We start from the raw sequence: 144,179 nt of genomic DNA, 5'->3' as shown, positions 1-144,179 counted from the left end.
GTGCTTTTCTGCTGGTACTTCATCAGCCTGCAACATATCAGCCATTTCAAGTTTCCGTATATCATAGTATATTCTATTTATGGATGCATGTTTCACTTTTAGATGAATGTCAGTGATATGGGATTAAAAATAGACATCTACATATAACTCTGCATATTAATCTGTTTCATTAATAGACCTGACAACTAACACATGCAAGCTACAGACACACCAAACACACACTGAATGTTTGTTTTCACATACCCCATGTAAAGCATACATTGTGACTTCAGTCAATATACTAATGAAGTTTATTAAAACTCAAGCACTTTTAAAGCAAAAGAGGCATGAAACAACTTGTTTAGTAACTCAAGAATGTTGAGTTCTTCAGACACTAACAATTTATTAACTTTTGGGTTGTAGTACACATTACATTCTATTCCTTGATATCGTGAAATGGACTCCTCTCGAAACAGAGTCAGCACCACAATCATGGCTATTCTGAACTGTATCAGACATGTCTGCATTCCTAAAACTCTCCTAATGGTTAATAAATGAAATATGGCAGATTTCATTGCCTCATCCTTCCCTTTACACATGGAACAACAACACAGAATCCAGTCTATCCATCATATATCACTGGACCACAACGGCATTCCTACTCTTGGCTTCATTGTTACAATGGCTTTAGGAACAGCAACTAACTTGGGCCTTCACTTTCATTTGATATTAAAATAATATTTGGATAATCACAATACATACAGCTTTCATGTTCAGAGTCAAACAGATCTAACTGCTACTGTGTGCATCACATTTTGTCAGAGATGTTCATACAGAGGAATGACGTATCAAGACAATATACGTGCATGAGAGATGATTATTTCATGCTGATACTTTTTCCAGGAACTTTATTGCCGTTTAGGATTAGCATTGTCTACTAAAACAATGGCTGACATTTCAATACCATGTTGTGTGTCAGGGATGGGGTGGCTGTGCCACTGCAGTTCTCAGCAGGCTTTCAGGATCTGAGAGTGCACAGTAAAGGGTATACCCCAGCTCATCCACTTCCTGTTCTGTCAGCTCACAAAATAAGTTAACTTTAGGGTTAAGGGCACATGGCAGCCTCCCAGCTTCTAAGTGTCCAACTAGTGCTCGTAGCAGCTGAAGGAACCGGTCAGCCAGTGCTTCCTGCGTCCAGTCACCTTCTTTTTCACTCAGCAACAAGATAGCATTGGTAAGCTGACTGGCATTGAGCTGGTTAAGGGCAGGGTTGAGCTTGCTCACAGCCTTTGCCACCTTTAGGCAGGTACATCGGCAGCCTCCATCCTCCTGATCCAATGCCCTGAGTCGTGCCGTATCAGCCACACGGAAGCTCTGCCGCCACAGGTTTTCATGGCGCTCTGCAACAAGTCGATGTGGTTTGGCAATCAGTGAAGTCCCATCCTCCATCACAAGCAAAGGCAAGAAGTCCACATACAGTTTCCGGTCCATCTCATACTGGATCTCTAAGGTCAGTGTTTCTGAAGGAACCACAGGACGAATGATGTAGTCAAGGACACTCCCTATAGCTGGCCAGTTGATAGAGCCAGCCACAAGCTTATCGAAGACCTCAAGGACTGATTTAGGGGACAGGTAACCTCCGACCATGCAGCGGTCCCAGTAGCTGCTATTCCGTGGGAAATATTCCAAGTTCTCCCTGCGGACAAGCCAGAAACCTGGAACATTCATAATGGTGTCCTCCCCAGGGATGGAAGACCAAAGATTCTTCTCCAAGATAAGAGGAACCATCAGCTGGGCATGATCTGCTGTCACCACCTAAGAAATGGAAATGGGAAAATCTATTTTTAATCGAAATAATACATCAATAAAAAATAATAGAATCTCACCAAATGTGTAAAATCTCTTACTTGAAGGTCATCATACAGACTGCCACTAAGGTACATCTCTCGGAGTGGCATGTCAGGTAGTTTGGCATGAAGAAACACCCTGAGCTCAGCACAGATGTCCAGTGCTGCCTTCCTTGCCATGGCCTGCTCCTGAGTAGGGATGTTGACATTATTTTGGTAGAACTCCCACAGATGATCCTGTAGTGATAGACGCATTCGGACCTGCAGCATGTCTGATTGAGTTGAACCCCTTCCTCCCACAGCAACTCGACCCACTGTCCTCCGCAGACAGTCTAAGAAGATCGAAAGCAATTAAAAAGAAGCATTTGTTAAATAGCAGCAGAATTTTGTGACCTCTTCAACAAATTTCAGGTAAGGAATCTGAAGAGGAGGTAGTTGGTGAACTTTAAATAAGTGGGAGTGGCATGAGTGTTATACTACTATATGAAAAAAAAAACCCTACAGGTATCTACTGTACTTGGGGAATAATAAAAAATGACCAAGTCCATAGGGCTGCATAGTGGATTGGTGGTTAGCACTATTGCCTTGCAGCTAGAAGATCCCTGGTTCCTGTCCTGGCTTGGGCCTGGGATCTTTCTGAATGGAGTTTGCATGCTCTCCCCGTGCATACCTGGGTTTTCTCCGGGCACTCCGGCTTCCTTCCACAGTCCAAAAACATACAGAGGTTAACTGGTGATTCTAAATTGTGCCTGTGCCTTTGCCCCAAGTCAGCTGGGATAGACGCCAGCTCCTGTGACCGAATGAGGATTAAGCGTTGTAGGTGTATAAATAACAGATGGACGGGTTCAACTACATTATATTAATAAAAAAAAACTAATACAAAATAGCTGGGAATCTAACTGCAATGCCACAAAGCGCAAACACCCACTGTAAAGGAAGAGCAAGAATCCTCCAAATAGGCTGTCTGTCAACAGATATAAACACACATGCACACACACAAATTACAACAAAACAACACAAACACACAAAAACAAATGACAGGCTGCTGAAATTCCAAACCACTGAAGTGACTTGACAATATTGCAGAACACAATATGATCAAATATCAAAATATTTCAAACAATTAAGTCAGTTTAAAGCACAATTTGGTTCCCTCACCTGGTTCAAAAGCACGTGAGGCAGAGGGCAGAGACTGCAGTGACCTGCTAACTGTGGACTTCATGCCATGGTTAAGTACCCGTGGTGATGAACCCATCCAGGCTGGCTCTTCCCAGCTTCTCTTTCCTGTTTGTTCCATCTTGGTGGGACTGGTTGGAGCACTTATTGCGCGGTCATACATCTGCACAAAGAATGTGGTGGACATTACAGGTACAGTGGGTCCAATAAGTATTTGTACACCCTGCAATTTTGCAAGTTCTCCCACTGCAAACCTGCTGAACGATTACAGGAAATGTTTGACCTCTGTGATTGCAAACAAAGGCTACTGTACCAAATATTAACATTGATTTTCTCAGGTGTTCAAATACTTATTTGCAGCAGTATCATACAAATAAATTGTTTAAAAAAAATCATACACAGTGATTTCTGGATTTTTTTTTTTTAGATTATGTCTCTCACAGTGGACATGCACCTACAATGAAAATTTCAGACCCCTCCATGATTTCTAAGTGGGAGAACTTGCAAAATCGCAGGGTGTACAAATACTTATTGGACCCACTGTATTAGTATAAAATTCAAAATAAGAAGAGTTCCCGCCGCCCTCTTTACACTTACTTTTTTAACAGCTAATGTTGCAATGCCAAGCATGGCTGCTCCTCCTACCCCTAGCACAAGCTTGGCATTGGAAAGCACGAAGTCAATGGCTGTTCCAATTCCATTTTCATCTTTCTTTCCTTTATGGTCTCCATTCACCCCTGCCATCCTGCCACTGAAAAAGGTGCTTATCAAAGACAGAGAATGACACTCAATGGAAAAGCACAAACAGAAAAAAAATCTAATTCTCTGTTCTTATTTTTTAAAGTCTCTTTTTTTTTCAATTTGAAAATTCTATACAAATATATAAAAGAAGTTGTGTACATGTTTGCCCCTTTATCAGCTTTGTCCATCTGACCACTGCAGTTTTACAAGAAATCTTCAAAACCAAAACCCTACACAGACATAGCAGGTGTACCAAAGGTGGTCATCAACTTAGTTTGTGAACTCTGGCTTTCTGCATCAAACTCTGGGCAGGTTATGAGACACTTCTGTACAAAATGAAAGAATTGTGTGCAGTCACTTCAGTCAACAGGTTGGTATAATTGACAACTGAATTGGGAATATGAAAAATTATGAATTTATAAAGTGTTGCTGAAAATGAGGCAAGACAGGAGTGCTGGTCTAAAACTGGTAATTATGTGTTAATGTATGTATTAGAAGTAAGCTGCTGCGTAGTTCTAATACATACATTCACCAGCTGTAACAACATTAAAGGTGAATGTTAGCTTCATAATATTGTATAGAAGTGCATTTAGGTCTGACACTGTCACATAATATACCCCATCACTTTTATTTTTGGCCAAGTAAGTGAGATCAATGTTGTTTGAATATTCTCCGCAATAAATGACATTAGAATAATCCATTTTCTAATCTGTGTTGTAGCAGCTGCCAGGTCCAGCAGTGTTAACGGACTTCACAGCAAATCGGGGCCAAACACAAAAAAGCGTATTTATGTGATTTTTGGATAACCAGTTGCATACACGTCAGGTTCCTACAGCAGCACGATGCATATATAGTGTGCGACACTGTAACTGCACAGCTTCATTCAGTGGTTTTAGTAACATACAACCTAACAGGCTTGCAGATGTAACGTATATCCTCAGCTGAGAGTCTGTATCACTACAGATAATTGTCAGGAAACAATTTGGTTAAAGGGAGATGCTTCTTAAATCTGAATCTCTGAACATATCCTGCTCTTGACCAGGGTAATGGTCAATGTTTCAGATCATCAAACACATTTTTAATACAAGACAAAGATAACTCAAGAAAACACGAAATGCAGTTTTTACATGACGATTTCATTTATTGAAGGAAAAATGTTGTCAGCCCCACCTTGCCCTATGTGAAAAAGTAACTGCTACCTGAGCAACCAGTCTACCAAATGACCAAATTCATTTGACAGCTGGGTTCAATTCCACCAGTCACACCATGTACGATTGCCAGGCTTACTGAATCTAAACATCACGTAAATAAAGCTTGTCTGATATTCTGAAGTAGCTAAAGGGTCTCAAAAAGTAGCACATGATGCAACATTCAAAACAGATTCAAGAACATATGCAAAACACTGTCATTGGCATTCATCTGTCTGGAAAAGAATGAAAAGCCATTGCCATGCTCGACTCTGGGATATCAGCTAACCACAGTGAGAGACATTATGCACAAATAGAGAAAACATGAAAGAGTGGTGAACGTTCCCAGGTGCAGGCCAACCAAAATTTCTCCAAGAGCCCATTGACATCTCATCTAGGAGGTCACAAAGATCCCAGGCAAACATCAGAAGAACTGCAGCCCACACAGGCCTCAGTTAAGATCAGTGTAAATGTTTCCACAATAAGGAAGACACTGGGCAAAAATGGCACCCATGGGAGAGTTGCAAGGCGTGTGACCCAACCGACCAAAAAGAACATAAAGGCTCATCTGGCATTTGCAAAAAAGTATATGTGGATGAGCTCCAAGACTTTTGGAATAACATCCTGTGGACTGATGAGACAAAGGTAGAACTTTTTGGAAGACAGGGGTCTGTTACATCTGGTGTAAAGTAAATGCTGCATTCCACAGAAGAACATCATACCAACAGTGAAACATGGGGGTGATAGTGTGATGATCTGAGGCTGCTTTGCTTCCACGTGACCTGGACAACTTGAACTTGTTATAATTGATGGAGCCATGAATTCTATTCTCGAATCCTCCTGGGGAATATCTGCCCATCAGTTCACGACTTAAAGATCAAGCGCAAATTGGTTCTGTAGCAATGACCCAAAGCACACAAGCAAGTCCACCTCTGAATGGATTAAAAAGAACAAGATTATGTTTTGGAGTGGCCAAGTCCACATACAGACTTGAATCCAATTGGGATGCTGTGACAAGACCATAAAAGGGCAGTGGAGGGTGGGGGGTTGGGCGCAATTTCTTTTTAACAGGGGTGATATAAGTTTTCAATAAATCTTCGATAAGTTGTCATCATCATTAAATAAACATGAATATTAGTTTGATGATCTGGAACATTTAAGTGTTAGAAATGTGTAAAAAAAGAATATATCAGGAAATGCTTTTACACAGCACTGTATTTATTGCACTCTGATGATCATCATTTCACTGTTTGTATGAAATAATGACATCTATGATTCACTGTTAAAAACAATCACAAGTGAAAACTTCCAAGTGTGGTATAAAATATAGGCACTGTATGTTTGGTAAGCAGATTTTAAGTAGGCCAACTATGCACACAATTCAACCTCTCAGTCAGAGATGACTGTATATCACAGCAAAAGACGGAAAATCAATCACCACCACCATCCAATATAGCTTATTTAGAGCCTGTCATACAAAACTGAATTTTCCACCTCACCCTACAAAGAATGTCAGGTTCAAAACTTTATACTGCTGACAGTATTTTGTATTTGTAGACCCACCTGGGAGATGCACCTCAAGAGGACCTGTAAACCACCTCCAAATGGCCTGCGATCCCTTCCTTCTACATGAGCCCACCCAGTCTACTGCTGAGGAAGTACTGACCCCTTTTCAGTGCGTCCTCCTTATCTTTAGGCACCGTCAAGGCACGGCTGTGGCGAAACTCACAAGCTACAGCCTGACGATAGTAATCCCGATCAGTGTACTGAAGGTGACGTCCTGCACGGAGCAGTGCCCTATAGAGCTCCAGCACAGCGCTGCGAGACCAGCAGCCCATTAGGGATCAAACATGGAGAGTGGAGGACACCCTGGAATCTGGAAAAAGGAAAAGTTTTGTGATGAAGGGACAGACATGGGAGGCAGCACAATTGCCTTCATTTTAGTGAAAAACGGCAGTAAGTCATAGGCGGAGTAAGAACGAATGAAGGTAAAATCATAGAGTATGAATAAGTACAACGTTTAATATTAATGGCAGAAAAGAAGTTGTTATTATCCAGTCAATTCATGACCAACTAGAAAAGCACTAAGAGAGTGCAGACCTCTGCCAAGGATAGAGAGGAAAACAGGAAACCCATGCAGTAAGGGATCATGAGCTGGAACCGAACCTGCATCTCTGACACAGTTCTGTTTACAAATCACCTTCTTAACCAGTTGAGCTATCTGGACACCTTGCTCCAGTTTGTTGGACGACATACTAACCTATGATGTTTTTGTCATATTTTCGACCACATACTAAAACATACTAAAAAATTCAAAATGATCCAGAATCCAGGATCCTTTCCGGATTGACACCAAAATTAAATCAGCTCTTCCTCTTACCATAGTCTACATCCCCTCAAAAATTTCATCGGAATCTGCCCAGGCGTTTTTGAGTTATTTTGCTAACAGACAGACAGACAGACAAACCCCCGGTGTCACATAACCTCCTTCGCGGAGGTAATGAAACAAAAATAACCAGCTCCTTTGCCTGGTTACATTTACTCGACAATACAAACGGCTAACACTAACACGCAACAAAAATATATCTGCGTCTCACGTCCAGTGTGAGCTCGAAGACACAGTAATCGTACTTAACTCTAGCATCCATACCAACTTGACCAGGTAAATAACGTGGCTTACTGTCTACCTGTTTTCCAATGCATGTTGCAGAACCCCCTCCCCTTTTTTTTATTTGCTGAACATAGAATATCTGCAATGCATATCTACGGAGTCATTTGTCTGTAGAAAATGGCAGACTCCACGTAAAGTCACATCTCTTGGCTACCTTGTTAGCTTAATGCGCTAACTAGCCGATAGGCTAAGAAAGCGTTGACCTTACTTTAACTAGCCTGACGAACAAGACACACTCAATATAAAGCACATGCGACATAATGGAGGCGAAAACAGAAAGTCATAGCAAAGAAACACGAGTTACCTACGTTTCAGAACTTAGAGCAGATCTTTTTTTTTTTACAGAGAGACAGCTCTGTGCTCACGCCGGGGATAAGGTTCGACAGTGACGACCGGAAACTTCTTCTTCTTATAAATTTCCGGCAGGCTGGATGCGTTGCGGCACATTGCTGCCTCTCACAGGTCAGGGTGAGAATGCAGAATTCAGACCATTCCTACTTTCAAAGATGTAATCCTGTGGAGTTGATAAAGTGAAGGACTGCATTCACTGTCCTTGCCTGGTTCTCTCTGGGATTACGGAGACTCTTCATTGTAATTGATTCCATTCCCTCATGTGACAACTTGGCATATAGCTGTGTTCTTCGTTCCTCAAACAGGCTGCACTCCATAAGCAGATGTTTCACAGTTTACTGTTTCCTGCAGGCTCCACATAATCCGTCCTTATGTTTGCTGATTTTAGCTAAATCCCATGCCAGTCCACAGTACCCAAGTCTTAGTCTTGTCATTAACAGAGAGTGTTTTCGCTCATGTCCAAGGTAGCACTGGTCTGCCTTTACACTATTTTCTATTGAGAAGTAATGCCGTCCTTTTTCCTCATTCTCCCACTGCTTCTGCCACTGAGCTGTAATGACATCCCTGATGATGGAGCGACATTCAGAGATCCCGATGCCCACAGTCAATTCAACATCCCTTCTTAATGCCCCTTTAACTGCCATATCTGCCATCTCATTACCCTCTACCCCAATATGGGCAGGCACCCACAGAAACCCTATCATGCCTCTGGCCTGCTCAGTTCTATACAACAGAGTGAGGAGCTCCACCACCAAGTCTGGTTGGGCCCCTGGATTGTTATCTCTCAAAGTCATTAGAACTGAAGCTGAGTCTGAGCATATGACTACCCTCCTTAGCTTGATGTCCTCCACCCACTGTAGAGCCCATATTATGGCAATTGACTCTGTTGCATACACCGACACCCCCTAAGCCAGTCGCTTGAGCTTAACAATTCTAAAATCCAGGATGAAAAAGGCAAACCCGTATTTTCTTGTTTTGGGATCTTGGGCCCCATCTGTATAAATCTGTAGATAATGCTCCCAGTTGCTTTTTAGTCTTTCCATTACTAAGTCTGAGCCTACAGCCCTTCCCTGTTTTTTTACGGTTTCCAGTATGCTAAAATCTATTTCTGGTGTTGGTAGGAGCCATGGAGGCACAGCTGGCCAGAGAATTTGAGGGGCCACCCCTACCTTTTCCAACTGCAGCTTCATCCACACGTTTACACATATTAAAAATGAGACTTTTTTTAGACTTTCCTCCCACTTCCAACTCCCAGGCATCATCAAGTACACATTTTGCTGGGTGCTCTCCTTGATGTGCCTGCAGCTTAACAATATACTGCATTGCCGGCTTAGCCCGCCAAATTGCCAGATGAGTTTCAGCCATTTCAACAAGAAAAGCTGGGTTTGGTTTAGTTCGGAGGGCCCCACAACATATTCTGAGTGCCTTCGCCTGAATTACATCCAACTGTTTCAGATTTGTCCGGCTTCCTCCCACAGTCCAAAAATATGCTGAGGGTAATTGATTATTCTAAATTGCCCGTAGGTGTGAATGTGAGTGTGATTGTTTCTCTGTATATGTAGCCCTGTGACAGACTGGCGACCTGTCCGGGGTGTCCCCTGCATTAGGCCGAGTCAGCTGGGATGGGCTCCAGCGTCCCCCGCGACCCAAGTGAGGATGGAGCGGTGTATAGAGAATGGATGGATGGATGTTTCAGATTTGACTCTTCCACTGTTCCAAAGCACATACAATCGTAGTCTAGTCTTGACCTGATCATTGCCCTGTAAACCATCAATTGAGTGCCTTTTCCAGCACCCCAAGAGCTTCCTGACAGAGAACACATTACATTCAGCACTTTGTCACATTTGTTCACAACATTATCAATATGTTTTTCCATGTCAACTTTTCATCAAAATAAACACCCAAAAATTTGAATTCTCTTATCCTCTCAATTGCTTGTCCATACATATGTAAAGCGTGCGAGCCATGGAGTGTGGAGTGAAATGACCAGGTAAATGTTATTGTAAATTTTTGTTGGAGGTTCGTCACCTATCGGGTGAAGCACCTTATCAGCGACAATTATGACAGAGGGCAGGAAAACAGGATGCCGGTGCAAACAATCATTTAATTACAGGAGTAGTTCTTTAACATGCCAATAAACTGGTACAACTTCTAAATAGCGTCACCCAAACAGCCGGCGAGGGGAATGTCCAATAAAACATATAGTCTCTGTTTTAAAATCGGTCGTTAAAATCCAGAGGGACCGGACTGCACGAGGTGCAGAAGCTTCAGCGTCCAGCAGTCTTCCTCTGGGCCCGGACTCTTCCTCTTGAAGGCCACCTGTGAAACACAAACCCACTGCCAGTACGGACGTCTCATACCATCAACCCTCTCCCGGGGATGTACAAGCACCAGAACGTTACTGTAAAGCCCAAAGGGATACTCACACACTAGGCAGGGCTACTGGCCCTGCCGCTGCAAGTGTGACGCGTCGTAATGTTCTGGCTCTTTGTCTGCTCAGCCTCGGCGTTCCCTTCTACCCCTGGTTCCCAGCCGCATGCTGTCTCCTCTTGTCCCCCCTTTTCCAACTGTCCTCTCTCTGGTCGCTCCCCCCCTGTCTCTGTCGGCCTCTGTTGGAAATCAGCCTATCCTACAATTAAACAAACCAACAGAATATGTGTAAGGCTATTTCCGCCCAGTTCTTTTGATAGAGTAGTCAGGAGACTTCTTCTTAAAATCAAAAGTATTTATTACAGCAAAACTGAATGTGCGATACAGAGCTCTGGGCCTGAATCCTCTGTCCCTAACCAACAACAAGTGTTCAGTCAGTTCGGATGGAATCAGACTGCTAACTGTTCCTGACCCAGTCTTCTTATACTCTAACAGTGTGTATAGCTATCTATCAAGGCTGGCCGCCCCTTCCGATGCTGCGTTGTTCCGCTGTCCTCTGTCACAGCTGATGTTTTGTCATTATCGCTCACGTAGGAATGACTTCTCCGCTGCAAAACAAGATTAGAGACTGCACATACAACTCGCTCATGTTCTTTACTGATTATGGCTTACGTCAAAAACTATCTGCACCTTTATTATCAAAAACTGTCTGTACTTTGATTATCAATCACTTTATGTCTTGATCATCCTTGGTTTCAATCACATGAGTAATAAGTAAAATAAAGCTGGACTTATCTTCTTTGTTTCATTACAGTCACACCGTGGTAATGATGCTCTTGACCTTCCTATTCCTCAGAACCAATACAACTCTTTAATATGCACACTTAGCAAATTATAAAACACACCATTTCCCACACCTCCACAGACTTTTATAGCCCTCTCCTTCCAGTCTGTCGCCTCTTTCTCCTCCGTCAATTGACTCCTGTGCGGGAGAACGGAGAACCTCACAGTTGCAGCGTATTTCCTCAGAGGCGTTCACTGACAGTGACAGTGACATCTACAAAACATGCACCACAATTCAAAACACCAGTAATTCAACCCACACAAAACATGCAAAAATGGATCTCTAAAAGAAACAATAAAACCAGTCCCAACTGCCATGTGACACACATTCCGGAACCTGCGCCTGTGAAAGTGGCTGCAAAGTTTGGTGTCTCTTAACCGTTTTCAGTTTTTGCTGTATTTTTGCTATATTTTTAAAATATTTTGTTGTGTTTTATCGACTGCTGATGGAGGTTTCTGCTGGGAGAAGAATCTATTCAAGAGAGGAGCTTTTTTCCTTGAGACAGAATAAATCTGGACTGCAACATCCAATCCCAGTGGACATCTTGAGGTGTTTTCGTGGCTGCCGTGCTGGTGCAAAGGTGAAGGCTAGAAAATGGAGATACAAGCCCTTTCTTCCATCAATCATCATGGGAAACGTGAACTCTGCACCAAACAAAAGTGACGAGCTGGAGACATTGGTGAAGACGGACAAAACATACCGTGAATGCAGTCTCCTGCGTTTTACTGAGACCTGGTTGAATCAAAACAACTCAGACTCAACTGTGGATCTACCTGGCTTCACCCTCATAAGGTCAGACAGAGATGCTAAAGCTAGTGGCAAGAAGAAAGGAGGAGGTCTGGCTTTATTTGTTAACCAGAGATGGTGTAACTCCTTACACATAACAGTTAAGGAGAAGTTCTGTTGTCCAAATATTGAACTGTTGGCAGTTGGACTTCGGCCATATTATGTCCCAAGGGAGTTCAGTCACATCATAACAATACTTGTATACATTCCACCCAAAGCAACTGACTTTGTGATGTGTTGCATGATACTGTTGCTAGGATACAGACTCAACATCCTGAGGCACTTGTAATAATATCAGGAGATTTCAATCATGTCAGCCTCTCCTCTCACCTGACTGGATTTACACAGTTTGTTAACTACCCTACCAGAGAGAATAAAACCCTAGACCTGCTGTATGCATATGTCAAAGAAGCTTACAGAGATACTGCCTTACCACCACTGGGCAGATCAGATCATAACCTGGTTTATCTACAGACCTGTTACAAACCTTGTGTGCTGAGACAGCCTGCAACTAAAGTCCATATCAGAAAATGGACTCCTCAAGCTAGTGAAGCTCTAAGGGACTGCTTTGAATCAACAGACTGGAATGTGCTCCTGGAAACAGATGAGGACAGTTACAGATTGACAGACAGGTTGATTGTTTTACTGAATACATCAACTTCTGTAGAGACACAGTCATACCTGCAAAGACTGTTCGCTGTGTCCCCAATAACAAACCATGGATCACAAGCGACATAAAGGCAATCCTCAACCAGAAAAAACAAGCTTTTAGAGATGGTGACAAAGAACGGCTCAAAGAAGTGCAACATGAGTTGAAGACGAGACTGAAAGTGGCAAAGATGGAATACAAAAAGATGATAGAGAGGAATTTTCAACACAGTAACATCCGTGATGTGTGCAGAGGAATCAATACCATCTCTGGACACAACAATAAAAAGAGGAGGGAGCCAATAGTGGGTGATGTAGAAAGAGCTGACGAACTCAACTTGTTCTTTAACAGATTTGACACTGTGGACACACCTACTTCCACTGCTACTCCTCCTTCTTCTCCTCAACATATGGAAATCCCCACTATAGCTCTTCCTCCTTCTCCTCCGTCTCCTACATGTCTCCACAGCTGCAGCCACTTCCGTTCCAGCACCTGTATCCGTCTCTGCCATAGAGACAGGGGTGATGCTGGAGCTTCAGAGACTTTGCTCTGGGAAGGCAGCTGGCCCAGATGGTGTATGTCCAAGACTGCTTAAAGACTGTGCTGCACAACTGTGTCAACCTCTCCACAGGATCTTCAACCTGAGTCTACAGCTGGGGCAGGTGCCTGCTCTATGGAAAACATCCTGTATTGTACCGGTACCAAAAATCAAATGTCCGACTGAACTAAATGACTACAGACCTATTGCTCTGACCTCACACATCATGAAAACTCTGGAGCGGCTGGTTTTACGTCTCCTGAGGCTTGAGGTCAAAGACAAACTCGATTCCTTGCAGTTTGCATACAAAGAACAAATTGGAGTGGATGATGCCATCCTCTTCATGCTTCACCGTGCTCTGTCTCATCTGGAGGAACCTGGAGTTTATGTGAGAATCATGTTCTTTGATTTTTCAAATGCATTCAACTCCATCCAACCCACCATCCTCAAAGACAAGCTCACAGAGATGGGAGTGGATCCTTCCTGTGTTTCATGGATTACAGATTACCTGACAGGAAGGCCACAGTTTGTCAGGCTGGGGAACTGTGTTTCTGGGACATTAATGAGTAGTACTGGGGCTCCACAAGGAACAGTCCTGGCTCCATTCCTGTTCACACTGTATACATCTGACTTCAAATACAGCACTGAGTCCTGTCACATTCAGAAATACTCTGATGCCACTGCTATCGTGGCATGTATCAGAAATGGACATGAAGCTGAATACAGAGATCTGATAAGTGCCTTCAGTGACTGGAGTCACAAAAACTGCCTGCTACTCAACACCTCAAAGACAAAGGAAATGATCATAGATTTCCGCAGATCCAAACCCCCTCTTCAGCCAGTGAACACTTGTGGCGTGGACATCGAGATGGTGACATCATATAAATATTTAGGTGTCCACCTTGATAATAAGTGGGACTGGTCTACAAACATAGACTTCATCTACATAAAGGGCCAGAGCCGACTTTATTGCCTCAGAAGACTTCGATCACTAGACATCTGCAGTAAGATGCTGCAGATGTTTTATCAGTCTGTGGTAGCAAGTGTCCTGTTTTATGCTGCAGTCTGCTGGGGAGGCAGCATAAAACAAAAGGATGCAAGGCGTCTGAACAAACTGATTAAAAAAGCTGGCTCTGTGGTTGGAATCGGATTGAACACATTGGAGGATGAGGTGGAGAGACGGGCACTGAGCAAGATGGAGGCCATTCTGACAAACATGGATCATCCACTTCACATCTGCCTCAGTGAACAACTAAACATCAGTGGACGGCTCCTATCCCTGCGCTGCAAGACCGAAAGATTTAGGAAATCTTTCTTGCCATCAGCAGTCAGGCTATTCAATTCAAAATTAAACAGATAAGAACCCCGACAACTGAATTTCCCTTCGGGGATGAATAAAGTGATTCTGATTCTGATTCTGATTGTGATATAACCCTTGAGGTTTAGTTTTTATGTTTCCAAAAATCACGTACTTATTTTTTCGACTGAGACTTTAAATCCCCATTTTCCACCCCACGTACAATCTCATTTAGGGCATCCTGCACTCGCTCAGTTATGTGTTTAATATTTCTCCATCTTTTCCAAACCACCCCGTCATCTGCGAACAGGGATAGTCCAAAACCAGACCCAAGGTCTTGAAAGATGTTGTTAATCATCACATTAAATAATACTGGGCTGATAAAACTCCCTTGGGGTGTTCCATTATCAATTGCTGTGCCATTTGAATAAGCATTTCCAACCCTAACTTGAATCATCCTGTTCTGCAAGAACTGCTGAATCCAATTAAGCATACCCCCCTGTATTCCAGCCTCATATAACTTTATAATAAGCCCTTACTTCCATGGCATGTCATAAGCCTTCTCAATATCAAGAAATACAGCAACAAGTCCTTCTTTATTAGCCATGGCTTTCTTAATGTCTGATTCTAGGGAAATCACTGAGTCCATGGCGCTCCTCCTTCTGCGAAACCCACTTTGCCTTGGGGTGAACCAACCCTTCTTGTCCAACCTATATACTAATCTACCAGTGACCATCCTTTCCATAACTTTACATAATACTGCTGTCAGAGCAATGGGTCTATATGACCCTGTCCTTGAAGCATCTTTCTCTGGCTTCAAAACTGGGACCACCACTGCTTGCTTCCAGGAAGAGTTCCCTCCTTCCAAACATTATTTACAAGCGGCAATATTTCTTCTAACATTATATCACTTGCTCTCTTAATCTCATAACTTATGCCGTCCTTACCAGGGGCTTTTCTCCTCCCTTTTCTTTATTGCTCTACTCAATTCTTCCAATGAAAAATAGAATTACAACTGTCGCTGTTATCATAATTGACCTCAATTTTATACATGTTTTGTTTAAGTGTCTCATTTCTTTTCCTTACCCCTTCTTCACCAAGGTTAACCCCACTATGCATAGACTTAAATTTAGCTTCACACAGTTTTGCTTTTTCCATGTCATTTGTGCATACCTTACCCTCTTTCTCTAACACTTGCATGTTGTTTTTCCTTAAAATTCTGGGCATATGGTGCACTGCCTGCCACATGTCACCCACTGTTGTTTCTGTTCCTAATTTACCACAATATCTTCTCCAGCACTCCCTTTTTGCACTTTTAACCACCCTCCTAGCCTTCGCTCTCAGTCTCTTGTACTCCATTGCTCTGCACTCTGTTGGATTTTTCCTCAAAGCCCTATAGGCTTGATTCCTCTCTCGTATCTCTTTATCACATGCTTTGTTCCACCATGGCACATTTATCTTCGTCTTAGGGTATTTCTTCACAGGAATACATTTACAAGCATTGCTCATAAGAGCTTCACATAAGCTGTTATTCCACTCATCTATTGTCCCTTCCCCCTTGACTCCCTCAATAGCTTTATTACAGCTAACTAAAAATTGTTCCCAATATGCCTTACCATAGTCAAAGTATTTTGTCCCCAGAAACATATCAAAGCGAGTCTACTGCTGACATACTATATCCGGGTCATTATATGCGTTTGTACACGTTAAAACTGCTGTATGCAAAAACAAACAAAATCCTCTGATGCTGTTTATAGTAATTTAGTATTTTTCCAGTTCTGATTTTAAACAGTGTATTCAGGATTCACATCTCAGTTTATATTTCTATGACTTTTTAAAATGCGAGTGTTGAGTCAACACTTTTGACTGATCATTGTTCCTATGAGGTGGGCCTGGGATCTTTCTGCATGGAGTTTGCATGTTCTCCCTGTGCATGCGTGGGTTTTCTCCGGGTATTCCGGCTTCCTCCCACTGTCCAAAAATATGCTGAGGTTAATTGATTACTCCAAATTGCCCGTAGGTGGAATGTGAGTATGATTGTTTGTCTGTATATGTAGCCCTGTGACAGACTGGCGACTTGTCCAGGGTGTCCCCTGCCTTCGCCCGAGTCAGCTGGGATAGGCTCCAGCACCTCCCTAATGATGATAAAGCCGTGTATAGAAAATGGATGGATTGTTCCTATCCATCAAGACAAAGTGGTAGCCTGTAAGCTGGAGTGACAAAGTGCTACTGGAAAAAAACTGCATCCATATAAAAATCTCTAAGTGATTTTTATCAGTTCCCTTGACTTCTCAATGCTATTTTATTGTATTTATTTTATATATTTATTTAATGCTTTGATGATAAGGACGCTGTTGTAAACCACGGTCCTCCTTACAAGTTCATGCGATTTCACAATTTGTTCAGCACAATATTGCTCTGGTCAGCAATACAAAATTATTTATGATCAAAGTGTGGCCAGGGTAGGTGCTATAATGCCAATTCAAGTACAATAAGTAATCCTATTTACTCATCATTGTTCAATATATACTCATTTGTTTTTGTGAGTTTTAAGTTCATTTTGAGCTGTATGAGAATATGTGACAATGTTGATAATTTATTATGAATTTCACTGGAATATATGCTTTAAAGATTCTGGGTGAAGCAAGATATAAGCCATCAGTTCTGGGGCAACCTGATGGCCATGCCCCCTTGGCATATAGCTTACCACATGAGTGCATGTACTTTTAAGCAGGGATTCCTCTGGTTTGATTCCCTACCAGCTTGGACCCTCACTGCATATCATTCTCCTTTCACTCCTCTTTCCCCACATTTTCTGTTTCTTTCCACTGCCTATATCAAATAAATTGACCAAAAAAAAGACAAAAAAAGAAAAAGAATGTTTGGAGATTTTGTGCTACTGGGTTCTCCCTGTGGTTGATATGTTAATATGGAGAGAAATTTGTGGTGCTGGAAACTGAATTTGAATTAGCGATGGGAAGTACGGCTCTTTTCAGAGAGCCCATTCTTTTGACTCAGCTCCCAAAGAAGAGCCGGCTCTTTCAGCTCCTAAATGGTTCCAAATTTAGTATTATTTGTAGCCTCACATTTTAGCCTAACCTGACAAATATGAATGATTTGTGTTTTGATAAACCCTTTTGCATTCAGCGCTTTTATGAGAAGCCTCATAATTGCCTCATTTTGTGCATTTGTAATGTTACAAAGGCATTTTAAAAAATATTTTAATCAAACTTTTGATTATGAGACTGATCAATGCAAGTAGATTTGATGAACTAAGGATTATTGAGCCTGAAATATTCTTGACAAAGGTCTCTTAGGTGACCTACATTAAATACCTAAGTGCTGCTCCTGATAAACAAGTGTAATTTTAATCACAAAGTGTAGTTTCTACAATTCTGTGGCACAGCCGAATTAGGCTACACATTTTTTCTACATTTTGTAATTCTACATATGAGGCAGCCACTATTAATTACAGTTATACATTATACATTATACATTATGTATGTGTGTATAGAGTTCCGTGAGATAGCCTAATTGAATGTGAGTGTGTAAGAGCCTGTGGGACAAACTGTTCATTGACCTAATTGTTCTGGATTTCACACTTCTGAAGCACTTGCCTGAATGTGGAAGGATGAAGAGGCTGTGTTGAGGGGTGTGATCTGTCCTTGATGATCTTGCGCACCCTTCTAAGAACCCTGGTCTGGAAGATGTTCTGCAGTGTGAGCTAGGCTGTTTTAATCACTTGCTGGAGAATCTGAGTTGTGCAATTGCTTTACCACACAGTGATGGAGGTGCTCAGCACACTCTCGATTCTACTCATGTAGAAGTTACACAGAATTTTGTCTGGCATGCCAAACTTCCTCAGTCTTCTTAGAAAATACTGCTGCTACTGGGCCTTTTTTATAGTGTCGTATATGTGTTTTGAGATCAGGTGAGATCCTCGCTGATGTGGACACTGAGGAACTTGAAGGTTTTCACCCTCTCCATCTCAGTCTCACCTATGTACAGTGCCGTGAAAAGGTATTTGCCCCCTTCCTGATTTCTGTGTTTTCTGCATATTTATCACTCGCAAAGGTTTCAGATCATCAAACCAATTTTAATATCACACAGAGACAACCCAAGGAAATACAAAGTGCAGTTTTTAAATGATGACTCAATTTATTAAGACACAAAATAATCCAAACCTATCTGGCCCTATGTGAAAAAGCAAGTGCCCCTCCTTGTTAAATCACAAAGTAACTGTGACTAACCACAGTTTTGGGAAAGCTGAGTTCAATTCCACAGGCCAAACCCAAACCTGATTGCCACCACCTTTGTTGAATCAAGAAATCACTTAATTAGAATCTGTTAGACAAAGTGAAGTAGGCTACAAAATCTCAAGAACAAACACATCACGCCACGATCCAAAGAAATTCGAGAAGAAATGAGAAAAAAAGTGATTGAAATATATCAGTCTGGAAAAGGTTACAAAGCCATTTCCAAGGCTGTGGGTCTCCAGTGAACCACTGTCAGAGCCATTATCCACAAATGGAGAAAACTGGGAACAGTGGCAAACCTCCCCAGGAGTGGTCGATCAACTAAGATTACTCCAAGAGTGCGACGACGGCTCATCCAGGAGGTCACAAAAGAACCTACAAAAACATCCAAAGAACTGCAGACCTTGTTGACCTCAGTTAAGGTCAGTGTTCATGACTCCACTACAAGAAAGACACTGGCCAAAAATGGCATCCATGGGAGAGTTCCCAGGCGAAAACCACTGTTGTCACAAAAGAACACAAAGGCTCATCTCACATTTGCCAAAAAGCATCTTGATGATCCTCAAGACTTTTGGAGAAACATTCTGTGGACTGATGTCTGTGTAGGTTCTCATTCATCCAGATCATGGTTATCCAAAGTAGTTTAAATCAATCCACTGGACTTTAAGAAAGTTAACATTCTTAAAGTCATAATATCGGCTCACTGATATTATCGGCCCAATATTGGCATAAAAATACATTATCGGTCAATATCGTTATCAGTTTTTCGCCTATCATGAAAACGGATAAAATAATGCCTGGATTTTGCCGGCATTTACCAGCACGCAAATGATCACATCATCAAAATGCGTCATGAAGCGTGTAAACAACCATGCCGGATTTCCGGCATGCGGCACCTGCGTTTGGCTCGAAAACAAAAAAGATAGTACTACATTGCCAGTCGAGCTCGTCTACCAGTGGAATGAGGGGAACGCAGCTTTTGCTCTCAACCAAACTAATATCACCAACCAATGGGAAGTAGAGTTGGGTGGGTCTTAGAAAGACGGTGAGATCCAGCTGCAGGTGAGTCCATTGTTCTCATGCTTATAGTGATGCACTGATACAGAAATCTTTAACAAATCTGTGGATCCAGACTATAGGCCGCATCACTGCCATAATCTAATCACTTGATCCTTGTGTCATTTCTGACCTTCCCTGAAAATTTCATACAAATATGTTGTTTCGTTTTTTGAGCATTGTTGTGTTGTCTGCTTCAGCAGAGGACTTGTGTATGAACATACAACATTAAGTGAGCAAACTCCTACATGACAAATATACTTCTTTATATTGTGTATTACACATGAGAACACATCTAACTTTATGTGCCATTATCAATTTGTAAATAAACAGTAGCTGTAAATAGAAACTCTGATGTATATTACCGTTCAAAAGTTTGGGGTCACTTAGAAAGGGCCTTATTTTTGACAGAAAAGCAGTTTCAATGAAGACAAGATTAAATTAATCAAAAATACAGTCTAGACATTGATAATGTGGTAAACGACTATTGTAGCTGGAAGTGATTTTTAATGGAATATTTCCATAGGGGTACAGAGGCCCATTTCCAACAAACGTCACTCCTGTGTTATAATGGTACATTGTTTTAGCTAATTGTGTTGAAAGGCTAATTGACGATTAGAAAATCCTTGTGCAGTCATGTTAGCACATGAATAAAAGTGTCAGTTTTGATGGAAAAAATGAAACTGTCTGGGTGACTCCAACTTTTGAATTGTATGTAAGTACGTACGTATGTACGTATGTATGTATGTATGTATGTGTGTATGTATGTGTGGATGGATGGATGGATGGATGGATGAATGGATGGATGATGGATGCATGTATGGGATGTGCATGTGCAGTATGTATATATATTTCTATGTGGTTGTGCATCAGCATGTGTGTGTCTATTTCTCTATGTAGCCATCATGCTTGTATGTGCACAGAAATTATAAACTTCAGCACATGAATTAACGTTCTGCTGTCAGAATTCTCAGCTGCAGTTAAATCAAAGTGTTTGTAAATAAATTATGTAAGGTCTTTGTGAGAACAGCAATTTTTCTGGAGTGTCAAAAAGCACTTCAACATTTGCTATAGAGAATGCAGAATGGTTGTGTGTGTGTGTGTGTGTGTGTGTGTGTGTGTGTGTGTGTGTGTGTGTGTGTGTGTGTGTGTGTGTGTGTGTGTGTGTGGTCAGGTGCGGGCTATACTTGTGGGGACCAAATGTCCCCACAACTGTAGGAAAACCGAAAACAATGTCACTTGTGGGGACCTCATTTCGGTCCCCACAAGTTTAAACAGTGTTTTCTTGGCCATGTTGTTGTTACTGAAAAAAGTAAAAGTGCAAAAACGTTTCTTTAGGGTTAGGCATTGTTTTGGTCTGGGTGCCAGACCAAAAGGGTTAGGGTTAGGGTTAGAGTTAGGTGTTAGATATGAATGGGAGTCAATGGTATGTCCCCACAATGATAGAAAAACATAGTGTGTGTGTGTGTGTGTGTGTGTGTGTGTGTGTGTGTGTGTGTGTGTGTGTGTGTGTGTGTGTGTGTGTGTGCGTGTGTGTGTGTGTGTGTGTGTTGAAATTAACCTGAAATCTAGTCACCACTAATCTAACAGTGCTATCATATAAATTCATTACAGTAATTAATCCAGAACTGTGACTGATATTTATGTAGCGATATTGCCTTATTAAACGTTAATTTAATAAGTCTGCACTCGTTGATAGTTTATTAATCGGGGCACCACCCAGTCTATTTACTGGGAAATTATTAATCCATCTTAATAAAAAATATTATTAATGGATTGAAAATTTTGATTAGTTAATCAGTCTAATATCTGAATGTCGAGAATCCTCGAAAAACATTGACCCCAGTCAACACATATAAACGCAAAAGAGACTGTAATTGTGGTTTAAATGAAAGATATTTATTGACTAAAACTAATAACAAAACAGTGATTAATACAGTAATAAGTATAATGGGTGTGTGTGTGTGTGTGTGTGTGTGGGTGTAGGTGATGATAGATGGGTGTGTGTGTGTGTGTGTGTGTGTGTGTGTGTGTGTGTGTGTGTGTGTGTGTGTGTGTGTGTGTGTGTGTGTGTGTGTGTGCGTGCGTTAATTATTCAGATTTGCATTTCTTACTAGGATTATGGACTGAGTAATCAGACCGCTGAAGGTATGATGAGATGATTAATAATTTGGAAAAATGAACGACTGATAGGTGACTAAACGGAGTTATTAAAAGGAAGATTTTGGAAGCTATTTAAGTAAGATTTCAAGCTATTTTTGAGACGTCAACCCAATAATTCAGATCACACCAATGCGTTTGCTGGCTTACTTTGTTGAAGAACGGGTCGCTCAGAATTCGTTCCGGCTGGGACCACGTTGCGTCTTGAACGGAACTTCAATCCTCGGCGGATCCCCGAGTCATGAAGTCTGTCGCTATGGCCACGTCTTAGCGTCCTGCCGTCTTGGGAGTTGTGGAGCGCCTCTGGTTCGGTTCGGGCCAGCTGGGTGGATCTCAGCAGATGGTGGGGAGAACGCAGGAACGTTCGTCCTTCTCTGGGGTTGACTTGACCGAAAAATAGCTTGATAACAAAATAAAACCGCAGGCTCTTGTTTTGTCTTGGTCAGCAGTTTTGGCTGGAGAACAGATGAATAAAGAGCCGCTAAAAAAAAAACTGTCGGAGCCGTGAAAACGGGATCAAATTAGTTCTTAATTAAAAATAATTGTCGTCAAATAAAAATGGACTTCATTTGTTAAAATAGTGAGCGAAGATATCTATTCTTTGATTTAAAAGAAAAATGATTAAGAGTCGTGGTTAGCAAAGGCCAGCCCTGCTACCAGGATAAACTTAGAATAAAGAGGACAAAAGATAGTGAAAGGCGCCAAAGAAAGAACAAAAGAACTGCTCGAACTTAGTTTCTGTAAGCAAGTTAGTAAGAAGAGAGCGTAAGAGTAAGAGAGTGAGCAACGTAAAATGGCTGGTTTTAAAGACTTTCTCTGAGAAGGGGCGTGGAAGTGTCGGCTGAGCGCGGCGTCCTTTGAATCTGGAGGGAACCTCCCACCTTTGGGATCACAGGGGAGAGATGAAACTGATCAAATGATTAAAAATATTAAAACGCGCAAAAAGAACGATCTGTTTACTCCTCCATGATCCTTACAATATATTTTAACCGATCAAAGATAAAATAAGCTGATTATACAAGCTAGTCTAAGAATATGTGAGTTCTAGTTTCTATTTTATATGTTCGTGTGCATTCTAGTGGTTATTATATGTATCACAGGAAAGACATGGTGACATACGTTCATACAAGGCAGAATAAAATAGTTTCCAACGGCTTTGAAACCTGAATAACACAAAGTTTTTACAGTTAATACAGGGAAAACCTTGATACTCTCGTGGCATTCCGACGTCAATAGGGGGCAATGTTGAGCTGTGGAAGAAATGGGTCCGGCAGACAATAAACTTTCAGAATTAATATCTCAGGACAGAAACATGCTAGAGACGTCGGAGTTGGACTAACATCTATAACAACTTATCATTTCAACTTTAATATCTTCAAAATCACAAAATAAATTTCAGAAGCATGATTTTAGAAAGAGAGTCCTTCTGAGCAACAAACAGGCTGAGTGTCTTTCTGCAGAAGTGAGAAGCAGGTCATTAGAATATTTATGACCCTGCTTATCTGATGGCAGACCGGGAGAGCAGCAGAGGTTCAGCTGCGAGGACACTTAGTTCATCAAAGCAGTTCTGTCGGTGTGGACCACAAACATTTGAATGGTAATCAAATTTAAAGGTGTTAACAGTACTCTGAGAAAAAGGGTCTGTATGTGAAGTTAGAAATACATGAAAGCATACATGTCCCAATTCAATACAGGAATAGTGGCAGCTTGCAAAAAGGAGTCTCTTAAGCAATGTCATAGGTCACCATAAGCATGAATTTAGGGTGTCCTGGGGGATAGTAGAGATGTCTCTGAAATGATGCAGGTCTCTCTCTGGTCATAAAAAAGCACTTTGGCTGTTTACTTAGGTCTTTGGGAGAGAGAGTTTTGTTGTTATCTAAGGAGGGAATCTGCTGTGGAATGTTGAATCACTTAAAAACTGGATGTCTTACTACATTTATTTAGTATCTGATATTCGTTTTAAAAATGTATTTGTTTTCACTTAGTCAAAACTAATGGTACATGACCCACATGACTCTCTTTTACAATGAAACAATGATGACAATGATAATTTGGTATGAAAAACCACAATATTGAAGAGAAATCTTAAGAATTTGCTTACATTACTAAATACAACATTTGTGGAATGGCTATGACTTAAAGTAATGCTTTTCTTTAAGCTTTTAGGCAAGATATCATTTCAGTGCAATTTACTTACTACAATTTATGCCCTGTAAATAATTATTTTGTTTACACTAGTAGTCAATCTTAAAACATAGTTTGGATCTGCATCACAACTGTCATGTATTTTTTATTTTTGAGTTGCATTGATACAATGGCTTTCACACTAAGAGCTGAACAGATTCTTTGAGTAACATGCACACATTTCAAGAATTACTTTTTATTTACATTTGACATTCTCAATCTTTAAATGATATTATCTTTTGTGTCGCAATTCTAAAAATATTTGAGGCTTTCAAAAGGCAGGTGGATATAAAAGCTGCAACAAACTTATTTAAGCCCCTGGCACAGGATGAAATATTAAATGAAGCTCAAATCTAAATCCAAGTTCCACTTAAGGGATGAATAAGGCATTGTAGGATTTAGGGTCTCATTGTTGACAACATATCACCTCTTGTGGCCTAAAACTCTTTGGAGGACCTATGATCAAGGCATGTACTTCATTCCTTTCATCCTTGGTATGATATGCATATCTCTGATGTCATCATGCTGAAGTAACCAACACAAGTAACGTTCCGTTCCCATACCCCATCCACTAGTGAGGAGTGGTTTCACTTGTCGCATTTTAATGTACCATTTGTAAGACTGCTCTGGCACTGCATGATGCCTCAGGGCATCTTGTACCATTTCAGGGGTTGAATGGCGTTCACCAAGACCCACAGTCTCACCCAGCCCCAGCAAAAGGTCAGCAGCTTTGGCTTTGCACCGTCCAGTGCCCTTCACATATGCCTGGTAGAAGGGAACTCCTAGATGGTCCATCTCAGTCAGCCAAACAGCACCACCAAATTTCTCTATCAAAATCCGCTCTCCTTTGCGAGTTAATTTTCTGCCCAAATGGGGGTGGCCATCTTGTACCCACTCTAAGCAGTCAACAGAGGGCATCATTGGAATGGCCTGGTCGAGAGGGATTCTGGGTAGTGCTGTTTTTCCATCCAGCTTACTCAGCATAGCTGTGGCATGTGTAAGGGTCCCAGCAGTATTCAGAATAATATCTGAGTGTTTCTTCAGCATGGACTTGGTGAGATGAACCAGGTATCCCTCTGCTATGGAAATGGCATTGTCCATGTCACCCAACAATTCACACTCCACGTGGTAGAACTGGTTCAAGTGTGTGGCATCAGGATCTTCTCCTCTAAAGCTGGGAGATATGTAGTAGGTCCCTGGTAGGTTATCCTGGAAGCGAAGAAAGTATTCAAGCACAAATTGCATTGAGTCGGCCAGGTAGACATTCTGGCCCAACAGGTTAACAGAAACTGGCTCTGAGTCAGATCCCAGTCCCATTGGCGAGGAGATGGTGTCTGTGGTGAGAGGGGTCAAAGCGTAGGAGTATTGACAGGAATTGTGGAAATATTCGGCTGTGCAATGGAAGAGTGTGTTTTGAATTTGGAACAGGTTGCGATACCACTGGCTCTTGATGGCAAGACTGGAGTGAGACTGAGGATCTTCCCACGAATGAGGGGGCCTGCACTGTGTAATTTTTGAGTGGATACTTTTGAGGAATTCAGTATCAGCAACTGGACCATCCAGTGATGACACATATCCAGGATAGCTTTGGAAGCATTCTGATTGTAGCTCATCAGGTTTAGTGTCATCTAGTGAAGGTAACAAAGGGATCAGCTTAGCATGAGCATAGTCACTCTCAAAGCCTTCAAAGATTAGTGCAACACTTGGAGTTTTCATCCCCTCTTCCAGTAACTGGGCAACTTTGTAAGTGGCTAAGATCAGTGCCTTGTAGTCAGGTTCATCCAGTTTAAAAATGTCACTACACAGTGGCTTTCGTGGCACCACAATGGTTAGTCCAGGACTATTTGGGTATGGTGTTAGGAAAGCAACATGCTCACTGTCTTCCCACACTCTCCACTGTTGCTGCTCTCCACGCACAATACGGCTAAACAAGTCATCATCAGAAGGTTTCCCAAAAAAGTCAAAACAAAAAGGTGCATTTGGTGTTGGCAGTGCATTTCTAATCTGGGCTTGAATTTGAGCCAGTGCTTCATCATTCCAGCGTGGGCCACTTTTTGAAGTGCAGTAACCAGGATTGGAAGCATGAAATTCCTCTTCACCAGCAAGATGGGGCTGCCACTTTGGCTTTAAGCCATGAAGTGGGAGCAGTATGATCTGTGATGGCTGATCAGGGGTTGGATTAAAAACCAAGGCACAACGCTGGACTCCTAGTTGCTCACATAGCAGATCTGACACAGCTCTTGCTCCTTGAAACGTAGCAATGAAATCGAACATGTCAAAATGGAAGATGCTGCCTTTCCCATTATGAGTTTTTCTTGTCAAAATGGTGGAGCCAGGGATCCAGGGACTGGGATTCAGGTAGGCAACCAGTTCATCTGTTTCCCAGATCACGTTAGAGAAGCGCTTAAGGGGCCTGAGGACCTCTACACGTGAAGTGCCATTAATATTTGATGCCACAAAAAACACACCAGCATTTGCTTCAATGATGGTATCACCTTTAGTGTTGACAGAGATTATTCCTGCACAGATCCCATTCAAATGTTCAGTCATTACCTCTCTACATGCCTGCCTAAGTCCATAGCTTTTGTTATGGTATAGACTGGCAATTTTTTGTGCAACTGTGTTCCTGAGAAAAACATCTCCATCTCCAGAGCAAGTAAGAGCTATCTTGTCATCAGCATAAATTCCTGCCCCTACTATTGCTGTATCCCCAACTCTTCCTTTCAGTTTTCCTACCAGCCCACCTGTGGAGGATGCAGCAGCTAACCCATTCCAACGATCCAATGCCACAGCTCCAACCGTCTGAGGGTGATTATTTATTGACTTGTCTCTTCCACTGAGGTTTGCAATTAACTCTCTGTGACGCATATCGGTGTAGAAATACTCAGGGACAACAGGCTTCTCCTTCTTTTCTAACCCTTGCAGAAACTCTTCAGCCCCGTCTCCCACAATAAGTGAATGGGAGCTCTCCTCCATGACACACCTGGCTGCTTTTATTGGGTTTTTTACACTTTGCACACAAGCAACAGATCCTGACCTCTTTGAACTGCCATCTATAATAGTGGCTTCCATTTCATTTTTGCCATCTTTGTTAAATACTGAACCTTTACCTGCATTGAAAAGGAAGCAGTCCTCCAGAGCTTCCACTGATCTCTGAACTGCATCTAGACTTTTACCACCTTGCTGAAGTACTTGGGACCCGAGTATTAAGGCTGTTTGTAGAGCAAACTCAATAATCCCTGTCACTTGAGTGTTCAGCATTATCTCCTCTCCAGCACCACCATGAATTACCAATGTGTAGTATGGACTCATGCCAGAGGAGGTGCCAACATTACTTTTGCCATTATCTGGGATGTCGGGGCAGTTTGACTTTTCTCCATTTATTTTGTTATTTTGACCCTGTTGTAGCAGACATTCCAGGGCTCCCATTTCATTTGCAATGGCATATCTAACAGCTAGCTGCATAACTGATTTCAAGGTGATCTTGAAGTTTTCTTGAAGCTTCTCCAGCGCTAGAGCAAAGCTCCCTTTCCCATTAAGCACAATGCGAACCTTGTCTTTCTTCCCAAGGTATGTTACAGCTAACTGATCTTGGGCATAAACATTCCCTACTCCACACTCCACACCCTCCATCAGATCTGTACCAGTGAGGTACACAGAAGGACATCCAAATGGGTTCAGGAACTTCCTCAATGGATTGTCAGATGGCAAAGATTGGCGCAAGGCAGCAAGGTGTGGCCCAACAGCTTGACCATTTTTGGTGTTTCTAATGAGCCTCTTATGCTCCAAAAGTGCAACATGGAACAATCGTAGCAGATCAGTAGTGTATTCAGTTGTATTATCTGGACGAATGTGGGATGCCAAGGCACCTACTAAGTTACGAGAGTGCGTGGTGACTGAGTATGTAGGATCACAACGACCATGTTTATAGTGTCGCATATGGGTAGGTGTGACCATCAAGTGACTGGCTGCAGATTCCCCAAGAGTCTGCCTCAAAGAGAGCTGCAAAGAGAAGTTAATCCAAGCATCAAACAGGCCCCTCTGCCCTCTGAGAGTAGAAAAGACATCAGGATAGGAGAACACATCAAAAGTGAGAACTGGATGTTTTGCCCTTAAGTCAGGGCTCTGTTGCAGGGTACTTACTCCTTTCAAGGGAAATGTTAGAGAACTAAGGCAAACAGAATCACCACTGTTTTCTGTGACAGATCCATGTTTAGTGTCGGTTTGGGCTAGTTTTAAATCAACAGTCTCAGACAGATGGTACACACGTTCAGTCACAAGCCCAGCCACCATCCCATCCACAGCACTGTGCTCAAACACCATCCCAGCTGTGCTGTCCTTGAACACCACCAGGTTCATCACCTGTCAAAACAGAAATACAAAGATTGCTCTGGGTTTTTTACCCAACTGAAAATAAGCAAAACATTTTAAACTTTAGCCATCTCAAACTGCGCTGACTACTTACCGATAAGTTCAAATGTTTGTGTGAATTTATACATTTCTTCATTCAAAATTTTTGAACATACCAACATATTTTATTATCATAGCCTGTTATCCACCAAGGTAAAATGTGAAGAAAAATTCATGAGGAAGTCGGTATATACATCGGCAGTGGTTAGAAAACCTGCCTACACTTACACAGGTACATCATTTTAAAAAAAGGTGGATGTTGTTGAGGTGGGTTTGCTGTAGTGAAATACCTGTCCAAAGAGGGACTACTAAAAGTAAATCTTATATTTTTTGCCTTGTACATTTCATGCATGGCTTATAAACGTAACAACCCCGTAAAAACAATACTGCATTACCAAGGCTAGATTTTATATAGAGAAGTAATAAAGGGCACTAGTCATTAAAGTAAAATGAAATGGTTGTTACATTGAGAATGGTTGTTCACACTCACTCCCCTGTCCACTCATATTTATAAACATGAATTACAATTACTATCCTTCTGTGAATAATTTGAATTAGTGGAAGATAACATACATATTAAGCCTACAAATCTCCACTGTACATATCATCTAAAGCATCATCTTAAGCTTCAGCCATTTTTATTTATAAAGAATTGGAGCACTAATGCTTTTTTCTTTGGCATTTAGAAGATTCTTTTTGTTCTTACTATGACTGCTACTTAGATACATCTGGGTCACACTTAAGAACCTTCCTAAGCAAAAAGCCAATTGCACCTGCAATTTCACCTGCAACCCCGGTATTCTGATGCCTTTTTGTGTCATGGTTATTATTACAAATTCAAATAAAAGTTCAGCAGCATGAGAAAGAGTAAGACAGAGTTGATCTGAGCTTGTTTTAAAATACTCATATGGATTTTGTCCAATACCTTGTCATAGTATCTCAGATATGGATTGACTCCTCCTGCTCCCAGCCTCACTGCATTGAGGGTATCAGCCAGTTCAGAGGGTGCATTGCAGTCTTCCAGACATAGCGTAAGCACAGCACTCTCCATTATCCCCAGTGATGTTGCTGCTGCTCCCCCTTGCTCAAGGATTTCTTCCCTGATAACAGCCCAGGCTTTGCGCTCCAGAGCTGAGAGACTACAAATGGCAGAAATATTATTCTGTTTTCCTGCATTGGGCTGAGTCATTACCTGAGCCAGCTGATTATAGATGTCAATAAATGATCGTGCAGAAACTGGCCCTCCATTGTTGGGATGGCAGAGTATGTCAACAGGGAACACTCCTCTAACACAGGTTATGGTGGCATGAAGGCTGTCAGGGTAGACCTGGAACAAAGAAAGGTACAGATATAAAAATGCTCAAAGTACTTGAATGAATATGATTGGATAGCAGATGAAAGATTAATCTTCATATGGTATATTTAAATTTTCCCTTAGAAAATTTAGACCCCTTAACTTTTCTTACAAGTTGTGTCCTGTCAGTAAACATACCTTAATTTCATCTTGACTCCTGCCAGGAATACGGCTGGCAGCAAACACTTCAGACTGCTGTGTGTGCTCTATTAGATGATCGCCCTCTAGTAAAAAGGGCTCACTGTACAGCTTTGCTGCAGCCCAGAGCAGAGCCGCTGCCCTTCCTAGCTGGGTACATGTTTTTGCTTTAGATGGAAGAAGAACAACAGGTAGGGCAGTTGATGTGGGCAGGGGGTCTGCACAAGACAACAGACCTCTCTTGAACTGCTTTGTCACCCAATTCTCTTGGTCAGCAACACTGGCTACTAATTTCTGCTGGGCTTCTTCAAGATGCTCCCACTGCTGTGCCAGCATACTTTTAAACTTTGGATAAAGATCGGGACTCAAAGTGAGCTGCAGAACACGGCCCACCTCTTGCAAGGTAACATCCAACTCTGGAACAGGGTAGTTGAGAAGGGTCATCCTGGTAAAATGGAGGAAGCTTGACAGAATAGAAGTAGGAAAAATAGAGAGAATCAGCTGTGGTGCCAGGTACTCTTTACAAGCACGTGTACACACACACACACACACACACACACACACACACACACATGTTTGTACTTCTATCTTAGTGAGGACATCCATAGGCGTAATGCATTTCCGAGAGCCTTACCCTAACCTTAACCATCATAACTGATTGCCTAAACTTAATCCTTACCCTAACCCTAACCAAACCTCAATTCATACCTGTTCTCTAAAAACAAGTCTTCACCCTCAAACATGGCTGTTTCAAAGTGAGGACCAGCCAAAATGTCCTCACTTTGTAAAAATGTCCTCACTTTGATAGTTAAATGCAGAAAATGGTACTCACCATGTAGCAAGTACAAGAACACACACACACACACACACACACACACACACACACACACACACACACACACACACACACACGTATCCAAAAGATATCCCAACTTTTCATTAAGATGTCATCATATCAAGAACTGCATTTTTCCAGTAGTTTGGTTTGTGATCAAATATTTGCAAAAGTATTGACATGCCCAGTCTCTACTGTGCTTTGTGTTTAATACTAATTAGAAAATGTTACCTTATGCATGCAAAACACTAAACATCACTGTGAGATTGTCAAAACGGCAAACATTATGTCGAAACTGTCATCATGAGCATGTTTGCATGCCAGATTAAAGCAGCACTATTGCTTCATCCTGTCACCAGCAAAGCAGTAAACAGAAATTGTTGTTCCACATAAAGTCTTCATTTTTATTTACAAACTACTTCTTAGACTTTTGGCAGGCAAAAACACTGACATACATACAGCACACAACTACAAACAGGCACAATGTACTACATTATGTTTGACACAACATGTTCCTTTTCTCATCTCTCTTTACATTTACTTCACATGATGTCCAACCTGTCTCTCATTAGTGGAACCCGTAATTCATTTATCGAATTTATGGTGAAGACACTGGTGAGTGCACACAGGTCTCTTTGTGCGTTAACGTGGTGCGCATGAATGGAATGCATCCAGATATTACTTCAGCGTGGGACAATACCTCTGGACTGAGCAGATACATGGGCTCTTGTTATGGCTAATAACTAAGCCCATCTGATCACACGTGAAAGCAGTTACTCCCTGTTAAAAACTAAGTCTTGGCTTTTTTTTTGCGGTTGTTAAGGAAACATGTCCCTAACTGTCTGACTTTTGGAAAATTAGATTTCTCCTGATTGGTCCCATCAGTTCAAATCACCCACACAATGCTGTCTGTATTGCATCTGAATCTTGCATTCTATCTGATGGGTTTTGGATCTGAAAGGATTCTCGTCTTATGATTTTAATTGTGTGACAATTTTACTATAATACTACAAGCAATTTGCATAAGACAAATTCTGTATGATTAATTCATTTGATTTTATGGACAACAAACTAATAACTTTGTCAGACAAGGCAAAAATTATTTAATAAGATAGATTTTAAGATTGAGACTTTTTAAAGTTCATTCGATCCAAGGTACCTTCCTATGCAAGTAGGTAATTTTTGTTCAGGATTTTACATCAAAAGAGCATGGAATAATTTATAAAGAAATGTTTTAAAAACATCAACAGTGATATTTATTTCCAGAAACAATATCCAATTTATTGTGGATAACATATACAAATATTCACATTGAGAAAGCATTTCTGCCAAACAAACTGTCGATGAAAACTGTTCTCAGTAGATATTATCTCTATGAAGGCACTGTGCTGTAAGTATGCATTATTAGTAGGTGTTAGGTTCTGTTCTGGTCTCTAATATTTTTAATAGCAAGATATCTAAAAAAAAATTTAAAAATAAAATCTTAAGGTGATTTATCAGAAAAAAATATTTCCTAAAAGTTCTTAACCTTTTATAACCAGACTTCAGCGTGGAGCATGACCTCCTCTTGCACTTGTTGCATATAAGAATGCATCATTAAAAATCTAACTGTTATCTCTTTCCTGCATTGTTATTAACACATTTGGTTTACTTAGGTATAAAAGCAACTTACCTCACTGTAGAAATTTCTCTGAGATCTGGCCAGTTGGTATGGTGGAAGAACACTTTGTGGGAGAAAAATCCGGTTGGACTACGAAAACAAGGCTATGTCATAATGTAAATGCAGTGACTCCAATTAGGCAATTAAGTTTCTCGTCTCTCCTATCTCTCCACATCTCACAGTCCCTTTCTCCCCCTTTTTTCCCTTTCAGCCTTTGTTTGTTCTCTATCTTTGTCTGGTCCTATTCCCTTTTCTTTTTTAATGCTGATTTGTTTTGAATCTCTGTTCTAAGGTCTAACTGCACCAAAGCACCATCAACAAAGTGCTAGGTGCCTTGAATGACACAATCACTCTCTCTTACACCCTCACCACCCCTCCACCCCACCATTCCCTTTGAGCAAAACTGTGAACAATTTCTGACAATTCTTAATTCTCTAAAAGTTGAAAGAATACTATATAATTATATAACATGCAGCAAACAAACTTTAATTGTTCCCTGTCACCACCCTTTGTCTTGAAAACAGCACTAGTTGTACACATAAAGACCCTTCTTTATGTGTACTATCAACTAAACAGTAATGAACCAAAACTTATTTAAGTCAGTAATTAAAATAAGCACGAAATGTGGAGATCAGTACAAGTAGTGTTAAAAAAAATCATTAAATCAAATCAAACTTTATATAGCACTTTTCATACAGTTAAAAATGCAACACAAAGTGCTGTACAACATGTAAAAATATTAAAAATAAGCAAACCCATCCCTCCCTCCATATATACATATATGCACACAATTACACAAGCACACATACATGCACACCCACACACACGCACATACACTCTCACCACTGACTGTAGAGAGACATGGCATGGCATTGATGATTGTGGAAAATGCCTCCACTGGGGTCATCCGCACCGGGAGGAGTCACAGGCCATGACCACCGGAGGCGCCGGCCCCTGGAACCGCCGACCTCGAGACAGGGGGACCCTGAGGTGGGGAGTCCCCCGACCAGCTGGGTCGAAGGGACCCAGGGACAGCACCCCCAGCAGCAGACCAGATACAGCCCTCAGTGTGGAGGACCCCCCTGAGGAAACACTGGAGTTAAAAACTAAAAAATTTTAAACTATAAGATAGAATAAAAGACCTGTAAGATAAGTAAACGGTGGAAAGTAAAAGATAAAACAATAAATAGACAATGATAAGAAAATAAGAAGTACTTAAAAAGTCCAATTAAAAAGGTGTGTCTTTACCCTTCTTTTAAAAACCTCGACAGTCTCTGCAGTCCTGAGGTTCTCTGGCAGGCTGTTCCACAGGCGGGGGCCATAGTGGCTAAATGCCGCCTCGCTATGGGTTTTTGTTCTAGCTTGTGGTATGGATAAAAGACCACTGCCGGAAGACTTCAGGATCTGCAAGGGTTGATATGTCAAAAGCAGATCAGATAAATAAGAAGGTTCAAGGCCGTTAAGACATTTAACACCTAATTAAAGATCCTTAAAATCGATCCTGAAGCGGACAGGGAGTCAATGCAGCGATGTGATGATAAACTTAACTCCTAAACTTTTTCAGAAAAACAGTGCTGTGATAAAGTATTTTCCTGATGTCTTCTCTTTATGCATATTTCTCACACATAAAAGTTTCAGATTATCAAACTAATATTTATATTTATTTGATATTAGACAGCAATAATCTAGAAACACTGTCTGGTATCAGTTTCTAAATTATGATTTATTGAAGAATGACTGAAAACCTATATCACCCCTGGGAAAAAGTAATTGCCTCCCTAAATCTGATAACTGATTGGGTCACCCTTGGCAGCAAAAACTGCAGTTGAACATTTGAAATAACTTTTAATTGGTCTTTTACATCACCATTGAAGAATTCTGGCCCACTCTTCTCACATCATTTCTTTGTTCTACAGAATAGTGTTAATTTGACCATATTAGATGGTTTTTGAACATGAACTGCCCTTTTAAGGTCTTGTCACAGTGTCTCAATTGGATCCATGTCCAGACTTTTACTCGGCCACTCCAAAACTTAATTTTGTTCTGTATGATCCATTCATGGGTGGGTTAGGGTCAGAGTTGCCTGTGTGCTTTGGGTCATTGTCATGCTACATAAACCATGCTAGAGCTTTAAGTCATGAACTGATGGTCAGATTTTCTCGTGGAGGATGTTCTGATAGAGAGCAGAAGTCATGGCTCCATCAATAATGACAAGATATCAAAGTCCCGTTAAAGCAATGCTGCCCCAAACCATCACACTATCACAACCACGTTTCACTGCTGGTTTGATTTTTTTTTTTGGTGAAATGCAGTATTAGCTTTACACCACATGAAACGAGACCTATGTCTCTTAGAAAGTTTAACCTTTGACCCATCTGTCCACAGGATTTTATCCAAAAGTCTTGGGCTCATCCAGATATTATTTTTGCAAATGCCAGATGAACCCTTGCATTCTTTTTGGTCAGTAGTGGTTTGCGCCTTGCAACTCTCCCATGGATGTCATTTTTTCCCATTGTCTTCCTTATTGTGTCATCATGTGGACAGGCCTTAGCTGAGGGATGTGAGGCCTGCCGTTCTTTTGATGTTCACCTTGGATCTTTTGTGACCTACTGGATGAGATGTCAGTGGTGTCTCAGGCACATTTTGGTATGTCACCCACTCCTGAGAAGGTTGACCACTGTTCCATGTTTCTCCATTTGTGGATAATGGCTCTCAATGTGATTTGCTGGATTTCCAGAATCTTAAACTGTTTAATCTTTTCCTTTTCACCCTTTCCAGACAGATAAATGTAAATGAGTTTGTTTAGCATCTGTTCTTCTTCTCTTTTGAACGTGGCATTATGTGCTGCTTTTTGAGACCTGTAGCACCCCCGGTTGAAACAATGGTCTCTCAAATTGATGATTCACAACCTTTATTTAAGCCTTGATGTAAACACACCGTAAGAACTACAATGAAAACAAACCAAATCATACAATTAATAACCAACAGTATGTTTCCTTTATCCTTTTACCTTATTTATAAACCCATTGCTGACTAAGCACAGTTGTTTACCAAAATGCGCTAGCACCCTTGAGTGGCTAAAATGTAGCTGAGATACCATATAGCAAATCGTAAAGTCAGAGAAATATAACTAAACACATTTACAAAACAAAACCTTTAATACTAACCTTGTTCCCTGCTCAACCAGGTGCTAAGAACCGTTAGTAGCTTATATTAACACACATAACCTTTTCTTTGCTGTTACCGCGACGCACACCTTTCCTTTTTCTGTTGGCGCTTCCATAGATATGAAGAGTAGATACGCCATGATAAAAGCATCATTTCATAACTACAGTAAAATATGAACCAAATCAGTAATACACAAAAATAAATAACAAGGTCATTTGCAAGACCCTTTGGCTCTCACGGTCTTCATCAGATGAGAAGTGAGGATCACAGGTCTGAAGTGAGGGCGACATCTGGGAAATTACTTTTTGCTAGTTAAATGGATCAGAGAAGAATGGGTCAGAAACTGAGATGTCAAATAAGAGCAGGTTTTCTGGTGATTTCCTGTTGTCTCAAACTTTGAAGGATAAACTACATCATCTGGATAATACATTAGTCACATTTAGCTGAAGCAAACAATAGTATGTGTTAGTGTGATAGAGCTGATTTGTATTTTTGTATGTTTTAAATGGTAGTTATCTTTTTAAGAATTAGCGCCATATCAAATGTCCTACGTGCTACATGAATGCCAACACTGTCTTACTGCAACAACACAGTAGTGTAATTGTTAGCTCTACTACCAATTATTTTAATGCTATACAAAAGTAAACAAATAGAAACTACTGCCATATGGTCCAATGTCGTGGTAAACAATGTCACTTTGCAAAGTTTAGAACTACTTTTTAATTTTTGTTTGTTTGTTTAGGATGACAGTAGACGCGCATGGCACGTAGAAAACAAACACCCGCGGAGTGATAATGTGGACGCTGCGGAAGGATACCTCCCCTCCTTTCTTGAGCTCTGTATTAGGACTACGCGAGATCGTCGCCATTTATCCTCTCGAGCAACAGAAAGCGAAGTTGGTATTGTTGGACACCAATCTATTGGCCGAAATGGCAGTGTGAAATTGTGCAGCGACCCAGCAGCAGCCAACAAAACAGTGCATTCAGTCAGTGCACTGAGTCACTTCTGATTCAGCAAAATGTCGTAAGTAATATTTTCTAACATTTGTTGATGACAGCTGTGTGGCCTACTGTGGCTGCCAGACTTATTTAACTTACTGTACTTTCGTAAAATCTGTGACATTTTTTAAGCAATAACAATTAATTTGACGTACCGAATCGCTGAATACATGAACATAATGACTTTGTTGTTGATTATATCAAATCACCGGGACTGGGAAATGAGATGACAAACGTGAGATTAACATGAAATGATGCATTTTAAACTGTTGGCCCATTTTGTCTCGATACATTGTATCTGTCAATCACGGTGTAGCTACATTAGAATCAAACGCAGCTATCATAATGCTAGCCTTCCACTGCCATCGTGGCAGTCAGAAAATGGGTAGTTTCCTCTTTAGTCAAAATGGCGGCTCACTGTCTATATTGAAAACAAAGATGAGTGTTGTGAGGCTGAGTCATGGACTCATAAGACTCTTACGACTGTTTGCTGCGTAGAAACGAGTGATGTGAAGCAGGTGAATTGTAGTCACTAGACAGTGTTACAGTGCTAAAGCGCCTGCCTTATGACATCATTATTGTGGTCATTTCAGAATTGGAAGACATTTTACGTCCCACCCATCAAATTTCAAGTAATCCATGTACAAATACTAAAACATGCAGGTCTTTGGTAAATGTACTTGACCTGAGACCAAATCTAAAAAAAAAAAAAAGAATGGGAGGAAATATATTTGGAGTACCCCCTAAAATGACATTTTTTGTTTGCCCCACCCCTCTAATGACTAAATTGAATCTCAAAACAGTTCCAAAAAAAAAAAAAAGAAACCTAAATCTTCCTTTTTTGGTATTTTTTTCCATTGGTGTCTCTTGTAATTGTGGAAAATAAAGATTTCCAGTCAACATATTTTAAATAATTATTATGCATGAAACGTGTGTCCCACAGCATGCACACAACCCTGCTACCACAACCTTTTCAGCTCGTAGAAGAGGAAAACAGTGAATCACATATGCTGAAAATGACATCATCAAACAATTATTATTGATTAATTTGTAACAGGAAATTGTGAAAGAGAAGGTTAATTTTCAAAAATTTTGAAGACTAAATGTCCTCTGACTCTGAAATGATAGATAATTTAAAAAATATTTTTTTAATTGTATTTGTTATTGAATTTATTAGCATAAATATGTTTCTTACATATTGATGTTTATGTTTTCAACCTAAATGTTTTTATCTTATTTCTTGTCTTCAGGTCCTACATGGAAACCCCAAATACTGCTGCATTCGACAGCATAAAAGAGTCTATCGCTACCCTAGCATTGCCACACGCTCCATTTGTGACCAACAACAGCCACTATGACCACAATGAAAACCAACTCACAGTTTGGCCTGGAAGACATGGAGGCCCTTCTCTGGGTGCCTTCCTCTCCCATGGCTGATGCCATGAGCTCACAATTTTTTCACCTTGACACAAAACAACAACAGGAAGGAAGGGGAACCTTACTAGAGGGGGACACTTCACCAGCGTCACCCCATCCCCTCTCACCCCTCTCTTCTTCCACCTCTCCTGCTCCCTTCTACTCTCCTCCATCCTCCCCACCAGCCATCCTCCTCAGTGGGGACAAAGCGAGGACTGAGTCTAATCTGTTCTCCCTCCCTTGGTTGGACCACCCTGTCCAGCTGAGAGGTAGCCAGATGCTGTCCAGTGATGGCAAAGGTAATGAGCATAAAAGTTGATAACCGGAACTGTATCTTTTAAGAACACCTAACTTCCTGAAAGTATTTTTGGTAGTATCTTTTACTATAATCAAATCTCAGTGTAATTTAGTTAAAACTGATAGTGATGATAATGGTGAATGGTTCTTCATTTCCCCTCACAGAGAATGCACTCAGTGACCTGGACTGGATGGCTGAGAGGATGGATCTAAGTGAGTTTGACCTGGACTCTCTGATTAGCTCCTGCAGTCCTGCCGAAGAGTCTCCCAGCTCTCCTGAAGACCTTCTGGCCTCCCTTGACTGCCTCCCATTGCCAACTTTCTCACCTCCTTTGTTCTCAAGTCTTCCTATCATTCCCGCTGTCTGTTCAGATCCTTCTGTCAGTATAGTGGATCACTCTGAATCCTGTATTGACAGACAGGAGGTCCCTGACTTGGCACCATGTGTCCAAGAGCCACAAGAGGATCTGGAGATAAAATCTGAGCCTGCTTCTCCAGGCTCTTCTTCCCCAGTGGTTGATTCTCCTTCATTCCCAGCCTTCACTTTGGACCTAGGCAGTGAAGTAGATATCGCAGAGAGTGAAGCAAAGCCAGTGATGGCCTCTGTGGTCCCTCAAGTCCCAAGGTTTGTACTCTCCCTTTCACCAACTCGCATCGTCCTTGTCCTGACTCCCAAAAATGAAGCTAAGATGCCAACCTCATCAGAGGTCATTCATTGCTCCTCACCAGCCTCCCCACCACAAAGGTCCTCCAGAAGTAGGCCATACCCTGTGCCCAAATACAAATCTAATCCACCCCCTCTTAGTGCTACAAGTGTTGAAGTCAAGTCCTGCCTGGGTGCAAGTGGACCTGAAAGGATAGTTGTGAAGGTGCCAAGACAAGACAAGAAACAAAAGAAGATGGAGCAGAATAAAACGGCTGCAATTCGTTACAGGCAGAAGAAGAGGGCTGAGCAGGATGCACTTATTGCAGAGCATGCACTGCTGAAGAGGAGGAACATAGAGCTTACTGAGAAGGCTGGGTCTATGGCTAGGGAGATCGAGTATCTCAAAGAGTTAATGGAGGAAGTCCGCTCGGCCATTCTCAAAAAGGGTATTGGTACTGACCCCTAATGGTTAAACCTAGCTGTAACTGATGGTGTAAGAAGTGAGTTCCACCTAACAATTGAGCTTGGTAGATCTTATTTCATGATCATATTGCCCATACTGCATGTCTTGGATGCACAGTCCTGTAAAACTAGTATTTGTTATAATGTAATCCTTCATGTATCAAAGTGGTATTGAATATAACATACTTTAGTCATGTAGTGGTAAATCTCAAATATTTTCCATTTGGTATATAAACTTCTGCAATCTTTCTTGTATGTGTTTTTTTCCTTATATTAAAACTTCAGTCATTTGCCAGCAGGATGGCATTTTAAAGGTTTAAATCTGTACATTATAGCATAACTGAACAATCTGTAATTTATTCTCCTAATAAAGAGTGTTGGCACAGATTTGTGATTTATTGTACCCAGAATCTTGGCAAGCAGATGCAAAAATGTGTATTTGGTAGATTGTGTAGTAACTGAAAATACTAGCATCACTTAGAGCATTTTCAAACTTGAAGGTGTAAATATGTATATCAGTTCATAGCACACAAAGAATATGAACTCTACTTTTTTGAGTTCTGGATAAGAAAATCAAACCATTTTTAAATGAAGTTAAAAGTGCTACAGATGAGCTGTACACAATATACTTATTTGTTAGCAAGTCAAATCTTATCTCAGTCTTTGTAATGTATTCTCTGACCAAGAACAACAACTTTGTTGTCTATCTGAAAGGAGCTCCCTTAAAATACACAGATGAGGATAATGGTGCCTGCCTGACTAGCAGAATGCTTCACACACGTACATTTATTCAAGTGACAGTCATAAAGTTAATGGATGGCAAACAAGCTTCAGATAAAAATGTCTTCTTTTAGTATTTTTCTGTCACTAATTACAAAATTAAGACACTAAAGTTTATGGCAGGTGCTTAGAAGAATACATTTTTATGTCAGTCTCTTGGAGAATGGGAAGGAGAGGAAAAGAGTGCTAACCAAGAGACCACTTGAATAATATTACCACTGAACAGAGTAATTGGTCAAGGCAATCCAATAGCTCAGAGACAATCTTATGCTTCGCAGTCAAGATGGTGCAGTAAATAAGCACGTTTCCTCAAAAAACCCAAAAGAACATAGCTACTCAGTGCAGGTGTCACCTATTTAAATTGCCGAATTTCCTAGATAATACTAAATTTCACCTAACCAGAACACTAACTTTGTCTTTTTTTGTCTGTGTTAAGTGCTTAGACTTTTTTTTTAAAGGATTTAATGTCAACCTCCTACCTACAAGAGCAGGTTATACTCAAAATGCATTGTTTTGCTAAATATACATTTTTCCAAATATAATTTAGATGGTTAGTATTTTGCAAGCTACAATGGTACCACAATACTTCTTCCTCAAGGGTAGCTGACTGCTTAGTATGACTGAATAATGCAGATAATATTGCAGTCCATCCACAACAGACAGATTGTATAAATAATACAAGGAAAGTCAGTAATACACAACAATACAGCCATGTTTTATTGTTGTCTAATGGAATCACCATATGAGAAAGACCTCACAGTAAGTAACGTCACTTTGGCTGCAGTAACATGGTGGAACTTGGAACAGTGCAAAATGCTTGGCTAAGTGCTTTAATGAAACATATACACCGCTCATACAATATATTCACAGATGGAGTGGGACTTGAAGACTCCAGATAAATGTTTGAAACATATCAAATTTTAAAGTCATGCTTGTCACAAAAGTGTGGTAATGTATTAAACTCTCTAAATAAAATACAAAGTAAAACAGGGAGCAGTGTCAGAACTTCTTTAATACACTACATCATTTGTAGAAAATAAAATTTTAGAGCATGGCAGTGGTAATGGTCACATACATATAAAATATGTGAACTTTCGCTGCAGACCAAATTTCCCCTAGTGGGACAGTAAACATAACTTTGAGCCTTATATATGCTTTTATTTGTACATTTCAGAGTGTGTTTTTTTTCCTTTCTTCTTTTTTTTCCAGGTGTGAAGATAAAGCAATGTGATGTCATCCCAGAAATTCGCACAGATTCATATTGAATTTTTATTCAAGCAAGAGTCAGAGGAATAAGTGAGGTTGCCTTCAGCTCAATAGGCACTCAATTTATCTGCATGCTACATCTTTACATGCCTCTGACAGGTGAATATATATTCATATAATACTTTTAAAAAAATCTCAACTTGTGACAAGAACTAATAGCCACTGTAGAAAAAGCTGACAGGAAGGAAAAGCTAAATTTGAACTTCAATGGTTCACGTGGTCATGTTGTTTCTCTACCATGCTAAAGCTTGATGTAGAATATAGGATACTGTCCTGGTACTGCAGGGCTACACCCCCACTCTCACACTTTGATGCTGAGGCACGTAGTTGAATTGAACTGTTCGATATATGCACTTTATGCATGACCATAAACAACAAAGCAGAGCCAGCCCAAGCTGCTCTACAAAGATTTAAGACTGAACATTAGTACAATACAGCTTTTTAAAACAGTTTTTAGAGCTCTTCTTGAGCATTAATACAACAGCACTAAAAATACCTATTTACTGCTTTAGATAGATTCAATGAATTTTTGTTGCACAAGGGGACCAAAGGAACCAATTACAGCCAAACTCAAAACAGCTCTTATGCATGTAATTGATACAAACTGAATGGCAGCAATGGCACCTGGCATAGAAGGGGATGGCCATATTGTATAAAAGGATATACACAGACAGATTCCTCTTACTCTTTCAATAATCATGAGTGATGGACTTGTTGCAGACATGACCAAATCTTCAGATCTGACTGGTTATTACAGTGTTGCTTTTTTAAGTATTTAACTTTTTGGTTTTGATTGTAGTTGTAATACAAAGCTTATCAGTGCAGACTGAACAGTGATTTACAATAATGCTAAAACATGGTCTCCTAAGCAGCAGACATTTTCCATGGACATGTTCATTGGTTCAACAGGGACTGAACTTTTGTCACTTGAAGTCGTACATTCCTCCCTCTCCTCAGTTTGAGACTGAGCTCAGTGAACAGTGACTTTGGTCTTTTCATTTCCAACAGAGTGCTACTCATAACAAGACTCCTGTCCTAAACCTCTTGTTTTCTCAGAAACTCCTTAGAGTTACAGAGGGATACTTTGATGAGGTCTAAGTTACATGAGATGATGTTTGAACATACTGATAACTTAGAACAAAGAGCAAAAGCCAAACAGCTTAAAGTGCAGTTACTGTAGCTGGCATCCTCGACAGTCGTCCTCAGGTTCGGTATTATCGGAAGAGTAAGAACTCTCCTCGCTCACTGTCAAATACAACACAATAATGTTAGTGTTTACAGTTTTGAAGAGCCGACGCATAAACATCAGCCTTGTAGGTATGATCAGTTAAATGTTTTTTTTTAACTGGAACACAAAACAAAACTCACTAAACACTAGTGAACTATCAAATTTTTAAAAAGAAGCAAAATATATATGAAAATGAAAATGACTTACACCACTCAGTTTGTATGGGAAGGAACGCCTTGTCACCATTTTCCCGGATCATCTCCTCTATCTTATCCAGTAGGACAGACACACTCCTGTCCTTGCCAGGTGTCTTACTGTCCAGGACGTGGTAGTAGTTCCCACAGTACTCCAGCAATCTTTGCAGCTCCCGCCCTCCTCTAAGGATGTGTTCTTCAATGGGTGTGCGTCCCAACCAGTCCCCACAGCTGAACAGAACCATAGTATGGAGGCATGCGCTGTCACCAAACAGAGTCTCTATGTGCGCCAGGAGTGTTCGCCTTTTCCTGGCAGTGAGGGATGAGACAACCGGCAGGACAAGCAGCAATGTGTGGGGTCCAGGTCGGAGGAGGGCAGCCCCACGCTGGGACTCCTGACGGATGCGCTTTGGGGTTCGCCTCACTGAAAACCAGTCCCAGCCTGGGGTGTCTACAATAGTGATCCGACGTCCAGACACCAATGCCTGCCTTCTAAGGCACAATTCTGTCTCCTGTCCTGACTCAAAGTACCGGCGACCTAGGATGGAGTTCCCCACCGAGCTCTTTCCAACGCCCTTCCAACCCAACAACAGCAACCTCAATTCTGTACAACAAGAACCAGACAGAAGGAGAAAGAAACACAATGACAAAAACGGAAGGAGAAATTGAGAGAAAAATGTTCAGATGAACAGTGCAAAAAAAGAGGGCAAACATTGGGAGTATATAAAGCAGTACTGACTGATCAGTAATTAAGTGACTTGAATTCTTGGTAACAGCATTACAGCATACAATCTCTCCTTCAACACAAGACCCACTTTGCCACACTTTAGCACACACATACAAATGAAGAGCTCCCTCATACCCCTAGGAGGTCCTCCAATCATCTGGTCCCTCTGTCTAGCGTGCTCCTCCATCCTCATCCTCTCTTCCTCCAGAGCTCTCCTGGCCTGTTCTTCCTCCAGTAAAATCAACTCATTCACCTCAAAGTACCAGCCTACATGAAAGCAGCAATAATTTAGTCACTGGTGTGCCCTCAGTCATCTCTATAACACAGCTGGTATATTGATTACTAATGCAATAATCATAATATAGAAGCTCCAGAAATAAATACAGTATCATTAGTTAGTGTACCATAGCACAAATAAAGTAGTACTTAAGGATAAAAACAATGAATATTGAAAAAAAAATATTTCAATAAACTATACAAAAATGCAGAAAATAAGAAATCCAGCAAAACCTTGGTTGTCTGTGATCATTTCCTCCACCTTTTCCATCAGCTCGGGTACCTGTGTGTTTTCTTCGATATCTTTCTGAATGTTGTCAAAGGCATGATACCTGCAGTGGGAAAACTTATTTTTAGAGGCTCTTCACTAAATTCACACAAAGTGTGGAAAACAGTTGTATGAAGTTTTCTGTAGCTCTGACGGGAACTTTCCAAATTCTGTAAAGAATAACAGGATTGATGTCATCGTGACGTCATCTTGGTTATTTGGGATCAGACTGCAAATTTTTAACAAAAACAAAACATCATTAAGTTAAAAATCTAAAATATTGCTTTTTGGTCTTAAACCCCAATGTAAAATAAAGGTTAGGTTGTCTATGTCTCTGCCACTTTGATTTTAATGATATTTAAAAAAAATATGTCCCATAAATTTATTGAAATGCAAACAAAAATGTTTGACTTGACAATGCAACAAAATTTGATGGTTGAAAAGGCCAAATCTTTACAGCTGCACTCCGTGAAAAGAATTTCAGCAGATTCAGCTTTTGCAATCCTATGGCATACTGGTAGTACAATAGGCAATTAGAGAAAAAATATCTCATTCAATCATCTTTCTCAATCATATTTATACAACTTCTTTCGTGTATCTAGCTGTGCGTTTCAGGATCTGTACAGGGACTTTGATGCATGAATTTTGAGGAATTTTCCTTTAAGTTGTTTTTATACCACTGTTGCACTGTTTCAAACATTGTTTAGTAACTACTTGTGGTTGTTTGCACTGTACTAACAAAGACTGGACATGGACAAATGTACAGGTTTTTGATGTTCCTTTGTTTAGAGCAGACTTCTAAGAAATCGGAGAGAGAACAGATACAAAGCAAAAAGAGAGTGTGCTGACAGACCTGCTTCCACATCTCTCCACCAGCCACTGCAGGGCCTCTCCAGTGTTTGCTATGTGCTCCTCAATAAAGACACCTTGGGGCAGTTTGTCCACCCCAGTAAAGAGGACCATGGAATACCTCCATGTCCCTCCACCCAGGGCCCCCAGCTGCTCCTCTGCAGCTCTCCTTTGGCTGTCAGTAAAGGGTTGAGTGACTGACACCACCAGTAGGATAGTGTGGGGTCCAGGAGGGCAGAGTATGGCCCCCATGCAAGGCCCCTCACTGTCTAGGCTTGGAGGAGGTCGGGGCGGGCTGTCAGACTCGGCAGCAGCATTGTCATTGTTGTCAACTTCGTTGTCTTCCCCAGGATCAGTGAGGATTGCCCACGGTGGAGTGTCAACCACGGTGACCCGTCGGCCATAGATTTCCGTCTGGCCCACGTTGCTATGTGTAGTCTCTGTCCCAGCTTCAAAGATCTGATCCCCCAGAATGGTGTTGGCAGTGGATGTCTTACCAGACTGTGGTCCTCCTAAGAGCAGCAGTCTACGCTCTGGGGGGTGGCGGCCTCTGAGATCCCCTGGTATAAAACAGGAAAATCAGACCAGAGGTTCTGAACAAGGACAGGTTTTTGGATTTTATATTCTAAATTCAAAATATTTAATATTCTTATATGCAACATGTAGCACAACAGCTAGTTGTCCAAGGAAATGATCCTCATTATGGCATAAACCCATTTTGTCCTGAAAGTAGTGTCTTCACTATGATCCTCGTGGGACATTTCTCCAAAAAGATAGGTCCAGTTGCTTTTTTATTGAAGATATTCAAATTGGCATGACCTCAATGACTTAAAATCTTAATATATATTTTTATATTGCTTTTTAGAGATTTGTTCATTTCTGCTTTCTTCCCAGTTCAAAATATATTGTTCTTCTACCTTCACTCATGTCCTCAATCTATAGAGTACCATCCTTTAATCTAAACTAATTTTTACCATATGCCTCTTCTTCTTCACTCCTCTTTCATTCTTGTTTTTTTCTCTCCTCTGGATTCTACCCCCAGCATATCTCCTCATCTGTTCTTAGCCTTGAGAAAAATTGGATCAAAAAGTAGAAACCCTGGATTTTTTTTAACAAATCAAAATCAAAATATACTTTATTAATCCCAAAGGAAATTGAGGAAAAATGAAAGAGAAGTTATGTGAGTAAAACATGATATACATACTCTGAGTACAAGTTACAAGAGTGAGACATGTTTTAATAAAATGATATCATGGGAAGAGAGGTATATTCAGAGGACGGCAAGAGGAGCAAGAAAGGGAAATATGAGAAGAAGAAAGTTTATTGATGTTCCCCAGGTACTCACTGCAGGTAAGACTTTCCATGTGTTTTGCTAATTATAGGAAGTTGTCTCAAGCAACAGTTCTCCACTATTACGGGTATTTGGTTCGAACATGACATGATGCTTACAGTTCACTATATATGCTATGATTAACAAATGGTGAAGATGGATGATATAACGCCTGCAGTGAGGTCTGAAGTAAATGATAAAAACCCACTTACCAGTGTCAGAGGCAGAGGACACAGCAGCCATCTTGTGTGTAGAACCTCTGGCTTCCTCCTCCTCAGCCCCCCTCCTCCTTCTCCTCCTTGCCTCCACGGTGGATTCTTTTTTCTTGCGTCTTCAGAAAATGACAAATCCTGAGTGATGTGGAAAAGGATTGCAACTCAAAAGCATCCTAGCTCTTTCTTTAGCTCAATGCCACATTCTACCGCAGTGCAACTCACCGTATTATTAGTTCTCTATGTTTGCCCTGTCTCCCTTGCCAAGCTTTTTCTTACCCCCTTTGCCATTTAGCCCCTACCTATCTTTTCTATAATCTATCTCCCACGCCCCCTTTACCCCACCATGACTGTTTGAAGCCGTTTCCTCTATATCTTCTCTCACCTTTTCCTTGCCTTCTTGTGCTCCCTCTTTTGTCTTATTTATCTGTCAGAAGGAAAGATTGTACAATGCAGAAGACTGAAAGCCAAATTCACCCCTGCAGCCGCAGCTCCAGGAAGATGTCGTCATTTTTTGAGGCAGAACCGAGGAAGCTGTTCCTCCAACTTACTCGTGTCTCACAGCAGCAGCAGTAGCAGCGGCAGCCCCAGCACTGTATGCAGACTGCAGTCAGGAGGACAGATAAAAAGATGGATCGACAGAGAGAGAGAGAGAGAGAGAGAGAGAGAGAGAGAGAGAGAGAGAGAGACTCTGTTCTCTCCTTACAGCTGTAAGATGCATAGACATGTGTATATGTCTATACCTGTGTATATGTCTATGGTAAGATGTATTCCCCAGTTGCTGCATCACGCACAAACACATTATTTACATGATGCCTGCAGACACACAAATGCTGTAAGGCAGGAAGGGGATAAATACTGCAGGCTAAATTTGACATTTCGTCATAGCTTACATAATGTACAAACTGTATGGTGATTTATATTTCCTATGAAGAATACATCATGAGTTGCAAAAAAAATTGAATATCCTGATGGCTCAGCTAATCCTATGTTCCTTAACAAATAAATTATGTGCGACATGCATCTATGGACCCAGGGAAAAACGACGTAAAATGGAGAAACAAAACAGTATTTGCTTTCTGTATTTTAAAGAATATGATTTTTTTGGGTCATCGTTTTAGTCATCAATTGCAGTGATGATAACACTTTAAATATCAGGTCTCTATAAATACAACCTGAACCAACAAAATGTTCACATGACCCTGCTATGCATTCTTCGTCAGACGTCGCGCCGTACGCCGACTCTTAGTGTCGTAAGAAAATAAAAAGCTTCACCTCGTCCACGTGATGCTACAAGCTAACTACTGCTACTTGGAAGAGAGCAGTGTGCGAGTCTGTGTGTAGAGTAAGCTGTGGGAAAGATCCTTTTGTGGCAGTGAAATAAACCTCCTCCCATAAGCATGGAAGGAGCCGACGAATTTATGAAGTATCGTTCACCGCTGGTGTCCAGATATGCCAGCAAGGAAATGGCATATAACTTCAGTGACAGGAAGAAATTCACAACTTGGAGGAAGCTGTGGATCTATCTTGCTAAAGCTGAAAAGGTCTGACAGAGTCAATGCTTTTGCTGTTGTAATTGAACGCGCACTTTTGCGTCAAGCTTCTTAGGAACTTAAGTTTGCGACCTTCAGAGAGGCTTATTAAGTTTCCTGCTCTAAATATAGTTTGAGGACCACAGCTGCACTGAAGCGCTGTCTGCATGGTAGTCAGGTCCTTACCGAGCCGAGTTTGCCTTTCATTAACCCACAGATGGAATATATAATGTAAAAACGAAACTTAACAGCTCAGCCAAAGAAAAAGTCTTTAGGAGAAAATCATTTCAGACCAAATGCAGTTCATTTGGATTTATGCGAAAACCAGTTGAATCAATGTCGTGTTTGGTCTCCTTAGTAAATGCAATTTCATAGGGATTTTTATTTCTATTTAAATATATGTTTAAAAATATAGCATCCATTACTAACCAGAAGATAAGTTAAGTACGTGTGCTGCATTTACTTCTCTCACTAGCCCATTTCTGTGACTTTGAGCAATATTGGCTGCCTAGCATGAACTCATAATGAAAGCTCCTGGTCATGAGAAAGTATACTCTAGAACAGTTGCACTGTTGACATTTAGCTCCTAGACGAAACAGCTGTTTGATTCCTTTAAGTTCCCCCACTCCATGGTATAACCTGCCAGAGTGAAGCTTAAACTTATGTGATTGGGCACATTTTCTTATGTAGCCTATTCTGTAATGTAACTAATCACATGGCTGTTCTATGGCAACAGAAAAAAACATCCCAATCTAATCAGGACATGAGGAGCTTCTCATAAGGGCAGTACATTCATATTTAGACTGTCGAGAAGACAGACAAGATTGCTTATGCTAATAGCAGGCTGTTGGTTGTCACCTGAAAATAGTGATATAATAACATTTTATGAGGCTGCAGAAATCATGTAACATTTATCTACATATTCGTTAGCAGACGAGAAGTACATGTGTATTCTTTCATACAGTTTTTTTCTGTATAAATCAGAGCTCCAATGGTTGTTTGATTAATGGTGTCAGTGATCAACAAAATGTAATTCAGTTTAAATCTATCTATCTGTCTATCTCTGTGTGTGTGTGTGTGTGTGTGTGTGTGTGTGTGTGTGTGTGTGTGTGTGTGTGTGTGTGTGTGTGTGTGTTCTTGTACTTGCTACATGGTGAGTACCATTTTCTGCATTTAAATATCAAAGTGAGGACATTTTTACAAAGTGAGGACATTTTGGCCGGTCCTCACTTTGAAACAACCATGTTTGAGGGTGAACACTTGCTTTTAGAGAACAGGTATGAATTGAGGTTTGGTTAGGGTTAGGGTAAGGATTAAGTGTAGGCAATCAGTTGTGATGGTTAAGGTTAGGTAAGGCTCTAGGAAATGCATTACGCTTATGGATGTCCTCACTAAGATAGAAGTACAAACGTGTGTGTGCGTGTGCGTGTGCGTGTGTGTGTGTGTGTAACAGTCAATTTTAGGTAAGCAATATGTAGTGTTACAATTACAGAAATGTTGATCTAAATCGTGATAGCCTAACATGTACACCTCCATTGTCAATATGTTGAAGGCTGACATGAAATTTCTGTCCCACTTCATATACTGTACACTGACCCAAGGTGGTCAGATATTCATTAATCGCTGTCCTGACCCCAGTCTCACCATGTGATTCAAGACACATGAGAAGTGTACTGCAGTTGACTTGAGGAGTGCTTTAAAAGTCACATGAGAAATGTGAGGAAGACATATATACAGTTCACTGATTAAACAAGTGAATATACATTCACTTGTTTAATCAGATCAAATGTAAGAATTGCTGTTTTGTTTCTCTGTTAAAGTCCCTCTCTGGTCATTGATTTATTCCTTAAATCTATCTTGTTGTTTTTTCCATAGAAATAATGCCTTTGTACGTTGAAATGGCTTTGCTGTACTCTGTACTGTTGTTTCATTTAGAATGTGCAGATTGATGAAGTTCCTTTATCTCTCCACCAACCCCTCACAAATCAATGGGAATTGTAATATTAGAATTATTTTGTTGATCTGCAAAAAATACAGCATTTGAGGACATCATCTTAAGCTCGAATGTGCTGTTAACTTTTCAATTTACTTCCAATGTTTATAGGTAATGTAGGAGACAGAGTGAGGTGCACTGTCTGTTTGAGTGTGTGTGTGTTGCAGAGGCGGTGTTTCACTTAGAGTGGGCATGTGCATGTGTGAAAGGTTGTGCATAAAGGTGCGCGTTCGCCTATGGCACAGAGGGAGAGTCAGGGTCGGGCATAGTCGTATTTTTTGTTGACCGTGTTTAATTTTTCCATACCCATTTATTACAGTTTAGTTCTATGGTTTTTCATGTCACATTGCTCATACTGCTGTGCTCTGATAGCTCTGTCTTTTTGTCCTGCAATAAATGCACCAAAATGTATCTGAGGATCTGAGCGTATTTGTACCCATAAAACTTCTTGCGCTTCACAAAGGTACGAACCCAGGACCCGACCTCACACTCTCAGTGGCTACGAGGCTTGGTAAGGGGAAGCCGCAACAGGTCATTTGATTGAGAAAATATGCAGCAAATTCATGAAGTTAATAATTGGTAGTTGAACTTGCAGCTCTACTGACAACACCAAAATGCATACTATTTCAATGGCCGTAATCCCTTTATAGTGTTACTGATTTATTCATGTTTGAAAAGATTAGGGCGGCATGGCTTAGTGGGTAGAGTGGCCGTCTTGTAACTGGAAGGTTGCCGGTTCAATCCTCGGCCCGTCGTGCTCATGTTGAGGTGTCCCTGAGCAAGACAGCGAACCCCTAATTGCTCCTGGTGGGTCGTGGTTAGCGCCTTGCATGGCAGCTTCTGTCATCAGTGTGTGAATGGGTAAATGTGACATACCATGTAAAGCGCTTTGGATAAAAGCGCTGTATAAATACAACCATTTAGATGGTGACTTTCAAAATTTCCTGTTGTAGAGCCTTTGTTTTTCTCATTACATCTCTGTCCTCTATGTTGTCTTTCTCAGGCTTTGGGTCTACTCATCACGGACGCCCAAATTCTGGAGATGGAGACTCATGCAGAGGAGATTGACTTTGCTATGGCGGCTGAAGAAGAGCATAAGCTCAGACATGATGTCATGGCTCACGTCCATACTTACGCACATTGCTGCCCCACTGCAGCTCCCATCATTCACCTTGGAGCCACCTCATGCTATGTGGGAGACAATACTGTAAATATGATTGTTTTTTGATTACTAAAACAATACAGTATTTTATTGTACACTGCTCAAAAAAATTAAAGGAACACTTTTTAATCCAAGTATTGCATCAAATCAGTGAAACATGTGGGATACTGATCTGGTCAAGTAAGTAACTGAGGGGCTTTTTAGTCAGTTTCAGCTGCTTTGGTGTTCATAAAATTAACAACAGATGCACTAGAGGGGTAACAATGAGACAACCCCCAAAACAGGAATGAGTTTACAGGTGAAGGCCACTGACATTTTTTCCTTCCTAATATTGTCTGACTGTTTTTCACTAGTTTTGCATTTGGCTAGGGTAAGTGTCACTTCTGGTAGCATGAGGCGACACCTGGACCCTACAGAGGTTCCATAGACAGTCCCAACTCCTCCAGGATGGCACATCAATGCGTGCCATTGCCAGAAGGTTTGCTGTGTCTCTCCCAGCACATTCTCAAGCACATGGAGGAGATTCCAGGAGACAGGCAGTTAGTCTGGGAGAGCTTGACAGGACTGTAGAAGGTCCTTAACCCATCAGCAGGACAGGCATCTGCTCCTTTGTGCAAGGAGGAACAGGATGAGCACTGCAATGGCTCTACAAAATGAGCTCCAGCAGACCACTGGTGTGAATGTCTCTGATCAAACAATCAGAAAGATTTAATGAGAGTGGTCTGAGGGCCCAGCGTCCTCTAGTGCCCGCTGTGCTCGCTGACTGGCACGACAATGCCCAGTCTTACACACGTGGACAAAATTGTTGGTACCCCTCAGTTAAAGAAGGAAAAACCCACAATTCTCACTGAAATCACTTGAAACTCACAAAAGTAACAATAAATAAAATTTATTGAAAATTAAATAATCAAAATCAGCCATCACTTTTGAATTGTTGATTAACATAATTATTAAAAAAAACAAACTAATGAAATAGGGCTGGACAAAAATGATGGTACCCATAACTTAATATTTTGTTGCACAACCTTTTGAGGCAATCACTGCAATTAAACGATTTCTGTATTTGTCAATGAGCGTTCTGCAGCTGTCAACAGGTATTTTGGCCCACTCCTCATGAGCAAACAGCTCCAGTTGTCTCAGGTTTGATGGGTGTCTTCTCCAAATGGCATGTTTCAGCTCCTTCCACATATGTTCAATGGGATTCAGATCTGGGCTCATAGAAGGCCACTTTAGAATAGTCCAACGCTTTTCTCTCAGCCATTCTTGGGTGTTTTTGGCTGTGTGTTTTGGATCGTTGTCCTGTTGGAAGACCCATGACCTGCGACTGAGACCAAGCTTTCTGACACTAGGCAGCACATTTCTCTCCAGAATGCCTTGATAGTCTTCAGATTTCATCGTACCTTGCACACTTTCAAGACACCCTGTGCCAGATGCAGCAAAGCAGCCCCAAAACATTACTGAGCCTCCTCCATGTTTCACCGTAGGGACAGTGTTCTTTTCTTCGTATGCTTGGTTTTTGAGTCTATGAACATAGAGTTGATGTGCCTTACCAAAAAGCTCCAGTTTGGTCTCATCTGTCCAAAGGACATTCTCCCAGAAGCTTTGTGGCTTGTCAACATGCATTTTTGCAAATTCCAGTCTGGCTTTTTTATGAGTTTTTTTTCAGCAGTGGTGTCCTCCTTGGTTGTCTCCCATGAAGTCCACTTTGGCTCAAACAATGACGAATGGTGCGATCTGACACTGATGTACCTTGGCCTTGGAGTTCACCTTTAATTTCTTTGGAGGTTGCTCTGGGCTCTTTGGATACGATCCGTCTCTTCAATTTGTCATCAATTTTCCTCTTGCGGCCACGTCCAGGGAGATTGGCTACTGTCCCGTGGGTCTTGAACTTCTGAATAATATGAGCCACTGTTGTCACAGGAACTTCAAGCTGTTTAGAGATGGTCTTATAGCCTTTACCTTTAAGATGTTTGTCTATAATTTTTTTTCGGATGTCCTGGGACAATTCTCTCCTTCGCTTTCTGTTGTCCATGCTCAGTGTGGTACACACCTTTTCACCAAACAGCAGGGTGACTACTTGTCTCCCTTTAAATAGGCAGACTGACTGATTATGAGTTTGGAAACACCTGTGATGTCAATTAAATGACACACCTGAGTTAATCATGTCACTCTGGTCAAATAGTTTTCAATCTTTTATAGAGGTACCATCATTTTTGTCCAGGCCTGTTTCATTAGTTTGTTTTTTTAAATAATTATGTTAATCAACAATTCAAAAGTAATGGCTGTTTTTGATTATTTAATTTTCAATAAATTTTTATTTATTGTTACTTTTGTGAGTTTCAAGTGATTTCAGTGAGAATTGTGGGTTTTTCCTTCTTTAACTGAGGGGTACCAACAATTTTGTCCACGTGTGTATGTGGTAAGAGAACTCATGCAGTTCCTGGAGGATGAAGGAACTGATACCATTAGTTGGCCCCCATGCTCACCTGACCTGAATCCAATAGAACACCTTTGGAACATTATGTTTTGTTCCATCCGACACCATCAGGTTGCTCCTCAGACTGTCCAGGAGCTCAGCGATGCCCTGGTCCAGTTCTGGGAGGAGATACCCCAGGACACCATCTGTCGTCTCATTCAGAGCTTGTCCCGGCATCGTCAGTCATGCATACAAGCACATGGAGGCCATACAAACTAGGGATGTGCGCGACTAGTCGTTTAATTGTTTAACCGCCTACTCATTTATTAAACATTTAGTATTTTACTATTCGGTTAAACGCTGCATTAAGCATCATGCACTTTGTTCTTCATGCCTCTGCTTCTTTGTAAACTGGCTGAGCAGCCAGGGAGAGAATTGCTCCTTCTCCCCTCCCCTCACACGCACACGTAGCAGGGGACAGGGCCACGCAGTTTGGGGAAGAAAGTTTGGAAAGGTAAAGTGGGAAGATGGCGACGCTCCCACGTAACCCCGAATTTCCACATAACGCGAAAGCGCCACGCCACGCAGCGCCGCGCTGTTCGTACTGCGCAGCACTTAGAACCCATTCTCTTCTATCAGACAATTTCCACTGCATGCACTTCGGAGCGCTAGCACCGCGTCCCTGAAGCACCGGCGCGCGCCATGGCGCTGGAGATTCGCCTCAGGTCTTTTTTCTGAAATTGGGGGTCAGCGAGTTTACACAGCCGACAGGCAACCTTGTTGTCATCTACTGCGTCAAAATACTGCCAAACGGTGCTGATTTACGCTCTGCTGCCATGCCCCTGTGGCTCTCAGCGGCGAGACCGAGACGCCCCGTCTGCCCCAGTTGCCCGACCACGGAGCCCGTCGCCGGGTTCGCCGGCCCCCGCCACCCCCGGCCGCTAAATTGCAGGTTTTCAGGCTTTATAGACTAGTTGACTAGTCACAAATAAAATTTAATTGGAGATAAGCCTTAATGTTCTGTAACTTGTTTTGTCTTTCTTCCTTAGGATCTCATTATGCTGCGAGATGGCTTTGACATCCTCTTGCCTAAGGTGAGGCTCAGCTCATGGCAACAAAGCATGCACACCAATCCACTTGTGCATCTGTTCAGTTTGTGGAAATGAGGAAGTAATACACACGTGGACAAAATTGTTGGTACCCCTCAGTTAAAGAAGGAAAAACCCACAATTCTCACTGAAATCATTTGAAACTCACAAAAGTAACAATAAATAAAAATGTATTGAAAATTAAATAATCAAAAACAGCCATCACTTTTGAATTGTTGATGAACATAATTATTTAAAAAAAACAAACTAATGAAACAGGCCTGGACAAAAATGATGGTACCTCTATAAAAGATTGAAAACTATTTGACCAGAGTGACATGATTAACTCAGGTGTGTCATTTAATTGACATCACAGGTGTTTCCAAACTCATAATCAGTCAGTCTGCCTATTTAAAGGGAGACAAGTAGTCACCCTGCTGTTTGGTGAAAAGGTGTGTACCACACTGAACATGGACAACAGAAAGCGAAGGAGAGAATTGTCCCAGGACATCCGAAAAAAAATTATAGACAAACATCTTAAAGGTAAAGGCTATAAGACCATCTCTAAACAGCTTGAAGTTCCTGTGACAACAGTGGCTCATATTATTCAGAAGTTCAAGACCCACGGGACAGTAGCCAACCTCCCTGGACGTGGCCGCAAGAGGAAAATTGATGACAAATTGAAGAGACGGATCGTTCGAATTGTATGCAAAGAGCCCAGAGCAACCTCCAAAGAAATTAAAGGTGAACTCCAAGGCCAAGGTACATCAGTGTCAGATCGCACCATTCGTCGTTGTTTGAGCCAAAGTGGACTTCATGGGAGACGACCAAGGAGGACACCTCTGCTGAAAAAAACTCATAAAAAAGCCAGACTGGAATTTGCAAAAATGCATGTTGACAAGCCACAAAGCTTCTGGGAGAATGTCCTTTGGACAGATGAGACCAAACTGGAGCTTTTTGGTAAGGCACATCAACTCTATGTTCATAGACTCAAAAACCAAGCATACGAAGAAAAGAACACTGTCCCTACGGTGAAACATGGAGGAGGCTCAGTAATGTTTGGGGCTGCTTTGCTGCATCTGGCACAGGGTGTCTTGAAAGTGTGCAAGGTACGATGAAATCTGAAGACTATCAAGGCATTCTGGAGAGAAATGTGCTGCCTCGTGTCAGAAAGCTTGGTCTCAGTCGCAGGTCATGGGTCTTCCAACAGGACAACGATCCAAAACACACAGCCAAAAACACCCAAGAATGGCTGAGAGAAAAGCGTTGGACTATTCTAAAGTGGCCTTCTATGAGCCCAGATCTGAATCCCATTGAACATATGTGGAAGGAGCTGAAACATGCCATTTGGAGAAGACACCCATCAAACCTGAGACAACTGGAGCTGTTTGCTCATGAGGAGTGGGCCAAAATACCTGTTGACAGCTGCAGAACGCTCATTGACAAATACAGAAATCGTTTAATTGCAGTGATTGCCTCAAAAGGTTGTGCAACAAAATATTAAGTTATGGGTACCATCATTTTTGTCCAGCCCTATTTCATTAGTTTGTTTTTTTTAAATAATTATGTTAATCAACAATTCAAAAGTGATGGCTGATTTTGATTATTTAATTTTCAATAAATTTTTATTTATTGTTACTTTTGTGAGTTTCAAGTGATTTCAGTGAGAATTGTGGGTTTTTCCTTCTTTAACTGAGGGGTACCAACAATTTTGTCCACGTGTGTAGCTCTGTTTTGTTTTCTAAGCCCTAGTTGTATAATACCAACTGAAAAATGTAAAAGTAGTCATCACATTAATTTAATTTGCACTGTTTTCATACCTTTCATAATCTTTAATACATACCAAACAGAAATTTAACATGTCAGGATTGCATGGATTGTCAGAACAGTGCAGTGTCATATTCACAATTAATTCTCTTTGTTCTTTTTATTACAGCTGGCAAGAGTCATTGACAGACTGGCAAACTTTGCAGACAAATATGCTCAACTCCCCACACTTGGCTTCACACACTACCAGTGAGTCTGAATAAAGCTGTGTCTCTATATGAATTTTTTTTTCTCGTCTGTCAGTTTGCAGGGGGTCCATCACTGTAACTTTTCTGAAAAAGATTTTTTCCATCTTCTCTCTCACACTCGTTCCTCTTTCCTTCTCTTTGTTCAGACCTGCACAGTTGACCACGGTCGGGAAGCGAGCATGTCTATGGCTGCAGGACTTGGTCATGGACATGCGGAACCTACAGCGAGCCCGTGATGACCTACGTTTCCGGGGGGTCAAGGGGACCACTGGCACCCAGGCCAGCTTTCTCCAGCTTTTTCAGGGAGACTATAACAAGGTATAAATAATCGTTAATTAATAAATCCACATGTAGTTATGAGGAAGATCAGGATTTTTAAATTCAGAATCCTGGTAAATAAACGTGTTGGTTGTTATTTTCTGCTTCCAGGTTGAAGAGCTTGATAGGATGGTGACAGAAATGGCTGGCTTCAAAAAGTAAGCTGTGTACCAAGCCTCTGAAATTCAGTATAGGCCATTTTCCCCCAGTATAAAAGAAGTATATTTTGTTTCAAAAGGTAAACAGATAAACATAATACAGTGCACATCAGAGTTATTGTGTAAACTGTTAAAACATTTAACAAAAGAGAATGACTTTGTCAGTAACCATCATAACATTATTCACATCTTATCCAGAGCCTACCTTGTGACTGGACAGACATACAGTCGTAAAGTCGACATAGATTGTTTGTCCAACTTGGCCAGTTTGGGAGCTACTGTTCACAAGGTAAGCTGGATACACTCAAGACTCTACAGCATTTTCTCTATCTAGTGGTATTCAATGGAAGTTCAGTCTTGAGCACAACACTATTATAAATCTGGTCATTTCATGTGACAGTAGAACATAAGATTTTGAATAATTTGTTGATGCTCATGATGTGGTGCTTAGCACTGCTGACTCACAGCTAGAAGGTCCTGGGTTCGCTTCCTGACTTGGGATCTTTTTGTGTGCAGTTTGCATGTTGTTGCGTTGACTTTTACCACGTACTTCGGCTTCCGGTTAACTGATTATTCTAAATTGTCTGTAGGTGTGAATGTGAGTGTCCTTGATTATCTGTCTCTGTGTGTAGCCCTGTGATAGACTGGTGTTCCCTGCCCTTGTCCTAAGTCAGCTGGGCTAGAATCCAGCACCTCGCGACCCTAATGAGGATTAGGCGGTGAATAGATCATGGCTGGAAGGATGTTGATGCCTATCTTTATATTGTCTATCTGCTATAGATCTGCACAGACATCCGCCTGTTGGCCAACCTGAAGGAGATTGAGGAGCCTTTTGAGAAAGAGCAGATTGGTATTTTCAGTGATTTACACGGCTTTACACAATTGTATCACATTCTGAAATCGAAAAGCATATTACACGGCATATTATACTTTAATAGTACAAACTGTAACTTTGAATGAAAGTGTCTTGTCTTTAGGTTCCAGTGCCATGCCTTACAAGAGGAATCCCATGCGTTCAGAGCGTTGCTGTAGCTTGGCCCGACATCTGGTGGTGCTGATTGCTGACCCACTGCAAACGGCCTCAGTACAGTGGTTGGAGAGAAGCCTGGATGACAGTGCCAACAGGTCAATTGTCAGAGACACAGATTTTCACTTTATTCATCCTATTCTGTGAATTCATAAAGTGGATGTCACATTTAATTCACAAACATGCAATAATGTCCAGTGGTAAACAGTGTGGACCCTTTGCAACAGTCATTCATTTTTATCATATGTGAAATAATCTGATATTCTATTCAGTCTAGGGCTGCAACTAACGATTATTTTAATAATCGATTAATCGGCCGATTATTTTTCGATTAATCGATGAATCGGATAAAAAAAAACATTTTTAATTTCTGCCTCTTTATTTAGAAATAGAAGATTTGGAATGACAGAACAAATAAGGTCATTGTAGGGAAGCCTTCATCTTCAACCATCAGAGGCCTCATGTCAGTGACGGTCATGTTGAGGATGCTTTCAGTCAGACAGCTGCTTGCTGTGGTGGACATGATGTCTTTCTCATCATAAAGCCTGTTAATGTAATTCATCCTGCCTCACTCCAACACAGACCAGTGTCTTCACTCAGATGTTGTCAGAAAATTAAAACTTGAGGCTTAATCTTCAAATTATTACCACTATAGTGTGAAAGTTACGTTTATTTGTAATGCATATTCAAACCATGCTTTAGCTGATAAAAGTGAAATAAAACCTCTCTCACAGTCACACACACCCCATCTCTGCCATTAATCAGTTAATAAGCTAACCCTAGCATCAGACAAGCTACCAGAGAGACTGATATTACGTTTCCTCACTTTAAAACGGAACAAATGTAGGATAATGCAGTGACTTAAGGTGCATGTCCACTAGATGCAACACATCGCGTGTGGCCGGTTGGTGCGTTTCCAGCTGCGATCCGGTGTGTTTACCTGCAGCTCATTTTTATAAGGTAGACTCGACTTCTACTGTCCTTAAACATCTAAACTAGCTGTCGGTGAACTAAAACCAGGACAGGTTCAGCTGCTGCACAGATTATTTCTCACCTCAAATGCTTTAGAAATACTTTTCCCTGAAGTGTTTTCGAAATAATAGAGAAAGTTTGCGGCCCAGCCGCTGTGTTTATCAGACTCATCTACCGGACCGTCAAGTTGAAAGCGCGGTCACGTAACCACGTAGTGGCCCGCTCGTGACCGTCCAGCATCAGTGCGATTTTCAGATGCGTGCATTCGCATGTAGTGAACACGCAGCATGTCTTTGTTTTGTGAAGCGTGAAAAGCTGCCATACTTTTGAGCACTTTGGTCAAACTGTTTTCTCCATGTCAGTCATGTTTCGTTTGTTGAATTTACTTCCCTTTGAAAATACCTCCTCTGCTCTGCCTCCACCTCGCTCTGTTCAACTCGCTCTGCAGGTGAAGTAGACGGCTCCGCAACATGACGAGCATGAATCGCGCGACACAACGAATCGATAATGCAATTCGTTGCCAACGCTTTTAATAATCGATTATTATCGATTTTATCGATTCGTTGTTGCAGCCCTAATTCAGTCCACATTGTCTCTTGTTATTCGATAAAGTTTAGGTGAAAATAATACAGAGGCTTTTTCTCATGGTTTTTCTCCTCTTTTCATTCCCTTGCTCTTGTGAAGGAGGATCTCACTGCCCGAGTCGTTCCTGACTGCAGACATCATCCTGAGCACTCTTCAGAACATCACAGAGGGTCTGGTGGTCTACCCCAAAGTCATTGAGAGGCACATTCGCCATGAGCTGCCCTTCATGGCCACAGAGAACATCATTATGGCAATGGTTAAGGCTGGAGGAAACAGACAGGTAGAGGAAGATGTTATGTGATAGAAATTGCTCACTGAGCAAGTCAGCATTGATTATAAAAAAAAAAAGAAGAAGCAATATTTGTATTGTTCTTTTATTAAAACAGATATGATCTGCTTGGTAGAAAATGCTGGTTACGGTATGTTTTATGCTCAGTCTGAAGTGACTGCTCTGTGGAAAGTAGTTTTAGAAGTGAGCAGCAAATTTGACTGAAGTTAATGAAGAACCAAAGTGCTTAAGTCCTAGGTGTTTTTAGTTAATCTGATTAACAATATACAAACATGACCTAATGAACCATATGAAAGGGCCACAAAAGCTGTTAATAGACTTTTTCTTCATGAGTTCATCATTCTTTCCTGAACCTCTCTTTCAGGACTGCCACGAGAAGATCCGTGTTCTATCCCAAGAGGCAGCAGCAGTGGTTAAACAAGAGGGTGGTGACAATGATCTGCTGGCCAGGGTACAGCGAGACCCTTACTTCACACCTATCCTGGAGCAGCTAGATGCTTTGCTGGACCCCAAAACCTTTATTGGCTGTGCTCCACGACAGGTAGAGGTTTCTAATTTATTCTAGGTGCTTCATAGTGTATGCCACACACAGCGTCATGCTAGCCATCTAGCTCAGGCTGTTTCTTAGGAATGGTAAAGCTACAAAAACTAATGGTATGTAACATATTGACTTTGTTTCTTTTCTTCTTCCTGGTCCTGTTTGCCTCCAGGTTGCAAGGTTTCTGTCAGAGGAGGTGCGCCCGCTTCTAGAGCCATACAAGGCCAAGATGGATGTCAAGATTGAGCTTGAGCTTTAATATGCACATGTTTGAACATGCTGATGTGCACAAGCCATTAGAGAAAGACTTAACTGTAGTGTTTGGCCACGAAAAATGCAGAGTTATATCTTAATAAAGAAAACTGTTGAATTAATTTCTCTTTGTCATAGTGTTTTCTTTTGTATAAGCTTCATTTCAGGGTATATGAAAGAAATGGTTTGTAATGTTCATATTTAAACAGTATATAGTGCTACATTTTTTATAATATAACAAACTTAAAAAAACAGTGCTTAAAACAAATGTTTGGTATGAGGATAGACTTTGAGGAGATTGTTGGTCAACTGCACCGATTTAATTAATCATTAAATGAATTTTAAAGTAGTCAGTGCTGAACCTCGGAGGAGTTTGATTTGTATGTGCTTTCATTGACAGAGCCCAAACAAAGTACAAAGTTGTCATTTCTCTGGAAATTCTATGCTATGCTCATACTTGTGCACAGCACACCTCTAGAAAAATCACTAATAAGATGTTACTATCCAATCTGTGAGCAGCTGCTGATTCCTTTGTGTTTTGCTGTATTCCAGAAGAGGTGAAATGCAACTAGCTGCATTTCTGCAGTGCAGTGAACAAAGCCAAACCTGCAGTTCTCTTTACTCTCAGCAGGGTTCTTCCTAAAGCAAGACTGGAATCAAACTTTTTTTCTAAGGATTTCTAAAATATGCTTAGCAACCACCTTTTTAGAAATCTTTGAGACCAAAGACCATTTTGATATTAGATGGTAGTTCCAAGGGAGTGGTAGATGGTGTGGGCTAAGGAGAGGGTAGAATTCAGTCAGCAGGAGTAACTGATGCTTTGATTTCAATCCAATTGATAAAATAGTCTTTGACATCTCAGTTGTTTGTAGAGATGACACAAACAGTAGCTGGGGCAGATTTTACGAAGTTATTGATGGTACTGAAGAGATACATTTGGTTATGTTTTTTTTTTATAGAGGTAATCAGATTTAAGAAATAGGACAGCCTCTCACTCTTTACCAGTAAATTAAAACGACTCCCTAATTTGTACCAGATAAACGAGAAGTTCAGACTTTTTCCACTGTCACTCAGTGCTTCAACATTCTCTTTTTGCAGTCTTTTCTTTTTATTTAATTTTCAGTTTTCAAATGTTAACATCACAACACAAATGAAAAATAGACTATGTGCAGATACCTGTGCATGTACACACACACACACACACTAGCTATCCATCCATTATACACTGCTTAATCCTCATTAGGGATTAGAAAGATCCTGGGAAGGCAGGACATGGACTGGGGATCTTCTAGCTGCAAGGTGAAAGTGCTAACCTCCAAGCAACTGCACACACAAACTAGATGAGTGAAAAAATAAAATAAAAAAAATGCTACTAACCTTGAAATAAAGAAGAAAGCCAAGGCATGTTGTCTTTCATAAAGTTGACATAGTAACATTTAGGTAGTGAAGGTAACCAAATTAGCAACACTAATGAATGAAGTTCCATATCGACTTGTGTTACAAAACAAATCCAGCATTAGGAACAAGAAAAGCACTCGGAGAGGGCAGTACTCCGCCAAGGCTGCTCAGTCATTGTATCATTTCCAATGGATAAGTTGAGATAAGTCCACAGCAGTGGATTTGTAGTAGGATCGCAATCATGTGATCATCAGCAGGCAGCTGATGCAGTGTTCACTTGTAGTTACAGTGAGGCTGTGCCGTTATCTTGCAATGATACAGAAATCTTTATCAAACTTGTGGATTCAGACTACAAGCCACATCACTGCCAGAATCTAATGAGGTGATCCCTGTGTCATTTCTGACCTTCCCTGAAAATTTCATCCAAATCTGTTGTTTCGTTTTTGAGTAATGTTACGCACAAATGGTAGGACAGATTAACAGACAAACTTACGTCGATCGTCACATAACTCCGCCACGTTCCTTGGTGGAGTAATAATGTGACACTGTGCCAGGAAAGGTCCCCACATTCTTTTAAATATGTTCTCTGTGTTATGTTTCTACAGACACAGTACAGTTGCACTCAAAATTTTTCAACCCCCATTGCAAATCAGGTTTACCAGCAAAATTTACAAATGTACAGCTGTTTGATATACTACTCAAACAAGAACAATTGTAATAGCTTATCACAACCACTATTTCAGGTGGTTTCTCCAAATTTAAGACAATATACCACTTTTAATGACCACTTCTGTGTCAAAATTATTCAATCCTTTCTTTACAAGCAGTCTGTTATGACCTGTTGTAAACATGATGCATAGCCAGACACAAGCTTCTGAGAGCTTTCATGAGGAAATCTTAGTCTATTCCCCACTTCTGTGGCTTATTTGTATGATTTCAAACATATTAGAGGTGACTTTTCTTGTGCTTTTGGGTCCGTAGTGGTGTACGTCTTGGAGTTTGGGCATGTAGACCATCAGCGTTTAATGTGCGCCTTACTGTAGACACTGAAACCTCAGTGTTTGCTGCCACCAAGTCTTGCTGCAGGTCTTTTGAATTTGGAGAAACCACCTGAAATACTAGTTCTGCTGAGTTATCTCAATTGATCTTTATTAAATTGTAGCTGTGAGTAGGTTGTTTTCAGAGACATCTGTCTGCTGTCATTCTCTTTTGTTTTGAAGAACAAATGTTTCAACTCCCTTAAGAGGCTCCTACAGTACCTCCTCATTCTAAATTTCCTAAACAACATCTGAGTGACCTCTTCAAACTTTTGCATTGTGCCTGAAGATTCTGTGAAACAGTAATAACTGCGAATTCAAGATAGATTATGTTGCCAAAAATATTTGCTCACCTGCCTTGACTCGCATATGAACGTAAGTGACATCCCATTCCTAATCCATAGGGTTCAATATGACGTCGGTCCTCCCTTTGCACCTATAACAGCTTCAACCCTTCTGGGAAGGTTGTCTACAAGGTTTAGGAGTGTGTTTATGGGAATCTTTGACCATTCTTCCAGAAGCGCATTTGTGATGTTGGATGAGAGGGCCTGGTTCTCAGTCTCCGCTCTAATTCATCCCAAAGGTGTTCTATTGAGTTGAGATCAGGACTCTGTGCAGGCCAGTCAAGTTCATCCATACCAGACTGTGTCATCCATGTCTTTATGGACCTTGTTTTGTGCACTGGTGCACAGTTATGTCAGAAGAGGAAGGGGCCAGCTCCAAACTGTTCCCACAAAGTTGGGAGCATGGAATTGTCCAAAATGTCTTGGTATGCTGAAGCATTCAGAGTTCCTTTCATTGGAACTAAGGGGCCAAGCCCAGCTCCTGAAGAACAACCCCACACCATAATCCCTCCTCCATCAAACATTACACTGGGCACAATGCAGTTCGACAAGTATGGTTCTCCTGGCAACCGCCAAACCCAGACCGTCCATCAGATTGCCAGATGGAGAAGCGCGATTGATCACTCCAGAGAACGCGTCTCCACTGCTCGAGAGTGCACTGACGGCGTGCTTTACACCACTGCATCCGACGTTTTGCATTGCACTTGGTGATGTATGGCTTGGATGCAGCTGCTCAGTCATGGAAACCCATTCCATGAAGCTCTCTGCGCACTGTTCTTGAGCTAATCTGAAGGCCACATTAAGTTTGAAGGTCTGTAGTGATTGTCTCTGCAGAAAGTTGGCGACCTCTTGGCACTATGCGCCTTAGCATCCGCTGACCCCGCTCCGTCAGTTTACGTGACTTACCACTTGGTGGCTGAGTTGCTGTCATTCCCACACGCTTCCACTTTCCTATAATACAGCTGACAGTTGGCTGTGGAATATTTAGGAGTGAGGAAATGTCACGACTGGATTTGTTGCACAGGTGGCATCCTATCACAGTTCCACGCTGGAATTCACTGTGCTCCTGAGAGCGACCCATTCTTCACAAATGTTTGTAAAAGCAGTCCGCATGCCTAGGTGCTTGATTTTATACACCTGTGGCCATGGAAGTGATTGGAACACCTGATTCTGATTATTTGGATGGGTGAGCGAATACTTTTGGTAATCTAGTGTACCTTTGAAGGTGTGTTTTGTGTGGAAACTTTATTTATGAAGTAGTGTATCTGTGTCTTGCCCTTCTCCAGGCATGGCTACCTGCTGGGAACTGAGATTTTTCCTTCACTACCTATCATCAGGAGAGCGCAGGCTACCTGGTTGGACATAGCATGCTTGTTCTTTTTCATTAAAAGTCATTATTAAGTTTTTATTCGTATCATTCATCATCATTTAAAACATGTTCTCATACTGTTTTTTTTTTTTTTACTTCTGCTTCTCTGCAACACATATACATTAAACATTCATAACTGTATGTATAATGGTGTTTTGTCTGTTGTGTAGGACTAGATGTTGATATCCCTTCTTGCATACATGAGACACCTAAGACTCTGTAGGATGGTCAAGTGAGTGAGGGCATCCTCTGGGTTATCACATGGGTGCTCTCCTTCATCGGTGTTTCGCTCTTAGGCCCATGACACCTCCAGAGGGTTCAGCAGTAAATCCCAGCATCCCAGGTTCACCACCTTGATACCATTTACTTACTTTAGGGCCAAGGTGGAGTCCTTTCTCTTCCTCCACAGCCACTGACTTCCCTCTAGAGAGGTCCTTGATCGCCTGCCAGTGGGCCTTGCCGCATACTTCCATCTCCCGGAGAAGCCTGGATGTCAAGGTGGCTACAAATCCTCTGCAGCCTACATCGACTGGTCGGACTCTCGCCTTCCAGTCTCGCTGTTTTGCATCGGAGGCAAGCTCTGTATACGTCAGCTTCTTGTGCTTATAGGCTCTCCCAGGGCACAGTGTGCTCGATGATGTAGACGTGCCTAAGCAAAGCTGACCATAGCACTATGTCTGGTCGCAGGTTGGTGGATGCAACCTCAGGTGGGAAGCAGAGCTTTTGGACCAGTTCTACCAGTATCCTCCAGTCGCAAGCCCCTCTCAACTGCTCAGGATTTGGGCAGCCGAGAGAGGCCCACCCAAGAGGACTCATACCCACGTGGACAATTGTTGTTGAGATGAATCCCTCACCTCACTGTACAGTGATTACTAAGTGGAGTGATGGGTTTGGAGATATTCTTCTGCTCATTAGGCCTTTTTGTAATCAAGTCTTGACACATTGACTGCCACCATCTTACTGTACAGAAGAAATGGTAGTGGATTTACTGCAGCCCTGCCTCAGTGAAGATGAATAGTTATGTCATAAATGTACATAGTTAAAATCACATCTATGTAAAAATGCACTGGGTTCACAACATCACATCAGTGCACTCGATTTACAGTGTTCTCTTACTTAAGTATTACTTTATTGTCTTTCAGTCACTTAAAGGAGTTTCTGATATTGGTAGTTACTATATTTGAATGTCAACCACTTCAAATAACCAGTGTGATAGCTGTATATTAGAATCTTTTTTTTCTTATCAAAACAAGCAATTTTTCCATGTCTATAATATTTACTTCAACATCTTTTTATGTTATTTTGACACTCCGTGGCTATATTGTCAAGCACCAAATAAATACTACACAATAACACACATCTTTATGTCTTTCAAACAAAAGACCAGCACATTTAATTTGTGATTATTTTAAGTTTATTATTATGCCTGCAAAAAGACTGCAAAAATGAATAAATTATTAAAATAGATACAAATTGTTTTTCTGTTATCATTTAGCTCTGAAATAGTTTAAAGTGTTGGACATTTGTATTATAATAATTCATAATAGACTATGTTTGGCCCATACAGCAATAAGTACACTCATACACATGGTGGCACTATTCCACTATCATTCATTTTTTCAGTTTGATTTAATGTTTTTCAAAATGGCTCTTGAAACTATTACTTTTTTTTTTTTTTGTGGTATTCGTATCTCTCTGTTGTATCATGTCAGATGCTGGGAACCCAGGTGGCGAAACAGGACAAGCACAGGAGTCCGGTTCAGGACTAAAGTTTATTGCTTAGAAACAAAACTCAAATGATACAAAATGAAGGGATAACAAGCCAGATTGACGATCAAACTAAACCGAACACAACGTCAAAAAATCAATGTCACCTAACAAATCTAAACTGTAGAATAACATCAGTATACTTAAGTAAAGAACAGAAAATAATCTACACCGGAGCGGGGCAAGCAGTGGGGGAGAATCCAGGTGGCGAGTGCATCGCTGATTCAGGGTGGTTATTTTGATGCCTATAAAAGACTTCAAGAATGAATAAATCTCTGTCTGTCTGTCTGTCTGTCTATCTCTCTCTCACTCTCTCTCTCTCTCTCTCTCTCTCAAGCAACAGACGTCAGCTATATAGTCAATTAAAATGTCAGTTTCAGCTTCTAAAATGTTCAAATGTTTTATTATTAAAACAGGTTTCTTTAAACGCTTTAATTAAAAATGCACTGGTAAACTACAGTATTTCATGAAGCCACAAAGGCCAGTTTTCCACATACACGGTCACAAGAGCAGTGGATCTCTGTGTATCTTTTACATACAAAACATGAGTACCATTACAATTAAATTCTTAAAAATACATTACATTTACAATCACCATGTGGGACAAATACAGAACAGATACATGAAGTTGACAATACCATTTAATTTTGGTGTAATCCATCAAATTATATGTAGGTGAAACAAAACACCATCTTGCACCATGTAATTAGTTTAGTCCAACAAACTCAGTACTGTCAGAAGGCACAACCTGTTTCCTCCTTGTTATGGTATACAGATTTATTTTCCATAGAATTTCTTGTTCAGGAGGAAGATGAGTAAATTAAGATAAGATAAGATAAGATAGACTTTATTCATCTCACAAAGGAGAAATTTAGTGTTACAGGGCTCTTAGAAACAAAAAACAAAGGAGTGCAAAAGTCACGAAAGTGCAAGAACGAGATAATAAATATTGCACATAATAACAACTACACAGTAGTGTTATATAGTCTGATGGCAGTGGGGATGAAGGACGTTCACTTTGGCTTTGTCGAACATTTTCATGACGGTCACGCCTTCATACTGCAGCTGGAGGAGGTCTTGTGCAATGTTTACCTCTCTCTCGCTCTCTCTCTCTCTCTCTCTCTCTCTCTCTCTCTCTCTCTCTCTCATTTCAATTTTTCAATTTCAATAAGCTTTATTGGCACGATTGTATGTCAACAACATTGCCAAAGCAAATAACAATGTTAACAATTATTTACAACAATCATAAAAATACACAGAAAAAAAACAACATCAATAATAGCAACAAAAAAAAAACAAGCACAAAATTCAAAGTTTGTAGATTCCTTTTTGGTCAGTCTGACAGGTGTGTTGAGAGTATTGGTCAGTCTGTCAGGTGTGGTGACAGTTGTTGTTGTGCTTGTCCCTTAATCTGCGACACAGGCTGACATATTTAGCTGCTGCTAAGCTGCTGACTCTGTTCTCACCAAGGATGTGCTGCATTTTGGTTTGTTCAGGCAGCGAATCAAAGTCAGGAACATGCTGTTTTATTTTGGAGAAGAACTGGCATCTAATCTGTTCTGTGTGGACAGAGTTGACACAGTCTGTCCTCTGTGGGCAGCCAGGTCTGTCTGTGTCTACCCGTCTCTATGGCCAAGCTGTGGTCACTGAGTCTGTACATGGTCAAAGTCTTTCTCAGTTTTTCATCAGTCACGGCGCTTAAATATTCTGCCACCGTGTACTGTCTGTTTAGAGCCAAATAACATTGAAGTTTGCTTTGAGTTTTTGTTCTAGATGTCCAGTAGTTAATGTAGTGTTCTTTTTCTATAATCTGCTTTGTGCAGATTGTGTGAGAACTGTTCTGAGTTTGTCGTGTGCTGTCAGAGGAGCTGAGCCTCAGGATCAGTTGGCTGAGGGGGCTCTTCTCCATGTTCTCTTCCTGGCATTGAAGGGCTTTGTAGTGGTAGGAGTTGGGGTCACTTGTTTTAAGGTGCTTATAAAATTTGATGGCTCTTTTTTGAATTCTAATTAAGAGGAGGAATTGGCCTAGCTCCGCTCAGCAGCTGTTGTTGGGGGTATTTCTGTGCACTCTGAGGATGCTCTTGCAAATCTCTGTGTGCAGGATTTCAATTGGGTGTTTGTCCCATTTTTCAAAATCTTGATTTGCAAGAGGGCCCCACACCTCACTACCATGCAGAATAATTGGTTCAATTATAGATTTGAATATCTTGAGCCAGATCCTAATGGGAATATTAATGTTTGAAGATTTCTTTATTGCATAGAAAGCCCTTCTTCCCTTCTCTCTGAGATCATCCACGGCCATGTTAAATTTTCCTGTAGGTGTGATGTGTAGTCCTAAGAATGTGTAATTCAGGGTGTGTTCCACCTCTTGAGAGCCCAGGAAAAACCTGGTTTGGTTTCTCTGACCTCTGGGTCGTTTCTGGAATATCATGATTTTGGTTTTGTCCAGATTCACTGTCAGGGCCCAGGTCTGACAGAAGGTTTGCAGATGATCTAGTTGCTGTTGTAGTGCTTCTTTTGATGGAGCCAGCAATATGAGATCATCTGCAAACAGTAGGCATTTAATCTCTGTGTCAGACAGAGTGAGACCAGGAATGTCAGATTGTTCCAGTGATTTAGCTAATTCATATAAATATTGAAGAGGGTGGGGCTGAGACTGCAGCCCTGTTTCACTCCTCGACTCTGAGGGAAGAAGTCTATTTCCATGTTGTTCACTTTTACAGCACATTTCATATGTGTGTACATGGTTTTAATGATGTCATAGACCTTCCCTCCTACACCTTTCTCTAATAGTTTTAGGAACAGACCAGCATGCCAAATTGAGTCAAATGCTTTTCTGAAAAAAAACAAGAGTAGATTTTCTTGTTTTGGTGGACGTTTTGATTGATGAGGGTGTGAAGGGTGTATTTTTTATTTTATTTTTTGTCTGCAAGTCCACTCAAAAATGACACCAACTAACCATGGTGTCATTGCTTAAGCTTCATGTGCAATTTTTTTCTTCTTTGTGACTGTGACCATCACCTGTCCTCATTAATGGCAAATTAACCTATCATGTTTATTTCAAGCTGTTTCCTACATTATGCCATTGAGGGCTGTGCACACCCAAGTGAAACATAAAACAAACACAGGATAGACAGAAAGGTGAGGCATAGACAGTGTTCTAAGAGAAAAGGTGCATTTTATTTGTTTGTGCTCTTGAATTCACACCTTAAAACCAGTTACAAATCTAAGACCCTTCACAAACACCAGATACGACAAAATCCCAACTGGATCAATCATGAAGATGTCAGGAGACCACAAGAAGGATAGATAAAGCAGAGTGAGATCCACAGACACTAACCCAGCAACCTCCACTGACTGAGCGACCGGGGGAACAAACTCTATTGAGTTTTGGTAAGTGCTGGTGTGGTGGGTCTGGCATGCATGAAAACCTCTACCAAAAGGAGGGAGCTGTCTCCTCCAGCCCAAGGAGGTCCACACAGCCCCTCCGCAGGAGCCACAGAGTGGAAAGCCAGCCCAGGAGCCCGGAGCGACCCCCGCCGACACAGCCAGAGCTCCAAGGCCCGCGCAGCAGAACGGGCCATAGCAGACCCCCACGGCGCCCCACCGGCCCACACCTCCACTTCCCCCACGACCACCCGCCCCCACACGCCCCAACATCTTCCTCCAGAGGTTGGGCATCTAAACGAAGCCGTCAGGCGGGCTATGGAGGCCGTGGTCGGGGAGCGACGCGAGCACCCCGAGCCAAAAAACGTCCTGCAGTCTCTTGGCCTGACAAGCCGTGGGATTGGTAACTTTTCTGGAAGTTGCTGAGCCCTGATGCTCTCTCCTCCACAAGCAAAACAAATGTGCACGCGGTTGTGTAGTGCGTAGCTCGCCCACCTCTGCATGGGCTTGCTTGCTGTGCGCGTAACCGTTGATTGACAGCATGACAAAGCTGAAGCTCGAACTTGATTGGTCGGCAGCGACCGGCGCTTTTTGGAATAACATGGGGGTCTATGAGAGGAAGGCGGAGCTCAGGAATAAATTTTCATATTGCGTTATACTAACTTTATATTATAGTATCGAACGAGACTAATACATTTAAGCTTTGTTTAAAAATTATACATAAATTGAAAACAAACGGAAACTCCGGACAGCAGCAAGGTTCGTCTCACGGCGGAGCTGGCTTCTGTGGAGGGTCGACTGGGGGTTTTGTCCTGAGGACTTGTCATCTTCAAGTTTAATTGCTACCAATGCAGGTAATTTAGACTTTTGAGCTGAGGTAGAAGGCTGCGTGTGAGAGGGTGTAAGTGTATGCGTATACTAGTAGGGGTGGCATAGCTCAGTGGGTAGAGTGGCCGTCTCACAACCGGAGGGTTGCGGTTCGACCCCCTGGCCCGTTGTGCTTGTGTCGAGTTGTCCCTGAGCAAGACACCTAACCCCTCATTGCTCCTGGTGGGTCGTAGTTAGCGCCTTGCACGGCAGCTCCTGCCATCACTGGGTGAATGTGATGTATCAAGTAAAGCGCTTTGGATAAAAGCGCTATATAAATACAACCATTTAGTAGTGGTGTGAGATAGTTGGATTAATGTAATGTAGGATATGGAAAAGAGTTTTTTTTCTAGAACATATTACCAACAATTCCCATAATCCAACAAAAACTCAAAGGATATGCTTCTATATACAGTAATAATATTTTCACTTTCCACTCTTATCTCCTTCTCCTGCTCTCGTGTCGCATCCGCAGATCCAGGTCACGGCACCAGGTATAACCCTTTGCTGGAGCTTCCCTGATGCCAGGTCCGACTAGCCCTCGGCCTCCCTACTAAGTCTCTGCGTTGTGTATTTTGTTTTTGTGAAGAGGAAGGCGGAGAGAAGGACCAGGCGGAGAAGCAGAGGGTCTGGGTGGATTTGACTTTATCTTCACCTTTGAAACAGGACATGAAGTTGTCACAATACAAAATTTACAATACAACAGAAGTTCACTTCTCTTATTAACCATAACCTACTCCATGTGAATACAAAATATACAATACAACAGAAGTTAATATCTCTTCTGACCCATAAAGTCCTCCAGTACATGCCTAGATGAAAATGTGAGGGAGTTTGGGGAAACTAGAGGTGTGTGTGTGTGTGCGTGCGTGCGTGCGTGCGTGCGTGCGTGCGTGCGTGCGTGCGTGCGTGCGTGCGTGCGTGCGTGCGTGCGTGCGTGCGTGCGTGGGAGCATCTGAACACGATAGAATGTTTGTGCAAACAACTACAGGCCATTTGCGCCTAAATACGTGTCTGCAGGAATGAGAATGAGACAATGTAACAATTCTGTCTGAACGTGCAAAGTGCGCGCTCAGTATGTGTTTGAATGGGAGGGAATCCTTGGGTGGACAACTATGAAAATAGTGTAGTTTCCCGAGCTTAATATGTTTCTGAACTGCCGCATGCACAGGCATTAAACATCACAAAACCAACCGTGGCTTAACCAATCACTGAACCCTCATATTAACATGGGTTTTAATCATCACATTTGTTGAATCCCCACCTCCAAACCCCTAAGCAACAACTTTTTCACTTGGAGCTAGGGGTTATGCTGCTTACCTTTGAAACAGGACATGAAGTTGTGACCTAAAATGGCCACAACCCACACAAAAGAACACAATCGTGGACAACAATAAACCAATAGCAAGGTCACGCCCTCTGCAGGATTTTGCCAGCAACTACCCCAAAAAAGGAACTGCCTGACTGTATTCATTCACTTCCTTACATATATATATATATATATATACATATACATACAGTGCCTTGTGAAAGTATTCGGCCCCCTTGAACTTTTCAACCTTTCGCCACATTTCAGGCTTCAAACATAAAGATATAAAATTTTTAATTTTTTCAAGAATCAACAACAAGTGGGACACAATCGTGAAGTGGAATGAAATTTATTGGATATTTTAAACTTTTTTAACAAATAAAAACCTGAAAAGTGGGGCGTGCAATGTTATTCGGCCCCCTTGCATTAATACTTTGTAGCGCCACCTTTTGCTGCAATTACAGCTGCAAGTCGCTTGGGGTATGTCTCTATCAGTTTTGCACATCGAGAGACTGAAATTCTTGCCCATTCTTCCTTGCAAAACAGCTCGAGCTCAGTGAGGTTGGATGGAGAGCGTTTGTGAACAGCAGTCTTCAGCTCTGCCCACAGATTCTCGATTGGATTCAGGTCTGGACTTTGACTTGGCCATTCTAACACCTGGATACATTTATTTGTGAACCATTCCATTGTAGATTTGGCTTCATGTTTTGGATCATTGTCCTGTTGGAAGATAAATCTCCGTCCCAGTCTCAGGTCTTTTGCAGACTCCAACAGGTTTTCTTCCAGAATGGTCCTGTATTTGGCTCCATTCATCTTCCCATCAATTTTAACCATCTTCCCTGTCCCTGCTGAAGAAAAGCAGGTCCAAACCATGAGGCTGCCACCACCATGTTTGACAGTGGGGATGGTGTGTTCAGGGTGATGAGCTGTGTTGCTTTTACGCCAAACATATCGTTTTGCTTTGTGGCCAAACAGTTCGATTTTGGTTTCATCTGACCAGAGCACTTTATTCCACATGTTTGGTGTGTCTCCCAGGTGGCTTGTGGCAAACTTCAAACCAGACTTTTTATGGATATCTTTGGGAACTGGCTTTCTTCTTGCCACTCTTCCATAAAGGCCAGATTTGTGCAGTGTACGACTGATTGTTGTCCTATGGACAGACTCTCCCACCTCACCTGTAGATCTCTGCAGTTCATCCAGAGTGATCATGGGCCTCTTGGCTGCATCTCTGATCAGTCTTCTCCTTATTCGAGGTGAAAGTTTAGAGGGACGGCCGGGTCTTGGTAGATCTGCAGTGGTCTGATACTCCTTCCATTTTAATATGATTGCTTGCACAGTGCTCCTTGAGATGTTTAAAGCTTGGGAAATCTTTTTGTATCCAAATCCGGCTTTAAACTTCTCCACAACAGTATCTCGGACCTGCCTGGTGTGTTCCTTGGTCTTCATGATGCTCTCTTCACTTTAAACAGAACCCTGAGACTGTCACAGAGCAGGTGCATTTATACGGAGACTTGATTACACACAGGTGGATTCTATTTATCATCATCAGTCACTTAGGACAACATTGGATCATTCAGAGATCCTCACTGAACTTCTGGAGTGAGTTTGCTGCACTGAAAGTAAAGGGGCCGAATAATATTGCACACCCCACTTTTCAGTTTTTTATTTGTTTAAAATATCCAATAAATTTCATTCCACTTCACGATTGTGTCCCACTTGTTGATTCTTGACAAAAAATTAAAATTTTATATCTTTATGTTTGAAGCCTGAAATGTGGCGAAAGATTGAAAAGTTCAAGGGGGGCGAATACTTTCACAAGGCACTGTATATATATATATATATATATATATATATATATGTATATATAATATACATATATGCGCGATTAAGAGCAGGTGAGCCGATCCCAGCAGCACACAATGACAGAAAAGAGAGAGAGAGAGAGAGAGAGAGAGAGAGACCAAAGGGGGTCCAGGCAAGGACTGAAGCAGGTATCCTGACATATTGACATGACATTTCATACTCAATAGCAATGTTTATCTAAGGCAGGGGTGTCAAGATCCGTTCCTGGAGGGCCACTATCCTGCATGTTTTAGATGTTTCCCTCTTCCAACACAGCTGATTCAAATGATCAGGCTCGTTATCAGGCTTCTGCTGAGCTTGATGATAAGCTGATCATTTGAATCAGGTGTGTTGGAAGAGGGAAACATCTAAAACATGCAGGATAGTGGCCCTCCAGGAACTGAGTTTGACACCCCTGATCTAAGGCATGATTATAACACAGACAGTGAATACCAGGAAAAGTCTGCTCTTTCTCTGCCTCAGTCTCCACCTGTCAGCTGGATAATACAGTAGAGGAAGAGGGACAGAAAATGTGGATGGAGGTGTGAGAAAACATTAGAAGAACTGCTATGTACATTAAAGTCATTTTTATTTTGAAATGTTTTGATAAAGTCACGTGCTGTGTCATAAGATTGGATATGCACTGTTTCACGGAGGGATGTAAGGATTTTTTCCTCATCAGGAATGTCAGTTGAAGCTACACAATCCACAATCTTTAGCACTTCCTCCACAAAGGACCTTTGCTGTTGTGTCCTGAGAAATGAGGAAAAAAATATCTTTCAGTTTAACTTTTTTGTGATTTCCTGGCTTTATGGAGCTAAAACAACAACTCTCAATTTAGAATTTTTAAAAATTATTTCTATTTTAGATTTTACAGCATGTCCACTGTACTGGACAACAGAGCAATATCACTGTTAAAAAACAATGACAATTCGCCATGTTGCGATTGCGCGAAATCACGCAAAATCAACCAATCTCCGCGAATTTTGCGCGGCCTTGCAATTTTGTCCAATCACCGCAACTTTTCCGTAATTGTGGCCCGCCTCCCATGAGTTCCACCAATCATAGCAGCTCCCAGCACAAACGTAATGCGCGTACATCACCGAATTCACTTCCTGTTTATGGTTTGAAGATGCAGACACGTGCGATACTAATGTCTCTCATTTACCAACAAAAATTACTGCTGAAGACCGTGATAGACAATTAATTCACTGATGTTCTTTACCAAAGAGGAGCTAAACTGTTTTACAACCGTGCAATATTGTGGTGGAATACAAAAAAGAAAAAAATCATCCATTGATACACACTTTTTTCTTAACACGAAACAGAACGGCTGAAATGAGCGGACAGCAGACCTGACAAATCACCATGATGATGGAAACTGTTGCATCCAGATCCGTTAGAGCACTGAAAGCACCACTTGGAGTCCTTTTTCACCACGTAGAGTCTGTTTTACCAGGTCGAGTCTCTTTTTACCACCCCGAGACCTCTTTTGCCACCCTGAGTCTGTTTTATCATGTAGAGTCTTTTTTCACCACCTGAGAGTCCATCAGGAGCCTGTTTTACCATCGGGAGTCGCTTTTCCCATGTAACATCAGGAGTCCAACCGGAGGAGTCTGTTTCACCACTTGGAGTCTCTTTTCCTACTTGGAGCCCCCTTTCACCATCACAGGCAAGAGTACTCCTGCACCATCAGAATCCTCTGTTCGAAGAACAAACTCTCCTTTGTCATCAGAGGCTTCCAACCCAAGAGTTCTCCAGACTCCGAGGCTCAACTCTGTCCACCGTTGTTCTGACCCACATCAACAAAGGCCGACTGGACCATGCACCGAAGCATCATCATCATCATCATCATCATCATTGTCATCACGGCACGCAAGTACCTTTCAGTCACTGGAACTTGGTGCAACTTCCTCAAATTATCTTTTCAAAGATAAAGTTTACAGGCTAACAGAATAGCCTACTACCAAATTGACGGCTGCTTTCAGGTGTGGTCTAGTTATCCCTTTTCCCTCAGAACTCCATATTTCAAGTGTAATATTAATCCCAGTGTTACATTGAAATATTGTGTTCTCTTCCTCCCTTTTCCCATCATTCACATCTCACCATCTTATTTGTTTTGTGTTGTTGTTGTTCGTCTTAATGTGTGTTATTGTTGTTGTTATTATTTAGTTTAACTTAATAAATGTACACAAATATAAGTTCAGTGCCTCAATTGTTTTGTTGTTTACATTTTGGTCCCTAACTTGCATAGATTCCAGCTACCTCAATTTTATACATAACCTCTGAAGCTAAATAATTCCCCTTACAATTCCTGAAGCTCTTCTTGACAGCGCAGCAAGAAGTGTTTCATAGGCTAATTATTATATTTGTCTATTCTAAATACTTCGCTGGTCGAATATCAGGTAGACTGTATAATAATTCTGTATAAAACCCTTAACCCCATTTGAGCAAACATTAACCCTACATTAATATTGGTGGAGAAACATTATTATAATCTTACGGTTATAATTGGTGGAAAAAACATTTACAAAACACATATCAAGAAATCTTACAATTTTCGAATAGAACTTTCTAAATTAAACTGAACAGCAACATAAATTAATCTCTCAATAGTCTGGAGGCCTGTGTAGCACAAGTTTGAATCTGGTAGCTCCTCCTCCTTTTGTTCTGCCCTTCCTCTTTCTTTTCTTCATTCATTAAATTCTTCTTGGTCTTTGCGTGGTTGCAGTCTACCTTCTCTGGCATATGCCTGGCCCCATATTTTTGGAACAATGCTTCTGATTGTGGAATCCTCTTTTTAATGGGTGACTCATACTCTTTTTCACTCTCTTCACTGTCGTCTACTCTTTTGTCAGTGTCTTCAGGTTCTAAGTATCAGGAGCTAAGTTGCCAGATTCAGTTTGAAGTCCAGGAACTGTTCAGTGTTTTTCATTGAGTGGTTAAGCACTATGCTTTCAGACTTGTATTGGATCCAGGAATTTGTGATGGTAACATCAAAGAAATGAACAATCACATGCACGTCCATTTCTTAGGTCTGCTAGCCAAGTGATAGATGACTTTCTGTGTGAACAGTTTCAACCATGCCAAGGACTGATGCTGCCACCATTTCCCATTCTTTGACCAGCAAATGTATCCTTCCCTTGATATACTTAAAAGTCCAGCGTCAGACCAACTGGAGAAATTAGTACATATACCTTCCAGCCAGTAGGGTGTGGCTTGCATGGAACAAACTGCCTGATGATGGGACAGCGGCCCGCAAAAGGGATCATTTGCTCATCGATGCAGACTTTCCTTGGTTTTGGGAGGCTAAGGCAGCCTTGCCTTATTCACTCCAGAATGCCTTTCTTCTTTGTTCCCTCTGTTTCATCCAGGTCATCGATAATCTTCAGTGAGTTTCTGAACTTGAATAACCTTTTCCTTGTCATTTTCCGGCGTCGTATTGGCATTTTGGTTTTGTTGGCCCAAAGCATTTTGATTCTGGGAAAGAAGACAAAAGAAGATGCTCATTTCGTCAGTGATGGTGTTTAGGGAGACAACCTTTGTCTGTAACTCTCTCTGATTTGTGAATATTGCCAGATCTGAACCTTCCTCAACTATTCAGTACAAAATCCTCTCTTACTCAGGTCTGCCCCCTACAATAGTGTAAAATTTACAGTTTTTCTCAGTTCCTTTTGCATTTCTTGAATCATCCTCAACATTTGCAAAACAGTAAGTGCATTTCTCAAAACAATTCATACAAATACCATAACACCATGGATTACCTGCAAAGGCTAGTCTCTTGCCCCAAATGCCTTAGTTCATCTCTCAAAAGTAAATATCTGTGTCAATGAACATGTCATTGCCATCAGAATGACAAGTCCTTGTGTCATTGTGTATGGATAAGACAGTCAAATTGCTTAGTCATGTTGTCATTATAACAGTGTACTCTGAAGGGATGTTTTTATGTAAACTAAGGCTAAAGTTTTTATGACAATTATTGTAAATTGTAAGTTACACCTTAGTGTATGTGGCAGATTGATTGCAAGAGACTGGACAAAATTCAGATTAACGCTTTTACTGTTTGCATTATAATTTGTTGACAGACCATGTCTGAAAAAACAAGAAAACAAAAGTTAGACTCTCCAGAAAAACGCGGGCAAAAATCCTTGATTACGCGGGCTAAAATCCTTGATTATGTGAATAAATATGCAGGGTTTTTATGCCATTTTATGTGGGGAAATTGCGGAAAGTTATAAAGTATGCAAATAGTTGTGAAATATGCAAAAATATGCGCGATTCACTTGCCATCTGGATGTGGAGGGATGTGTCCTCTAATCAGACACTGGGGCTGAATCCCAAACCGCCCCATACACACTCCCCCTCCACTACCGAGTGTCACTCCAAAAGAAGTCACACTCGCAGCTGTGGAGGGCACCTATTATTGAAGGGGGAGGGTATAAATACGATCGTCAGGAATGGGACGCCCTGTCGCCTCACCGGAAAACGGAAGACGTCATCGCCATGGTAACACAAAGACACCCACTGTGCATGGCTGTAGCGCTGTGGCACAGGTTGCAACTAACAAGGATCGCTGCTGCTTCCAGAAGACAAAAGCATCCCACTTTTTTTTCACTCACGTTTCACTCATGTTTTCCAATCCTATTATCTGGCATTTCAAATCCAACAAATGAATGAATGAATAAATGAATTCTGTCAGTTGTGTTCAAATTTTAAGGTGTCAGGGGGTGCACAATTAAATCAAACGTCAGCAGAGAAGAAGATTTGTTTCTTTTGTTGTATCTTTTTACACCACTCGTTTTGTGATATTCTGTCAGTGTGAAAAAGGCGTGGAAGAAATAATGGACGCATGTGGAACTTACATCGATATGTTGTTTCCTCCTCCATTTCGACGTTGCACTTCCTGAAAAAGTTGTCCAGAGTGAGCATCGATGCAGACTCGCTATTTAAGGGCTGAACAGTCCACTCACCCTCCGCACTACGCAGTTTGGGACGGCCCTTAATATGGAGGACCCTCCGCGGGAACGCGCAAACGGAGGGGTAGTGTGTTGGGATAGTGTGTAGGGGGCGGTTTGGGATTCAGCCTGGGACTGCTGCTGCGGGGTTACTGGACTGACAGCCTGTGCTTTGCGAGGGGGAGAAGCTCACAGAAGCACCTGCTGCTTGTTGAGGACAGTAATTGCAGAATGATCCGAGTTTTCCTGTCAGTCTCCAAAACGGCAGAAAAAGTCGCTAGACTTGTGGCTAGTCGCTTTTGACAAAAAAAGTCACTAGGACGCTTTGGAAAGTCGCTAGATTTAGCGAGAAAGTCACTAAGTTGGCAACACTGGTGCCGCGCTCTGCATCAGCTCCTGCTTCTAGTGTGTGTGTGAATGCGCGAACTGATGACGTCAGGCCGGGCGTCACATAAAAACTCACTCACAATTCCATTTATATTGGTTATAATTTTCTCATTTTATGCGGAAATTGTGAAATCAAGCGGGACCCACATATTTCTTTTATTTCGTGGAAATATAAGATTCTTGAGGGAATTATGTGCTGTTTTGCGGGGATTATGCGGCCTTTTGGGAAATAATTGACCCCCGCATAATCAGCAGCATTTTGGTGATTACAGTTTTTCTCAGTCGCTTTGGTTCATTTCTCAGATCAGAATTAAAATTCTCTAAACTCCTTGTTCAGTCTTCACATCATCGTGTCACTTGTGCACATCAAGAAAGCAGTTTCTCATTTTTTTCAACAAGTTGCAAATGCTTTGGTCCATCCATGCGAATGATTCTGTACAATTCTCTGCTATTTCCTACATTATCAATTGCTTTTGTCATGTTGATCAAAATGTATTATCATGGGTCTCTGTTGAATAGTCTCAGCTCTCACAACACTTAGGCATTAATTAAGTTAATTAATTAAGTCTTTACATGCAGAATGGTTGAACATGTTATCATAATGTGTCAGGATGTTTCTATACATTTCTATACAAACACACCAATTCAGGACAGATTTAGAAAAAAAAATCTAAATCTGTCCTTAATTGGTTAATTGCTCCCAGGTAAATCTTGACTTTCTCTAATGAAGGGAAATGTGTGAAGGGTTAGAATTTTCTGAACTCGTTCAAAGACACAAGAGAATAAATTTCTGATGTGATGAGAAATTGTGTGTAATTCCTACAGCACTGGAAGTACAGTTCTCCCTGAGGAGATTGTCCTATGTTCACATTTCTACTTTTATTTTTTTGTTTTTTCTTTGTGCTATGCAGCGCTGTTTTCCTTTCTGTATCAATAACATGGTCTGTCAAGAAATTGTAAAAACAGTAAAAGTGTAAACTGAATCTTGTCCAGTCTCTTGCAATCAATCTCCCACACACAAAGGTGTAACTTGCAACTTTCATCAAAACTTACGTATAAACCATCTTCAGCATCAGAGCCTTCCACCAGAGTAACTTTTATATTGAGAGCATGACTAAGCAATTTTCATTGACACAGAAATTTAATTTTGAGCGATAGACTAAGAATTTTGCACAAAAAACTGGCTTTTGCAGGTAATCCATGTTGTTTTGCTACTTGTGCGATGTGTTTTGAGAAATGCACAAACTGTTTTGAGAATTTCAATTCTGATCTGAGAAACGTACTAAAGCAATTGAGAAAAACTGTAATGTGGGAATTCATGCGATCGCATAATCGCGTTTTTCTGGAGGGTCTAAAAAGTAGAAATGTGAACACAGGACAATCTCCTTAGGGAAAACTGTACATGCTGTGCTGTAGGAACGACTGTGCAGTCTTCTTACACCTCCTGATGTTCCTGTCTGGTGGGCCACAAATTCTCATCCACATCACGAATATCTTCTCTTGCGTCTTTGAGCAATTTAAGAAAATCCTAACCCTACACACATTTTCATTCGTAGAGAAAGTCAAGATTCACTTGAGAGCAATTTACCAATTCAGGACAGATTTAGAAAAAAAGTCAAAATGAAATGTATAGAAATATATTTGACATATTATGACAACTTGTTCAACCAGCTTGCATGTAAAGACTTATGTGATGAACTAATGCCTAATTGTTGTGGAGGGTGATACTATTCAACAGAGACCCATTATAATACATTTTGATCTACGTGACAAAAGCAACTGCTAATGTAGGAAACGGCAGAGAATTATACATAATCATTTGCATGGCTGCACCAAAGCATTTGCAATTTGTTCAAAGAAATGACAAACTGCTTTTTTGATGTGCGCAAGTGACACAATGATGTGACGACTGAACAAGTAGTTTTGAGAATTTCATTTCTGGTCTGTGAAATGTACCAAAGTGACTGAGTAAAACAGTAAGAGGTAAAATGAAACAAAGCTATAAACAACTATTTATTTATTACAGTAATTACTTTACATAGAAAATACATTCCATATAGGATAGCATTACTTTTAAACCGAGAATTCTACTGAAATTATGATTTTACCTTGCTGACATATTTCGACATGTTTCTACATGTTTCGACGGCATCTGCTGTCTTCTTCAGAGCGCCATCTGACATATGATGATGTGTCCTTTTTTGTTTTTATTTTATTTTACTGAATTGTCAGTTTAAAAGTAATGCTATCCTATAATAAGAAATAACAAAATGAACATTATCAAGTTACATTCCATATGTTGGAAGAAATGGGTTTTTGGTGCAGAAAGCAATAATTTCCAGTCCACAAATGGATAATGAGAGTGGCAGCCCTCAGCTGCTTGGTTTAACAGTGTGATCTCAGCTCTTGTTATAAGAGTGCCAAATTGTGTGCTTTCCACATAGAAAGCTACTCTATAAGAAATCAGAATATGCCAAAGTTGAGGGTTTGGCAAGGTTTTGGGAAAATGATTAATGAGAGGGAGATACAGAAGCAGAGGGACAGGTGTGACACGGTGGATTGACAGAAGAGAGATGGGAATGGCCAAAAGTGAGAGAGCTAGATCAAGCAACAGATAGAGAGAACAAGAGAAACACAAGAAAATCCCTGACTGATAGACTGAATGAAAGGGAGTAGAGGGAGAAAACCAAGAGTGGGCACCAGCAGCTGTGACCTCACCCTTTGCTCTTCTCAGTGGCACTGGCTCCCAGCAAATTGCTCTTTCGCTGAAAAATGCCAAGTGCACCACATTCCTCCGACCACACAAAGGCCCTCCCTCAACTCAACTGAAGAGGCAAAATTATACATGGGATAATTATATAAGTAGGCTGGGTGGTGCAGACAGGGACCCTCAAATGTGTATTGCTCTATTACAGTTGTGTTAAAAATTATTCAGACATTTATTCTTCATCTTGTTTATAATCACATTAAATAATGACATGTCAAATAGACAAATACAACTGAAATTACAACAAAAATGTTTGTAATATACCAATTAATGGCCTTTCTTTACCTGGCCTCAGGTATCGCACAGCAGTTGCAGACAGTAACCTCTTTCTACCACGCCCAGGTAGCGTTTCCACTGTGCCTTTAGCTTTAAACTTGCGGACTATGCTCCCAATTATGTCTCTTGAAATGTTTAGCCTCTTTGCTATCTTTTTATATCCATATCCTTGCTTATGAAGTGAAATGACCTCCTCTCTGAACTTTTTTGACCATTCTTTGGACTTCACCATGTTGCAAAGATGTCATTAACTGCCAAGAAGAGCCATGTGTCACAGTCCTTTTAAATCTGCTTAATTGCTGCTCATTAGGGTTCCGTTCACATCTACAGGTGTTTTCATCAGCTGTTTGACAACACCTGATGGAAACCTCTGTTCTTAAGAGTGGTGGACTAGGGGGTTGAATAATTTTGTCAATGAGGTAATCACAGAAAGGCCATTGATTGGTATATTACAAACATTTTTGTTGTAATTTCAGTTGTATTTGTCTATTTGACATGTCATTATTTAATGTGATTATAAACAAGATGAAGAATAAATGTCTGAATAATTTTTAACACAACTGTAATAGAGCAATACACATTTGAGGGTCCCTGTCTGCACCACCACTACTGTGGGGTTTGAATAATTTTGAACACAACTGTATATTTATGTTATCAGATAAAAAAGAGGCTTTTACCTTAGTAGAGAAGGCAACAAAATATATGTGACTTAAGAAAAGATCGTCATGATTGAGAATAACAGGTATATGGACCTAAAGTGGAATTGCTAGTGCTCAGGGCATGTATTGCGAGCTTCAGAATGTGTGTGCATTGTTATCCTGCTTTTTAAGACAGGGCAGAGACTTTTGGGGGGGTCTGCCAACAATGCAATATTATTGTTGTTATTATGATTCTCATGGCTGCACAGTGACATAGTGGTTAGCACTTTCGCCTTGCAGCAAGAAGATCTCCGGTTCAAATCCCGGCCTGGGCCTGGGATCTTTCTGCATGGAGTTTGCATGTTCTCCCTGAAAACATGCGTGGGTTTTCTCCGGGCACTCCGGCTTCCTTGCACAGTCCAAAAATATACTGATATCTGATAACTCTAAATTGCCCGTTGGTGTGAATGTGAGTGTGATTGTTCGTCTGTATATGTAGCCCTGCGACAGACTGGCGACCTGTCCAGGGTGTCCCCTGCCTTCGCCCGAGTCAGCTGAGATGGACTCCAGCACCCCCAGGGACCCTAGTGAGGATAAAGCAGTGTACAGAGAATGGATGGATGGATTATGATTATCATTATTATTATGACAGTCACTTTGCATTTTACTGCGCATATGTTATGAAGATGTGAAAAATAGAAACTCTTGTCTTTATACAAATCAGTATTTTAGAAAGACACAGTGCACAGTGCTGCACAGTGGTCAGTGCTTATCACTGTCACCTTGCAGCTAGAAGATTCACTGCTTACGGAGTAGTCCAAAAACATGCTGAGGTTAATTGATGATTCTAAATTGTCCATAGGTGTGAATGTGAGTGTGCTTGTTGTTGGGATAGACTGGTGAGCTGTCCAGGGTGTCCCCTGACTTCACCCTCAGTCAGCTGGGATAGACTCCAGCCCCTCCAGCCCACCCCCACCCCGACCCCCACCCTGACCCCCACCCTGCGACCCCTAATGAAGATTGAGCTGTGTATAGATAATGGATGGATGGATGGATGGAGGACTGAATTAAAATATTCTTTAAAAGGTATAATTTATATATTTTTTTTCAAATTAGTCTCAGAATGTATAAATACTACTTTGGTTATAAGATCACTATGCCCTTTAGACAAGGCAGGGTCTACTTTTCGAGACAAGAATTTAACCAGTGTCTGTCTCAGCTGGCCACCAGCCAACTTCCCCTGGAACCGTGGCCTTGGCTCTGGGTGTGTCTCCAGTCACATGGGACAGCACAGAATAGACTATTGTTGGTCATACAAGACAGAAAGGCAGACTCAAGATGGTAGGAGGAGAAATTAACTTCTTACGAGCAAGCAAAAAGCACATGGACAATCTATTCCCCCTGCATGCATGTTTACTGATGCAAAGTCTCTGGACATTTATCCACATGCACGCACGCACGCAATTCTGACGCCATACGCACGCACGCGCGCACGCACGCACGCACGCACGCACACGCGCGCGCGCACACACACACACACACACACACACACACACACACACACACAAAATAACCTCTGTGGCTTAATCTTTCCTTTAGTTTTTCCATAAACACACAGGCACGTAACATGACACAGAAAGCAAACATCTTCCCAACGACAACAATGTTACAAGTTTAACATGTGACAAATTCACCCAGATCCTTTCATTACCTTCTTCTGACACTAAATAAACCCCTGAAATGTCATTTCCTTTCATCAAAATTATACATTTAATTTTTTTGTACATGAAAATAATATTTCATGAGATTAATATAGCAACAATGTATCTCCATGGCTTTGCCTGCTAAAGTATGAGGATCTAAGACTCCCTTTCCTGCGCCTATCCTGCGCCTAAGACTCCCTTTTCTATGAACCTCATTCATTTCCCGAGCCTCTCTGACCAGTCTGGTGCCGGGGACAGCGGTGGCATCGGCGTGCCAGGTGTCGTTCGTCCGTGCGCGGAGTACATCACTAGTCCCGCTGAAACGGAGGCCTCCGTGGACCTGGCGGGGCTTGTTCTACTGTCCCGCTCTTCACGGAGAGCGTCTAGGAGGAAGAACCGAGTTGCAAGCAGCGGACAAAGCTTTGAAATCCCTCTGTGTAAGGTAACCAAGGGGGCATGTGCTGGGAAGAGTGAACAGGACTTGTCCCACTCACGCAAACCATGTCACACTGCTACTGCCGCTAAACAAAAGCAGTGTAGACTATTTCAGACTTTAAATCACGCCAAAGTAATCTGGGACCCTAAGGTGAAACCTAAAGGTGTATTTGGGGGTCACCTAAACATATGCAGTGCTCGTCTGAAACATGAACAATTAGAGCAGTTGCTGACAGATTCTAATCTGGACTACTTGTGCCTTTCTGAGACTTTTTTGAAGCCATATCATTCAAATGATGTTGTTCATATCCCAGGATATACTATCTACAGGTGTGATCGTATCCAAGGTAAAAGGGGCGGTGTAATGATCTATGTTAAAGATCGGTTTCAGTGCTCCAAAATTGAATTAATGGGAGACGGTTTAGAATGTGTGGGAATAAAAATAAGACTGTCTCCTGAAATGACATTTTCTGTTGTATAGGCCTCCAATACCTCTAAAAGCAAATGATGTATTTTTTGAACATCTTACTAATATTTAAAAAAAATGTGACACCAAAGAGACCCTCCTGATGGGAGACTTTAATATTAACTGGCTTGATAAAACAGAGAGAAGGAAATTAAAGGAAATAACACAAAAATTTAATTTTACACAAATTATGGATAGGGCTACTCGAATTACTAAGACCTCCCAAAGACTCATTGATTTAATTTTTTACCAGTAAAGCTGATCGGATTACTAAAGCTTATAATTGAATAACAGGTCTATCAGACCATAATATTACCCTAGTGGCCAGGAAGCTCCCAAAAGCGCGTTACCGAAATGTAAATATATTAAACTCAAATGAATCTGTGTCATATATTCCTACACACGTGGACAAAATTGTTGGTACCCCTCAGTTAAAGAAGGAAAAACCCACAATTCTCACTGAAATCACTTGAAACTCACAAAAGTAACAATAAATAAAAATTTATTGAAAATTAAATAATCAAAATCAGCCATCACTTTTGAATTGTTGATTAACATAATTATTTAAAAAAACAAACTCATGAAATAGGGCTGGACAAAAATGATGGTACCCATAACTTAATATTTTGTTGCACAACCTTTTGAGGCAATCACTGCAATTAAACGATTTCTGTATTTGTCAATGAGCGTTCTGCAGCTGTCAACAGGTATTTTGGCCCACTCCTCATGAGCAAACAGCTCCAGTTGTCTCAGGTTTGATGGGTGTCTTCTCCAAATGGCATGTTTCAGCTCCTTCCACATATGTTCAATGGGATTCAGATCTGGGCTCATAGAAGGCCACTTTAGAATAGTCCAACGCTTTTCTCTCAGCCATTCTTGGGTGTTTTTGGCTGTGTGTTTTGGATCGTTGTCCTGTTGGAAGACCCATGACCTGCGACTGAGACCAAGCTTTCTGACACGAGGCAGCACATTTCTCTCCAGAATGCCTTGATAGTCTTCAGATTTCATCGTACCTTGCACACTTTCAAGACACCCTGTGCCAGATGCAGCAAAGCAGTCCCAAAACATTACTGAGCCTCCTCCATGTTTCACCGTAGGGACAGTGTTCTTTTCTTCGTATGCTTGGTTTTTGAGTCTATGAACATAGAGTTGATGTGCCTTACCAAAAAGCTCCAGTTTGGTCTCATCTGTCCAAAGGACATTCTCCCAGAAGCTTTGTGGCTTGTCAACATGCATTTTTGCAAATTCCAGTCTCGCTTTTTTATGAGTTTTTTCAGCAGTGGTGTCCTCCTTGGTCGTCTCCCATGAAGTCCACTTTGGCTCAAACAACGACGAATGGTGCGATCTGACACTGATGTACCTTGGCCTTGGAGTTCACCTTTAATTTCTTTGGAGGTTGCTCTGGGCTCTTTGGATACGATCCGTCTCTTCAATTTGTCATCAATTTTCCTCTTGCGGCCACGTCCAGGGAGGTTGGCTACTGTCCCGTGGGTCTTGAACTTCTGAATAATATGAGCCACTGTTGTCACAGGAACTTCAAGCTGTTTAGAGATGGTCTTATAGCCTTTACCTTTAAGATGTTTGTCTATAATTTTTTTTGGATGTCCTGGGACGATTCTCTCCTTCGCTTTCTGTTGTCCATGTTCAGTGTGGTACACACCTTTTCACCAAACAGCAGGGTGACTACTTGTCTCCCTTTAAATAGGCAGACTGACTGATTATGAGTTTGGAAACACCTGTGATGTCAATTAAATGACACACCTGAGTTAATCATGTCACTCTGGTCAAATAGTTTTCAACCTTTTATAGAGGTACCATCATTTTTGTCCAGGCCTGTTTCATTAGTTTGTTTTTTTAAATAATTATGTTAATCAACAATTCAAAAGTAATGGCTGTTTTTGATTATTTAATTTTCAATAAATTTTTATTTATTGTTACTTTTGTGAGTTTCAAGTGATTTCAGTGAGAATTGTGGGTTTTTCCTTCTTTAACTGAGGGGTACCAACAATTTTGTCCACGTGTGTATGACAAATATTGAGCAGTTTGAAGATGAATTGAGAAAGGTAAATTGGTTAGACATGGTAAGCTGTAAAGACAGCAATACTGCATCTAATGATTTTATATAAATGCTCCAGACTCTTGTCTGCAAATATTCAAAAGTTAAAAAAGCAGAATTTAAGGGGAAAATTTCCCTTCCCTGGATAAATAGTGATATATGGAAATTAATGCGAACTTGAGATTCAGCACTAAAAAAGTATCTCAAAACGGGGTTAACAACTGATCGACTAATCTATAATGGCCTTCGAAATAAAGTAATACAGCAACTTAGGCAATCCAAAGCAACATTTTTCCTCAATATGATCAAACAAGCTAAAGGAAATACTAAACAGCTTTGGCAAACAATTGACAAACTAACAGGGAAAAGGCAATCAAACAGAACAAATATAGAGTTAATAATAGATGGTAATAAATGTTGCAATGATGGTCCAGTAGTGGCAAATCACTTCAATAATTATTTTATTGATTCAGTTCATGAAATTGTGAAGAATAACTCTGGACCCTCTAGTTTATTTTCAGTACCTCAGCCCTTAACCTATAGTAATGAGATGGCTTTGTGCCTTAAATATATCGATCATTCTAGAGCTGATGAAATAATACAATCTCTATCTAAATCAAAAGTAAAAGATTTCTGGGGGCTAGATATTTCCCTTATTAAACAATATAGGGAGATTTTAATTCCAACTATAACACAAATAATCAATAAGTCAATTGATGAAAACTTGTTCCCCAGTGTCTTCAAAACTGCAGTGATAACCCCAATTCACAAATCAGGACGTAAAAATGAAATGGCAAACTACAGGCCAATCAGTATTTTGCCTGTAGCATCGAAAATTCTTGAGAAAGCCATTGTTGAGCAGATAACAGAACATTTAAACAAGAATAATTTACTACACCCAATGCAGTTCGGTTTCCGACGCAATTATTCCACAGATGCAGCTTGCTGTTGTCTAACAGAAAACATAAGGGCAAGCTTGGATAAGGGGGTTACGGTGGGTGCAGCGTTCCTGGACCTACGAAAGGCCTTCGACACTGTGACCATCGTGTCCTACTGTCTAAGCTTTCCCAATATAATCTGTCCTCTGACACTTTGCAATGGCTTGAATCATATATTTCTGGCCGTGTGTAGTGTGTCAGAACAAACAATTCAATGTCCTTCTTTAAGTCCTGCACAACTGGGGTCCCACAAGGGTCGATTCTGGGTCCCTTGTTGTTCAGTATCTATATTAATGACCTCCCGGCTGTGCGCAGAGAGGTAGACATCATCACGTATGCAGATGATGCCATCATCTATGTACATGGAAAGGATGTGGAGCAGGTGGCATCAAAACTGTCCTTTGTAATGAACATGATTAATAATTGGCTCAAATCTTCTCACTTGACATTAAACCTCAACAAGACAGTTGGAATGTATTTTTCAAAGTCAAAAATTCATAATGAAATTCCAAATATCTACGTAAATGGGAATAAAATAAACATTGTGAAAGACATAAAATATTTAGGAGTCCATCTTGACCAAACTTTAAGTTTGAAAAATCATATTAAAAAACAATGTAACTCTATTAAATACAATATATCCTCCTTTAGGCACATCAGGAAGAGTTTGACAATTGAGGCCTCTTTCTTGTACTTCAATGCCATGATCATTCCTCATATTACTCACTGTTTGTCCTGTTGGTCTCAGGCCAATGAAACCACACTCAAATCACTCAGATCTGTCTGTAATCAGGCATTGAAAATACATGACAGAAAACCTCTGTGCCATCATCACTGTAATATTCTTTGCAAATATAAAATGCTCAGCTTTGACAATTTGATTTTATATAAAATTTAAGAACTGTCTTTAAAATTGTAAATAATATTGCTCCACCTCCATTAAAAAATTTCATTAGACTTTATTCTGATCAGACGACCCAATCAACGCGTTCTACTGCACAAAGAAATTGCGCTGGCCTTTATAGATCATCTGCGTTTGATCGAGCAGCCTTCTCTTATAAAATTATCAAACACTGGAACAACCTCCCAGTTAGCTTGAAGACATCTGTAGATCTACACACTTTTTCAAAAATTTAAAAACACATATTCTCAATAATCAGACATGTCAGCACTAGTCCATAGTAAAGTGTTTCTCTTTTATTTAAGTAACGTAATGTTTTGATTTTATTGTTGTTGCTACTTTTGTTTTATATATTTCGATAATTTTATCTTGAATAAGTTATATATAAATGCATGTGTAATCTGATGTATTTTATTTATGAGCTAAGGTTAATTTTTAGAATTTGTTTAATATACTGTTTTATATTCATTATATATGTTGTATCTGCCCAGGAACTGCAGATGGAAATTAGCAAACAGCTATAATCTAGTGCAAAGCATCTTTTCTTTTTAAGATTAATGTGTTTGTACATTGTCCCTGTTAACTAAACCAATAAACTAAACTAAACTATCTCTCCCAGTCCCTACTGCCAGCTCAGTAGTGTAGCATAGTTTTTTCTGCTATTTGGGGGGGGATTGGGGGCTGGAGCCTATCCCAGCTGACTTAGGCGAAGGCAGGGGACACCCTGGACAGGTTGCCAGTCTGTAGCAGGGCTACATATATAGACAAACAATCACACTCACATTCACACCTACGGGCAATTTAGAGTGATCAATTAACCTCAGCATGTTTTTGGAGTGTGGGAGGACGCCGGAGTACCCGGAGAAAACTCACGCATGCACAGGGAGAACATGCAAACTCCATGCAGAAAGATCCCGGGAAAGCCAGGACGCGAACCAGGGATCTTCTTGCTGCAAGGCGAAAGCGCTAACCACTATGTCCCTGTGCAGCCCTGCTATCATACTAGTCATGTTCAATTATTTGTAGTCATGCATTCTGTCTGTTATGCGGCCACTGAGTAGATCAGCTTTTCATTATTGTGATTTATGTAATTTAGATCTTACACTTATCAGTGGTTAGTGTTAGTGTGTTGCGCTATCTCCTTTAAGTTTCTGTTTGTGAGTTTTTTAGTCCATAACCTATGCTGAACTATTCCAAGCCTTGTTGTACTGGGTCCTGGTCAGTAACTCCTTAAATAATCCTAGTATTTCATAGTGTTCTTTATGTTTGATGTTAATATCACTCCTGGCAATTCCTGGTTGTTACCCCAGTCTTGACTTCTGTTTGGCAAACCTGGGTTCGACCACAGAGGTTGCTTCCCCAGTTTATAGCTTAAAGTATTCTTTCCTCCAAGTTAGTTTCCCTTCCCCAATACATCCCTCTCCTCTTGTACATTTGCCTTGCGGTTGTCCTGTGTAAAGTACTCTTGCAAAAACTCTTGTATATTTGATTCTGGTTTACTTGGTTCTTTGTCTGCACTCATGTCTCTGACTCCCAATAACAATATGGCAAATTGTAATATTGGAGTAACTCAAATGTGTTTTTTTCAGAAATTGATTCTGAAGTAGAATGATGATCTGGAAAGGCCACAACCTGACATGATTTGTTTATTAGGTTGAAATGTAAAAATCCTAGCCATCTGAATCTATATATTTGAGACTGTCATCAGTACACTTCAGTACAGTGTCATGCCATTGACTGCATATTCTGCTGATGTCCTCTCAAATATTAACAAAACTCACCATATATAGGTGGTTTTGTTGGCAGGGTCAACAAACCAAAACCATTTGCTGTTTATGAGTCAGAGCTATATATCTGATATATCCTAGACATTGAGAAGCCAAACTAGGATTGTGACATTACCTGGGGCTTATGTGAGTATTTCCTTGCCAGGGCAGTGATATCCTGGAGCCATTGTCTTCCTAGTTACCTTCATCACGGTGACAACAAGACTCCTGTGTCCAGCCAAGAAATGTGCCTGGATTATGTTATGTTATGTTTTGCAACCTCTGGACTTACAGGCATTTTACATTGATAATGATATTTGGGGTTTTAAACTTTAAATATTGGCCAATGTAATTTGTTTTTTAAATAATAAATAATGGAAAATATAAATGGAGGTAACTATTTTAGTTCAAATTCGGCAGCAGGACCACACTCTCCTTGCTGTCATAAGTCTATAAATGTCTGCCTGCCTCAACACTTATTTCAATTCAATGCATTTCAATCTTATTTATATAACACTAATTCACACCATATGTCATCTTATAGCATTTATATAGTAATGCTAAAGACCTCTTGAAATTTTAAACACAGAACAGAGAACCCAACAGTCCAAAGTTGCCTTTGGATTCCCTGTGAGCAAGCAGTTGACGACGGTGGAAAGAAAAGAAACGGAAAGGATTTGTTTTTCTACATCACACTGAGACAAGATTCTGTTCCTGATTTTGACAATATTATGTAGGTGAAAGAAGGCCATCTTATTAACTTGCTTTATGTATGTGTTGAAGGACACATCTTTGTTAAAAATAACTCCAAGGTTCCTCACAGTAGAACTGGAGGCGAAGGCAATGCCATCCAGAGTAACTATTTGGTTTGGTAATAATATTGGTCCTAGGTCTGTGTATATTTTGGTAATTGGATTTTCCGTTCTAAAGCAGGTATTGAAAAACAAAAAACGAGTGGTTATTTGATTTTTGTTTTCAAAGGCAAAAATTAAAATTGAATAGCAAGGCTTTTTTCCTTTTCACGATCAAAAAGGGATATACGAATTTCAAAAAATGCTTTGATTTCATTTTTTATTTACAGAAACAAAAAATAAAATAAGTAAGAGACATAAACGAAATAAGAACCGTTTTTTTCATTTTCTGAGACCGGAAGTGGTCATCAGCAAGGGTGGAGCCGTGATTGGTCAGACTGAATCAGAGCCGAGGACTCTCTGTCCCGCCCACATTTATCGGCTTCTGCTGTTTATGGACGCTGCTACCGCTGCTGCTAACAATGTTAGCTTCCAAAAGTGGAGATAAACTCTACAGGTAGTGTTAAAGTCAACTTTGTAACTAGTTGCACTCTCTCTACTTCTGGACAATATCACATATAAAGCAGTGAAGTTACTGTAAGTTAACATCAGACTGTAACCTCTGATATAACATGTTCTAACATCGTGTTTTAAAGTCCGTTCTGTAAATCTCAACTTATGTTTCCTAACTTTGTGTTTACACTGAGGCTAACCCCGGTTAGTCAGTGTTATCTATTAGGTGTAGCTAAGTGTCGTGAAGGCACAGCTGATCAATCATAATAGATCAGTCAATTAAGGAGAAACTGCTGTTTCGAGGTGCAGTTCATTAATGATCAGCAGACAGAAATTAATCTATGTTAACGTTCCTCCACAGAACTTCTGTTACTGATGAATGTTAATCTCTCAGTTCAATGAATGAAGAACAATTCAGTTCTGAGTTCATATCTCTGTTCTTTGCTTCAGACTTTTTTTTCTCTACAACAGTGTACGGTCAGATAACTGTGACGCTCATATTAATGCTAATGATACATTAGAATAAAAATAATAAACTTTATTGTCCCATCTAGGCAGTAAAATTGTTCTTTGGCCTCAACCAGGAAAACAAACATTTCTATAAGATTAGAAAGTAGGACAAAATACAACACTCTGTTGCGTTTCATTCATACCTAATGGCAGTGGGTCAGCAACTGGCGGCCCGCAGGCCAAAACTTGCCCGTCAGGAATATATCTGGCCCGCCAGATGATTTTGAAAATTTGATTTGGCACGCGAGCCAAGCCAGTCCGTCACACGAAACTCACGTGGTGGCTGCTGCCGGTCATTTCCGTGTTTGCGCTACTGGTCGGACACGGTTATAAGCCAGATTTCACTGAGCAACAAGTGTGTGGCAAAAAATAGTCGTGGTGATCTCGGGATCATTTTTAATACACCTGGTGATCAGAATGAGACGTGTGTCCCACAGCAGCGGCGATCATCTGTAAGAATCCCCGCTGCTCGGCCCGGTACCTCACCTCCACCTCCCACCTCGCTCGCAGAATCGGAGCGCCAACCCCACCGCAGGTGGCCCTGCTGTTCGAATTGGTTTACAAACAGTTTTTGCCGCACCGAAAACCCACATCGAAACTTGGACCGACCCTGTCCTAATGTGGTTTCACTCTGATATTTAAAGTTTCCATGCATGGCTGGACTGAAAGAACCTTGGAGCTCTCTCTTCTCACTGTTTGCGTGTCTTTTCCTTCCAGCCTTGGTCTGGATCATTTGGAACATCTAGTCTGATGGACTAAAAGCTACAGAGAACATGAACATCCAGCTGTGGTTGTCTGAACAGTCTTCTCTCCTTCATCACTAATGTTCTCCTCATCCTTCCATTAAGAACAATAATGCTGCAGATTCAGCTCCTCTCTTCATAATACAACTTGTCTTGTGACTGTTCAGTTTGTACACTTCACTGTCAGCAACACATTATTTATTTCATCCATTTATTGTGTGTTTACACATCTTTACAGTTCACAATTGTTAAATAATGCAGTTTTTAAATGTGCAATGAAGGAAATAATGAAGCTCTTGACCTGAATGTGTTGATGTTTTAATGCTACATATCTGTTACAAATAACATGGACTTTTTATGTTGTACAGGGTTTCTGCAGATATCAATCAGTCAAATTTAATGCTTTTTAATGCAATTTTAATGCTATACTGTAAAAATTTTAATGCCACGACCATGAACTCAAATTACATGGGTTTGGGGTTTTTTTTGTAAAAGATGATTTTTATATGAAAACCCTACATTTGACTATTTCTGAATCTGGGAACCACCCCTGAACACCAATGGGCTGCAGTCATTCTCTGAAATCCACGTTTTTGAGCCATTTTTGCTGGAATTTGTGTTTCCCCATTTCCCAGCCTGGTCCAGCCTGCCGGCCACTTTAAAAACATGCAGTTTTTAGAAATTGTACCCAACCGGCTGGAACAATTATCTCAGTGCTTCGGCATGCTTACGCAGATGCACATATCTGACAAATCGCAGTCTATAAATATATATTATTGTCAATTATTTTCTTGAAAACTGCAGAAAGAAATTTTAATGCCACCAAGAATCAAATGTAATGATTTTTAATGCCATTTAAGGCCTTAATTTTTGCAAAATCAACTTAATGACTATTAATGCTCTGCAGAAACCCTGTTGTATTTCTGCTACAGCAGCAGAGATGAAGTTAAAGGTAATAAATAGAATCTGTGAATACTAAGAACAGAGAATAATAAACTGCTGAAAGAGTTGGTCTGTCCTTCTGTCAGTGAAGTTAAACAGGAAGTGGTTCACTGAGAATGTCGTCATTTCAGTCTCCTTCTTCACAACCAGATGAGGTTTTCCTTCTGTGGCTTCACTCAGAAGATCCTCACATGCGTGAACATGAGACACCTGAGATGAAGAGAGATGTCACAGTATCAGCATCAACAGCAGAGGTTCATTTTTAAAGTATCCCTGGAAAGATTTCCTATTTCATATAGTTTTCCAAGCACGTGAACGACAGAAAGACCTGTAGTCACTTTAGCTTTAGGAGAGGATTTTATTATCCAGCTTATCTGTGCTGCAGTTTAAATGTATTAACTGTGTAGTGTTCGATCATTATTTGGACATATTCTGGAGGTTATTTTTCTAATCCTGCCACGAAGATGTACCTACAACATGTGAATCAGTCATTAAACAATGTTAACGACTCGGAGAGTAAGATTTACTGTTTCTCCAGTTTTAACTTCAGAGACTCAGCCAGATATTTAGGGACTACTGACAACACAGAACCTTAACCTTACTGTTTGAATCACATTTAGGTTTTCTTAAACGTTACAATAATGTGAACCAGCATCTCCACACAGTTTTATTAACTAAATGTACCACATTACACTAACACAACACACTTCAGCTGTTTCCATAAAACACAATGCAAACATCGTTAGCTTAATGCTACATTAGGTTTAATCAAGCTACGACTGAGCAGCTCGCTCGGTTAGCTTCACTAATTTATATTAAAGCTAATATTTTACTAGATGCTAACTCTCTTCTCTGGTCAATACACAAAGAAATAAACTCCACCAACACCTGGACTGGCATGGCACACATGTATATCTGACACGAAAAGTTGCATATGAAGTGCATTAAAGCATGTACCGATAAGAAATAAACATTTAGCCTACTTACCGAACTTTCAGTGTCTGCTGGTAGAATCAGCCGAAGGTAGCAAAATGGTTAAAACAAGCCAACAGGCAGGAAAGTGTCTCTGGAAAAGGTTCTGTTTCTTCACCGATAAACCACCAGTGACCATATCAGAATTAATCCAAATCAGGAGAGCAGAGTCTCGGCTACATCCTCCAGACTGTCAGTCATTCCAGACAAACTGTCAATCAGGTTAACCACGTCCCTTGCCTCGCCAAAACTTAATAAATAAAAAAATCGATATGATTTATTTAAGATCGGCCACTGATCTTTCATTTTGACCATGAAAACTAACAAAAAAAACATTTATTTACAGTCTATGCAGCCGTACTCCGTTTGGTTCACCCTTGCTGATGACCACTTCCAGTCTCAGAAACGAAAAAACGGACCTTTTTCGTTTCTGTCTCTTACTTGTTTTATTTTTTGTTATCGTAAATAAAAAAATGAAAATCAAAGCTTTTTAAAATTCGTATATTCCCTTTTGATCGTGAAAAGGAAAAATGCCTGTATTTCAATTTTAATTTTGCCTTTGAAAACGAAAATCAAATAACACTCGGTTTTTGTTTATCAATACCTGGCTTTAGGAACGGAAAATCCAATTACCAAAATATACGTGGACCGTCCTTAACAAAGAACCCTGTGGCATCCATAATTAACTCTGGTTTGGATGGAAGAACCATCATTAACTTTGGAAAATATAAAAATAATATGAAATAAATATGATTTAAACCAGTTTTTGTGTGGTCCTGTAATCCCAAAACCATGCCCCAGTGTCTTTAATAAGATACTGCGATCAATTGGATCAAATGCAGCACTGAGATCCAGCAGAACAAGTATAGAAACAAGGTCCACTGTCTGAGGCTATAAGAAGATCATTGTTGACTTTCACCAGTGCTGTTCTGTACTATGATGCATTCTAACCCTGACTGAGACTGCTCAAACCATTTCTGTACATATGGTCACATAAGTTTTATTACAGTAACCATAAAAGCCTGCAATATATGGCCCTTTACAGTTTTTCTCAGTTGCCTGGGTACATTTCTCAGATCAGAATTGACATTCTCAAAACTACTTGTTCAGTCTTCACATCATTGTGTCACTTGTGCACACCAAAAAAAGCAGTTTGCCATTTCTTTTTTTGTGTGTGTGTGTGTCCTGTCCGGCAACAGAGCAGGCAGAATGAGGATCTGGCTGCTGCATTGTGCCATACAAGTTTGCTTTTCCAAGGGGAGTTCGTAAGTATAAGACTCCCCTTGATACTGTACAGTAATTTATTTAGATTGAATACTTGTTGATTAGTTAAATATACATAAATTTGCCGGACCTGACAGGGGAAAGGCAGAAAGAAAGAAACGAGAAAAGGAGAAAAAAAACAACAACAAGAGGGGATAGTGAAGAGAAAAGGAAAAGTGCAAGAATACAATTATCTTTCAATTGAAACCGACACAACAGATAACAAGCTAGTACACCTTAACAAAGACACACCGGAACGCATCCTCCGGGTTTTGTTACGAAACACAGCTAGTAATTATTCAAATCATCTATGTGAAACACACAAACTGAGGAAACATGTCTTTTGATATTTTGGCACCAGGACAAACTTAACACCCCCAAGACAACATGGTTGCTATGTTCACATGCAGAGTACAGTGCAATTGTGACTGTGATCATGCAACTATGACCTCTGACCTCCGTGAAGGCCAGAAGCGGGCCCGAGAGCCCACAAGACCCAGGCGAGCCGGCAGCAATCCCAGAGCAGAGATCCGAGCCACCAAACCACGAGGAGGTAACTGTCAGTCATGTTATCACTGCAGTGTGAGCAAATATCCGAATGGGACAGACCCATCCTGAACATCCTTTGTCCTGTATAATGAACTCTGTGCAGAATTTTAAATTGTATAAGTTGCATATTTGAGTTCTTTGACATTTTAAAGGTATTTAAACATATTTGTGACCATGCATTTTGATTAAGATTACTGGATAGGTCAGCTTCCCATTTTGTTGTAGGAAGAAAGATTGTATCTTCTGACTTTGATAATATTCTATATAATTTGATAATAGCTTTGGGGGACGAAAATTTAAGAATTCTTCTACTCTAAGAGGAAGCTGCCAGTGTAATTGGTTGAGAGTGTATTTTTTTCCTATAATCGATTTAAGTTGGTGGTATTCTAAAAATTTGTGTTGCTAATTCCATATTGTGAAGTGAGTGTGTGAAATGACAGAACGTTACCATCTTCTATGATATGTTCTAACTGTTTTATCACTTGGTTTCTCCAGTGAGTAAAATGTATCATCTTTCTATTTTGTAGAATGTCAGGGTTATTCCAGATTGGAGTAAATTTACATGGAATGACTGAAGACTTACTTAATTTTAGAAATTCCCACCAAGCCATTAAAGAGGAGCTGATATTAATGCTTTTGAAACACTGATGAGATTTAATAGTTGTGCTGATAAATGGCAAGTCAGAAACGGCTATGTCCTCACATATTGCTTGCTCTACATCTAACCATAACTCATCTGCATTACTAGGTTTTAGCCATTTGGAAATATACTGCAACTTACTAGCTAGGAAGTAGTGACTGAAGTTAGGTAAATCCAGTCCACCTCTATCTTTAGTCTGTTGCAGAGTCTTTAAAATGATACATCATGGTTGTTTTTCCAAAGAAATTTGGATATATATGAGTCCAGTGATTTAAACCAACAGGAGGATGGTTTGGATGGTATCATTGAGAATACATAGTTAACTTTAGGTAAAACCATCATTTTAATAGTGGCTACTCTCCCCATGAGTGATATGGGTAAGTGCTTCCACCGTATAAGATCCTCTATGGTTTTCAATAACTGAACATAATTTAGTTTTATAGGTTCTGATATCCTGGGAGAGATATTTATGCCTAAATATCTGAGGTTTCCAGACTGTATTGTGATGTTAGATATTCTTGGTATGTCACAATTAATAGGCATGACTGTAGTCTTAGACCAGTTGATAGAATAATCAGATATCAATGAAAATTTATTAATAAGCGTAATTGTCTGGGAGATAGATGATTTGGAGTTATTTTGGAAAAGTAATACATCATCTGCATAAAGACTTATTTTATGTTCTATATTGTTGGCTTGGATTCCTTTGATGTCTGTATTTTGTCTTATGGCAGCTACAAGAGGTTCAATAAAGATGGCGAAAAGTGATGGAGAAAGTGGGCAGCCCTGCCTAGTGCCTCTCTGCAAACAGAAACTTGGAGAAGTCTGGTCATTGGTCTTAACACAAGCAGCCGGGTTATTATAAAAGATTTTTATCCAGTCTATAAAAGATGGCCCAAAACCAAATCTGTTTAATGTTGCAAACAGAAATTTCCAATTTACTCGATCAAATGCTTTTCTGCGTCTAACGAGATGATTGTGGATTCTAAATGATGTATTGTGGAATAATCTATTATGTTAATTAATCTGCACATATTAGTAGAGGAATGTCTCCCTTTAATAAAACCTGTTTGATCAGGATGTATTATAAGGGGGGTTACTTTTCTATTCTACTGGCGAGAGCTTTGCTGATAATTTTGAGATCTACATTTATTAATGAAATTGGACGGTAGCTAGATGGAAGTGTGGGGTCTTTTTCTGGTTTTAATAACAAAATAATTTTGGCTAAGTTCATATTTGAAGATATTTTTTGTTTGTTTTTAATTTCTGTGACCATTTTATGAAAGGTGGGAGCCAACGTTGTCCAAAATTCTTTATAGAATTCAACTGGATAGCCATCTGGACCGGGTGCTTTATTGTTCGGCATATGCTGCAGAGATTTCCGAAGTTCTTCGACTGACAGAGGAGAATCCAACACCAATCTATTTTCATGTTGTACTTTTGGTAGAGTAATTGAACTAAAGAACTGATTAATGTCCTCTTCTGTTGTCTTTATATGTGATTTGTATAATCCTTTATAGAAATCTCTAAAGGTATCATTTATCTTATCTGGGTCATGGCTGATGTTTCCATCTGGGTCTTTGACAGCAGAGATTGTTGTTTTCTCTTTGTTTACTTTTAACTGATTGGCCAGAAATTTACCAGATTTATTGCTATGTTCAAAGTTCTCTAAGCGAAGTCTTTGCACCACGAATTTAGTTTTTTTATCTATAATTTCATTAAGTTCAAGTTTAGCTTGTCTTATATCCTTCAGCGTGTGCTCTTCTGGAGAAACACGATAAGCTTCCTCCAGGGATTGAATTAGAAGTTCTAACTCTGAGATTCTTGAGACCTCTTTCTTTTTCTTATGTGAAGAGAAAGATATTATTTTCCTCTCAAAACTGCTTTTCCTGCTTCCCACAAAAGACATGCTGATGTTTCTGGCAAGTCGTTATCTTCTAGATATATAGACCATTCTCTTTTAACATAGCTGATAAATTCGGGATCTTTAAGTAATGATGTGTTAAATCTCCAGTTTGTAGCTGGGGGTTTATTATTCTTATTTTTAAGGGTAAATAATACAGGTGCATGATCGCTAATGGTAATGGGATGGATTTTGATTTCTGAAATGTCATTCATCAGCGTGTTGCTAATTAAGAAATAATCTAGTCTAGAGTAAGAACGATGAGCTGAAGAAAAGATTGTATATTCTCTTACGGTAGGGTGATGAGAACGCCACGCATCACAAAGACCAAAATCCTTCATATATTGTTGAACTGTTTCTGAGGATCGCCATACTCGCTGGTTTCCTGTGGTACTGAGCCTGTCCATTCCCGGGTCACACACCATGTTGAAGTCCCCTCCTATAATCAGTGCGTTATTTGAGTAACCATCAAGTGAAGTGAAGAGAGAGTGAAAAAAGGAGGGGTCATCAACATTTGGACCATATATATTCACAATGCACAGTTTAACATTTTGGATGGATATTACCGCCATAATAAATCTGCCTTGTGGGTCTGCAATTGTGCTATCAATACCAAAGGTTAGTCTTTTATTTATAAGGATTGCTACTCCTCTTTGCCTGGAATTATAACAGGCTGAGTACACATGTGGAAACTGTGCTGATGGAAGAAGATCCAATGATGAATTTGATAAATGAGTTTCCTGCAATAAGACAATGTCTGCTTGCAAATTCTGCAGTTGCTGATTGATTTTCAGTCTCTTTTCCCCTGTACCAGCTCCACGCACATTCCAAGTGACAAACCTTGCGTTAAAAAGTGCGTTCATGACTGAACAACTAAAGTAAGTGCTACATGCATATTACCAGAGCTTATATCTGAAAGGGGCCACATACGTGCATACATGCCAGCTAAGTGTGCATTCTGAATCACCCTGTTTAATATTTTCAAACGTGATTGTGCTGTTCCAACAAGCTTTAAGTGAATGTGTTTATGTGAGCTGTGTATAGTGCTGATGTGTGTCAACAAATTCCTATTCTCATGTCTGTGTGTGAGGTTTGAGTGATTATAACAGGTGAAATATTGGTGAACTGTGAAAAGGTGAGAAAGAAAAAGAGTGAAAAGTGAAACGAGTAACAGTGAAAAAAATAAAATATGATTTAAAAAGGACATTGGTGCTGTGAGCAGTGCAGTGAAGACGGGAATTAACTTTAGTATTAATTATTTTATGGCAGTGTTGTGTATAATGGCATTGTGAGTGAGATCAAGCACATCGTCACTTACCACATCCTACGTCACTTACCTGCACCTGGCACCCAAAAAAAGCAGTTTGCCATTTCTTCTTTCTGAACAAATTGCAAATGCTTTGGTGCATCCATGCAAATGATTATTTACAATTCTCTGCCGTTTCCTACATTATCCGTTGCTTTTGTCATCTTGATCACATATCCATTAGACTTTCTTTCCAAATCTGTCCTGAATTGGTAAATTGCTCCCAGGCGAATCTTGCCTTTCTCTACGAAGGGAAATGTGTGAAGGGTTAGGGTTTTCTGAAATCGCTCAAAGACGCAAGAGAAGATATTTGTGATGTGGATGAGAATTTGTGGCCCAACAGACAGGAACATCAGGAGGTGTAAGAAGACTGCACCGTAGTTCCTACAGCACTGCATGTACAGTTTTCCCTAAGGAGATTGTCCTGTTCACATTTCTACTTTTGTTTTTATTTGTGTTTTTCTTTGAGCTATGCAGCACTGTTTTCCTTCCTGTATCACAATGACGTATGTCAACAAATTAAAAGCGTAAATGTGAATCTTGTTCAGTCTCTTGCAATCAATCTGCCACATACACTAAGGTATAATTTACAATTTACAATAACTGTCATTAAAACGTTAGCCATAGCTTACATCAGAACATCCCTCCAGAGCACACCGTTATAATGACAACATGACTAAGCAATTTGACTGTTTTGTCCATACACAATGACACAAGGACTTGTCATTCTGATGGCACTGACATTGACTCAGATATTTACTTTTGAGAGATGAACTAAGGATTTTGAGCAAGAGACTGGCTAAAGCAGGTAATCCATGGTATTTTGCTATTTGCACAAATTGTTTTGAGAAATGCACTTATTGTTTTGTAAATGTTGAGGATGATTCAAGAAATGTACCAAAACCAGTAATAAAGAGAGGTTGATGATGTCTAAAACTGAAGTGGTAAGTAAAGGAACGACGTCCATAAATAGTCTGCTTGGGATAGGATCTAACAGACATGCTCCTGGTTTGGTGGAATTTATTACTGTCATGAGCTCTGAGATATAGAGTCACAGGAGTGCCACAATAAAATATAAATAAATAAATAAATAAGGAAATAAATGTGTAAATATGAAGAGAAATAAAAAAATAATTCTGTTAAAAAATAAGGAAATAAATATGCAAATATAAAGAGGAATAAACAAAAGAATAAATAAATAAATAAATAAACAAATAAAAAGGTACTTTTGTTTTTGCTTTTCCTTTTTCTCTTTTTTGTCATTGCTTTTCCCCCAGTCCACCAAGTAAAAGCAATGACAAAAGCCTTTGCTTTTACTTGGTGGACTGAGCTGTCAATCAAATGGCTCTGGGCGGGGCTTTCTGTCCAGGGTAGGTAGTCAACAGCTGATCACAGGACGCCAACTCCGAGCACGGCTGAAGTCAAGTGATGTCACCGTGGCGCTTCAGCTGATTCGACCAGCAGAATTCTTCTTTTCCTTTCGGCTTTTCCCTTCAGGGGTCGCTACAGCGAATCAATTGCCTCCATCTAACCCTGTCTTCTGCATCCTCTTCTCTCACACCAACAACCTTCCGGTCCTCTTTAACCACATCCATGAACCTCCTCTTTGGTTTTCCTCTAGGCCTCCTGCCTGGCAGTGGGAAACTCAGCATCCTTCTACCAATATATTCACTCTCTCTCCTCCGGACATGTCCGAACCATCTCAGTCTGGCCTCTCTGACTTTATCTCCGAAGCTTCTAACATGTGCTGTCCCTCTGATGTACTCATTCCTGATCCTATCCATCTTGGTCACTCCCAAAGAGAACCTCAGCATCTTCAGTTCTGCTACCTCCAGCTCTGCCTTCTGTCTTTTCCTCAGGGACACTGTCTCCAGACCAAACAACATGGCTGGTCTCACCACAGTTTTGTAAACCTTTCCTTTCATTTTAGCTGAAACTCTTCTATCACACATCACACTTGACACTTTTCTCCAGCTGTTCCAGCCTGCCTGTACACGCTTCTTCACCTCTTTTCCACACTCTCCATTGCTCTGTACTGTTGACCCTAAGTACTTCAAATCCTCCACCTTCTTGATCTATTCTCCCTGTAACCTCACTCTTCCACTTGTGTCCCTCTCATTCACACACAGATACTCTGTCTTGCTGCGGCTAACCTTCATTCCTCTCCTTTCCAGGGCAAACCTCCACTCCTCTAGCTTCTCCTCCACCTGTTCCCTGCTCTCACTACAGATCACAATGTCATCTGCAAACATCATAGTCCACGGAGACTCTTGTCTAACCTTGTCTGTCATCTTGTCCATCACCATAGCAAACAAAAAGGGGCTCAGAGCTGATCCCTGATAGCCTTGCCATGCTATACCCATGTTTCTGACGGCACAAGGGTCTAGGGAAGCTCGACAGGGAGGGAGGCGGGCTAAAAGGTTGTCTATCAAATCACTCTGCAGCAATTGGGTAGGTATACAACCAATCAACGCAACGAATAGGCTGACGTAGTTCCGAGAGCACCAGCGGATTGTGGCTAAGTCCCATTAGCTTCCCAACCAGCGAAGCCGCGGAGCCAACTGGTATATTAAGGATTTGCCATATCCCGTCGGCATAAGTCCAAATACGTCTTTCTTCTCAATGAAACACTTAAGTGCCGTCCTTTGTTTATCTTTCAAGTTGAATTTTAGCTTCAAATCTTTAAGGGCTGTGGCCAAAGCCGAGTCGAAAGATAACTGTTTATTGTGCGCTGGTTGTTTCTGTCAGAATCGTCACGCCCCTGTCGTCACTTCGTTACGCCCACCTTCTGACTCTACACTTCATGGTGATTGGTCCGGCCAGTTTTAGGAGAATCCAGCCTCGAGCCTTATGGAGGGTAACTAGACCCACCCTGGCAGAGAATTAAATTCGTTGCCGTGGGTTGTCTAGCGCGGCTAGGCTAGATCCCTGATGTAGTCCCACCTCCACCTTGAACTCCTCTGTCACACCTACAGCACATCTCACCACTGTCTTACAGTCCTCATACATGTCCTGCACCACTCTAACATACTTCTCTGCCACTCCAGACTTCCTCATACAAAACCACAGTTCCTCTTTGGGCACACTGTCATAAGCTTTCTCCAGATCTACAAAGACACAATGCAGCTCCTTCTGACCTTCTCTGTACTTCTCAATCAGCATCCTCAAAGCAAATATTGCATCTGTTGTACTCTTTCTTGGCATGAAACCATACTGCTGCTCACAGATGTTCACCTCTGCCCTTAGCCTAGCTTCAAGTACTCTTTCCCATAGCTTCATCGTGTGGCTCATCAGCTTTATTCCTCTGTAGTTGCCACAACTCTGCACATCTCCCTTGTTCTTAAAGATGGGCACCAGCACACTTCTCCTCCATTCCTCGGGCATCTTCTTACTATCTAAGATCCTGTTGAACAACCCAGCCAGAAACTCTATTGCTACCTCTCCGAGACACTTCCATACCTCCACAGGTATATCATCAGGACCAAGTGCCTTTCCACTCTTCATCCTCTTCAATACCCTCCTCACTTCATCCTTACTAATCTTTGCTACCCACTGAACAATAGACGTCTATTAGACGTCTAGATTTTTTAGACCTAAATTCAACCGTCTAGATGCCATCTGTTTTTAGATGGAATTTAGACATTGCAGCTTAATCAATTATTCTACAACTGTTTATTTGATTGATTGATTGATTGATTGAAAAAAACAACGGTAAGGTGGATAGTTAATCTCCAAATACTGAACTAATATAATTATGATAGCCATAGAGCGATATTCAGAATAGTATAAATATAGCCGAGATTTAGACGTTTAAATATATACCGCATTTCAACGTCTAGATATATACCGAATCTAGACAACTGAATTTAATCCATCATTCAAAAGTTGTTTATTTAAAAAAAAACAACGGTAAGGTGCATAGCTAATCTCCAAATACTGAACTAAAATAATTATGATAGCCGTTGAGCGATATTCAGTATAGTATAAATTTAGCCGTGATTTAGACGTTGAAATCTATACTGCATTTCACCATCTAGATATAGACCGAATCTAGACAACTGAATTTAATCCATCATTCAAAAGTTGTTTATTTAAAACAATAACTGTATGTTGCAGAACTGATCTTCAAATACTGAACTGATATAATTATGATAGCCATTGAGCGATATACAGTCTAGTCTAAATATATCCGAGATTTAGACGTCTAAATCTCTACTGCATTTCAACGTTTAGACATAGACCGAATATAGACAACAGAATTTTATCCATCATTTAATATTTTTTTATTTAAAACAATAAATGCATGTTGCACAACTGATCTCTAAATACTGAACTAAATCATTTATGATAGCCGTTAAGCGACATCGCTTATAGACTGAATTTCAACAAATTAATTTTATCCAAAGTTGTTTATTTAAAATAACTGCATGTTGCAGAACTGATCTCTTGATATTGGACTAAAATCATTTTATTAGCCATGATCATTATAAACTACAGTCTATATGTAGACGTCTGATATTCCGCTTTTCAACGCCGACACCATTCAGAGGTATGTATTTTAAATCTTCGTAAAATAAAAGAAACAATAATCTAATGGAATATAGCCAGCTCTTTCCATGTGCATCGCCATCTTGGCTTATATGTTGACAAAGATGCAGCCACCTTATTGGTGGAGCACGCTCATGTGACAGACTGTGCAACCACTTCCTGGCAAAATATTATTCCGCTCAGAGAAAAGTAGTCCGTGACAAAACTTATCGCCATAGCCGCTTTGCCACGATATCAACGACAAAAATAATTGGTAGCTCTGTAAGGCCCCCGCTTTGTATTCGTATGAAGATCACATGATCATAACATGAAAAAAAGCTTCTCTTTATGGACGGCACAACTTCCGACCATGCTTCCGACAGAGGAATCTTTGCGCAGATGCAGTCACTAGTTCGTTGGTGTGGGAAGTTTGAAGACACGCAGGAAAAAGTTTCAAAGAAGTAAATTTTACCTCATTCAGCGGTTAAGAGGTGGGTGCTGAAGCAGATATTATAGAAAAATGTTTAATTTTGCAATGTTTGGTCCTTTTACAATCATGCTTCAGTTTAGCATTTGCATGCATTGTGTGTCGGTTGATAGCATGAGGGCTAGCTAACGAGTTGCTAGCTTAGCCAGTGTGGGCCATCGACTAGTGGGGAACTTCGTTTGCTTTCAACCTGGGGTCTGTTTTCATATGTCATTTCATACATGTGAGTGATGGAGAAATGATTTTTCGACATAGCTCCAGTATTTAGCCAGGCAGGCAGCTTCGCAGCTCAGCTAGCGAAAAGTATGGGGCAACTTGCCCCCCCGCGTCAAAGTCCGCCCTAACGTGCTTTTTTCCCCCCACACTGACCGGCTCGGACGAGTGTCCCACAACACTGAGAAGTGAACGAAAACCTGGAGTTGAGCTCAATTTTGTGTATGTGTGAAGTTAAGCTGCTATTTTTATGTAGACTGATGTCAGGGAATGTTTGACTTTGCATCCTATCATAAATGGAAGCCATTGTGTGTATAGCTTTGAGGTAAAGATTAATTAGCTGTTCATTCTTTTTTCATGGTTTCTGCAGACTAGAGTTGTCTAGCTTTTTGTTTTTGTTTTTCCTTTTTCTTCAACTTTTCTCTACAAATGTTCATTATTTATGTCAGCATGTGCTGTCCTTGCTTTGTACAAAGTCCTGATGATTAAGAGGATCACCTACAGGCCAGATTTGTAAAGCAATTTTATTTTTGTAGGCCAAGAGCAACCCAACTCTCCAGATTTGTTTGAACAAACGAAAATATCAGTAGCTCTTTCAAAATGTAAGGCTAAGGTATTTCTAAGTTTTTTAATTCAAAAACATTGTTTTATCAAATTTGAACATTTCTTTTTTCCTGCTTTTATTAGCATGGCAGCCTTCACCCGACAATTCATTGACTCAGATATCCTGAGTTTGTAATGTTGTCCTCTTTATTTGTATTCTTTTTTTGTCCAGTTAATACTTATAATTTAAATTAATTAAAACAATACACATCTGTGATAATTATGTCTTCCCCAGGTGATTCACCATCCAGTCCAAAAACAATTTTGATCCCCTCTGCATTCCTCTACACCGGGTATAATTTATATGTTTATTATATTCAAATTATTCCCCTGGTTATTAGATAATTTAAATTTAATGACTGTCTCATGGCCAAAAATAACATTGTTCTCCACTAAGTATTAAAACCTGTGTTGGTGAAACAATGATTAGCAGCAGGAGAGGACAAAATACCAAAATGCAATGCTGAATATAATAATTTTTGTATCTGTTTTTGATTACAGCTGTGCAAGGTCAGACATCATCTGCAGTCCCTGACAGGGGCCGTTATGGAAAAAAAAGTCAGAAGTCAAGGTATGTTTGGTTAAGTACAGCAAATACACGGGGACAATTGTGTCCAACTAGTGAAATTATTGTTTTGTCATAATCACGATTATCAATTTCTAATTATCCCCCACCCCAAATAATGAATGTGGGTGTCGAGAAGACGTCAAGTCCACACATGCAGCCAGGACTGTTCAATTTTTGCATATGTCTCTCTCCTAGCAGAGCTCCTAACACCCCAGTAGTGTCCTGGAGGGCCTGTGATAGACGGGGCAGTCCTGTGATGACCCGTGCCCGGACCCCACAGGGTAATCATTAATGTTTATAGCAGCGATTACAATATTGTTTGCAAATACGATCATTAATTGCATTTGCTGCCCCCACCCCTGTGTACATTGTAATTTAATAAATTCAACGAGACATCATAAGTTGCAAGTTTTAATATTCTGACCTTTTTTAAAGCCTCCACTGAATATACTGCAAATGACAAATGGTGTGAGTGAAAAGATTTCATTTCAACACGGTAAACAATGATGACATTGCTGTTGATCTAATTGCTGAGGCAATTATGATGTGCAATTAACTATGTTATGACCCCAAAAGGTGATTGAACTCGTAGGGGAGCATCACAGCAAAGTAAAAATGTATTGTATAGTCAGTTTCAGAGTGATATAACTGTTGTTTTTTTTTAAGTAAGGTGAGTATGTTCCATTTCTCCCTCTGCCAACAGAGACTCCTAGACTTCAAACTGGATCCCCTGCCCATTCTTCCCAAGGTACAAATTGACCATGGTATTAATATTAAATAGTGATGTTGCTATGATGACTTATACTTCTCTTTTCTTTGACACACAGCTCATTCCTCTGTAGGTCAGCGGCCCAAAACTCCAAGGATTAAAGGTAAATTAAAGCTATTGTGTCAGGTTTAGCAGTGTTTTTTTGGTGCATGTTTTTTTTAAAAGTTGTAAAACAGGCTATGATTTTGTTTAACAGCCAAAGTAAAGCATTACACTAGAGAGGAATATAAACCACCTTTCGTCAAAATTGACAGCTTCCAATCAGAAGCTGCCACGTCACAACTTTGACAGGTGGCCCCGCCCCCTTTTTAAACCGGAAGTCCCGCCTTACCACGTGCTCTTTTACAGGAAGTCCCGCCTTATGACGTGATATTTTCACCACGTGATCTTTGTTTATTCCGGGAGCCCCTTCCCCTCGGACGCCAAAGTCAGGTCTAAAGTGTCTCCCTAACCCTCAGCGGCTTATCTATTCGGTGCAGATGCGCCCCCTCCCCCCTCCCGGGTCCTAACAGTCAAAAGTATTTATCTGATCTGGAGCAGACGCGTCCCTGTAAAACAAAAATTTCAGCATTCTTGTCCATCCACCCTATGACAAAAGTTTTTAGCATTCTTTTTGACAGAGAAACCCGTGAAATCAAATGTTCTCTATTAGCTTTCTCCTATCTCGCCTTTCTGCGCGCTACCCCTGCGACCTGTCACTGAGAGCTGTCGTGACCGTGTGAGCGCTAGATACCTCCCCCAGCTACACTGACAGGAAGCCCCTCCTTAATCGAGAGGGTTTATCAGCGTAGCGGGGGAGAAGCGGGTTTGTTAAACAAGCAAGCAAGAATCTTTTTACACTCTCTAAGTTAGTTAATTTAAACACAAGACACTCAACAAGAACTAACAAAAAAACCTTGGCAATTTAACTGTTTGAAATATACCAATCAGAATATAGAACTTTAGCAATTTAACTGTTTGAAATATACCAATCAGAATATAGAACTTTAGCAATTTAACTGTTTGAAATATACCAATCAGAATATAGAACTTTAGCAATTTAACTGTTTGAAATATACCAATCAGAAAATAAAACTTTAGCAATTTAACTGTTTGAAATATACCAATCAGAAAATAAAACTTTAGCAATTTAACTGTTTGAAATATACCAATCAGAAAATTAAACTTTAGCAATTTAACTGTTTGAAATATACCAATCAGAAAATAAAACTTTAGCAATTTAACTGTTTGAAATATATCATTTGGATAAATAAAACATTAACAATTTAACTGCTTGGAATATATCATAAATAAAAAAAACATTCACAATTTGACTGTTTAAAATAGATCAATCAGAAAATAAGAACCGACAGTCTTTTATCCGGAAAGTTTCAATGATGTAGAAATCAACATATAGTTTAAACAACAGTAGTAGTTCTTGCCATAATGCTGATTGTTTGTCAGAGACTCCTGCTGAGAGAGGCTGCAGTCAGGCTGACTGCTGGAACTAAACACAACTTGCTGCTCATTCGTAAACTGAAATGAGGAGACCAGAATAAAGGAGGCTGGTGGTGCAGCCTACATCCACAAAGCCATAATTCAAGCTGTGCATTCATTTAGGACATAATAATTTAGATCACTATTAGGCACCGGACTGTTTTACTGTGGCTGAAACTCTGAGGTGCTTTACAGGCCCTGAAGTAGGCCTCTTGTTTGATTTTTTTTTTAGTTGTTGTCTTTTCAGCAACTTCTAGTACTCTGCTTCTCTTAAAACCAATTTAACCAACTTCACTGACTACAAACTCACGTTTCATTCCCCGGCATATTTCTCAATAACGGAAAGAGACAATAACGTGATGTTTGGTCTCGTTTGACAGTTTTCACGAGGAAGATAGGAAGTATGCAAGAATCAACCAAACTATCCGAGAAAGAACGAATTTACCAGTTCTTCATTTTTATGTTATCGCAAATGAATGTTATGTCATTATATTTCTGTTTTACATTTGATATATTCGATTATAATAAGGAACAAACACACAATTTAACAAGACTGAACAGAAACTTTGAACCCAACCTCCTGCTAATGTGTAACCTGGAGTTTTGTAAGAGCTTACATGTAGCATCACATCATTGCTGGAAACTGCTGCAGTGTCTTTCTATTAGTACTCGGCACATGCCACTGCCACGTATAGAGGGAAACAATGAAATGGGGATACTGACAGCAAAGTATTTTTCTTTACTAGACACAATAAGTATTAAAAAATAAGTAATGCATAAAAACTTTTTGAAATTTCTGTAATATTTAAATGAAGAAGGTCCGTTGTTGGATGGGATGTTCACACTCCTGCATGTGTGCATGAGGACAGAAGAGGATATTTGCCGATCAGTGATTCAACTAAGAGATGTGTCACCATCATATTCAATGGAATAAGCCTGGATATTTCAAGATCCTAAGAGAGTTAGTGCTTCTTAACCTTTCTTTTAGTCACATTTTCTAATTAACTTGTAAATGCAAGCTGCATTATCAACTTAAGTCTCAGGTGTTTTTTGAGGCAGATCAAAAATGTAAACTTCAACATAGTTTGAGATGAAATGGTATATTTCTCAGGTCACTTATAGAATCAGTATCTTCAAATATAACTGGATTTAATGCTTTTTTTGTACTAAGGTTCAACTTCATATTACAGCCACTTTCCAACTTTTATATCTGATTAAATGCTATTTAGAGGCAAATGGAATGAATATTTTCAAGGAAAAAGCAAAGCATTACATTTTTGCTAATGTTTTGTATTCTACTCAACTCTGCTCATCATAGCAATATTTATCACATAACACCTGCCAGCAATCAGAAATATGAAAACAGTACCACAAAAAAGCACAACTACAGGATGCTCAGTGAACTCAAGTCAATGTTTATGCTGAGTCCACATATACTCCTAAACTGAGGGTTTGTCACTTGCTTTTGCTACGCTCCTGACAACAGTAATGTTGTTTTTCTACACAACGAACCATCAAGACAATTAATCGCATAAAAAAACCCTCATAAGCCCACTGAAAGAGTTGAGAGATCTCTTAAAATGCTGATCAATGATGACCCTCTCGTTCTTGGACCAGGACCTTTTGGGTTTCCCTATAAATAAATTAAGATTTTACACAACTGACAACACGTTTTTGTTGTGAGACCACAATCAGTTCTTCAAAATAAATGTCCCAATGTTCCATGTAAGTAATATTCTTGTACCGTAAATATACTTTTTGGCTTGAAATTCTCTCGCAACATTTTTATTATAGTTTTAGCATATAGTCATAATGATATTTTACTAGCCCCGGCCAAAAATTTTTTAAAAATCCATAATTACCATTTCAATGACAGATATATCATCTCCAGTGTGAGAAAATGAATCCAAACACTCCCCAGCTGATCACTGTCAGCACTGTGTTGAATGTCAAACTCATCTGATGTTTGAGGAGAGCAATTGGCCAATTAATTGGTAAAATGATATAACAATGCGTAAATTTACGTATTAAATTATGCTATTAACTTTTTTATGACGCTTATAAGCTTTAGAAGCTTTATTTATTTATTTCCGTTGTTATTACTATTGTTGTTTGTGGCTCCCTTGTGATCAGTTTGGTGTGTGAAACCTGTGAACGCATAACCGACGTGTACCATATTCAATCAATTAAGGATGATATTCATCCTATACATAAATGTTGCAATAATAACTACAGTTTATACATACACTGCTCAAAAAAATTAAAGGAACACTTTTTAATCTATTGCATCAAATCAGTCAAACATGTGGGATACTGATCTGGTCAAGTAAGTAAAAAAGGGGGTTTTTCGTCAGTTTCAGCTGCTTTGGTGTTCATAAAATTAACAACAGATGCACTAGAGGGGTAACAATGAGACAACCCCCAAAACAGGAATGAGTTTACAGGTGAAGGCCACTGATGTTTTTTCCTTCCTGATGTTTTCTGACTGTTTTTCACGAGTTTTGCATTTGGCTAGGGTCAGAGTCACTTCTGGTAGCATGAGGCGATACCTGGACCCGACAGAGGTTCCACAGACAGTCCAACTCCTCCAGGATGAAACATCAATGCGTGCCATTACCAGAAGGTTTGCTGTGTCTCCCAGCACATTCTCAAGAGCATGGAGGAGATTCCAGGAGACAGGCAGTTAGTCTGGGAGAGCTTGACAGGACTGTAGAAGGTCCTCAACCCATCAGCAGGACAGGTATCTGCTCCTTTGTGCAAGGAGGACCATGAAAATATTATACTCTGCTCAAAAAAATTAAAGAAACACATCATATTTCAATGCGGGGAAAAAACAAACTGGATATTTACATTGATATGGACTGGTTAGTGTGTTAGGAATGAAAAGATGCCACATTGTTTGATGGAAATGAAAATTATGAACCCCCCAGTAGGGCTAAATTCAAGAGATTCCAAAATCAAAGTGAAAAACTGATGTGGCAGGCTGGTCCATCTTTCTGAAATTCCTTGGCAGCAACTCAAAATGGTACTCAGTAGTTTGTATGGCCTCCATGTGCTTGTATGCATGACTGACGATGTCGGGACAAGCTCTGAATGAGACGACGGATGGTGTCCTGGGGTATCTCCTCCCAGAACTGGACCAGGGCATCGCTGAGCTCCTGGACAGTCTGAGGAGCAACCTGATGGTGTCTGATGGAACAAAACATAATGTTCCAAAGGTGTTCTATTGGATTCAGGTCAGGTGAGTATTGGGGCCAGTCAGTGCTGTCAATTCCTTCATCCTCCAGGAAGTGCCTGCATCCTCTTGCCACATGAGGCCAGGCATCATCGTGCACCACAAGGAACCCAGGACCACTGCACCAATGTAGGGTCTGACAATGGGTCAAAGGATTTCATCCTGATACCTAAAGGCAGTCAGAATGCCATTGTCCAGCCTGTAGAGGTCTGTGCGTCCCTCCATGGATATGCCTCCCCACACCGTCACTGACCCACCACCAAACCGGTCACGCTGAACAATGTTACAGGCAGCATAACATTCTCCACGGCTTCTCCAGACCCTTTCATGTCTGTCACATGCGCTCAGGGTGAACCTGCTCTCATCTGTAAAAAGCACAGGGCACCAGTGGTGGACCTGCAGATTCCTGTGTTCTATGGTAAATACCATAGAACACAGTCAGCGAGCACAGCGGGCACTAGAGGACGCTGGGCCCTCAGACCACTCTCATTGCATCTCTTTCTGATTGTTTGATCAGAGACATTCACACCAGTGGTCTGCTGGAGCTCATTTTGTAGAGCTATTGCAGTGCTCATCCTGGTCCTCCTTGCACAAAGGAGCAGATACCTGTCCTGCTGATGGGTTGAGGACCTTCTACAGTCCTGTCAAGCTCTCCCAGACTAACTGCCTGTCTCCTGGAATCTCCTCCATGCTCTTGAGAATGTGCTGGGAGACACAGCAAACCTTCTGGTAATGGCACGCATTGATGTTTCATCCTGGAGGAGTTGGACTGTCTGTGGAACCTCTGTCGGGTCCAGGTATCGCCTCATGCTACCAGAAGTGACTCTGACCCTAGCCAAATGCAAAACTAGTGAAAAACAGTCAGAAAACATCAGGAAGGAAAAAACATCAGTGGCCTTCACCTGTAAACTCATTCCTGTTTTGGGGGTTGTCTCATTGTTACCCCTCTAGTGCATCTGTTGTTAATTTTATGAACACCAAAGCAGCTGAAACTGACGAAAAACCCCCTTTTTTACTTACTTGACCAGATCAGTATCCCACATGTTTGACTGATTTGATGCAATAGATTAAAAAGTGTTCCTTTAATTTTTTGAGCAGTGTATGTATAAACTGTAGTTATTATTGCAACATTTATGTATAGGATGAATATCATCCTTAATTGATTGAATATGGTACACGTCGGTTATGCGTTCACAGGTTTCACACACCAAACTGATCACAAGGGAGCCACAAACAACAATAGTAATAACAACGGAAATAAATAAATAAAGCTTCTAAAGCTTATAAGCGTCATAAAAAAGTTAATAGCATAATTTAATACGTAAATTTACGCATTGTTATATCATTTTACCAATTAATTGGCCAATTGCTCTCCTCAAACATCAGATGAGTTTGACATTCAACACAGTGCTGACAGTGATCAGCTGGGGAGTGTTTGGATTCATTTTCTCACACTGGAGATGATATATCTGTCATTGAAATGGTAATTATGGATTTTTAAAAAATTTTTGGCCGGGGCTAGTAAAATATCATTATGACTATATGCTAAAACTATAATAAAAATGTTGCGAGAGAATTTCAAGCCAAAAAGTATATTTACGGTACAAGAATATTACTTACATGGAACATTGGGACATTTATTTTGAAGAACTGATTGTGGTCTCACAACAAAAACGTGTTGTCAGTTGTGTAAAATCTTAATTTATTTATAGGGAAACCCAAAAGGTCCTGGTCCAAGAACGAGAGGGTCATCATTGATCAGCATTTTAAGAGATCTCTCAACTCTTTCAGTGGGCTTATGAGGGTTTTTTTATGCGATTAATTGTCTTGATGGTTCGTTGTGTAGAAAAACAACATTACTGTTGTCAGGAGCGTAGCAAAAGCAAGTGACAAACCCTCAGTTTAGGAGTATATGTGGACTCAGCATAAACATTGACTTGAGTTCACTGAGCATCCTGTAGTTGTGCTTTTTTGTGGTACTGTTTTCATATTTCTGATTGCTGGCAGGTGTTATGTGATAAATATTGCTATGATGAGCAGAGTTGAGTAGAATACAAAACATTAGCAAAAATGTAATGCTTTGCTTTTTCCTTGAAAATATTCATTCCATTTGCCTCTAAATAGCATTTAATCAGATATAAAAGTTGGAAAGTGGCTGTAATATGAAGTTGGACCTTAGTACAAAAAAAACATTAAATCCAGTTATATTTGAAGATACTGATTCTATAAGTGACCTGAGAAATATACCATTTCATCTCAAACTATGTTGAAGTTTACATTTTTGATCTGCCTCAAAAAACACCTGAGACTTAAGTTGATAATGCAGCTTGCATTTACAAGTTAATTAGAAAATGTGACTAAAAGAAAGGTTAAGAAGCACTAACTCTCTTAGGATCTTGAAATATCCAGGCTTATTCCATTGAATATGATGGTGACACATCTCTTAGTTGAATCACTGATCGGCAAATATCCTCTTCTGTCCTCATGCACACATGCAGGAGTGTGAACATCCCATCCAACAACGGACCTTCTTCATTTAAATATTACAGAAATTTCAAAAAGTTTTTATGCATTACTTATTTTTTAATACTTATTGTGTCTAGTAAAGAAAAATACTTTGCTGTCAGTATCCCCATTTCATTGTTTCCCTCTATACGTGGCAGTGGCATGTGCCGAGTACTAATAGAAAGACACTGCAGCAGTTTCCAGCAATGATGTGATGCTACATGTAAGCTCTTACAAAACTCCAGGTTACACATTAGCAGGAGGTTGGGTTCAAAGTTTCTGTTCAGTCTTGTTAAATTGTGTGTTTGTTCCTTATTATAATCGAATATATCAAATGTAAAACAGAAATATAATGACATAACATTCATTTGCGATAACATAAAAATGAAGAACTGGTAAATTCGTTCTTTCTCGGATAGTTTGGTTGATTCTTGCATACTTCCTATCTTCCTCGTGAAAACTGTCAAACGAGACCAAACATCACGTTATTGTCTCTTTCCGTTATTGAGAAATATGCCGGGGAATGAAACGTGAGTTTGTAGTCAGTGAAGTTGGTTAAATTGGTTTTAAGAGAAGCAGAGTACTAGAAGTTGCTGAAAAGACAACAACTAAAAAAAAAATCAAACAAGAGGCCTACTTCAGGGCCTGTAAAGCACCTCAGAGTTTCAGCCACAGTAAAACAGTCCGGTGCCTAATAGTGATCTAAATTATTATGTCCTAAATGAATGCACAGCTTGAATTATGGCTTTGTGGATGTAGGCTGCACCACCAGCCTCCTTTATTCTGGTCTCCTCATTTCAGTTTACGAATGAGCAGCTAGTTGTGTTTAGTTCCAGCAGTCAGCCTGACTGCAGCCTCTCTCAGCAGGAGTCTCTGACAAACAATCAGCATTATGGCAAGAACTACTACTGTTGTTTAAACTATATGTTGATTTCTACATCATTGAAACTTTCCGGATAAAAGACTGTCGGTTCTTATTTTCTGATTGATCTATTTTAAACAGTCAAATTGTGAATGTTTTTTTTATTTATGATATATTCCAAGCAGTTAAATTGTTAATGTTTTATTTATCCAAATGATATATTTCAAACAGTTAAATTGCTAAAGTTTTATTTTCTGATTGGTATATTTCAAACAGTTAAATTGCTAAAGTTTAATTTTCTGATTGGTATATTTCAAACAGTTAAATTGCTAAAGTTTTATTTTCTGATTGGTATATTTCAAACAGTTAAATTGCTAAAGTTTTATTTTCTGATTGGTATATTTCAAACAGTTAAATTGCTAAAGTTCTATATTCTGATTGGTATATTTCAAACAGTTAAATTGCTAAAGTTCTATATTCTGATTGGTATATTTCAAACAGTTAAATTGCTAAAGTTCTATATTCTGATTGGTATATTTCAAACAGTTAAATTGCCAAGGTTTTTTTGTTAGTTCTTGTTGAGTGTCTTGTGTTTAAATTAACTAACTTAGAGAGTGTAAAAAGATTCTTGCTTGCTTGTTTAACAAACCCGCTTCTCCCCCGCTACGCTGATAAACCCTCTCGATTAAGGAGGGGCTTCCTGTCAGTGTAGCTGGGGGAGGTATCTAGCGCTCACACGGTCACGACAGCTCTCAGTGACAGGTCGCAGGGGTAGCGCGCAGAAAGGCGAGATAGGAGAAAGCTAATAGAGAACATTTGATTTCACGGGTTTCTCTGTCAAAAGAATGCTAAAAACTTTTGTCATAGGGTGGATGGACAAGAATGCTGAAATTTTTGTTTTACAGGGACGCGTCTGCTCCAGATCAGATAAATACTTTTGACTGTTAGGACCCGGGAGGGGGGAGGGGGCGCATCTGCACCGAATAGATAAGCCGCTGAGGGTTAGGGAGACACTTTAGACCTGACTTTGGCGTCCGAGGGGAAGGGGCTCCCGGAATAAACAAAGATCACGTGGTGAAAATATCACGTCATAAGGCGGGACTTCCTGTAAAAGAGCACGTGGTAAGGCGGGACTTCCGGTTTAAAAAGGGGGCGGGGCCACCTGTCAAAGTTGTGACGTGGCAGCTTCTGATTGGAAGCTGTCAATTTTGACGAAAGGTGGTTTATATTCCTCTCTAGTGTAATGCTTTACTTTGGCTGTTAAACAAAATCATAGCCTGTTTTACAACTTTTAAAAAAAACATGCACCAAAAAAACACTGCTAAACCTGACACAATAGCTTTAATTTACCTTTAATCCTTGGAGTTTTGGGCCGCTGACCTACAGAGGAATGAGCTGTGTGTCAAAGAAAAGAGAAGTATAAGTCATCATAGCAACATCACTATTTAATATTAATACCATGGTCAATTTGTACCTTGGGAAGAATGGGCAGGGGATCCAGTTTGAAGTCTAGGAGTCGAAGAAGAACAAATCGGAGCAGCTCTCGGTGATCACCTACACACGTGGACAAAATTGTTGGTACCCCTCAGTTAAAGAAGGAAAAACCCACAATTCTCACTGAAATCACTTCAAACTCACAAAAGTAACAATAAATAAAAATTTATTGAAAATTAAATAATCAAAAACAGCCGTTACTTTTGAATTGTTGATTAACATAATTATTTAAAAAAACAAACTAATGAAACAGGCCTGGACAAAAATGATGGTACCTCTATAAAAGATTGAAAACTATTTGACCAGAGTGACATGATTAACTCAGGTGTGTCATTTAATTGACATCACAGGTGTTTCCAAACTCATAATCAGTCAGTCTGCCTATTTAAAGGGAGACAAGTAGTCACCCTGCTGTTTGGTGAAAAGGTGTGTACCACACTGAACATGGACAACAGAAAGCGAAGGAGAGAATCGTCCCAGGACATCCGAAAAAAAATTATAGACAAACATCTTAAAGGTAAAGGCTATAAGACCATCTCTAAACAGCTTGAAGTTCCTGTGACAACAGTGGCTCATATTATTCAGAAGTTCAAGACCCACGGGACAGTAGCCAACCTCCCTGGACGTGGCCGCAAGAGGAAAATTGATGACAAATTGAAGAGACGGATCGTTCGAATTGTATCCAAAGAGCCCAGAGCAACCTCCAAAGAAATTAAAGGTGAACTCCAAGGCCAAGGTACATCAGTGTCAGATCGCACCATTCGTCGTTGTTTGAGCCAAAGTGGACTTCATGGGAGACGACCAAGGAGGACACCACTGCTGAAAAAAACTCATAAAAAAGCGAGACTGGAATTTGCAAAAATGCATGTTGACAAGCCACAAAGCTTCTGGGAGAATGTCCTTTGGACAGATGAGACCAAACTGGAGCTTTTTGGTAAGGCACATCAACTCTATGTTCATAGACTCAAAAACCAAGCATACGAAGAAAAGAACACTGTCCCTACGGTGAAACATGGAGGAGGCTCAGTAATGTTTTGGGGCTGCTTTGCTGCATCTGGCACAGGGTGTCTTGAAAGTGTGCAAGGTACGATGAAATCTGAAGACTATCAAGGCATTCTGGAGAGAAATGTGCTGCCTCGTGTCAGAAAGCTTGGTCTCAGTCGCAGGTCATGGGTCTTCCAACAGGACAACGATCCAAAACACACAGCCAAAAACACCCAAGAATGGCTGAGAGAAAAGCGTTGGACTATTCTAAAGTGGCCTTCTATGAGCCCAGATCTGAATCCCATTGAACATATGTGGAAGGAGCTGAAACATGCCATTTGGAGAAGACACCCATCAAACCTGAGACAACTGGAGCTGTTTGCTCATGAGGAGTGGGCCAAAATACCTGTTGACAGCTGCAGAACGCTCATTGACAAATACAGAAATCGTTTAATTGCAGTGATTGCCTCAAAAGGTTGTGCAACAAAATATTAAGTTATGGGTACCATCATTTTTGTCCAGCCCTATTTCATGAGTTTGTTTTTTTAAATAATTATGTTAATCAACAATTCAAAAGTGATGGCTGATTTTGATTATTTAATTTTCAATAAATTTTTATTTATTGTTACTTTTGTGAGTTTCAAGTGATTTCAGTGAGAATTGTGGGTTTTTCCTTCTTTAACTGAGGGGTACCAACAATTTTGTCCACGTGTGTAAAACAGACACCAGCTCGATGTGGTGGGGGGGCTACAGGAAAGACAGAACTTCCCCCTTCTAATTTTTTTCTAAAAGCCCCACAAAGTTCTTTAAAAGCAAGTGTTTTTTTAAAAAACAAACGTTTTAAATCTATTTTTTTATTTTCCTTTTCGCATTGCGAGGCAAATTTCATAAAACCAATTAAAAGGTTGTTAAAAGTATTTATATTTATAGTTTTTTAAAACATTTTTTCCACTGTTATAATGTGTAATATTTTGTTCAGTTTATTTTGAATTGTTTTAATTTTTCCAAGTTCAAGGTTTAAATTTATGTTCTATTTGTGTAACATTAAAGAAAAATTATGCCAAGTCCATGATTGTAATGGTTGTATTCTGAATGAATAATGTACGGTAATTGCAATTCCAGTCTACTGATGACAAATGTAGATTAGTGTTAAATTATGAAAAAGCATGACATTAGATTAAAAATGTATTGTGAAAGATCCAGAAAGAGACACATTGGCGAAATAGTTGGGACATCCTTGGAGTGGATCGAGGTAAGAATTGCAGGTAATTTCTCATTTAGGCTTTTTTTTGTGAGAGATTTTTGTCTACAGTACTTTTTTTTTTTTTACATTTTTATTGTGAATATTTTTTATAAATCGCCAAATTCTAATTAATTTATTCGAATTTGGGGAAAATATGCATTAATGATTGTCAGTTTATTACAGTATTGATAGGAAACCACTGACTTTTTTTTTTAGGTGTAACAGACGGCTAATAGACGTCTATTAGACGTGTAGTCTAAAATAGGTATACCAGAGGTCTAAAAATGAAAGTTTTTTAGACATCTAAATTTAGACTAGACGGCTAATAGACGTCTAATAAACGTCTAAATGTATACCTGGGTTTATATTCGGTATAAGCATGAACGTCGGATAAACGTCTAAAATTTAGACGTCTAAATTTAGCCGTCTGCTGTACAGGATGTCAACGTCTGAATGTCTATAAATACTAGGGATGGGAATTTCGACTAATTTCCGAACCGACTAGTCGCTAATTTTATTGGCGACTAGTCGGTTCGGAAAACTTGCAATTTAACCCTTTAAGGGCCAAAGTTGCAATATTGTGACAAGCAACATTGCTGAACATAAGTCATAGCTTCAAATATACTGCCTCATGTGCCTCATGTACTGTACACCAGGAGATGGCGGACATCTAGAACTTCAATCTAAACATCAGTTGTGGGCGTGTTTTCATTCAAAGTTTTGGAGTTTACAGAGTTTGAAAACCGAGGAGACGAGACTCGCCATTGGAGCGTATCAGAGTGCAAGACGGCACATTTAGAGTGAGAAAACTCACCGTACCGAGAGGTGTGCTCAACGCTGACAAAGTACTTTGTCAAGTAATGGCTTACTCATATTCTGAAGAGGAATATTCACCCTCTGATAAAGATGTTCAGTCGTCCACTGAGACAGAAAGTGCCGCTGCGTCTGTGCGTAACGGCAGCGGGTCGGTGTGCCATGACAGTCCACGAGTAGCACATACTGGAGCCGATGCTTTGCTTCGGGGTGGCAGGAAGGGATGTGGTGGGTGTAGCTGGAGTGGTCAAAACACCGCTAATGATGAGGGGGATAGCGGGGGTTAAAAAAAGAGACAAGCATATGCTACTGGCAGGATCAACCAGGTAGCCCAGACGGGACGAGCGTGCAGCACACGCCCGAGCGTAGAGCTGCATGGCGGCGCCCGGTCGGGGACAAGGTGCATGATGCTTAATGCAGCGTTTAACCGACTAGTCAAATGCTAAACGTTTATAAATAAGTAGGCGGTTAAATGATTAAACGACTAGTCGCGCACATCCCTAATAAATACACGTTGTTTAGACGTCTAATAAACGCCTAAGTGTATACCTTGGTTTATATTCGGTATAAGCATGAACATCGGATAAACGTCTAAAATTTAGACGTCTAAAAAACTTTCACTTTTAGACCTCTGATATACCAATTTTAGACTAGACGTCTAAGGAACATTTAGACGTCGTTTAGACCGAAAAAATGCTCGGTGTTATAGCGTTTTATTAAGCAATTATTAGCGGGGGCACAGCATTAATTCATGATTAATCAATTTAATTATTCCTGATTATTTCTAACTTAACTAAATTAAACTAAGCTGAGCGTACCTAAGAATCTTCTTGTTAGGATTGGTGGCTGTGGAGAACCCAGGTGCAGACATCAACGACAAAACGCTAGGCATAATTAAAAGAATTTATTAACTAAATCAAAAACCATTTACAACTGAAAACGAGACTAAGGTGGACAAAAACTAATAGACAGAGGAGAACAGGGGACTCAGAAGGGGACTCAGAAGGGGACTCAGAAGGGGACTCAGAAGGGCTGGAGGGAAAGGAAGGATAAAAAAACAACAAGTCCACAGTTGTCCTGGGCGGCACGAAGGCGCAAGTCCAAACAAAACCAAAAAACATATTCCCATAGGGATTACGAAGGCGCTCTGGCGAAGGCGGCGAAGGCCGTCAGGCGACGGCGGCGAAGGCGCTCTGGCGAAGGCCGTCCTGGCCGGCAAAGGCTGCGAAACCACTCTGGGAGGCCGTCTGCGACGGCAGCGAAACCACTCTGGGAGGCCGTCTGCGATGGCGGTGGACGAGACGAGGACCCTCTGGCGGCCGGGCTGGAGGCTGACGGCGGTGGACGAGACGAGGACCCTCTGGCGGCCGGGCTGGACGCCGGTGGTGGTGGACAAGACTGGAACCCCTTGGCCGCTGGGCCGGAGGCCAGCTGTGACAGGAGCTCTCTGCAGATTTAGAGACAGAGAGAGCCACTGCGAGAGCAAAGTGTCCTTGTCAGCTAACCCAGTTGCATAGTTCCAAGATCAAAGAATCGGGTAGCTGAACCAGGCTCTACAATCTCTTGGCTGGAGGAGTCGGCAGTTGACTTGGGCCTAACAGTCTCTTGGCTGGAGGAGTCAGCAGTTGACTTGGGCCCTAACAGTCTCTTGGCTGGAGGAGTCGGCAGTTTACTCCAGCTTAATTCCACTGCTGGATGGTTCATCAGCAGGGCTTGGCTGTTTGGAGATATCAGCAGCGTCAAGACACTCGGAGGGCCGTCTGGAGGGACGGCTGCGAAGACACTCGGAGGGCCGTCTGGAGGGACGGCTGACACACTCTGGACTGCGGCTGCCGTGGCGTAGACACTGTAGACTCTCTGGACTGCGGCTACTGTGATGGGGTCGGAGTCCACGACCCACACGGGAGCTGCTGCTGCAGGGTCGGAGTCCCACGACCCGCTCGGGACCAAGGCTGAAGTGGCGGCGTCGACCCGCTCAGGAACCAAGGCTGAAGTGGCAGCGTCGACACGCTCAGGAACCAAGGCTGAAGAGGCGGCGGCGTCCTGCTCGGGAACTGCGGCTGAGGTGGAAAATCTCTTAGAGCCCCGCTTCCGTCTGGATCTCCTTTGGGAAGAGGGCTCATCAGAGAGCTGGAGTTCAGAATCCGGCAGAGGATTGTCCTGGCTGGGGTGGGAACTATCAACCCCACTTGGGGACTGTGGCCGGAGTGATGACCCACTCAAAGGCTGCGACTGGGGCAGCGTTACTGAGGTCGCTCAGAAACTGCAGCAGAGTCCGTGGTTTCCCTGAACCCCGCTTCTGTCCGAAATTCTCCCGAGAAAGAAGGCTATCGCAAACGAAAGTTCAGTTCTGGCGAAAAAATCCAGTAAGAGTCTAAATCGTCAGGTCCTGCAGTTCCGTCCTCCAAAAGCTGTTATAGTCACAAAACGTGGGTGAGGGCTGGGAATTCCTCCCTCGGGGACCACGTCGCCCCTGGGTGGCAACTTGATAGCCAACGGAGTTCCCGCAAAAGGGGCATACTTGTCAAATTCAAACATCGCCATCCGTCTCTAACCCTAACCCTAACCCTAAATCCAATGTATGCAATTCCAAGCAGGAAATACTTTCCCAAAAAATCATCCCAGGTCTGTATGGACACAGAACATACATTACTGCAAGAAAGGATTAAAAAAGCCACAGCAGTCTGTCTAATAACTGACAGCTGGACATCCCAAACCAATACATCCTTCTTGTCAGTTACGTGTCACTTTATTGAAAAATTTAAAATGGTGTCCTGTCTTCTGGATTGTTTTGAGTTCAGCGACAGACACACTGCTGAGAACTTAGCAGAAGAGCTGCTCAAAGTGGCAAAAGAGTGGGATGTGGAAAACAAAGTGGTTTGCTGTGTTTTGTGTTGTTTCACTTTAAATTTGTTTAAAAGGAAAAAGCTGAATATTTAAATAGTTGAAAATTGAGTTGTAAATAGTTGTTCTTTGTATTTTATAATTTATTTGTTTTACATTTTTGTGGAGTCAGCTGCACAGTAGTGTAGTGGTTAGCATTTTCGCCTTGCAGCAAGAAGATCCCAGTTTTAATCCCAGGGTGGGCCTGGGATCTTTCTGCATGGAGTTTGCATGTTCTCCCTGTGCATGCGTGGGTTTTCTCCGGGTACTCCGGCTTCCTCCCACAGTCCACAAATAATCTGAGGTTAATTGATTACTCTAAATTGTCCGTAGGTGTGAATGTGAGTGTGATTGTGTGTCTGTATATGTAGCCCTGTGACAGACTGGTGACCTGTCCAGGGTGTCCCAGCCCAAGTCAGCTGGGATAAGTTCCAGCACCCCCCCGCAACCCTAGTGAGGATAAAGCGGTGTATAGAAAATGGATGGATTTTTGTGGAGTGAATAAAAAAAGCATATATATATATATAATAAACATATATAAAAAAAAAACCACAATCTTTTACATTAGTAATTCATTTTGTGCATAATTAGGGGCTCGGGGCTGCAGTATGCAGCCCGAGCCACTATTGTTCTCCTGTTGCGTTTATTATTAGGGGCTCGGGCTTCGCAACGAGCCACTATTGTTCTCCTGCTGCGTTTATTAGGGGCTCGGGGCTGCAGCATGCAGCCCGAGCCGCTATTGTTCTCCTGTTGCGTTTATTAGGGGCTCGGGCATGGAACATGCCGGAGCACCTATTGCTCTCCCGCGGGGTTTCTTATTAGGGCCTCGGCCATGGAACATGCCGGAGCACCTATTGCTCTCCCGCCGGGTTTCTTATTATTAGGGGCTCGGGCTTCGACACGAGCCACTATTGTTCTCCTGTTGCGTTTATTAGGGGCTCGGGCTTCGACACGAGCCACTATTGTTCTCCTGTTGCCTTTATCTTGTATCTTTTCTTCACATTTGAGGTAGCCACAGCCTTCCTCTCGCTCACGGTCATTTTAGTTTTCAGCTAGCATTAACGGTTAGCCCACAATTAGCGCCAGAACGGGACGTTGCACGCTGCTGCTGAGAAGCACTTTTCTGCTGTCTGTGGCAGGCACCGTTGCTATGCAGGCCCATAGCAACCGCCCTTACACACGCGCAGGCATGGTCGCACGCACACACACAGGCTCATTGGTGTGCCACACCCACCTTCACACCCCAATACCTCCACAGGAGCTGCATTTCAGCCTGAAAATCAGTTAAACCTTCAGTTTCACACAGCCTTTAGAGCAGGGTGTCAAACTCAGTTTCCAACACACCTGATTCAAATGATCAGGCTCGTTATCCAGGCTTTCTGCTGAGCTTATGATAGCTGATCATTTGAATCAGGTGTGTTGTAAGAAGGAAACATCTAGAACACAGAGGATAGTGGTCCTCCAGGAACTGAGTTTGACACCCCTGGTTTTACAGAAAACTCCAATCCAAATTTGACCAGGTGAGATTTGCTGACTCTTCCTTTCAAAATAAAAGCACAGCACAATTTCAACATAAAAGACTGCGACGACCGGAAAACGCAGTTAAACCTCTCAGCTTAACACAGCCTTTAGGAACTCCCAATCCAATTTTGACCAGGTGAGAACTTTCCCTTTATGCAGTGCAATAAGATCAGCACAGTGAAGCTGGCGCACCGCCTGTGCCTCTTTCACTTCCTCCTGTAATTTCAAAATTAATTTTTCTCAAGTAATTCTACAAAATCAATAGATCTTGGGTGGCTTTTCACCAATTTCAGCACCTCATTGTTTCCAGTAATGATTCTAAATGATGGAACCTTCCAAGATAAACAATCAAACTACACTAAATGTTTATTGATATAGTCGGTGGTCTCCAAATGTCCATTTTTTGTCAGTTTGTAAAGGATGCTGCTGACGCAAGCAGCAAGCGTTTCACAAGTTCATGTGACAATAGTGAAATTTGTAACAAGAAAAACACTTAATATGTCTTCAAATATCATCTATTATAATATGCATCTCTGTCTCTGTTCAAACTGTGGGGATTTTTTTTATTAGTCTAGATCTCAGTTAGTTCTGATATTATGTCTAGATAGCCCTTGGTCTCTGATCTGCAATGCCGATGTACGATTTAGAATATTAGTGTAACTGTTTATTATTGTGTGTCAGGCTTATGACCGGTGGTTCAAACTTTCTAATAACATCAAAACAAAGGACAAACATGACAAATACTATGGTGTGCTTCCTCGTGAGACCATTCAGGGGGCCTTAAACCAAGGCTGCCTCTTAGGGTTATTGGTGACAACACTGACCTTTGAAGAAGGTCTTAATTACACATACATGTAAAGTCACCATATTATATCACTCATTGTGTTGTTTGTCACATATTCTTACATCTGTGGTCTTCATCATCTGTTCTTTCCGCTTCTGTCGGAAAACAGGTGAAAGACGGCCAGAAATCATGTCCTTTCCCTCCTTAGTGAAATGGGCAAACCTTCTCCCATGCCTGAAGAAACAAAAAATAAACTAAGAAAAAAAGTCATAATGCTGAAACGGCCAGCTCGGGATACAATATAACAATATTTTTATCTAAAAAAGAAATCTAATCTCCTTTGTTAGATCTCTTTGATCTAACAAAGGTTAAATCAATCATACCCTTCCAGGATTAGGTTTTCCATAATAACAGAACACCACCATCTCCGCAGAACTGGCATGTCATCCTTATAGGAAGGGCACATTCCACAAATCCACAATGATTAACTTCATGTACATGTATGGTGCTCTCACTTTAAATATCCACACTAGTTTGTCAAACTTACAGGAACTGTAATGATCAAATTATCGGTTCAACTTACAACAGTGAAGTCAAATGGATCACTAAGAATGAGGTACCAGGCGTACTGTGTCACAAACATTAAACAGGTTAAGGTACTGAAAATATGTTCAGCTAATTGGAAAGTTCCATGTTTGAAAGCTTACCATTATCATAAAAATGCCACAGTCATTTGCAAGTGTCTGTCTCGGAAGACCCTGCACCACGATAGTAGAACAAATATCAAAATGTATCTAATACAATTTATTTTAAAAAGCATGGTATCATGATATTGCTTTGATGGGCCAAGTCAGTTTATATGGGGGTGTATATTAATACTAAAAAAGTTTTGCGCAAAATAGTTACAATATTCACTGCAGGCCACCCTCTCTTTGGGACAGAGCAACAGAGGACACTTGATTTCCATAAATGCAGTTGTATCTTCTGATTAAGTTATGCAGTCTTGAAGACTGTTACCTCTATGTCTTTGCCTGTTTTGTCAAATAAATGAATATTAATTGATCAAAAATAATTGTAAAATACAATAAAATAAGTAAATAAAATATATTAAATGAATACAGAAATAAATCAAAAATACTTGTAGTTAAAAATAATAATATAATAAAGCTTAAAATAAGTAAATGAAAACAATGACAAACAAAATATAGTTCAGGCAAACATTAAGTGAAACATTCAAAAATAATTAAAAAATAAAAATGCAAAATTTCATGTTCTTCATTAGCAATGTCATTAAAATGACATAAAAATAACAATAATGCAAAACAAAATGAAAATTATTTTAAAACTTTAAAAAACAACAAAATATTCATGACAAATTAAAAAAGAATTAAATAAAAATCTGAAACACAAACATGTAAAAGTGCAAAGAAAAATAAATCTAATGAATAAAACTGAAATATAAATGCTAAATATTAATTTCCATCATAAATACAATAACAAAATACATAAATAAATAAAATATATTAAAATGATAAAAGTTTTATAAAAATCATAATCGACAAAATAAAAGTAAGAAACAGTTAAAAAGCACAATAGTGCAAAATAAAAATACTAATTACTTTTATTATTAATAACTACAATAAAATATTCACAATAAAAAAATAGTAAAAAAAAAAATAAAAAAAAAAATCACAATAAAATAAAAAATAAAAAAAAAAAAAAAAAAAATAAAATTAAAGCAAAAATAGAAATGCAAAAGTCAAATATTAAATCACAAAAATAAAATGAAAAATGTAAAGAATTTAAAGCAAAAATAGAAATGCTAAATATTAATTAAATATTTTTAAAAATGTAATTAAATTAATCATTAAATAAACAACAAAAATCTTAAAGTACATAAAATGTATCAAAATAGTAACAGAAATAAATAAAAATACACTTCATTAAAATAATAATAAAGTAAGTCTGAAAACAAAAGGTGAAGTTAAATGTGTTACATCAGCCCCCAGGAGAGCAACGCCTTTTTATGGAAGTTTGATAATTGAATTGGTATTTTTGTCAATTTTATAATTAGATTTAAGTAAAAAATGAATTCCTCATAATTTTTTTAATACATAATTTGGTATTGCATTCCACATTTTAACATTTTCTCTTATGAGGCGACATAACCAATTAATTTTGAACATATTCATATTATTAATAGCTAGAGATAGATAGATAGATAGATACTTTATTAATCTCCAAAGAGAAATTCACAGTTCCAGCAGCATGAAAGGTAAGGAAAAAAAACATGAGAGCTTGCAAGTTACAAGTAAGACTATAAAATACAAAGTTGTTATCCCTGGGTGGGCTTGAACCACCAGCCTTTTGGTTAATAGCTGATCACATTAACCAATTGCACCACATATAAACTTGTTCATGTTATTAGTCATGAGTTAATTTCATTCTCTTCCGTTCACATATGGTTGTAATACTCTCTTTCTATGACTCTTTGGCTGTGTCCGAAATGGCATACTAACGTACTACATACTCAATGAGTATATACTGTATACTAAGTACTATAAGTATGATTAGAATGCCAACCTTCACACTGTAGTATACTACTACGTTTCCCATAATGCATTTCAAACCTCCAACGGAAGTACGGCTATCTACTGACACACACACACTGCAGACAGAACCTTCTGGAAAAAACGCCTCTCCCAAGGGGCGCCCAGCAACAGCCTAGCAACTCCAATCAGCGGTGGCATCAAGGCCCCGGTGCACGTTCATTGGCACGTCTTTCAGACAAAGCCGCTGGCCGCTGGCCGCCAACGCCCTTTCTTCGGTTCCATTCAGAGGTAAGGCTGCTTACTTTTTCTCCTCCCTGCTAGCTTTAGCATAGGCTGATTCTGCACTATATCTTATTAAATATTATGCTCCAACTGAATCTAAATGCTAAGGGTAACAGTAGAAATGCATAGTGAATGCTGTTTTGCCTCATAGTGTGGTTAAACCGGAGCTTTTGTGCATTTTCCCAGTCGGTGCTGGTGAGGGAGTGTGAATAAACTCTGCTAGCTTTAGCTGACTGTAGACCTGCTTGTGCTATGCTGTTTGGTTTGTGCTCTAAATGAATGGGAATTCTGAAGGTACCAGCAGAAAACATATACTTGATACTGATGTGAGGAAACAATTTTTAAAGGATATGTAGGATAACTTTGCACCTCTTTGTATTTGCTTTGGTCATGTTCAAGTTGCTGTAAGAGCTTATTATTAGCGTCCATGTCCATGTCCATGTCTTTATAAAATGTTGCTGCAACGGATAAAATAGCCTTTTCTGACTCATAATGTTTGTTTGGAAAATAGCGTGGTTAAACAGGAGCTTTTGTGCATTTTTCCAGTCTCTTGGTGAGGGAGTGTGAAGCGCCTTTCTCCCTCAACTTCTAGCTTTGTTTGTTCACTTGAGTTGCACAGTTCGGTTTTGTGCTCTAAATGAATAGGGATGCTGATGGTCAGAGCAGAAAAATGTAAACTTGACGCTGATGTGTAGAAATGATGATTAAAGAATATGTAGTAGTATTTGCTTTGGTCATGTTCAAGTTGCTATATGTGCTTTGGGACGTTTTAATTTGCATCTATGTAGAACGGTTGTCTTAGTAAAATGGTGCTGTGATATCTCTTCTACCTCATTGTGTTTTCTGTAAAATAGTGTGGTTAAACAGGAGCTTTGCTACAAGTGTTTTAGTGTTGAAAATGGTGCTGTGTGCACCTTCACAGGAATTTTGATGTTTAAATTAATTAAGGTGCCAGTGCTTTGTTCCATCATGTTAGAATCAGTTCTATAAGTCATTTAGGACATCATGATGAGTATAATATCGTTTATTTATGGCATGTTGCATGATTAAATGTTTCAGTGCTTTCATTCAGTTGGCATTGTCTGATCTTTACCCTTGTTGTGTTTTAAAATAGTTGTTTCGGTTTCTGAGTCAGCAGTGACAGTACATTTATTTCTCTGATAAAAAAAAATACATTGCGAGGACATTCGATGTGTTGTGTATACATGTTTTTCTGCTCATATTGGTGAAAACTGTTTTATAGCAGTGGTTTCAGACAAGTGACAGTGTTTGGGTTTTTTTTTTCTTTTAAGATTTTCACTATGATGCAAGTGTCTTAGTCTTGTAAAATGAAGCTGTGATGGCAGGGCCTGGATGTGTTTGATTAAAAATAGTTTGTTTAAATGGGAGATGTAAATCATATTTCTTTGTCGCGGTGAGGATATGAATCATGTGCAATCACACTGAATTGTTGAAGTATATTCCTCTGTCAACTCCTCCAGCTTTTGCATTTGACTACATCAGCCACTATGTTGTATTTGTTGCTATATCATATCTATGTTAAATTGGTACTTTATACTGCTAACTTATCTTCAGCTGGTGCGGTCACCATGGTGACCAACTGCTAGGCTCACATACCCAGGGGGAGAAATCAGCTGTTTGCTGCAGCTCTGGCTCTGAAACAGCTTCTGAACCGCTGCTAATTACAGTAAAACTGCAAATTCTATCTGAAACCAAAATAATTGTGAATAACAAGGACCTCGGGAGCCAGCACATCTGTACTTTTTGTCCATACTATCAGAAATGTTACGGCAGTCCTGTTTCTGTGATAACTGAGGTCTTATTCACTGTGACATTTATATGACTTTAAGTGAATGGGAATGCTTAAGGTCAGAGTAGAAATTTATACTTGATGCTGATGTGAGGAAACAATGATTAAAGGAGATGTTGTATAACTATAAATGTTGTGGTATTTGCTTTGGTCATGTTCGCGTTGCTATATGTGCTTTGGGACGTTTTAATTTGCATCTATGTCCAACGGTTGTCTTTGTGAAATGGTGCTGTGATGGATAAAATATCTCTCCTTACGTCATAGTGTTTTCTGTAAAATAGCGTTGTTACATGGGAACTTTGCTATAAGTGTTACAGTCTTATAAAATGGTGCTGTGATGGTGTCTGGGTGTGTTGAAGGATGTTCCACTGTCAGCTCCTCTAAATTTTGCATTTGACTGTATTAGCTGCTGTGCTGTATTTGTCGCTATGTCATATCTCGCTATGTCATATCATATGTTGAAGCCTTAGTTTATACTGTGGTGAACATTTGTCTCTGTAAAATAGTGCTCTGACAGATGAAATATCTCTTGTACCTTGTAGTGTTTGCTTAAAAAGTAGTGTGGTTAAATGTAACATTGACTACATTTTCTAGCAATTTTGATGTTAAAATTAATTAAGGTGCCAGTGCTTTGTTCCATTATGTTACAATCAGTTCTATCAGTCAATTAGGACATCATGATGAGTATAATATCGTTTATTTAAGACATGTTGCATGAGGAAATGTTAACATACCATTAATTACACTGTCATATTAATTCTCTGTGCTGTGTTAAAGACCAGTTCAGCTACTTTTGCTGCAGACATCTTGAGAGTCTTCTTCTTTCTGAGAAAACATGCAGTAGTGCTTTAATTTAGTAGCCATTGTCTGGTCTTTAGCCCGTTCCTGTTTTTGAATTAGTTGTTTCAGTTTCGTGTTAAAAAATCGTTGTTTCAGCTTGACTTGAGCAGTGTAAGTAGATTTTTTTCCTCTGATGAAAAAACATAGTGAGGACATTAGATGTGTCTTGTACATGCATGTTTTGCTGCTCATATTGGTGCTTACTGTTTCATAGCAGTGCTTTTAGATAACTGGGTGTTTTTTTTTTTTCCACCAGCCTTTGGACAGCCTTTTGGAGAGCCTCTGGATTGCCGTTTGATATCCTTTGGTCAACCACCTCTGCTGCATCACCTTATATTACAATCCATTCATCCGTACATACATTCCATCCATCCATACATTCCATCCATCCATTTTTCCATCCATTGTTCCTCCTCCTCTCTTCTCTCTCTCTCTCTCTCTCTCTCTCTCTCTCTCTCTGTCTCTCCCTGTGTTTGTCTGTCTCTTGTGCTCTTGTGCTGTCTTCCAGGATGCCTCGGAAGGGGAGACGCTCCCAGGCCCAGAAGCAGCGCTGGAGGAAGCCGGACGCGTCAGAGATGCCCACCCCTCCTGTCGACGCACCCCACTGCTCACGCTCTCCCCAGTACAAGGTATGTTTACACCCGAACTGACATGCTCACTTGTGCAATACAGAATGTGCTAAGTTGGACACGGTCATGGCATCCGCACGATGTTGAATTAATAAGTGTATTCTTGCTCACAGAAGGTTGGTTCCACCCTGGCACGAGCCGGACAGGTTCTGGGAAGAGCGGGCAGGGGCGCGGTGCAAACTTTATTGGCACGTACAGTACTCAGCTGTTTATTATCACTGAAATATCTTCACAAATCATATTTAGTGTGGGCCACCAAAAATTACCCGTTGAACACAGATTCTGCTGTTTTCATACAATAATAGAAAATGGTGATCGTTGTATGAGCTCTCTGTGTTTGAAATCCGTTTTAAATCCTCTTTTGCTCTGTCTTCTTGTGAACAGGCCGTGGCACCGGTTACCGCCACAAGGTTAAAAAATGGCCAACTTCACCCTTTACTGGGCGCGACCACAAGTTGGTCATTCCTCCTAAGCTACCTGGAAAGAAGGTATAATTATTAATTGTTGCTGTTCGTTTTCTTAAAAAGTTCTTTTGACTTTGATACTAAAACTGTGGTATTTCTTTTGCAGTTCATTCTTCTTGTCGGGGACTCCCATCTACGTGCTCTTGTAGATGGCTTTATTCGGATGCCAGAGTCTCGGCTGAGCTTTGGCTTCCTGTCGACTCCGGGGGCCTCTGCTGCGGAAATTCGCACTGAGGTTCTGCATGCTGCAGTTCCTCGTGCGCCTGATGCAGTCTGCGTCATGGCCCCTGGCAATAACCTGACCAGCACCACTGTGGAGAGGGCAGGGGTGGACTTTGCCAATCTCCTCACCACTTGTGGCAACCGCTGGTCCAAGGTTTTTGTGGTCGACTTTCCTCCCCGCCTGGTTGTTGACGTCCAACACCAGGACCTGCTTCGGCAGGAATACCGTCGTGTGGCTGCTCGTATGGGTAAGAGGAAAAAGATTTTTTTCATCAATTCCATTCACTGAATGAACAAACAAGAAAGACGTGAACTACATTTTAACAATTCTCAAGTATCAATGGATATTTTGGTGCAATGATGACTTTTTTTTTTTTCAATTGTTTTTCAAGGTGTGAAGTTCTTCAACGCTGTGGAGCACTTCCCCCTGAGCAATTTGGTGCTGTGGAGCAAGGATGGTGTAAGTGTAGTATGTTGTGAAAAACAGTTGTTGATTGGACAAGTTTGGTTCACGGCAGATGTTCACTGACATTAAAACTGTTTGTATGTGTGTTTTTTTATTTCTTATTTATGCAGGTCCATCTGAGTGATCGTGAGGGATGGGATCCTCGTCCAGTTGTTTGGTCCGCTGCAAACGAGCAACTGGGGACACCACTTCCTTTGCCCGGATCCCTCCTCAGCCTCCAATTCGGAAAGCTACACCCGAATTGGTTGTGAGAGAGGAGATCCCCTGCTCCACCCAGCCGAAACCCCGTGAGCGGAGGAAAATGGGTCAGGGCGGCAAGGTAATTGATAAATTGCTTTATGTTTTTTAGACTTTTTTTAGACAACTGTGACATCATGTATTGTGATAATAATGGTAATAATATGTGTACTGTGGTTAAAAAAAATTACAGTTATAATTCACTGTGACGCTTTCTGTGATTGTAGACGAGCCATCCTCGGGAACCTCCCCGGTCCAGAGGTTCACCAAAGCCCAGGATGGCTCAACAGCAGGTTTGTGATTCTTTAGATATTTCTTTCGGATGCTGTTGGTTGTTTTTGACAGGACAAACTGTAATTAGTAGTGTCTGCTTTGTGTTTTACAGGTGGAGGAGAGCTTTCTTCCGCTGAACCCCGTCTGGGTCAGCATCACAGCCCTAAGTGCCATGGAGAAAGTGTCTCCCTCCAATATGTCTTGCCTGGCGGACTTCAAGGCGTCTCCTAAGCCAAAGAAGGTAAGTTGATTGATTAAAATTTTATCTCCCGCAGAAGGATTTGTATGAATGTCCAAACGTGTAATTCCTGACAGTTAATTCTGCACGTTTTTTTTTAGTGTCATCTGCAATTAAGTAAAACTAGTTCATAACAACAGCCACAAATAATAAACAGACTTGAATCAGCTACACAGGAAATGTAGTTGTAAATTGTTTGATAGCTGTTCAACTCAATTTAATTGGTATCTCATTTGGTGGCACAGGTGGCGTCCCCTGCAGTTCTGCGCGGCTGCCCGCGGAACACTACTCCTCCTTCTGCTTCTTCTCCAGTGAACAAGGTACATTACTTTCTGGACACAACTGTCACAACACTGCACATTTGGAGCTCTTTCAATTCCAGCATTGCACAGTGTCACAACAAGGTGAGTAGACTGTGCTCATTGTTCTGAAATGCTGTGATTTGTCAGGAAGCCTGGAACACCTCCAGCTCTGCGTTCCTGGAGATCAGAGGAAGACGCCCCTTCAGGCTGACCACCGCAACTCAAGGCGGTAAGTGTCTTTCCTTGGGTTTGGTTTGATTGAAAACATTAATTCAACTTCACAGTAGTTTGTTGTGCTAAAGAAGAGGCAGTAACAACACTTGTGTTTCTGGGATGCATTTCTTTAAACTTCAGTAATTAATGTTTAATTGATGTTTCTGATGGTGCAGGTGGCTGCTCGGGCAGGCAGTGAGACGGCCCAGGACCCCGGACGGGCACCCCCCCACTGCCCAACTGCAGTGCATGATGTAAGCTTCCTCTGACCAACATGCTGACTCCATTCCACAGGCATCTACATTGTCCACACTGACACTTGCTATGTTTTTCTCATCTGTCATCAGCTGTTTGACTCACCCCCGGCCAGATTGTCCTGCAGTTGGGGGCAAGACCAGAAACCCCTCTCTGTTCTCCCATTGCAAAGGTAAGGATTAGTCCTCTTCTCATCAATATGTATCATCTTACTGAAAAATCATCATCATTTCACTGAAGTTTTGTTGTTCTGTCTTTAGATGGCCAAGATGATGACCCCCTTACCGGATGGACAGGTCTGGAGAGCTGATGGTGCGGGCTGCAAGCCTCCTTCTCCTGAGAAGGTATATTTACCTCTCTATAATCAATTAAAAGAACATTACAAAGCAGGCATCTCCATTTGTGGCCATTTTTGTCGTTCCTGTTTTTTTGGCACATTTACTGTATAATCACAATTCCAATGAATCGCTAGCATTAGGAAAATTGAAGCTACTAGCTAGCTGGCTATCAGCTACCAATCTAGCTTATTTGTTAACTTGCTATCTTTCGGGTAGCTAGCTTTGTGACAACTGAAACTACTGGCTCGCGAGCTGACAGCTAGCAGTCTAGCTTATTCAAAGGCTAGCTAGCCGTTAGCTAGATAGATTGCTTTTGGATAGCAAGCTTTTAGACAACTGATGGTATTTAGTCGTTAGCCAACTGTCTAGCTATCGTGTTGCTTTATTTTTTAAGTGTCACTGTTATTGTCATTTATCAGATGACCCGAACACCGACTCCATCACAAGCCCAGTGGCCCTGGTTTATGACAGCTGCATACACATCAGCTGATGCACCAACAGACAAGGTAAGTTTATTCCTCTATGATGGAACATGTTACACAATACACAAGTATTTTTTTTGTAAAGTCATGATTGTTTTTTTTTTGTTTACTGCAGTTAAAAATATTTTTTGGCAATTGAGAGAACTGTTATTACGCTGGTCACAATACAATAAGCTACCTGTAATGCTGTTTGTGTGCCATTGCTTTCACAAAGTAACTCTTGCTTCTAATCAGGTTTTAGATTAGTACGAGCCACTGGCAAAATTCATGTAGAAAAGGTTTTGGTGAATAAAATATTTACATCACTTGCCATTTGGCATGTCAGTGGAATACTGACTTTGCTATGTAATTGGATTTCAGACAAACAGGAAAAGTATGTGGTCCAGGCAGTCTTCATGATCTGTTCAAATGCAGTTTCAAGAAAAAAGAAAATATGTTGCAATGCCCTGGAAAAAAAATCCCCGGAGGGAAAATTCTACAAATATACAATTAATACAACAAACCACACAGACACACATATATCTATGTACACACACACACACACACACACACACACACACACACACACACCACACAATATGTATGTATATATATATATATATATATATATATATATAGAGAGAGAGAGAGAGAGAAGATAGTGAGTGTGTGTAAACTATATATAAAATGTATATTACAGGGCACGTGCGACAAAATTGTTTAGGTTACCCCTCAGTTAAAAGAGGAATAACCCACAATTCTCACTGAAATCCAACTTGCATATACTCACAAAGTAAGATAATAAAATTTATTGAAAATTAATAATCAAAACAGCCATTACTTTTGAATTGTTGATTAACATAATTATTTAAAAAAACAAACTAATGAAAAGGCCTGGACAAAAATGATGGTACTCTATAAAAGATTGAAAACTATTTGACCAGAGTGACATGATTAACTAGGTTGTGTCATTTAATGAATCACAGGTGTTTCCAAACTCATAATCAGTCAGTCTGCCTATTTTAAAGGGAGACAAGTAGTCACCCATGCCTGTTTGGTGAAAAGGTGTGTACCACACTGAACATGGCACAGAAAAGCGAAAGGAGAGAATTGTCCAGAATCCGACAAAAAATTAGTAGACAAACATCTTAAAGGTAAAGGCTATAAGACCATCTCTAAACAGCTTGAAGGTTCCTGTGACAACAGTGGCTCATATTATTCAGAAGTTCAAGACCCACGGGAACAGTAGCCACCTCCCTGGACGTGGCCGCAAGAGGAAAATTGATGACAAATTGAAGAGACGGATCGTTGGAATTGTATCCAAAGAGCCCCAGAGCAACCTCACAAAGAAATTAAAGGATGAACCTCCAAAGGCCAAGGTACCTCAGTGTCAGATCGCACCCATTCAGTCCGTTGTTTGAGCCAAAGTGGACTTCATGGGAGACGACCCAAGGAGGACACCACTGCTGAAAAAACTCATAAAAAAGCCAGACTGGAATTTGCAAAAAATGCATGTTGGACAACCCACAGAAGCCTTCTGGGAGAATGTCCTTATGGCAAGATGAGAACCAAACTGGAGCTTTTTGATAACGGCCATCAACTCTAATGTTCATGAAGACTCAAAAAGCCAAGCATACGAAAGAAAGGAACACTGTCCCTACGGTGAAACATGGAGGAGGCTCAGTAATGTTTTGGGGCTGCTTGCTGCATCTGGCACATGGGTGTCTTGAAAGTGTGCAAAGGTACGATGAAAATCTGAAGACTATCAGGCATTCTGGAGAGAAATGTGCTGCCTAGTGTCAGAAAGCTTGGTCTTCAGTCGCAGGTCATGGGTCTCCAACAGGACAACGATCCAAACACACAGCCAAAAACAACCCAAGAATGGCTGAGAGAAAAGCGTTGGATTATTCTAAAGTGGCCTTCTATGAGCCCAGATCTGAATCCCATTGAACATATGTGGAAGGAGCTGAAACATGCCATTTGAGAAGACACCCATCAAACCTGAGACAACTGGAGCTGTTTGCTCATGAGGAGTGGGCCAAAATACCTGTTGACAGCTGCAGAACGCTCATTGACAAATACAGAAATCGTTAATTGCAGTGATTGCCTCAAAAGGTTGTGCAACAAAATATTAAGTTATGGGTACCATCATTTTTGTCCAGCCCTATTTCATTAGTTTGTTTTTTAAATAATTATGTTAATCAACAATTCAAAAGTGATGGCTGATTTTGATTATTTAATTTTCAATAAATTTTTATTTATTGTTACTTTTGTGAGTTTCAAGTGATTTCAGGTGAGAATTGTGGTTTTTCCTTCTTTAACTGAGCAGGTACCAACAATTTTGTCCACGTGTGTAAAACGAAGGCAGACACGGAGATGGATAACTTGTTCTTCTTCTTCTGAATTCCGGCAGACTAGGAGCCTCACGGCACATTGCTGCCTTTCTTGGTGAAGTCTGAAATCGCAGCTACTATTAACCAACACTCCCCCCCCCCCCCCCCGCTCTCTCTATTCTATATAGAATAGTTAGTAGCTCAACAATGAGATCAGGTCTGGCACTACCTCCACTAACTAAGGATTCTAACGCTGATGCTGAGTCTGAACACACCACAATTTTGTCTTGTTTAGTTTGCTCTGCCCATTGCAATGCACTTATTTGCAGCCACCTCAGCAGTGTACACAGAGACATCAGGAATTCTTTTGTAATACAAAAATTCAAACTTGGCACAAAAAGCAAACCCAGTCTTTCTATTTTTTGGATCCTTAGACCCGTCCGTATAAATCTGAATAAACCCCTCCCAAGTTGTGTCTAATGCTTTGCTCATAAATCTAAATATCCCAAGCCTGTCTTAGCAAGAGTCATCACAGATAAGTCTACCTCTGGAGTGGGCAGGACCCAGGGAGGAATCTCAACTCCATCTAAATGTGGAGCCACCCCCACTCTTCTTAATTGGAGCCTCTGCAATTCTCTATACATTTTAGAGACAAAGGGCTCCCGGCTTCTTCTTAGCCCCCCCATTCCCAAGACTCTTCCAAACCTGCTTAGTGGGATGTCTACCTGGATACGCAATTAATTTAGTGACCATACTGCATAGCCAACTTTGACCGTCTAACCGACAGTGGGGTTTCTCCCATTTCTACTAGTAAAGCAGGGATTGGTGTTGTTCGAAGAGCTCCACAACATACTCTAAGTGCCTTTGGCTGTATTATATTTAAATGCTTAAGATGAGAACGAGCAGCATTGCCATAGCATTATACTACCATAATCCAATCTTGATCTAATCATTGCCCTGTGATATCATAAGTTGTGTTTCTCCTCGACACCCCCCATGAGCTCCCTGCGAGGAGTTCTCAATACATTTACTATTTTTCCACAATTATTAACTACATTTTGATTTGCTTTTTCCATGTTAATCGCTCATCAAAAGATTACACCGAGATACTTAAAATCCTTAACTCTCTCAATTGGTTGCCCATACATTGTTAGGCCTTGATCCCTTACTTTTTTGTTACCAAAACACTACATATTTAGTTTTTTCCACTGAAATACGAAAGCCCCACTTCTGCCCCCAAACCACAATCCTATGCAAAGCTCTTGGATCTGAGATACTACATGAGCTGCATTACGCCCCTCTTCCAAAGTGCCCCATCGTCAGCAAATAATGACGCCTTAAACCCAGAGCCAACTTCATAAAAAATGTTATTTACCATTATATTAAATAAAACGGGACTAATGACACTGCCCTGCGGCGGTCCCATTATCTACAACTGTACCATCAGAGAAAGAGCTTCCTACTCTCACCTGAATAACTCTGTCTTGGAGGAAAGTCCTTGACCCAGTTTAACATCCTTCCCCTTATTCCTGAGTCATAAAGCTTGATTACTAGTCCCTCTTTCCATACCATGTCATAGGCTTTTTCTATGTCTATGAAAGTAGCCACCAGCACTTCCTTATTTGTTAGAGCTTTCTTAACTTCAGAATCTAGGCACAATACAGCATCCATTGTGCTTCTCCCTCTTCTAAAACCACTTTGCTCTGAGGTAAACCACCCCTCACTCTCTAATTTGTGCACCAGCCTCTCAGTCACCATTCACTCCATCACTTTACATAACACTGATGTTAATGCTATAGGCTGGTATGATCCTGCCTGTGTAGACTCCTTATTAGGTTTCAAAATGGGAACGATAACTGCTTGCTTCCATGACTTAGGGAGACTACCTTCTGCCCAGACATAATTAATTAAGGCAAGAATTTCTTCTAAAATACTATCTCCTACTCTTTTAAAAACTCATAACTAAATGGAGATGGATAACTTAGAGTCAACACGTTTACTTCTCTTCTTCACAACAACCTACTTCCTCGTTCAGTGTCACATGGCGCTCAACTGGCCAATCAGAAAGTCAGAGAATCAGGTAAATGCAGAAACAACTTAAGACAACTGATTCTAATGAACGTATGACTATAAACACAAACAAAGATATAATAATAATAATAATAATAAATAAAATTGTGCATTTATAATTAAATAAAACATAAATTACTTAACAGAGAAATTAACAAACAGAAACTACTGTATCTTACACATGTATGTACAGTTCTTCCTAATTGTATTTTGTATATTCTTTTTAACAGGATGAGTTGGATGACATTGCACAGGTTTGGAATGCACACACCATCAGACCATCGAATAACATCCCCAGTGGTCGGCCCAACGTGATGTATGCATTGCCTCAACTCTATGGGACCAGAGACTTCCTTTCCCCTGCTGAAGATGAATATCTTCAGCTGTGCAAAGAGGAATGCGTCTTTTGCCGGGCGATACCATGCGATTCAGATGTGAATGAACTATGCAACATCTTAATGGCGGAGTCCCATCTGACTCTACCAAGAGATCCCTAGGCTGTGAACTTATATATTCACCTAAGAGAGGCCATCACTGCATCTCTGTCAGGGATATTTCATTGTGCCCTGTAGGGGCCAGTGTGTCGAGTACGGAGGTGTGCTACTATGGAGTAAATGTCCACATCACTCCTCACTTCTGTCATAGCATTTGTTTTACAACTGGAAGATAAAGACTTATATTACCTCTAGAAAAATGTAAGACAAACATCAAATGTAGAGCTGAAACAATTATTCGATTAATCGATTGACAGAAAATTAATCACCAACTATTTTGATACTTGATAATCGTTCGAGTAAAATGTTCTTGTAAAAATGTCAAATGTTTTGTATTTCTCAGATGGGAATGTTTTCCTCTTTTCTCTGTTTTATGTCATATAAAACTGATTCTTTTGAGATTTTTGGACAAAACAAGACATTTAAAGATGTCATCTTAGAGCTTTTTCACTCTTTTCTGATATTTTTCAGTCTAAATGATTATTGATGATGAAAATAATCATTAGTTGCAGCCCTAATCAAGTGACATGTAACTGGCAGTGAAGATATCTGTGGATGAATGAACTTTGTAGCCAAGTACTGCAATGTCAGAGTGGAATAGAAACTTTATTCATTATTCTGTATGAATTGTGAAAAATGTGTGAAATCTGCAACCCTGAATAAATGTAAATTTTGCCTAATCTGACTGGTTTGTCAATTAAAAGCAATTGATACAAATATTTACATTACAGTACTTACAGGTCACTTCATGGCAAAATGCTCTCACATTCAATAAAAATATATGTGATGGCAAGTTCTAGCAGTAAATTCAAGTAATATAATGGAAATATTACAATCATTCTGAAGGCCATCTCACACATGCAAAATCAGCTTATACATTCTGTAAACAGGACCGCTCATTAGTATCTCAACATTGAGTTTCAAACTGTCTCTGAATAAGCAAACAACTGGCATGACTTTAACATCAACAATTAACAATTCTACCAGTGATGGACAACTCTGTAAATTACAGAATATTACACTACAATTCTACAATTTCATTTAGCAGATGCTTTTGTCCAAAGCGATGTACAACACAAGCAAGAATTCAGACACTAATATGCTTTTTAGGAACAAGTTCAGCATTAAAGCTGGGTTAAACTGAAACTGATGGAAATGAATGCTGCAGTCATTTTCAAAGTATAATTCAAAATATAAAATCCATGTAAAAGTATAGAGGTGTAAAGTTATTGTAATAAAGTTATTGACTGAAGAGTAATCTTTGAGCAAATTCTTTACATCTTTCCTTATAAGTATCATTATTTTATTTGTTACAAATATATTTCCACAAACCTGGGTGCTTCTGTCACTGTCAGATGAATGTGAACCATCCTGCAGATCTATGATGGAATCATCTGAGTCAATGTGAGATCCATCTTCAAGCAGCTCATTTTCTTCATCTTCAAGCAGCTCAGTTTCTTCAGATGAGGAGTGATCTGTTGAAGCTCCCTCTTTTGTGCAAATGTAAAATCTGAGTAGCTTCAGTTTAGTTTGTTCATACATTTGGCCAACAGTGTTATCCAAGGGAATCTTGTTTCTTTTAAAATTACAGATGTCAAATGTGAAGTCATCAGCTGGCCCTTTTGTGGACTGCCCATCAGGAAAAAATAGGTCCTTTCTTAATTCCATGACCTGAGCAACAGTTGTTGTTTTTGCCAATGTAGCATGTCTTGTGCCTCCACCATGGCTGGTCCGTACTTGATTGTATCCTTTACTGCCAAAATGAAGCCATCCAATTTCAACCTTCCTTGAAGTCTTCTCTCCTGCAGTATTTCTTTGTCTGGCCATGGTATTTTGGGGTTCGTCTGGGGTACCACTCAGTGTTCCTCTTGTCTTTGATTTCATTTTCCTTGCCCCTATTTTAGCTTTTAATCTCTGAAAAAGACTCTCTTTTTGGTGCTGCACTGTGTTTGTTCACAGAAAGATAGGACAGCTACTCGGTCACCATATGACGTTATGTATTTCGTCATTTGCTCATCAGTCATGATGCGCAGCACTGCCTTGTCAACCTGCAAACACGAGAGAGAGAGAGAGAGAGAGAGAGAGAGAGAGAGAGAGAATAGTGTTAGTGTGTATTTCAGTGGTAACCAGCCACTGGACATAGCTGGTCTTATAGTATGTACAGTAACAGATTGTACATAGAGATGCCAGATAGAAAGCTGGCCTACTTCTCACAAATTCCATTATGTCTATTTCTATGGATCAGAAATCTAGTTTAGCCCTGCAAGTGACATCCCATTTATTTATTTATTTATTTATGTATGTTTCAGAAAGGTATTCATGCTAATAAAGTAAAAGACAGTGCTCTGTCAGAGATCTTTATCCAGTTGTTATTTTTAAATAGTTTTGTTTTTGTTGAGGTCATTAATAAAATAATCTGCAAATGGAGATTGGATTGTGTTATAAGGTCCCATATAAGGTCACTGGTCTCATTCAACTATAACCACTGGCAAGAGTTGCTTTGCTAAATTACACTTTATGCAAAGCTCACTTGGACAAGCCCAGCTCTTTAAGCCAACTGTACCACTAAACATGTAGGCTATATTCATTTTTCTAACTTTATACTATGATAAATCACTGGCAAGGAACGTTAACCAGCTGGTCATGACGATACAGTTTCCTGATATGAGTATTTATCAGACCAGCCTCTATAGTTTACAGTATGCACGACCAGCCATGGCGTCCAAAGTTACCATGGCAACCAGTTTTGTTCTTTATTCATTCATTCATTTGTTCATCAGTTTCATCATACCATGTCATCTCTGTTATTAGGCTATCAAGTGTGCCCTATATTGAAATGCAACAATGACGCATCAGGTCAGGCGCATTTTATTTGTTTTATTTTTATTTATATTGGGTCAAATTCAGGCCGTTGATTACTTTTAGTAAGTTGGGCCGAGTCGGGTCCGGGCTTCATCACCCAGGGATCGGTTTAATTGTCAGGCCCGTTGAGAACTCTAACATTACTCTACATTTTATAAACGTTATTAACATTAGCTTAAG

The 144,179-nt window shown here is 40.4% G+C and overlaps 7 protein-coding genes and 2 long non-coding RNA genes across 14 annotated transcripts in view; 4 read left to right on the top strand and 5 right to left on the bottom strand.

Moving 5' to 3' along the window:
* The window catches only part of mief1 (mitochondrial elongation factor 1), a 5,347-nt gene extending 1,601 nt beyond the window's left edge, over positions 1-3,746 (bottom strand). The window contains exons 1-4 of the mRNA XM_022213472.2: positions 3,600-3,746; positions 2,985-3,165; positions 1,887-2,158; positions 1-1,794 (exon numbers count right to left, since the gene is read on the bottom strand). The exon at positions 1-1,794 is cut by the window's left edge and continues 1,601 nt beyond it. Coding sequence (XP_022069164.1) covers positions 955-1,794; positions 1,887-2,158; positions 2,985-3,165; positions 3,600-3,746 — 1,440 coding nt within the window. The 3' untranslated portion in view covers positions 1-954. The remainder of the gene's footprint in view (positions 1,795-1,886; positions 2,159-2,984; positions 3,166-3,599) is intronic.
* Positions 3,747-4,860: 1,114 nt separating this feature from the next.
* LOC127531610 (MIEF1 upstream open reading frame protein-like) lies at positions 4,861-8,042 on the bottom strand. 2 transcript variants are annotated; one of them, XM_051941324.1, is made up of 2 exons: positions 7,910-8,042; positions 4,861-6,806 (listed from the first exon to the last, which is right to left on the bottom strand). In XM_051941324.1, exon 2 carries the CDS (start codon positions 6,766-6,768, stop codon positions 6,556-6,558), a length of 213 nt encoding a protein of 70 aa, XP_051797284.1. In that variant the 5' UTR covers positions 6,769-6,806; positions 7,910-8,042; the 3' UTR covers positions 4,861-6,555. The 2 variants fall into 2 exon arrangements, with proteins under 2 accessions (XP_051797284.1, XP_051797285.1); XM_051941325.1 differs by having other exon boundaries at positions 7,906-8,022.
* Positions 8,043-24,269: 16,227 nt separating this feature from the next.
* Positions 24,270-29,553, bottom strand: si:ch211-256m1.8 (asparagine--tRNA ligase). Its single transcript, XM_051941514.1, has 2 exons — positions 29,428-29,553; positions 24,270-25,538 (listed from the first exon to the last, which is right to left on the bottom strand). The coding sequence occupies exons 1-2, from the start codon at positions 29,551-29,553 to the stop codon at positions 24,555-24,557; spliced, it is 1,110 nt and encodes a 369-aa protein (XP_051797474.1). The 3' UTR covers positions 24,270-24,554.
* A 6,926-nt stretch (positions 29,554-36,479) lies between these two features.
* LOC110964677 (cyclic AMP-dependent transcription factor ATF-4-like) lies at positions 36,480-39,861 on the top strand. Its single transcript, XM_022213467.2, has 3 exons — positions 36,480-36,680; positions 37,906-38,370; positions 38,534-39,861. Exons 2-3 carry the CDS (start codon positions 38,010-38,012, stop codon positions 39,478-39,480), a joined length of 1,308 nt encoding a protein of 435 aa, XP_022069159.1. The 5' UTR covers positions 36,480-36,680; positions 37,906-38,009; the 3' UTR covers positions 39,481-39,861.
* Positions 39,862-40,950: 1,089 nt separating this feature from the next.
* On the bottom strand, positions 40,951-47,359 carry si:dkey-110g7.8 (GTPase IMAP family member 8). 3 transcript variants are annotated; one of them, XM_022213462.2, is made up of 7 exons: positions 46,992-47,359; positions 46,607-46,725; positions 45,069-45,624; positions 44,182-44,279; positions 43,807-43,938; positions 42,958-43,548; positions 40,951-42,767 (listed from the first exon to the last, which is right to left on the bottom strand). In XM_022213462.2, the coding sequence occupies exons 2-7, from the start codon at positions 46,635-46,637 to the stop codon at positions 42,694-42,696; spliced, it is 1,482 nt and encodes a 493-aa protein (XP_022069154.1). In that variant the 5' UTR covers positions 46,638-46,725; positions 46,992-47,359; the 3' UTR covers positions 40,951-42,693. The 3 variants fall into 3 exon arrangements, with proteins under 3 accessions (XP_022069154.1, XP_022069157.1, XP_022069158.1); XM_022213465.2 differs by having other exon boundaries at positions 47,084-47,359; XM_022213466.2 differs by having other exon boundaries at positions 47,158-47,359.
* Positions 47,360-47,857: 498 nt separating this feature from the next.
* Positions 47,858-61,073, top strand: adsl (adenylosuccinate lyase). 2 transcript variants are annotated; one of them, XM_022213460.2, is made up of 12 exons: positions 47,859-48,150; positions 51,135-51,338; positions 54,759-54,803; positions 56,734-56,813; positions 56,959-57,130; positions 57,242-57,288; positions 57,487-57,577; positions 58,069-58,138; positions 58,266-58,413; positions 59,972-60,152; positions 60,526-60,702; positions 60,872-61,073. In XM_022213460.2, exons 1-12 carry the CDS (start codon positions 48,007-48,009, stop codon positions 60,956-60,958), a joined length of 1,446 nt encoding a protein of 481 aa, XP_022069152.1. In that variant the 5' UTR covers positions 47,859-48,006; the 3' UTR covers positions 60,959-61,073. The 2 variants fall into 2 exon arrangements, with proteins under 2 accessions (XP_022069153.1, XP_022069152.1); XM_022213461.2 differs by lacking the exon at positions 54,759-54,803 and having other exon boundaries at positions 47,858-48,150.
* A 13,770-nt stretch (positions 61,074-74,843) lies between these two features.
* On the bottom strand, positions 74,844-109,702 carry LOC127531628 (uncharacterized). Its single transcript, XR_007938761.1, has 2 exons — positions 109,190-109,702; positions 74,844-77,751 (listed from the first exon to the last, which is right to left on the bottom strand). It is a non-coding gene; the product is annotated as an uncharacterized LOC127531628 (long non-coding RNA).
* On the top strand, positions 106,208-108,945 carry LOC127531620 (uncharacterized). 2 transcript variants are annotated; one of them, XR_007938752.1, is made up of 5 exons: positions 106,208-106,709; positions 107,757-107,814; positions 108,023-108,092; positions 108,288-108,370; positions 108,793-108,945. It is a non-coding gene; the product is annotated as an uncharacterized LOC127531620 (long non-coding RNA). The 2 variants fall into 2 exon arrangements; XR_007938753.1 differs by having other exon boundaries at positions 108,285-108,370.
* A 22,949-nt stretch (positions 109,703-132,651) lies between the features above and the next one.
* Positions 132,652-135,206, top strand: LOC127531684 (uncharacterized). The gene is made up of 11 exons (XM_051941513.1): positions 132,652-132,771; positions 132,888-132,963; positions 133,156-133,259; positions 133,342-133,705; positions 133,850-133,917; positions 134,034-134,072; positions 134,138-134,242; positions 134,388-134,453; positions 134,546-134,674; positions 134,917-134,991; positions 135,162-135,206. Exons 1-11 carry the CDS (start codon positions 132,652-132,654, stop codon positions 135,204-135,206), a joined length of 1,191 nt encoding a protein of 396 aa, XP_051797473.1.
* The last annotated feature ends 8,973 nt before the right edge of the window (positions 135,207-144,179 follow it).

The sequence above is a fragment of the Acanthochromis polyacanthus genome, chromosome 21, assembly GCF_021347895.1.
Source record: "Acanthochromis polyacanthus isolate Apoly-LR-REF ecotype Palm Island chromosome 21, KAUST_Apoly_ChrSc, whole genome shotgun sequence".
In the NCBI taxonomy this organism is placed as follows: Eukaryota; Metazoa; Chordata; class Actinopteri; family Pomacentridae; genus Acanthochromis; species Acanthochromis polyacanthus.
Note: the sequence above shows the minus strand (reverse complement) of the source record. Positions and strands in the feature narration are given on the sequence as shown.

What these genes read in the sequence shown, in the direction of transcription:
- LOC127531684 (XM_051941513.1), top strand. Translation starts at nt 132,652, where the DNA reads ATGCCTCGGAAGGGGAGACGCTCCCAGGCCCAGAAGCAGCGCTGGAGG. An exon ending in CACGCTCTCCCCAGTACAAG is followed by an intron (nt 132,772 to 132,887) that starts GTATGTTTACAC and finishes TGCTCACAGAAG; the next exon opens with GTTGGTTCCACCCTGGCACG. An exon ending in GGTGCAAACTTTATTGGCAC is followed by an intron (nt 132,964 to 133,155) that starts GTACAGTACTCA and finishes TCTTGTGAACAG; the next exon opens with GCCGTGGCACCGGTTACCGC.
- LOC110964677 (XM_022213467.2), top strand. Translation starts at nt 38,010, where the DNA reads ATGACCACAATGAAAACCAACTCACAGTTTGGCCTGGAAGACATGGAG. An exon ending in GCTGTCCAGTGATGGCAAAG is followed by an intron (nt 38,371 to 38,533) that starts GTAATGAGCATA and finishes TTCCCCTCACAG; the next exon opens with AGAATGCACTCAGTGACCTG.
- si:dkey-110g7.8 (XM_022213462.2), bottom strand. Translation starts at nt 46,637, where the DNA reads ATGGCTGCTGTGTCCTCTGCCTCTGACACTG. An exon ending in GTGGAGAGATGTGGAAGCAG is followed by an intron (nt 44,280 to 45,068) that starts GTCTGTCAGCAC and finishes TTCCCACTGCAG; the next exon opens with GTATCATGCCTTTGACAACA. An exon ending in GATTGGAGGACCTCCTAGGG is followed by an intron (nt 43,549 to 43,806) that starts GTATGAGGGAGC and finishes CTTGTTGTACAG; the next exon opens with AATTGAGGTTGCTGTTGTTG.
- si:ch211-256m1.8 (XM_051941514.1), bottom strand. Translation starts at nt 29,553, where the DNA reads ATGGAGAGTGCTGTGCTTACGCTATGTCTGGAAGACTGCAATGCACCC. An exon ending in ATCTGAGATACTATGACAAG is followed by an intron (nt 25,539 to 29,427) that starts GTATTGGACAAA and finishes CTTGCCATCAAG; the next exon opens with AGCCAGTGGTATCGCAACCT.
- LOC127531610 (XM_051941324.1), bottom strand. Translation starts at nt 6,768, where the DNA reads ATGGGCTGCTGGTCTCGCAGCGCTGTGCTGGAGCTCTATAGGGCACTG.
- adsl (XM_022213460.2), top strand. Translation starts at nt 48,007, where the DNA reads ATGGAAGGAGCCGACGAATTTATGAAGTATCGTTCACCGCTGGTGTCC. An exon ending in CTTGGCTTCACACACTACCA is followed by an intron (nt 56,814 to 56,958) that starts GTGAGTCTGAAT and finishes CTCTTTGTTCAG; the next exon opens with ACCTGCACAGTTGACCACGG. An exon ending in TTCAGGGAGACTATAACAAG is followed by an intron (nt 57,131 to 57,241) that starts GTATAAATAATC and finishes TTCTGCTTCCAG; the next exon opens with GTTGAAGAGCTTGATAGGAT.